Source organism: Dama dama, chromosome 20, assembly GCF_033118175.1.
Source record: "Dama dama isolate Ldn47 chromosome 20, ASM3311817v1, whole genome shotgun sequence".
NCBI lineage: Eukaryota > Metazoa > Chordata > Mammalia > Artiodactyla > Cervidae > Dama > Dama dama.
The window spans coordinates 96,445,356-96,585,637 of record NC_083700.1 but is presented as its reverse complement, the minus strand read 5'-3'; the positions used below and the strand labels follow the sequence as shown (position 1 = coordinate 96,585,637).

Genomic DNA, 140,282 nt, shown 5'->3' with positions numbered 1-140,282 from the left:
GGCTCATTGAATGGATGAGGAGACCAACCAGGGCTGGAGAGAAGAAGGGGCGTGTCCTGGGTCACACCACTTTGCTAGTCCAGCTGGGTCAGGAATGTGGAGAGCGCCCCCTTTCACCCAAGCTAGCGGTCAGCAGGCCTTCTTGATGAGGTGGGGGACAGTTTTGTGCTTCCTGCAGGGAAGAGAGAAACATGTTAAAAAATGTAGGTTCTAGCATAAAGTTGCCAGCTACTAATTTGTCCATATAAGGACACAGAAAAAGTACCAACTGCTGTCAGAATTATTTCATAAAAGAAAAGGATACTTTAGTGTCAAAAGTTGAAAAGATATAATCCCAAATAGAGAGGATAAAGCCTCATATTGAAAAGATGTAGCTTTAGGAACAATGTCCTACAAAATCCTTATTTTCTCTCTTCTTGATATTTGGGTGAAATGTCTTGGGATTCCTAGACCAGGTGACCCTGCAGTGAGTGTCTGCCACAAGGGGCTGAGATCTTATGCATCCAGGTCCCCAAGATCTGGGTCTTCCCACCCCCCATGCCAGGGCTTGGGGGGCATAGTTGTTTCAGGTCTGGCCCAGGGGTGACTGGGGGAAGAGGCCCTGAGATTGGGCTGCTCCTCAGAGGCTCTGCTGAAAGGGCCATCTTGGCCTTGTCCCCCTCATGGCCAAGGAGACACATTAAGAGGAGGGGGAGGGAGCAGGCCTGACTCTGGGTCGATAGAGGAAAATTTCTTCCTGTCCTCTCGCTCATAAAATGTTTGTGGCCAACATATTGCACAACATTCCCAGAGAGGCCACAAAAGGCAGTGCTGGGCTGGCGGGGTCAAATGGCGCTCACGGAGCCCAGCCCCCTGCCCAGCCTCCCTCTGGGCCAGCCTGTGGGGCTGGGGCTACAGAGGGGCCCAGGGTAATTGGGGTCATGGTGGACGGGTGGACGGGGTCAGTCTGAGGAACACTCAAGGTGCTCAATAAATCCCTTGTGAGAAAGAGCCCACAGGCTGCCAGGGAGGTAGGAACTGACAGTATTAGCCAACGCTTATGTGTTATTTACCACTTGTCAGGTACTACACTAAATGTTAACTCATTTAATCCTCACAACAGCCCAAGGGGTAAGTGTCAGTATTTTCCTCAATTTATAGGTAAGAAGAGAGGCATGGAGTTAAGTGACTTGCTGAAGGTCACAGAGCTTGTCAGTGGCTGAGGCTGGATTTGAACCCAGATGGCCTGGCTTCAGGGTCCATGCATTTCATTACTGCTCTACTGTGGTCCTGAGCAAGGGTTACCTCTGAGACCCCACCACCACCTGGCCATGCCCTCCCCACGTCAGGATGCCCCACAGTTTTTCTAGGGTTTGGAGCCGTCAAGAGGTGCTTGTCATTTTGCAGATGCGGGGTAGAATGCAAGTGTCCCCTGGCCTAGTCATGGTAGTTTAAAAAATATGTCCACAAATTCTTTGATAACTTCCTCCTCTGAGTGCATGTTGCCTGCTTAGTCTTTCAGTTGTGTCTGACTCTCTGTGACCCTAAGGACTGTAACCTGCCAGGCTCTTCAGTTCATGGAATTTTTCAGGAAAGAGTACTGGAGTGGGTTGCTATTTCCTACTCCAGAGAGATCTTTCCAACCCGGGATCGAATCATGTCTCTTGCAGCTCCTGTATTGGCAGGCAGATTCTTTACTACTGTACCACCTGGGAAGTGGTGGAGCTTAATTCTATTCTCTTTGAGTATGGGCTGGACATAGTGATGTGTTTATAATGACTAGAATTTAGCAGAAGTGATGAGATGTCACTTATAAGGTTAGGTTACAAAAGACTACAGCTTCTATAAATACTTTGACCCTTCTCTCTCTCTCTCTCTTTTGGATACCAGCCACCATATAAAGAAGTCCAGGCTATCCTGATGAAGAGACCACAGGGAGGACACCTGTGTCTGGTGTCTGAGACACCCTATCAGACAGCCAGCACCAACCGCCAGCCCTATGAATGAGCCATTTTGGAAGAGGACCCTCCAGCCCTAATAAGACCTCAGATGATGTAGCCCTAACCAGTGTAACTGCAACCCATGAGAGATCCCAGGCCAGATCCCACTCAGCTAAGTTGCTCCTGGATTCCTGATGCTTTGTTTTAAGCCACTTAAGTTTAGGGTAATTTGTTTCTCTTCCATTTCTTTTTTTTTTTTTTTTTTGCCATCCCATTTGGTTTGTGGGATCTTAATTCCCTGATCAAGGATTGAATCTGGGCCCTGGCAGTGAAAGTGCTGAGTCCTAACCTTGGACTGCCAGGGAATTCCCAAGGGGTAATTAGTTATGCAGCCAAAGATAATTGATACACTTGGGCATCCTCATGGTCTCGAATCTCACCATCAGAGCTTCACCTATGGATGGCTAAGTCACTATCTCCTCCATGTATCTCTCCAATCCTGAGATGAAAAATAACTGGCTGATGCTGATTTGCTGATGCAGGTAACAAGCTAAAGGACACCTCCAGTCTGGTTAGGGGATGCCATTCTGGGAATGGTATGTGGCCACTTCATCATTCTGAACCCACCCAGGCCAGGGGTGGTTACCAATGAGCAGTTTTGACACGATTGATTGACTTCACAGCTTTCCTATACAGTGACTTCCAGAAAAACCACCCCCTGCTTTGTGTGTGTGTGTATGTGTGTGTTTGTGTGAGTTGCTTAGTCATGTTCAACTCTTTGTGACCCCAAGGACTGTAGCCTGCCAGTCTCCACTGTCCATGGGATTCTCCAGGCAAGAATACTGGAGTGGGTTGCCATTTTCTTCTCCAGGGATCATCCTGACAGAGGGATCAAACTCAGGTCCTCTGCATTGGCAGGCAGATTCTTTACTACCTGGGAAGCCCACCCCAGGCTTTAATTGATAACACAGGTGCAGGGCTGTCATGGGGATGAGGACTTGAGGAGAGCTGGGCTCTGACAGGAACAAGGCCCTGGTTCCACAGATCCCTGACATTCCTGGGCTGTCTCCATCCCTTGCCCAGGAGTTCCCAGAGGTGCATTCATGAGGCTCCCCCTGAGCATCTTCCAACTCCTGTTTCAGAATCTCCATCCTTGGCTGGCCGCTGGTCAGAAGTTAGCACAACGCGACTGCACATCTTAGTGTCATGGTGTGTACGTGTGAGTGTGTGAGGGCATGAGGTGGGAGATTTGTGTGTGTGTGTGTGTAGAAGCATTTGCTGGTGACTTTCCTGTAGCATACATTTGTGCATGTGTGCATTTGTGCATGTGTGCATTTGATTTGTGGGTTTCTGGATGGGAAGGTGTGTGTATGCTGGTATATTTTTGTGTGTACCTGGGACACACATGTATGAGGATCAGTGTATCTGCAAGATAGCTTTATGGGAGTGGGGGCCTATGCCCTTCAGTCTGTGTGCCTGTGTTTGCTACAATTAGGATGTGTATTTGTGTCTGGCTTTCCACAGGCAGGTACCAGTGCTAGGAGTGCCTGGACTGCGGTCCTTCAAGGGTTAAGAGAAACAGGCGCCGCCATAACTCTTAATCATAGCTTTGCAAGCTTAGCCAGTGCCCCTGTTGAAAAATGTTTCAAAAAGCAAAATAAATGATCTTTTAGTTACAGAAGTATTGATTTTGCCCACATCTAGTAATAAAGAGCAAGTCACCTGTAGCTAAAACTCTTGTAAAATATATTTTATACTCTAATAGTCTGCAGATAGAGTTACCCGCTGAGCACAGATGACAAATCTCCCCAGTGCGGCCTGCGCCCCCCATATTTCACATCAGGGACGCAGTGGTGGTGCAGGCAGCGACAGAGCCGGGCCTCCCCGTGGGTGAAGGCTTGGCAGCCTGGTTGGCCAAAGAGAAAGAAAAAAGCCAGGTTCCGGACACAGGGTCCATTCCCCTGCCCCCACTTACATGCTAAGCACCAACCTGGCTCATGGTGGAGGTTCCCAACTACCTGACCTAAAGAAAGAGCACCCCTCCTAGATCCAGAACCTGCAGAAGCAGCTCCTCCAGACTCATAAAACAGGGCTCTGTCTCTCCTCATTGCCCAGCTGCAGAGGCTGACAGTTTGGGAGCACTGAGGCTGTATCTAAGAGAAGAGGGAGCAAGGGGCTGGGGGCACCTTCCTGGTTTGAAGCCCAGTTACCCTAAGTGTGCACAGACACATTCGTACATTCACACAGCTGCCACACACTGGCATACCATGTACATACAAAGGGATATGCTTGGCCCCCAGTGTACACATACATAGAGATACCCTCCATACATTCAGAGAGACACACTTAACAGACCCCACCCATGCAAGCACACACGTGGATACTTGGTTTTATCCATGTACCCAGACACACACCCAGGAGCTCATCCAGTGTACGTTCAGTCTCCCCACGCAAATCCACCACGTATCTAAAGAACCAGGCTACCTAGTTCTACCTAGAGAATTCTTCTTAAGAAATAGACTTGTCTGAAATGACAACACAGTTACTTCACTTTGGCGATCTGAATGTGTGATTCGGTCCTCTCCCATGTTATCTATGTTATCCACTGATAATTCTGGCCCAACACACACCCACTCACACATATAGCTCTCCTTACCCCTCTCTGCAGGTGGGAAGAGAGTTGCTTAGTGAGGGCACCCTGGTCTCTTGGCCTCTATTACTTCCCAGAGCTGTGCAGCCAGGAATGCAGCCCAGGCCTGGGAGGCCACACACTCTGGTTCCAGTCCCTCTTCTGCTCTGACCTGCTGTGTGACTCTCAGCAAGTTTCTGCATCTCTGAGCCTCTGTCTGGATGGGGCCCAAACTGTTCCCCCCAGCATTCATGGCCTCCCCTCAGAGGACGTCCACCAGACTTGTCCCTGGTCAGGGGACCCTTGGAGAAGCCCCAGTGTCCTCCCCCCTCCATAGCCACCCAACTGGTCTTGGGCCACCTCACCCCCACAGCAAGGTTACCTGAGGCAAAAGTGGAAGAGGCCAGGAGCTTGTAGGGGATTTGGGGAGCGGTTGGAGGCAGGAACTGGTGGGAGGAAGGGGGCCCCCAACAGGTAACAACTCCAGCTAGGGGGAAGGACCCGGGCGCACGGCAAATAAGTGGGTGTGGAGGGGCACTTTGGGGGTGGTCAGGGATGGCCAGGAATACACAAGGGTATCTTTAGGCCGTGAGGGGGCAGTAGCCGGTCGTAGGGACGGAACAGAGCAGGTAGCTGCCCCGCGCTGGGGTAGGGGCGGGGGGCAGGGCTCTTTAAGCGGCGGCCGCGCTAATAACCTGTCCAGGAGATGGCTCGTGGCAAATTGCTTTGTTAGTCTTGTCAGCGCGGCCGGGGCCGCCGTCAGCGCGCGCCATGGATCAAGATGATGAATCGCCGCGGACCGCGCAGATGCGGGCGGCCCGCGGCCCTGCCCGGGGCTGGGGGTGGGAGTGGGAGGGCGATGGAGGGGGCCGCGGGGGGCCGGGCCGCAGCCATTAGCTCTCGAATTAGCTCTAAGCCGCCCACCACCTAGCCACTGCCCCCGGGGAGAGCCAGCCGTGGGGGCGGGAGCGGGCCAGGATGGGGAGTGGCACCGGCGCCCCCACCCTTCCTCCCCCCTCCAACCCCAAGCCGGGATCAGGCCTCCGACTTCCGACTCCCGACAGGTCGGGAACGTAGACCGTGAATCTCCGGGAACCAGCGCGAGGCGGCCGGGTCTCCAGTCTCCCGGCTGAGCCTCCGACATCCCGGCCGGGTGTTACCGGAATTCGAGGGTCTCCTCTGCCCGTCTGGGGCGCCCAGAGGGTGACCGCACTCGGCATCTGCCCCCTCCCCTCTGGTGTTGTGAGTGGGGGTTCTCTTTCAGAATGTGTACACTTGCGGGGGCGAGGGAGTGGGGGGGGGGGGCGTCGGTTACGTTTGGCATCGCTACTCTAAACCGAGCCCAGAAAAGGCAGAGTTGGGGTCTGACCTGGAACTTCAGGAAAACCTCGGATCCAGACGTCTGGCACCCGGGGGGTGTCTGAGTTTCCAGGCCTCCCAGAAGCCCTGTGAGCACCCGCTTTTCCAAAGTTCTCAAGTTAACCCATCCCTGGCCTACCCATCACCATGGTCCAATTTAGGGACAACTCCTGGAACACCCATGCTCAAGGCTCACAAAGGCACAGTCTGCATCCATGTATTACATATTAATATTTAAACGTGTACACACATATGTTACACACACATATAGGATTATGTAATGTAACCACAACATACAACTCACAGAATAACGAACACACAGAAACATACAAGCCTAACCCAAAATGCCCCTGCTGCCTCCCCTCCCAAGTCCCTGCACCCCAGGAAAGTCTATTGGGGGCGGGTCCCCAGCCAGTCTGGGACGCCTTCCTTTTAAGCCCTTTGAAGGTGTCAGCTGCAGCCCTGGGGCGGGTGGGTGGGGAGGCTCCAGGAACAGGCTAGAAAGGGAGGCCTTGAATCATTTCCACTTCTTAGCTCCTGTCTAGACGGTGGCACCTTAGGAATCATTTTGGTAAATCAGTAAAACCCACCCACACTGTGTCATGCCGAGCTCTCCATCGCCCCTGGCCTCCCCAAGGACACCTACCCTTTAGTCCCCCTACCCTGTTTTCCTCTCTGATTTTCTGTCCCGGCACAGGCCAGCTATTTTTGTGCCCCCCCCCCCCCCCTTAAGAATCCACCATCAACTCAGAGCTCAGCACTGTGTTACAGTGTCTCTGGAAGTGCACAGGGGTGGAGTGTGACTGAGCAGCCCAGGGTGTCCCCGTGTGGGGAGGCCCAGAGTATATCATGAGACTCTAGGCATACTGGCCACCCCGCCACCACCTCCAGACCTCCAGGACTGGGAGAGCTGATACTGGTGAGGGTCTGGGATACAAGCCAAGCAAGGGATCCCCCCAATAGGCTCAGAGGCAGTGTGGCAGGCAAGTCCCTTCAAAGAGCAGGCACCTAGGTGAGCCCTGTGACCCACCGGCAGGAGCCTTCCATAGCCCTCAGCTCACTAGCAGAACCTGTGCTATCCTCAACAGTCTGCTCCACGAGTCTGGGCCCAGCCCCACTTCAGACCCAGGCAGGGGTGGGGTTCTCAGTCCCAACCCAGTCTGCCCACCAAGTCCTCTCCCGTCTGGGGAGGGGAGGAATGGATTGGAGTTGGGTCCCTGGGCAAAGAAAGATGATGCTCCCTCCTGCTGGAAGGGGAGCCCCAACTGAAACCAGGATTGCTTGGGGGGAGTGAGCTCAGCAACTCCCACCCGCCCCCGGACTACCAAGTAGGAATGACTAGGGGCAGGGAGGGACTCCACATCTGGGTTACCATGGGAGAGACTTTGGTGACCCCCTTCCCTTCATTTGTGTGTTTTTAAATGTGACTGTCTATGTGGGCACCTGTATCGAGGTCTGTGAGTGTAACTGAATGACTGGTGTGCATTGAGGGTGATTTGTGTGTGTGTCTGTGTGTGGAGGGCAGCCAGGTGGGGGCGCGGTGTCCTTCCCACCACTTCTCCAGCCTGAGAAGCACGCCCCTGGCCGCCGTCCCATTCCCGATTCCCTAAGCCAAAAAGTCAGCCTGTGGTACCCTTCCTTTCCCTTCCCTTCCCTCTTCTCCCCTCTCCTTCACAGGGCCAGATCCCTGAAGGGAAATTAAAAGGTTATTTAAAGCCCCCGCCTCCACCTTTCTTGTCCCTTTAAATGGAGCCTAAACGGTTTTGCTTTGGCAGAAGAAATCTTTTCTGGAGCTTGGGGGTGGGGGTGGGGGATCCTGGTGGGAGAGAAGGGTCTAAGCGGCCTAATCCTCTTACCGCCTCCTCCTCTCCCCTCCCTTCAGAGGCCCACCGCTCCCCGCCCCCCTCTGAGACACTCAGTCCCTAACTCTGCCTGGGGATGGACCCTCAAATCAGTCTGTGGCCCCTTCTGGCCCACCCAGGCCAAAATTCCTAACCTCTTCCACCCAGGCCAGAACTCTAAAATCTACTGGCAGCATCTACTGCCAGTCAATACCTCCTGCATCTCCATGCCTTTGCCCCTAAGGAAGCAACCAGCTCCCAGGAGCTAGGCCCAGAAGCGTCACTCACAGACCAGAGGGAATACCAGAGTCAGGGTCCAGCTGCCGTGACCTGAGCGTCAGACCCTGGGCCTGCCCTATGTCCATCCGGCACTCAGCCACCTGGATTCACAACCATGCTTGAGCTCACATCCGCACCAGGATTCTAATACACACAAAAGAACTGACAGCTGTGCAAGGCTCCACGGTTACTCCACGGTGGCCTTGTGGTCACAGGGGCATCGGTCACAAGGACACACTCCACGTGTGACTCAGTCGCTGCCACTGTGCCCAAAGGCAGGCCACACAGAATCCACTGTACGGAGGCACACACAGCATACACCACCCCCCACCCTTGGCCAAGCACCTCGAAAGTCACCTCCACACACACAGTCTTAGTGCAGGTCCTTGCCGCTCCAACAGCACCAGCAGTGTAGGCGTTAACCTGCCCCTCGGGCACACCTTGCAGGAGGCCGGCCTTCCTCACTGCCAGGCCCCAGAGCCAGCTCCAGAACATGTCTTCCTGTGAACTGGTCCTGCCTGGAGGAAGTGAGGCGTGCGTAGGCACGGGAGGATCCCAGGCCCAAGGCGTTCCCCATATAGGCCAGGCACGGGGTGTCCCTTGCCCTTGAGACAGGTGGGTGAGCTTCGTGTGAAGCTGAGTCCCAGGCCAGCAGCCTCTCTAAAAGGCCTCCAACTGACAGATAGGTGACCAGTTGCTAGGAACGCAGTCCTGAGTATGGGCTGAAAGTGTGGGTGGTGAGCTCTGATCGCTGGTGGTGGGGTGGTGGCATGGCAGTGACAAGGCTGCGGGTAGTGTGGAGCTGATAGGGGGAGAGAGAAGTGTGTGGTGTGTGCGCATGCATAGCTCGGACCGATCCTGGAGAAATGGTGGGCGTGTGAGTCAGTCAGGGCACCCCCAGGCCATCACTTGCTGACCCTGTCTGGTGCCAAGTGTCCAGACGCGGGTGAGGCTTTTAAAGGGAGAAGGTTTCTTAAGACCCCCTCCTGGCCCTAGGGATTGGCCTACGGCTTCTGAAGACCCGAGAGAGGCAGAGATCCGGGGACCGGGAGACGGAGATTCGGAGATTCGGAGGAGGTGACCGACGAGGCTGGAGCCCACCGACCCACGACCCACGGACGGTCGGACCCCGGCAGCCTAGGCCGAGAGCCGCTCTGCAGCACCAGCGGGGCGGGGCGGGGGCGGGGGCGGGAGCGGCGCGTGATTGGCAGCCACCCGGGCCATTGGGGAGCGCGTGGGCCCGCGCGGGGCGCCCGGGAAACGCCGTTTAAAACTCCAGCCCCGACCAAGGCGCGCGTAGATGGCAGCGGCGACGGCGGCGCGGGCCCGGGAGACCAGGTGCGAGCGGGTACGGCCGGCGGGGCCGAGCTGGGAGGGGCGCCGGGACGGGGAGGACGCGGGCGGAGAACTCTGGGGACCGCCACCCCTCTAGTGATCCTGCAGTCCCCGATCCGCCGGGAGGACCGGAAAGTTTGCTTGGGGCTGGGGACTTGGAGACGGACAAACAGACTGCGAAGGGCAGAGAGGAAGGAGGGACAGGCCAGGGAGACAGAGGCAGGGAGAGATCGGGAGACGCGTACGGTGAGACGGAGGGAGTGATACCTAGGGCTGACGACGGAGGCAGAGAGAGGGAACAGCCCAAGGAGCCAGACCGAAAGCAGAATTCGAAATTCCGAGGCAGAAAGAGGGAAAAGAGAGAGCCGTGGGCAGAAACGCGCGGAGGCCCAGACGGAAGCCGCGGCTCGCGGAGACGCAGGCACCCGCAGAGAACGCTTCGGATCCGTCACGGTTTTGCCTCATTTGGAAGATATTACTTCGCCCCTGAAAAAAAATAAATACAAAAAAGGTTTGGATATTAAGCGGAGACAAATCCTTCTCAGTTTGGAGGGGGGCGGGGAGGAGGTGGCCGGGGGTAATGCGGCGCAGATGCGGCCTCGGGGCGTCGCGGAGCCCGGGGCCGGGGCTGGGGAGGGGGCACGGCCCGCAGCCCAGGTCCCTGCCGGGAAAGCGCAGGGGTCGCCCCCGTGCCTCCCCAGCTTCCGCATTCACGCCGCCCAGCGAACTGCCCGATGCCCTGGGCATTACCCGGGATCCTGCATCGGTCCGGGCTGCGCGGTCCCGGTATACACGCCACCCGCGGCGAGTGAGCCTTTTCTCTCCGGACTTCGATTCTGCAAGAATTCTCCGGTTGGGGGTGGTTCAGCGCTCAGCCAGCTTCTGTCCTCTTAAATGTAGCCTAGGGCTGGAGTCCCCCAGGTGGGTGTTTCGGGCGCAGCGGGCCTAGTCCCCCGGAATTCGTTTTGCCTCCCGCGGCCTCGACTGGAGTGCGTCGGGTGAGCTACGTGTGGAACGGCAGGCTGGGGCCAGCACCCGCAGCCTCTTCGTGGTGCTTCGGGTGAAGCGGTCAAGGGGCAGGGGGCATTGCCTGCCCAGGACTCTCCTCCCTATGCCTCCCATGGCGGGTAGCTGTGACCCAGTTCTGGACGGGGACAGGCGGTTTCCCGGACTCTGCTAGCTGAACTTTCTCTTCCCTCGGGAGTTTCCGGGCTCTGCGCAGGGGCCGCTGCGGCCCTGGTGGTGCGCTTAGGGGGCCGAACGGAATCTCTCCTCCTCTAAATTGTCCCCACATCTGGGACCCGAACTTGCCCTGATTCTGGTGGTGGTGGTGGTGGTGGTTGTGTGTGTGTGTTCCTCAGGTTCGTTGTTCGTCCGATGAGGGAATCCCGCATTGGGGAGTGGGAGGAGGCCGAAATCTGCGCCCTTCCCACCATTTGCTCGGGTTTCGAATCCCCCAAAGTAGGAAGCCAGTGGAGCCTCGAGCGCCGGTCCGCCCAGGGCATGGGACTATCTTTTTCGTTTTAGAAAAATTCTGCAGAGGCACGGGGTCTATCGGGCTAGTAGTGCTGGTTTTCTGAGGAGGCCCTGGGTTAAGGACGTCGGGGAGAGCAGAGGGCTTTACTGCCTCTATCGGCCTTTCGAGCTGGCCTTAGAGTGGCCCGGTTGGCATGTTTGCCCCGCAGCCGCGAAATTGCATAGGTTCCCAGTTTGCAGCCCTGATGGCCGGGTCACCCGGTGTCTTTCTTACTGGAGCTCTGGAGCCTATGCGCTGTAGCCGGGTTGGCTGGACCCAGCATCTTCCTAGGTTTTGTCGCCTATTAGTTTTAGGTGGAGTGGGCTGAAGAGTTGTTTTCAATTTTGCAGGGATTTGCGTTTTACTTCTCTTCATCCTCAGTCTTCCCCCAAAGGAGAAGGCAGTCTGACCAAAAGGTCGGTGAATTTGGTTCCTACCTCCTGTCTCTGCAAACCAGCTGTGCTCATGTGCATGTAGGAGGTCAGAAAAAAAAAAAATCGAATTTGCTGCCCAGTGAGAGCAAATTTTCCGAATAATTGGCTCAAATCTCTGTGGCTGGGGCAGATACAGTCTCTGGACAAGAGGCAGGGATTCACTACTCGGATTGGGGGTAAACACCTTCCGTCACCCCCTCAGACATTATGGGCACCGAATCCTGCTGGGAAGCGGGAACTGTGCAGCCGCACAGACACTGCGGAGAAAGTGGAACAGAGGGCAAAAGTGCATAGGAGAGGAAACCCGCCCTGGGCGAAGGCGGCTTCAAAGGTGAGCACCCGGGCCTCCACATGGGCCCCACCGGACCTCAGGCTGGCCAGTCAGCTTCAAGGGTGAAGGGTGAGTTTTGGGAGAATCCCTGCACTGGTGCCCACCACTTTCATACGCAGAATCCCGTGTAGTCTTGAAACTGTAGCCGTTTCTCTGATCCGATGCGAACATAACTGGCTTCGGAGACCTGGCCCCGTACATCCCGTCACACGACGCTTAGTAAATCTTTCAGAAACAAAAGCTTCCAGAGGAGCCTGAACTTACAGTTCTCTGGTCCTGTCAGGTCTGGAATGGAGGATCAGCCTACCACCCTTAAACCAATTGAGTTTGGTGGTTAGAGCACTCGGACTTGCCTATAGGTTGCAGAACCTGAAGGAGGGGAAGAAACTCCCCCTCAATCTCTGAGCTAGTCCTGTACACACACTCACACATTTTGTAGCCATCCAGATGGACAGACACACAGGGACACACACACACACATGTATAACTGACCACCACCCAGAGTCAAAGGCATGGGTTAGTGTTACCTGAACTAGGGGTGGCTAACAAGGACACACCCAGGTGAGAAGTCACGTAGGTAGAGAAACATACACATAGGACACACAGGTAAATCTGCTGGACACACACTCACAAAACTCCTTAGACAGACACTGCTGTGTGTATACAGGTTGAACTTACACGATCACTCAGGCATATCACACCAGACACTCCCAGGGCACCTATCTGAGGCCCAACAGCCCCACTTCTCCCTTCAACCGTTTCAGCCCATGGGCTTCAGTCCATAACTCCCATCCTCATTTCTGCTCCCCCCACCCCCATTCCCACCACTAGCCTGGGGACTCACCACTCTCTCCTCCTCTCACCCCTTCCAGGAAGTCTCTGGTCTTGGTGGAGCCAACCCCCACTTCCCCCAAGTTCCCAGTCCTCTCCCCCTCCTTTCCCCTCTCCTTCTCACAGTCCCGCTCGGCCGCCCTGCGGTGCCCATGTAAATGACAGCAATAAATATCTAATCAAGGCCCCGGGCGACGCCGCCCGCCGCCCGCCAAAGCCCATTACTGAGTAGGCAGGCGGGTTAGGGAGGGGTACTGGGGGGACGGTGAGAGGCGAGCTAAGCGTGTGGTCCGGTCTCGACCTTCGTCCTGCAGTGAGTACCCTAATCTCTGACCTTGGGCAGGTCATTGCTCCTCCCTCAGCCTCAGTTTCCCCTTGGGTAAGACAGGGTGAGTTGGGTTCTCCGTTATCCTATTCTGCACCCCCGCCATCCAGCGAGCTGTCTTTCTACTTAGTCACCCCTCTGCTCTTCCGACAACTTATTTGACTCGGCCCAGTGCTGCCGGATGGGTGGACATTCCAGCTTGCACAGACCCAGGATCACAGCTCTGGCCCACCTGTTCTTCTGGCAGCGGCAGGGAAGAGTCCCCTGGATCTGCCGTCACTTGGCCAGAGTGCATTTTTCCCAGACAGAGTCACTACTTGCAAGTAGTTTACTGCTGCCACAGGCGCTGCTTCAGTGTGTTGCTAGGTCATTGGAGCCCACGGGGTCTGGAGGCCCCTTCCAGCTCCCACAGCTCTATGCATCAGGGTTGTCTGAGTCCCTATGGCTGTGTGACCCTTTACCTACCTATCCATAGGTCTGTCTGTGCACAGAGTGGGATCCAGGGCCTCCAAGTCAGCAAGACACCCCACCAGTTGCCGGAGGCCCAGACCTGAGCTTGGAGCTGTGGCTCTGTGGAGACTCTGCAGTCTCTGTTTCCGGGCTGGCCAGGCCTGGGTCTCCATGATCCTGGAGCGACCCAACTCGTCCGTGCGGGACTCCAGACCCGGGGCAAACCAGGCGAGTAGGGCCAGCTCCTCCGTGCAGGTGAGACGCGGGAACGAGCTGGCGGCTGACTCGTGCGCCGCTCCACTCTGGTCCGTCCTGGTCTCCTGGGTCTTCTCTCGCTTCTAGCTGCATCTCTGCTGGAAAGGAAGTGGAGAATCAAGCAATTATCCCGCCAGTTCGGTTCCCAGGGCCTGCGGTCAGACCTCCCCTGAGCCAGCCTGTCCTCCAGAGCACACACTGGATGGGATTCGAGGAGAAACAAAAATTGGCCCTTTTCATCTTCCCGTCCTACCCCTGACGCATTTTGCTGCCTTAAAAAAAAAAAAAAATCTGCAGCCGCCTGATTTCTTTGCACCGTACCCCACCCCCAACATTAAGCACCTCAGAAAATCCGAGAATAGTAGGTGGAGGGGCCTCCCTCAGTCTCGGCCCATTAGCCTGCAGGGGGCTAATTACCCCAATTAGTGGCTGATTTATAATTAATGGCTCGGACCGAGGGATAATTGGATGTTAATGGATAACAGTTTGTGTAGGGAACTAAGCGCCTGGGCTCTTCCAGAGGGCCCCAGGGGTGGGGTCTGCCCTGAGACCCACCCAGAACTCTGGAGCTCTCCCTGATGGCGGTCTTTCCCTCCCCTCTCTGTCAACATCCCAAACCGAGAGGTGAGCATCTCCTTTCAGAAACTGAAGAGCTCTAGGGCTTGGAGATCTGACCCTGGCAAAGCCACACAGTCTGAAGCTCACCGTCTGAGGTCCTTGGCTCTAACTTTGGGGCCACTTTGGGGTCCCTCAGCTGAACTGGAAGGAGGATGCTGGAGATTTTGGACCCCAACAGCCCGTTCCCTCAGCACATGGATCAAGCAGTGTGGGGTTAACGGTAGCAATGTGCGAGTCATGGTGCTGGTATCAAATGCCACTTGGGGAGCGGGGACATAGTCAGGATGGGAGCAATGGCCAGGGCTTGGTGTGGGACAGGATCAGGGCTCAGTCTGTGGCAAAATCAGGGCTGAAGCTATGGCCAGGAGGTGGCTTGGCTTCTGGTGGGGTCATGGGGTCGTCCATAGGAGTAGGGCAGTGCAGGCAGGTGAGGAGGAGACTGGGGGCCTTAGCTCACTCAGTTCTGGGTTCTGCTGGCCTTCTCACATCTCCCAGAGCTGGTCTCCCCTCACCCAGGACTTTAGACCATCTGACCATTCTGCTAGAATTGGAGCCTCTGGAGCTGCTACTCCTTATATTACCCCAGAGTTTATACCTGACAAAGAGCGGCTCTATCTTTACTTGTGGGATGAATGCCTAATATTTTCCTTGCTGGGTGCTGAGTCCTGGCTCTGGAGCCAGACCCTACCTTGCAGGAGCCCCAGACTGGTGAGGTTAAGGGCTCTTGGTGAGCACGGAGTTCATGGGAGTTAGACTCCCTGGATTCCATCTTGGCTAAGCTGATTAGCTGTGTGGCTTTGGGCAAGTGACTTTATCTCTCTGGGTTCCTTGTCAGTCAAATGGGATGAGATTGTTGTGAGGAGTAAATGAGATGCTGCCTGTCAGGTCTCTCTCAGGATGGCTGGTGAAAAATAGTCATTATTAGATCTTGGGTGAAGGACAGGCAAATGGGCAACTACAGTTTGGTGAGGTAATGCTACCATGGGAGTTCCAAGAAGTCACCTGACCCAGCCTGGCCCATCAAGGAGGGGTGTCCTAGAAGAGGGTACCCAAGCCTAGTATGAGGAATCAGGAATTCTCCAGATAATGCTGGTGGAGGGACAGTGTTCCCAGAGGGGAAGGCAGTCACATGGTGACTTTGGGGAGCTGTGTCTCAGCGGGTGAGAGGGTGCTGGTTCAGTGGGTTAGGAGGAAGCAAGAGTCGGGGAGTGGAAATGATGAATATGTGTGTCTCTAGACTGTGTCCTTGACTGTTTTCTGTGGTCTTGCTGGCAGTATTGAATCACTGAATTGTTGGTGCCCAGGCTCACCCTCCTGGGAAGGGTGGGGCATAGCTGGGGAGAATCTGGTGCCTGGCAAGGGGAGAGAAGCTGGTTCCTGGACTTTCTGCACCTTTGTATGCCTGATACTGACAGCGGAGATTTGGGAGGTTGGGGGGTTTGACAGTGACCTGAGAATGGATCCAAAAAATAAACAGCATCTAAGAGGGAGCAGCTGGGGGTATCCTCATCTCAGGTCTGCCCTTAGCCCTGGCACCCGCAGAGTCCCTGGTCAGAGTAAGGCCAGGATCTCGATGCTCCCTTAGAGCATATGCTCCCATTGCTGATTCCTGGCAACTCAGAAGAGGTGTGGGAATAAGGGTACTTTCTGGTATGGCAGCTCATCCTTTCCAGTTCCCAAACAGATAAACCAAGGGTGACTTGGCTTCTTAGAGCCTCAATTCCTCATCTGTAAAGTGGGAATAATAATAGTGCTTCCCTCACAGAATTGGGATAAGAAATTCATGAGATTACCACTATTCAGTGTCTGGCATGTTCTGGGCAGAGAGTTTCTCTTAAAATCCTGTAAACTAACATAGTATTATAAAGCAACTGTAATTAATTAGTTTTTTTGGCTGTTGGGTGGCTTGCAGGAACAGCTTAGTTCTCCAACCAAGAATTGAACCAGATCCTGGCAGCAAAAGTGTTGAGTCCTAACCAGGGATCACCAGGGAATTCCCAGCTATACTCTAAGAAAACTTTAAAAATTATTCATTTATTTGGCTGCATGGGTCTTAGTTGCGGCACACAGGATCTTCATCACAGAGCGTGGACTCACTAGTTGAGGCATGCAGGCTTAGTTTCTCCTTGGTACGTGGGATCTTAGTTCCCTGACCAGGGATTGAACCCACGTCCCCTGCATTGCCAGGCAGATTCTTAACCTCTGGACCATTAAGGAGGTCCCTAAAAAAATGTTTTGAATAAAAAAATAATCCTGGACCCACCAGCTCAGAGCTGGACAGCTTCTAGGTCATCTTCAGCTACCCCCACCCCAACACATACACATTCATGTGTGTGTGCACGTGCACACACACACACACACACACACACACACACACACACACGAAGGACTCTCTCCTCCTCAGTATCCTCAGATGGCTGGATGGTCTTGGATTACACACTTCCCCTGACCAAGATTTTAGTCAGTGTTGTGTCAGAAGAGGTCAGGGATGGCAGGTTCCTAGCCAAGGTTGCATAGCGGCCTGGGGTTGGGGCAGGAGCCCTGGTCTGGACCTCCTGAGTTTATGTATTTATGTTCTTCTACCTGCCGAGCCAAAGTCCTTTTGGTTTCCCAACTACTCAGTAGGGGGGATGGCTGCAGGGGCCTTTTCCCCGGAGGGTCTTGGGCGAGCCTCTGGGGCTGAAGGGGAGGCAGCATTTCTCAGGGCAGAAAGTCTAGGGCAGCAGGCCCCCTCCCACTGCCCTTGGCACCAGGGCTAGTCCTCACCAGGGCCTACATCTTGGCTACACTCTGGAAATCAGTACAGGTAGATCCTCTGCCACCTACCCCGTTAGTCACTACAGAGCCTCGGGCAGTGTCAGTTTTCTCATTGATACAGTGGTGATAAGTCCTATCTGGTAGGGTTGTGCTGAAGCTTGTTAATGTGAGCAGAAGAGGGTTTAGCTCAAGGTGAATGTTCAGTAAAAGGTAGCTGTCATGGGTAATGAGGTAATGTGTTTGACCACACTTGGAACAGAGAAGACAAGTCACTCAGAGAGTGCTGGTTCCTCCCCTCCTGCTTTCTTTCTTTTCCTTTAAACACAGTTGTTCTGCTTGGTTCTTCACTGTGTGTGGGAATGAGAAGAAATGGAGAGGGAGTGAAAAGTTCAGAAAAAGAGAGGAAAGGTGAAGAGAGAAGGGACAGGCCTGTGGAGTGGCTGAGCTGGGTGCAGCTGAAGGGAGGGTCCACTTTGCTTTTAATCAAAGACGCCTTACGTGTGGTTTTTTAGCAGTGCTGCTGTTAATTTATAAAAAATGCCCCCTAATAAAATTCTGCTTGATTCTTCGATTGGCTGGGCATTAGGCCGCAGCCAGCAGCGACGTGGGGACATAACGGATGCATTTGCAGATTTGGAAAATTAAAGCCATCTATATGGCGCCTGTGGCGGGAGATCCGCCGATCTGCTTGCTTAATGAAATATAAAGATTCTTTTAACCAATGTAAGCACAATTCGACAGCTTGTGAAACACGGCCGCACCATGATGGATGGCTCTCCTGGCTCGCCAGGAATTGCGGGGCGGCACCTTTTAAATATATAATTGATTCTGTTTGGAGTGTGCAGTGGGCTGAGCCCACGCAGGGCCTGGCCTGGGGCCAGAGGTGCTGGGCCCCCTTTCGAGGCTCCAGCTAGCCCTGTCGGACTCCAGCCTGGGCGGCTCTTGTCTTCCCCTTAGGACCCACAGCTCTCAGAACTGGGGGTGGATGGAGCTCCAGTTGCTGGGTCTGGCTGAGGACCCCAGGGGGGCAGGTCTGGGCTGCCCTATTGCTGGAAAAGTGCCTGCTGCACAGGGCTCCTCCAGTCCCAGACTCAGAGTCCTGAGGAGAGAGGAGGTGGTGGTACCAGGACCCCGAGGACCATACTGGGCTGTGCGGGCCCTGTGTCTTAGGCTGTGTGTCTTTCTCCTCCGTGCAGATTTATTCTTTACTAAGCACTGACCGTTTACCAGGCTCTGTGCTAGGTGCTGCGGAAACCCAAAATGGGTAAGGGAGATCTGTTTATTTTCTGTGTTGATCTGTCTTGCCGTCTGCATCAACTCCATCTCTGCTTTATTTCCTTCTCTTTGTTTTTCTCTCTCGTTCAGACCCTGTCCAGGGCCACATGACTTCTTAGGGTACATTTAGAGTATGTTCCTCTGGTCACACACACATGTTCACACACACCGGCCCACAGATATGCACACCCATACGAACATGTACATAACCACAGATGCCCACCTAAACACAGATGCCTGCGGTCACATGCCCGGTCACAGTCAGGCTATGTACAAGCATGATCAGTGAGATGAGCTGTAAGCATGTGGCCGGCTGGTCCCATGTGTGTGCAGCTCAGATGGTAAGCAGCATCGTCAGCCAAGGGCCCCTCTGTGGCCTCAGAGGAGATCTGGGGCCCCGATGTCTACCTGGAGAAGGAAGAGAGCATGAAGGTGGGGAGAGAGGAGCTCAGCTGGGAGGATTCAGGCTGGCACGGCCTATCTTACAACATATACACACGCTCACATGTGCACACGTGTGTGTATGAGAAACACCAGGGGGAGGTGCTTTTTCTCTGCTGTTGTCCTACTGCCTTGGACCAAACCAGAGATGCTAGAAGTCAGGGAATGGAACATGCTGGACTAAGAGCCTGTGACTAGGGTTAGGAAATACTAGCTGGTGGGAAGAGCCTCACCTCACCTGTGGAAACCTGTTCCACCACCTCCTAGCTGCATGGCCCTTAACAAATTATCCAATCATTCTCACCTTTCGTTTCCACATCTGTGAGATGGGGGTAATAACAGCCCTTACTTCCTAGGGCATTGGGAGGATTGATGGGGATGTCTGATGTATCTGAGGCACTTAATAAATAGTTGTTATTATTAATTCATTCGTCGGATCCTCATCTCCTGAGCTCTGCCTCTGTGCCAGACCCTGTGAGTGGGCTGAGGTGGGGAATCCAGAAAGGCATGAGTCACACTTTCTGCCCTCAAGGAGCTCAGCCTTGTGGGGGAGATAGAAGTGTCACACTACTCTGGTCCAGGGCTAGAACTGAGAAAATCCACATAAAGGCTTTGTGTGGTGCCTGTTCGGTGTGTCCAGTAAATGGCAGCTGCTGCTGCTGCTGTTACCATCCTTCCTGGGACCCAAGAGTAGTTATGTGGAGCGTGAAGAGGAGAGAGATGCCTTCTCAGGGGCAGGTGGGGAAGGCCCGGCTTCTGAAGAGAAGGTGTCACTGGGGCTTTACCAGGTCCCGGGGGAGGAAGGGCAGTGACATCTCAGTCTGGAGGCCCAGTGGGAGCAAAGGCATGGAGCAGACAAGCCGGGAAGGGGAGGGCGTCAGGCTGGAGGGGAGAGGGAGGGGAGATGTCAGACTGGGAAGGTCCTGGAGGCCTCCAGAGGGCCAGCAGTTGAGGTCGGAGAGAGGCACTGCTCCTGGGTTCCGTTAATAAAGACTTGTCGTGCATCAAAAACTGTGGGATCAGCAATAATTAAGTCAATTAAAACGTCACTTACCACATTAACAGCAGCCAGTTTTAAGGCAACACAGCTCTTGAGTTTGGTGGGGGAGGGGCATTCCAGCCCGGCAGGGGGATGGGGGATGAATAAAATTACTTCTAAACCCTTGTTCCTCTTTCCCAGGTGGCCCTTGTGACACATTTTGGAGACCAGCTCCGTTTCCACATCCCTGGAAACACAAAGATAACCCTCCCCCATCCCCACTCTCAAAAAAAAAAAAGAAAGGGGACTTCCTTAGTGGTCCAGTGGTTAGGAATCCACCTTGCAATGCAGGGGACTTGGCTTCTATCCCTGGTTGGGGAACTAACATCCCACAGGCTATGGGGCAACTAAGTCCGAGAGCCACACCCAACGCAGTCAAATAAATAATTATTTTTTTAAAAAGAGGAAAGAAGGAAAGAATATGAGTGTGAACATCACCTGTAATCCCATCTGCTGACTCCCAGAGATGACTTCTGTTAGCTCTGTGTTACTTCCATATTTCTTTCCTCTGCATATTTATACATACATACATTACAGAAATGGGATCACCGCATGCATACTGTTACCTATTTCTTTCACTCAACAATATACTGTGAGCATCAGCACGTACAGATACACATCATTGTTTTAAACCGTGGCTCCGTCTTCTGTGGCGCTCGTGACTGTCTCCTCATTTACTGAACTAATCCTCTGTCTATGGACAGTGAGGATTCCAGTTGTTTGCCATCATAAGCAGAACCATCATAAATATTCTTATATCCATATCTCTGCATACTTGAAGGATAAATTTCTGGAAATGGAATTACTGAATCCAGAGATGCTCTCTCTAAAAGCTTTTGATGCAGGGACGAAAGAGCTCTTTTGCCAGTGAGGTAGGAGAAGGACCATTTCCCGCTCCCCTCAATAACCCTGCGTAATCGTTTCTCTTTGTATTTGCTAAACTGGTAAAAATTCTCATTTTATTGTTTCTATTTTTATTTCTTTGGTCACAAGGAAGGCTGAGCTCTTTTGTCACGTATCAGACAGCTATTTTTCTCCCTTAATTAGTTGTCTCCTCATTTACTTAGCCTGTGTTTTATTTTTTATTTCGGTTGTGCTGGGTCTTTGTTGTGGTGTGTGGGCTTCTCTTATTTCAGAGCATGGGTTCCAGAGAGTATAGTCTCTGTAATTGCGGTCTAATTGCAGTATGTGAGCTTAGTTTCCCCAAAGCATGTGGGATCTTAGTTCCCCAACCAGGGATGGAACCTGAGTCCTCTACATCGGCAGGTGGATTCTTAACCACTGGACCGCCAGGGAAGTTCTTAGCTCATCTTTTATTAAGGTGACCATCTTTTTGTTTCTATATAAGAGCTGTTTAAATGTTATGGGTATTCTCTTTTGGTTTTAGTTGTGCTATTTATTTTTTGGTCAGATTTGCTATGTCATGTATGGCAAGTTCTCTCCCAGGTTTGTTGTTTGCCTTTTAGCTTTGTTTATGGTATATTCTGTTACACAAATGGTTAAACATTGTATTCTGTACCATAATTCTCTTCTCCTAGATCTCTGCCTTTGGGGTCATGTTTATGGTGCATGGAGTGGGATTCTGTGAGTAACTGTCATTGGTAGGTGTCTTGTGTGAGTGTCCACTCAGAAACCTATAAACCCAAACCTCAGCTCCCAACTTGTATATCCAGTTACCGATTTAACATTCTTTTTTTTTTTTTTTTTCTTTTCTTTTCTAGTGGTGCTGTGCAGTTTGTGAGATCTTAGTTTCCCAGCTAGAGATTGAACCATGCCCCCTGCAATGGAAGCGCACAGTCTTAACCACTGGACCACCAGGGAACTGCCCCCAACCTAACATTCTTACTTGGAAGTCAGCCATATTTTATACCTATCATGTCCCCAAAAGGCTTCCCAGGTGGCTCAGTGGTAAAGAATCCACCTGCCAATGCAGGAGACATGCATTCTATCCCTGGTTCAGGAAGATTCCCCTGGAGAAGGAAATATCAACTCACTGAAGTATTCTTGCTTGGGAAATCACATGAACAGAGGGGCCTGGCTTGCTACAGCCTATGGGGTCACAAAAGAGTTGGACATGACTTGGCGACTAAACAGCAGCAACAACAATGTCCCCCCAAGGCCTGGTTTCATTCTCCTCCACCCCTTCCCAGACCTGCTTCTCCCTGAGAGCTTGCAATTCGGGAAAAGATCCATCTTCACTCAGTTGTTGTTCAGTCGCTCAGTCGTGTCCGACTCTTTGCCACCCCATGGAGTGCAGCATACCAGGCTTCCCTGTCCTTCACCAACTCCTGGAGCTTGCTCAAACTGATGTCCATTGAGTTGGTGATGCCATCCAACCGTCTCATCCTCTCTTGTCTCCTTGTTCTCCTGCCTTCAATCTTTCCCAGTATCAGGATCTTTTCTAGTGAGTTGGCTCTTTGCATCAGGTGGCCAAAGTATTGGAGTTTCAGCTTCAGCATCAGTCCTTCCAATGAATATTCAGGGCTTATTTCCTTTAGGATGGACTGGCTTGATCTTCTTGCAGTCCAAGGGACTCTCAGGTGTCTTCTCCAACACCACAGTTCAAAAGCATCAATTCTTCAGCACTCAGCCTTCTTTATGGTCCAACTCTTGTACCCATACATGACTACTGAAAAAACCATAGCTTTGACTTTTCAGATTTGTTGGCAAATTAATGCCTCTGCTTTTTAATATGCTGTCTGGGTTTGTCATAGCTTTTCCAAGGAGCAAGTGTCTTAATTTCATCTTCACTCAATAGCCCAGTCCACTTGAGTCATCTTTTTGCCCTCTTTTCCTCACATCTTAAAACTAACCTTTTAGCAGTCATGTCAATTCTGCCTTCATACCATATCCTGACTCTGACCACTTCTCCCCACCTCCACCCATCCTGCCCGAGTGGAAGGCCCTTTGGTTGCTGGGCTGGATTCTGCAGTGGCCTGGCCTTTCCACTTCTCTTCTTGACCCCTCTGCAGTTTGATCTCCATTCAGCAGCAAAGTGAGCTTTTAACAACAAATCATGTTATTCAAGACTGTCCAGGAGCTTCCCATCATACTCAGGATAAAACTCAAACTCCTTATTTGGGCCATGAAGCCCCCTGGGATCTGGCCCCTTCTCTCCCTCACACCTCGTCTCGTCCACTTGACCCCCTCACCCTCTGAGCTCCAGCTACGCTGGTTTCCTTGCTGTTCCACACACACACCAAGTTGTTCATGCCTCAGGGACTTTGTCCTTGCTGTTCCTTTTACCTGGAAAGTCTCCCCCCACCCCAATAAGATTCATGTGGCTTATTTTGAATATCAGAGAGCCCTTTCCTGACCATACGTTCTAAAATAGCCTCACCTTTCCTCTTGATATGCTCTTCCTCTGCCCTGTTTTTCTTCAGAGTACTTATTCCTGTCTGACTTTATTATATAGGTTTATTGGTTTTATAACCTTCCCTGCTTGGGAGGTAAATTCCATGAAGGCAGGACTTCCCTGATGATCCAGTGTTAAGACTCTGCAGTTCCACTGCAGAGGACATGAATTCGATCCCTGGTCGGGGAACTAAGATCCTATATGCCTCTCAGTGTGGCCAAAAAAATTCCATGAAGGCAAGGACTTTGGTGCTTACTAGGTGGGTGCTTAATGAGTCTCTGCTGAATGAATATGTGTAATATATGAATGTGTATGAATGTCAGGTTTATGTGTAGATACATCTGCTATGTGGATAGGTATCTGTGAGAATGTCTATGTGTGGAACTGTGGGAATAATGACATTGCGTTTGTGATTGTTGATGAATTTGTGTGTGAGTATGACTACTTATGTGAAGAGTGTCTGCATATGTGTATCTGTGCATGAAGTATGTGTGTGCATGCGTACGTGTGTGTGTGTGCTATGGATGTTTGGTGATATGTCCACTTCAGTGAGTGTAGGGAGCCAAAATACCTGGACATGGTCTTTCTTTTGTCAAATGGTCCATGTTCCAAAACTGACACTTCAGGCCAATATTTGGTGGGCATAAGGACTGGGAGGGTCTGGAGGAGCCCTGGGGCTGGTGGGACCCTGGCAGCCTCGTGCCGATCTGAGCCACCTCAGCAGAAGGGATGTACTCTCTGATGTGCATTTTTTGGCAGCCAAAGAATGAGGCTGAAGGAGCAGCCTCATCTTTGGGGTGGAGGAGGCCCTGCATGGTCTGTGTGGCCTCAACATGTCACTGCTCTTTCTCCAAGCCTCAGTAGACTCATCTGTAAATGGAGTTCACTTGCTCTAGGTCTGCTTGTTTCTTGGGCATATGGTGAGAATACAGGGAGGCAATGGCAGTGTGCATATGACAGTCATAGTAACTGTGTTCTTACAGCTGTGTGGCACATGAGGGTTGTAGTCCATTATCTCACCAGAGCAAATGCCTCACTGAGTCCAGTGACTGGAGTTACTCCAGTCCAGCTCTGGACTTGGCTCCCTGTGAGCCTCCTTGGCTTCTTGTTGAACAAATAATATGTGTGTGAGGTGCAAATTAGTAGGTGCCTGGGTGATTAATGAAGAGATGAAGAACGAAGATGGTGAATGAAGAATGAAGTAGTAAACAGATTGTTGAATCCCAGTGATTAACGTGTTTGAGCATACCCTATATACCAGACCCTGTTTATTGTAAAGGCTTCTCTTAATCCTTGCAACAACCCCATGAAATAAGTACTATTACTCACCCCATTTTGCAGATGGAGAAACTGAAGATCAGGGAAGTTAAGTGACTTACTCAAAGCCAGAAAGCCTGCAGGTGGCAGGGTGGAGAGTCCAGCTCAAGCAATTCTGACTCCAGAGCCCAGAGCATTAAGCCCTACACAAGTCCTGCTGTGTGAATCAATGAATGAGTGGCTGAATGAATAAATAAATAGAGGCAGGAGCCCTCTCGCTCTTAGCTGTGGGCAAGGTGGGCCTCTTTCCCATGAGGTGGCAGAAGCTCAGGGGTGAGGTGGGCATCCAAGGTCTGGGCGAGGGGTGGTGTCTCCCCCAGGGTAGAGTGTGACCACATGGCTTCATGTCCCCTCCCTCTCGCCCGTCTGCAGGCACATGCCGTGATGCAGCACTACGGGGTGAATGGCTACTCGCTGCATGCCATGAACTCGCTCAGCGCCATGTACAACCTGCACCAGCAGGCGGCCCAGCAGGCCCAGCACACCCCCGACTACCGGCCTTCGGTGCATGCGCTCACACTGGCCGAGCGCCTGGCTGGTAAGGGCCGTTTGTGGGGACGGGGGCTGCAGGGTGGAGGAGAGATCTGGGGGACAAGGCTCTGTTTGGAAGGTGAAGGCAGGAGGGAGCACTGGGAATGAAATTCAGGAGGACCCAGGTCACTTATGGCACAGGGAGATGTCAATTCAAAATCTGTGTGCGTATCCAGAGCATCCATGTTTGCCAGGGGCCTGGGCCTGGCCTGTGCTTTCCTTCAGATTTCCTTCACAGCCCTCTGAGGGAGGGGGCCCAATAGCCTCTCACAGGTGGAGAGACCGAGGTAGGAGGTAAGGGACTAGCCCAGAGCCTTCCAGCTGGGAAGTGGCCAGAGTGCCCCGGGAGCCACTTCTGTAACAGCGCCCACATTTTGATCACTGATTGTGTGGCCAGGCACTGCATGAGTTGCTCTTTCTCTCTCTGTGCATTAAACCATTCAACTCCAGTAAAGGGAGGTTATCATCTCCATTGTATGGACAAGGAAACGGAGGCTCAGTGAGGCTAAATCTAGGCAGGGCTGGGGTGGGAGATTAGAATGGGACCTTATGGCTAAAAATCTGAGCTTTGAAGTCTCAGACTTGCCATCATTGTAGGGTGTGCCTGCTCTCCTCTCTTCTCTGAGCCTCAGCTTCCCCTTTATAAACAGGGAACCTGGTGGGGCCCATTCCATAGGATGGTGTGGATGTTACTTGAGGTAACACATGTAGGGTATTCAGCAGGGACTGGTAGGTGCTCAGAGGAAATTATTATCCAGGTCCTATGGGAAGCGCCCATGAGGGAGCTACAGCCTAGTCCCCCCGACTCCCATTCACCCATGGTTGCTCTGCTGTGAGAGTGCCTCAGTGAACGTGGGAAGGATTTGATGGCTTGGGTAGGGAATGTGAGTTCCTGAGAGGTGAAGCCACCCACCCCATCCTGTCCCAGGCCAAACCTCAAGCAGCAGATGAACTGCTCTGGGCCTGTGCCAGATGGTCCTGGGAGAGCTTTAGGGTACTTCCAGGGATACCAGGTGCCCATATAGCCATGAGAGGGCACAGCAGAAAGAATGTGGCCAGGATCAAGTGGTGGGGCAGACCAGGTAAGCGTGATCAGCTGGTGCGGTCAGGGAGGGCTTCCTGGAGAGCATGGGGCAGGAGCCCTTCCTTAAAAGGGCAAGGAAGAGGGACTAGCATGAGAAAGGCACAGAAATGCAATGAGCTGTGAGGCCTGGATAGGGGATCTGGCCTGACAAGGAGGGCGGGGCAGCCACTTCTACTACTTTAGACCTGCAAGGCTCTGGGAAGGGCTCAGAGGATGAAACTGAGCCCCTGGTCACTTTCTGTGGATGAGCATCAGTCTCCAGCGTGGCAATGTGTGTGCAGGCCTGCCCAGCTATGGCTGCTTCTCTGGTTTGGAGTGAGTTCCCTGTGCTCGGCCTGGTGGTGACATTATAGATCCTGACCATGTTCCAGGGCTCAGAGAGGAAAGATCAGGGACAGAGGAAGTGGAGTATTCAGTGTTCCCATCAACCCTCTAATCTTAAAGAAAGAGGCACACGAGCTCCAGGCGGGCCCTCGTATGAAGGCCTTGACTTCCAGGAGGTTTTGCTGATGGTGCAGACAGCCCGGTCTCCTAGGCGGCAACCCCCTGCCCTCACCTGCAGCCCCTGGAACCAGCAGCAGGATGCTGAGCTGTTGCTCCCGCACCCAGGGTTCCACTGAGAGGGGTTCTCTCCTTCCCTTTCCCCAGTGTAACCAGCATGAGCTTGGGGCTCAGCCCAGGTTGGGATTAGTGCTGGTTTGTGAGGGGTTCAGGGCTCCCTTTTTACATTGAAGAAGGCGAAGCCCAAAGTCTGAGGCTTCCTGGAGACCCAGTTGCTCCTTCTTCCTTGTTTAGAGTGTTGTGTTGACTTTCCAGTCCCTGAAGTGAAGGTGGCCCTGTGCAAAGGCTGACGCAGCTTGGTTTCCTTTCAGCATAGATGGTCCAGGGCTTGCTTATGGGTGATGGGAGGCCGGGAAAGAGAAGTTAACTGTCCATCCTCCTGGGACTAGTCAAGCAGAAGAGCAGGAGTGTGAAAGTGAAAGTCACTCAGTCATGTCAGACTCTTTGTGACCCCATGGACGGTAGCCCACCAGGCTCCTCTGTCCATGGGATTCTCCAGGTAAGAATACTGGAGTGGGTTGCCATTTCCTTCTCCAGGGGATCTTCCCTACCCAGGGATCGAACCCAGGTCTCCTGCACTGCAGGCAGATACTTTACCAACTGAGCTATCAGGGAAGAGCAGGAGGGTAGACAGCAACCCCAGGCAGATATATATGCTGGGAGATTCTGTTCTCAGCACTTGGGCAGGACCGTGGAATCTGTGGTCTATCAGGCCTGTCTCCTCTCCTAGCCTGTGGTGGTGGTTAGTACCTGCTCTCTTTGTCCTTACCTCCTGGAGAAAGCAGCTAGAAGGGCCAAGACTGCACGCAACCAGCCTTTCTGAGGCTGCCAGCCCTGCCAGAGCCAGCCTTTCTGTTGAGGAGATATAAAACCAAGGTCTCAGGTCCTACCGTCAGAGACTCATAGGCCAACTGGGATGATGAAATTCATAGCCAGAGGACATAGGATCAAGAGCCAGTGAATTCCATCTACTTAATCAGACTCCTTCTAACAAGACCTTGCAGATAGATCCCAAGCTCACAGCCTGGCTTCTTATGGTCAAGGCGGCATTCTGTTGGTATCCAGAATCTAAGGGTCATTGGCTCTTAGAACCTTTGTGACATGGACTTCCAAACTGACAGCATCATGTACTCTCAGAATGTTTTATCTTATTATTCTAGGACTTTATGGATTTTGGCTTCCCTGGTGGCTCAGAGGTTAAAGCGTCTGCCTCCAATGCGGGAGACCCGGGTTTGATCCCTGGGTTCGATCCCTGGGTAGGGAAGATCCCCTGGAGAAGGAAATGGCAACCCACTCCAGTATTCTTGCCTGGAGAATCCCATGGATGGAGGAGCCTGGTAGGCTACAGTCCATGGGGTCGCAGAGAGTTGGACACGACTGAGCGACTTCACTTTCACGTATGGATTTTAGGGTAAAGCCCGCCCACCCACCCACCTCAAATAAGGAAGATCCCCCTCAGGCATATTCCTGACAGCCATTCTTAGAGATGAATTAGAGTTCAGTGGGCCTGATAGTGAAAGATAGTGTGGCGTGATCTTGAAAATCCAGCTACATGGAGAGGACATGGGTAATTTCCATGGGGAAGAGACCAGGGTCTAACTCTGGCAGGACCACAGTGGGTCAGAGCAGGGTAAGATTTAAAACCTATTTCCCATAATTAAATGGGCCCCCTCTCCTTGCCCTCCAACGGCTGTACATTTCAAGACATCATCTTGGAGGCCCGCTATGGCTCCCAGCACCGCAAACAGCGTCGCAGCCGCACGGCGTTCACAGCTCAGCAGCTCGAGGCCCTGGAAAAGACCTTCCAGAAGACTCACTATCCGGACGTGGTGATGCGTGAGAGGCTGGCCATGTGCACCAACCTGCCTGAGGCCCGGGTGCAGGTAGGGCCCAGCTAGACCTTGCAGACAAGCACCAGCCCATCAGTCTGGCTTCCCACTGTCCAGGAGCCAACATTTCACACTGTGCCTGGTGTCTCCATGAATGACTGCAGTAACAGGAGGGGAGCTGGGGAAGGGATTGTGGGTGCGTGTTTCCCAGAGGGCGGGGTGACCTTATCCTGCACATCCCCTTGGGGAGCACCCTGCTCCACAACTCTACTGCGTCCCCTCCCATTCCTGCTGCCCCTCTCCCCGTCCCTAGGTGTGGTTCAAGAACCGCAGGGCCAAGTTCCGGAAGAAGCAGCGCAGCCTGCAGAAAGAGCAGCTCCAGAAGCAGAAGGAGGCTGAGGGATCCCACGGGGAAGGCAAGACCGAGGCCCCAACCCCAGACACCCATCTGGAGACTGACCAGCCCCCCAACTTGCCCAGCAGCGACCCCCCTGCTGAGCTTCACCTGAGCCTGTCTGAGCAGTCAGCCAGTGAGTCGGCCCCCGAAGACCAGCCGGACCGGGAGGAAGACCCCCGGGCAGGGGCTGAGGATCCCAAGACCGAGAAGAGCCCTGGGGCTGAGAGCAAGGGGCTGGGCTGCAAGAGGGGCAGCCCCAAGGCAGGTGAGGTTTGGCAGGGGTTATGGGTGGTCTGGGGCACCGCCTAGGGAGAATGGCCAGGTCTAGCCTCCCAGGGGCCTGGCTCTGCCAGGGGTGTCAGAGCAGAGATAGAGTTAACCCTGGACACGTGGCACTGGCCCTGACCCAGAGAAAGGACACGGCCATAGCAGGTTCGTGCCAGGTGATCCCCCTTTAGTCGCTGAATCCTGGCAAGGTCAGGGGGATTTGGGGGGGAGGGGCTGTGTGGCAGGGGAGGGATACTTGAAGAGCTTAGGGTAGAAGCTATTTATCAGTCCAGTATTTTAACAACAGTACAGATGTACCAGTGCGTATTGGGTGAGTGCTGTACGAGTACCAGAGATCCCCAAATGTAGCAGACTCCTGGGCTGTGTTTTTTGAAGGAGCAGAACTCTGGCAGGAAGCATTATCTCAGTCACAAACCCTGCGTCCAGGCAGCGAGGGAACGGGGCTGTGAGCTGAGAGCTGGAGGGGAAGGGGAACCACAGACAGGAGAGGGAAAGGGGAGGCAAACCCTTGGAAAGAACAGGAGTCTTGGGGTGGGACACTCCTGTACTACTGCTTATGGCTCAGCCATTCCCCATGTCAATCTGATTCTGTTGTAACGATTTTGAGAGTCAATAGAACTCTTTTGTTCCACCAAACCCAACAAACAACAAAAACCAAAACAGGAAAAGGAGACTCCCTAAGACGTCAGATATGAGGGCCCTGGCAGAGCCCGGGCTGTCAGGAAGCTTGGGTCCCTCCCTCCCAGGATTCTGGGGACACCGTGGCTTCAGGGGACGCCCTGGCTGAGATGGGTGGGTATGATTTCAGCCACAGCTCGTCTTGTCTACAGCGCCAAGGGGGAGGCGAGGCCGAGGGGGAGCCCCTCCTGGCAGACCAGTGCCCTTGTCCTGAGTCCTCGGTTCTTGATTCTCTGCTTGCAGATTCCCCGGGCACCCTGGCCCTGACGCCTGCAGCCCCGGGGGCTGGCCTCCTGGGCCCCTCCCACTCCTACTCCTCCTCCCCGCTGAGCCTCTTCCGTCTGCAGGAGCAGTTCCGCCAGCACATGGCCGCCACCAACAACCTGGTGCACTACTCCTCCTTCGAAGTCGGGGGCCCGGCCCCCGCTGCCGCTGCAGCCGCCGCCGCCGCCGCTGCTGTGCCCTACCTGGGCGTCAACGTGGCCCCGCTGGGCTCACTGCACTGCCAGTCCTACTACCAGTCGCTGTCAGCGGCCGCCGCTGCCCACCAGGGCGTGTGGGGGTCCCCACTGCTGCCTGCGCCCCCTGCAGGCCTGGCACCTGCCTCGGCCGCCCTGAACAGTAAAACCACGAGCATCGAGAACCTGCGGCTTCGGGCCAAGCAGCATGCAGCATCCCTGGGACTTGATACGCTGCCTAACTGACTGCTGGCCTCCCGCTGCAGCCAGGGCTCTCGGGCGCCCCCAGCCCAGCCCCAGGTTCATCCCAACATGGCTCTCAGGGAGCTACCTCATGAGCCCAGGGATCCTGGGGCCTTGGAGTCCTGCTTCCTGTCCCCCCACCTCCCCAGCTCCAGCCCTCGGTGAAGCCCACACCTGCACCCTCTGCATGGCCCTGCTTGGATCTCACGGAGGCCGAATGGGGAGAAGGTGAGAGGCCAGTGCCCCCAGCTTTCCTAGGGGAGTGAGAGGTTCTCTCTGGCCAGACCCCTGCCTCAGTGTCGCCTCCTCCCATCCCCTGCTTCCTCCCCTAGTAAGTTGCTGTGTGGAATGTGAGATATAAATATATAAAGCTATATTTTCAGGCACCTGCCTGCCCCAGGCCCCCTGCCCTGCTCCATTGCTTCTCCACTGCCGCCCCCCAGCTCTGCCTACAGCTTCTGCGTCTCTCTCTGGCCTTCCCTCTTCTCTCTGTCTCCCCTTTCCTCCTCCTCCTCTCCCCAGCCTCTGTCTTCTCCTCTCTGGATCTCCCCACCGTGTCCCTTCTTCCTGCCCCTGCTTTCTTTCTTGGGTGCTGGCTGTGTTGATGTAGACCGTTCCCAAATTATGTTTTATTTGGGGTTATGGCTTTTCAGTTTTAGTCATTTTGGCTTCTTCCTGTTCCTCTCCTTTCTCTTCTTCCCAACCTCCTGGCTCCTCCCCGCCCGCACCCTCTTGAGGCAGCTTCTTCTTCCAGTAGAGGTGATACGGTCCATAGCCACTGCAGTGGCAGGCAGGAGGGGGCCCTAGTTCCCACCCCCGACCCTGGCCTGTATCTAGAAAAGCATGTTCTCTGTCTTTTCTAGCTTTGAGATGCCCCTCCCCATCCCCAGCCCAGATTGAGATGGAGGGGAGTGGAGGCAGGAGTCAGGCTGAAGCAGACGGTAGAAGGACAGCATCTCTGGCTGTAAAACCTCCAGGACTGGAGCCCGGGGCCAGCATTCATCCAGGGCTGACCACAGGGCTCTAGACCTCTCTCTGGTAAAACTTCCCTGGTTGGCGGGAGGCAGTAGGGCACAGGTGCTTTCAGAGAAGTGTCTTCGAGAAATAAGGTCTTCTGCCCCCAAGCCTGAGGTTCCACAGTTAGTGTCCGTGGCAGGGTGTGGCCGAGCCAGGAGGGAGGGTCCTCCACCTCCTGATCATTGTCATGTGGCAATGCAGAGTCTTAGGGCTTCAGCTGGCATCCTGCCTCAGAGCCCACTGTCGAAGTAAGGGCTTCCAGTGAGTCGCTGGCACAGAAAGGTGTATTCCTATTTGTGGCCAGGAACCCAGCTCAGCAAACTCCCTTTCAAAGCGGTATGACCTTGAGTCAGCCCATAGCCTCTGTGCCCACTCCCACAGAGGGAGTGGATTAGAGGGCCTGTAACACCCTATCCAGCTCTAACATTCCACACATCTGTGCTTTCAACCTTGCAGGGTAGAGGTTTTTAGTTAATCTAACAACCACCACAAAAAGGCTCTCACAAAGCAGTGTTTGAATTAGAGAATGATTGTTGCATGGCTGTGGAGCAAAGGGTATTGCAGGCACAAGCCTCTCCCTGGGCACGGCCTCTGGGTCTCAGTTTTCCCAGTAAGTGTAATGGGTCCCTTCAAGTTGAGACAATCTGGATTTGATCCTGCTTTTCTTGAGTATTAGTCCAGCCTCTGTGGGCACCCCATCTCCAAGCCTTCATGTAGGCTCAGGGCTCAGGGCAAGAGGAGAAAAATGGCTTGCACAGATTCTGGGTCATGATCCCCAGACCCAGCACTTTGTGGCTCACCACTAAGCTTCCACCCCCTGCTTAGAGAAGCTGCATCTGAAAACCAGGGTAAAGATACCTAAGGCTTGTCTCTCTCCCAGTAGGAGGAGAGGGGGGTCTACGGGTAGGACTGGTTTGCAGAGTAGTCGATGCCCATGATCTGTGGGGAGTTCTGGGCCAGGGCAAATGGAGAAGACTTTGAATGGGGAAAAAGTAAGGGGGATGGTAGCTTGGGCCAGGAAAGCTATTTGAACAAAGCAATGGAGTGAGGTTATGTGGATGATGGGGAAATGGTGGCTGGCTTCATGAGAGGTGGGGCCAAGGTTCTTGAATCCAGGTTAAAGTCCTCACCTCGATGTGGCAGGGACAAAGGCAGGCAGGTGAGAGTTTCTGAACAGGGGGATTAATTGAACCAGGATTGGGTATCTGGGATATGGAAGGTGAATCTAACAGCCACCGGAGATCAGAGGAGAGACAGGCAGGGAGACAGGAAGGCAGAGAGAGCAACTCTAGGGGACAGAAGAGATTTCTGTTTTATCCTCTGGGATCAGAAAGTTCTGTTTCTGAAACGAAAGAGATCTCATCTAGCCCAGGCCTGAGGACTGAAGCTTTTTGCCTGTCCCTGGAGGCATATGACTATCACTGCACCTAGGAATCCAGTAGCTCTAGACATGCCCACCTCCCCCAAGAAGCCTCCCCAGATTTCCCAAGGAGCAAGTTCACTCCGGAGTCATGTTCTGGCTCAGCCTAGCTTCCCTCAGAGCTTTTTCAAGCCTTCTTCATTCAATTCCGCCAGCCCAGAGAAGGCAGGGAAAGTGTATGTGGTCCCCTTCCCCGGGCAGATCTCAACCTAGTTTAGGGGACCAGCCTCGGTGAACGAAAGCAGTTAGAGAGCAAGAGGGGAGCTTATGTGTAAGCAGCACCTGCACCTCTTATGAGCTGGGGACTGTCCCACCTCACCAGAGACTGAGGCCGAAGCCTCTCCCAGAGCGGCCTGGTCACCTGCAGGCTGAGAGTCAGGCTCTGACTGTCCTTCCCAGGAAGGTCTCGTTCCTCTCCTCTCCATCCCACTCGAGGCCTCTGTGTCCCGCCTCCTCACCTCCCCAGAGCATGGTCCATGGGCCTGGGTCCCCCACCCCGACTCCGCAGCAGCGGGTTGTACAGACTGCTTTCCAAACCAGCTGTTTTGTGACCTTTTGTGCTTAGAGGTCGTGCCAGCCCGTGGCAAAACCACTGTATACTGTATTTATTTATTCTGTTAGTTGAGAAAACAAGACTCAAGTGCCCCCTTCCCTGCTCCACCCCCTGCGTAGTGCGGCATGACACTCTGTCCCGTGTACCCCTCTGTCTGTCTGTCTGACTTCCTGTGACGTTGTGACCTGTTCTTTGTCCTACTTGGCTAATAAACGAGAATCTGGCAGCACAGCCCACAGTCCAGGTTCATTTCCAGAGGGGCCCGCAGTGGACTGAGCAGGTGGTTCAGCGCTGTGGCCGGTAGGGGAGGGAGGCAGACCTGCCTCATGATTGGCCACTTCCTCCAGGGCCCTCACCTGTCTGGGGCTGGAGTGCCCTCTGGGGAGTCGCAGGGAGCAGAGGGACCTGGGCGGGGAAGGATTCCATCTCCTCTGGGTTGTTGGTCCTCATTCAAGCACCTGTGGTAGGGCAGCGGGGGGGCCAGGGCCACTAGGAGGGTTTCGGGGTGGTCTGGGGAATGGGTCTGTAGGATGGAGCAGACAGAGTTTCTGTGGGAACGACAGGAAGGCACACTAGATCTAAAGCCAGGGCTGTTCTCCAATGAGATGGGCAGCCTGTGCAGGTAGGGAGCTCTTTAGTCCTCGGAGGTGAGCAGGCAGAGGAGGAAGAAGGATCTGCTGTGGTGGCTGGATGGACTGGGGATTTGTGAAGGTCCTTCTTTTCAAGAAAAAAAAAAAAAAAAACGACCAGCAATTTCCCCTACTTAGCCTTCATGGCTGTTCCCCAGGGTGTCGGCACAGGGCCCCTGAGCCGGAAGCAGTGTTGCAAGCAAGCTCAGGGTTGGGTTTGGGGGCGAGAATCCCCTCTGGGAGTTTCCTGGGAGGAGAACCCCAGGAGGGTTGAATGGTGTGCAGGAAGCTGCTTGCTGGGTTCGGTGGGGGTTGGGCGGGTGTAGGCGCTTCAGGCCACAGGGACCCACGGGGCCCTGGCCAGCCCCACCCCCCATTTCCCAGGTCACTGCTGGACCCTAGGAGGCACATTCCTCTCTCCCCAGTGGGGCTGAGGATTAGGGCGGGGATCACCCCCTTCACCTTGTCTTCCTACCTCCCTGGGAGGGGCTGGTGGATCAAATATCTGCCCCAAATCTCCCACCGCCCCTCCCAGACCTGAGTACACACCTTCCCTGGTGGAGAGGGTGCCCCTGGACCTCTGCAGTTCAAATCATTCAAGCACTCAGCATTTACTGAGCACCTGCTGTATGCCTGGCCCTGTACTGGGTATATAGAAACAAGTAAGGCAAAGTCCTCTCAAGACAGTACAAAACAGGGTAATATGGGGTTCAAAAAATAGAAAACTATGGGAGCACAGAGTTCCAGAAGTAGGGTTCCTGGCTTACTTAGCCCAGGGAGATCAGGAAGGCCCCTTGGGAGGGAGACTTTTGGGCTGAGTCCCATAGGTCCAGTGTTCACCAGGAGAGCAGGAGAGAAGAGAGTCCTGGGAGGCATAGCACCCACAGAGCTGTAGGACCTGTGGCTGGTGAGTCCCAAGTGATGGGGGATCAAGGGCAAGGATGGGCTGGGTAGTGTCAGGGGCTGAGGAGGGAAAGGGAAGCTGAGAGCTGAAACTCAAGCTCCAGGGAGATTAGGAGCTGGGGGAGTGGGGGGGATCAGACTTGCATTTTAGGAAATTCTGCCCTCCCATACCTTTGCTGAATGGTGGTTTCGGAAGAGGCAGGGAGACCAGAGAGGAGGCCATTGTCACATCCTGATGAGAGGAGGGTGGCATCCGTGTGGACTAGGGGAGGAGGAGTGGGAGAAGGGGTCAGACTGATGAGAGATTTAGGAAGTAGAATTACCATGGGGACTACAGGCTTGGGAGGGGTCAAGGGTGCTCTGAGTCTCTGGTTTGGTGCAGGGGAACCTTGGGCTGGGTTGAGGGGAATGAGCCTGAGCTCAGGCTGATCTTTGGGGTGTCTTTAATTTGTTCAAGGGAAGATATTGGGATGTACTGGATCATGGTAGAAGACAGGGGCCTGTCTGCACTGTTTTAGATTTTAATCTATTTAATAAGTACTTACATGGCACTTTCTCTGTGACTGGCACCTCACAGATATTAAGTCACTTAATCCTCACATAACGCTATGTGGTAGGTATTACTGTTATCCCCATTTAATAGATAAAGAAACTGAAGCACAGAGAGGTTAAATAACTTGCCCATGACCACACAGCTAGTAATGGGCCAACCACGGTGTGAAAGCCCGGCTAACCTCAGAATCCACGCGCTTCACCTTGGCAGTTGTTAACAGAGATGGAGAATGAAGCCATGTCACTAAGTGAGCTCACACAGGGGACAGTGAGGATGGGACCTCAGGGAAACTGACTACAAAGCCAAAAATATTCTGTTACAGAGCTGGGACAAGCTGCTCCCAGCTGTTGTTACCTTTGAGCCTCAGTTTCCTCTTCTATTGACTGGGAATCATTAACCGCGTCCAGTCTGCTTCCGGGGAGGCTTGGGTGAGATGAAGGGAAGGGTCTGGAGGAGGTTGAGGGGCTGAGTGATCTGTGCCCAGCATACAGTAGGTGCTCAGACAGCCCACAGCGGGCAAGATGAGAAAGGCAGGGTGCTCCCTGGAGTTTCTCCCTGAATCCTTATTTCCTTGGACCTTGGCCCATCTCCCTTCAGTCCAGGGTTCCCCCGGGGGCCTGTGGAAGGGGCACCATCTGAAAGGGTCCCGGAGGACCTCTTTAGGGTTGGGCCTGCCCCTCCCCCCTTTCCCACAGAGCTGCTGGACCTGGAGCCTCCCCTGGAGCCTCCCCTCCACCCATCCCTCATTCCCCTCTCCCTTCTGGGAAAGCCGATTAGGAGGCGGCCTCCTGCCCGCCCCCCTGACAAGTTTGTCTGAACTTCCAACAAAGGCCCTCAGAGGGCTGTGGAGGGAGGGCCCGCCACCAGGAACCTGACACCACTGGCCCAGCATCACCCCGGCAGCCTGGGAGGCGGCTGTGTGACTCTGCACACCGCCCCCCCCCCCCCCCCCAACCGCCCATGCAGGCAGGAATGTCTCCAGAGGGGACCCGGCTTCTCCAAGACCTGGGGGCTGGGGGACATTGCCACCTGGGACCCCCTCACGACAGGGACAGGGCCAACCCCAGGAGGGCAGGTGGGGCTCTTGCACACATTCTCATCCACAGTCATCCCCACACACTCCCACACTCCTCATGACACATGTACCCTCATCCCAACCCCTGCCATAACCACACACGGGATGTGCTGACTTCTGCATTGCATCAGTCTCAGGGTGTCTGTCTGTCTCTCCACCCCATACAAGTCCTCGGCCTCGCCGGGAGGCTGTACACCTGCCCCGCCCTGAAACGTGCATTCTTCCTGTCTCACTCACACTCCAGACAGCATCCCCCCAACACTGGGACAGCGGCTCCAACTTCCCCCACCAACACACAGGCCTCCCAGCTATGCTGCCAGCTTGGTGCCCGAGATTCTCCATGAGCTCTGCCCCAGGCCTGCTGAAGATGCTGCCCAGATGCCCACACGAGAGTCAGATCAGGGCCCGAGCTGCCATTCAACACCCATGTTCCCTGACCCCATACACCCATCCTCACACAACATCTCCTCTCTGGGGGACACTCTGGGAGACACACAGGCCCCTGAGTTTAAGCCCTGTATTGTTCTGATGTCTCCATTTCAAAATCTTTAACTTTTAAACAAAGGACCCTGAATTTTCATTTTGCCCTGGACTCGATCCACGGGGTCGCAAAGGGCCGGACACGACTGAGCACGCACACACACCACCAGTCCTGTAGCTGGTCTCACTCCCTCACCTCAACCTCCCTGAGTTCTGACTCACCCAGCCCTTCTGTGGCTTTGGAAACTCAAGAGTCTCTGGAAAAATCTCAGCTTCTCCCACCTGCCTGAATGCCTCCCCTTGATCTTACAGCCGAGTCTTCCCTGTCCACCCACATCAGGCAGCTGGGTGTGATGGGTGAAGGGAGCTGCTGAGAGCATACTACGCTTCCATGCACCTCCTCCTAGTGCCATTGTGGGGCTCAATGTCCTAGTCTGTAAAATGGCCTAATGAGAACAGTGACTTCAAAAGACTTAGATAGCATCTGTGAAACATTGAGCACAAAGCCTGGCATTTATACTCGATAAATACTTATTACTGCTAAGGTTACACTACTATAAGTGTTGGTGAACAAAACTAGATCCAGCCTCCCTGGACCTATGAGGGTCTAGTGAGTAAAATAGAGATTACTTGAATAATCACACATACACAAAGGTGAAGGGGACGAGGAGCACAGGTCTCTAGTCTCATGGGGCTTACAGCTAAAAGGAGAGGCAATCTGAGGCAAGAATCAGGACTTGGTCTGGAACAAGGCCAGAAGTCTGAGGCTAGAATCAGGGATCAGCCTGGGGCACATCAGTTAGGAGCCAGAGCTAGGGCTCAGAATGGGGCCAGGGTCAAAGCTTTGTGTTTGGCTGGGATCAGGGATCATTCAGGGCAAGGGGTAGGGCTCAGTCCGGGGCAAGACACAGTTCAATCAGAGGTCAGAGTTGGGGCTCATATTGGGGCCAGGGCAGATCTTAATTGGGGGCAGGGCTGAGTTGAGTCTGGGACTGGTACCAAGTCAGACAGACACTTCTAGCAGTCAGTCACTGTGAGGCTGTTTAATGAGCTGCAAGGAAATGGCAACCCACTCCAGTATTCTTGCCTGGAGAATCCCATGGACGGAGGAGCCTGGTGGGCTACAGTCCACGGGGTCGCATAGAGTCGGACACGACTGAGCAACTTAACTAACTAACTAACTAAGCTTCTGTGAACCTTTGTTTTATCATCTGTAAAATGGGGAGATCTCCATCTGCCCCTCCGCTCGTGGGAATCGAGTGAGCTAATAATGGAAGCGAAGGATTAAACCGCTGCCACGGCTGCTGAGGACTCTAAGCCTGGTCCCCTGGGGCGCTCCTCCCCTTGCCAGGCTGGGGAGGTTGTGCCACCCTCAGCCACATCCCCAGCTGTGGGGAAACCACCACCCCAGCCTAGGATCCATTCCAAGAGGAGTCTGGATATTTCGCAAAGCCCTTTGAACAACAAAGGCCACAGGAGCGATATTTCCTCCTGGGGGCTGACTGCCCAGTGGCTCCTTTATCTTGGCAACCAGGCTTGAAGAGCCGTTCTTGGAAAGAGCTCATGTGGGGCGTGTGCGAGTGCGTGTGAGTGTAAGCCTGTGCTCACAAAGCTGCTCTTTGTTGCCGTCCCCACCTGAGCGGCTGCAGACCTGGAAGCCTGGGTCCTTCAGAGGTTAACCTGTCCATCCCTCGCCTCTACACAGATGTGCTGGACAGCCAGGTGGGCGGGAACACTTTCTTTTTCACCTTAAGATTCTCCCGGAGGCGAGAACTCCAGGAAACAGGAGCCCTAGTGCCTCAGGAAGAAGGCAGGTTAGGGTGAGACGGATACTTGACAACATGGGAGAGATGAACAGGAGTTTCGGTTCTTTTAGCAGGTGCAGCACTTCCTTCGCCCTGGGGTCCGCCCCCAGCATACACAGCCCCTCTGGAGGCAGGGCCAGTAAGACGCCCGAGAGGCTTGTCTAATTCAGACTTACCTTCAGTAGGCTCTTGGTGAGCCACCTAGAGAAAGGCTGTCAGCCAGCAAGCCCTGACTTGCCTCTCAGACTGTGGGATATGAGAGAAGTCCCTCGCTGGGCCTCAGTCCCTATGATGGCTTGGACTGTAGCCCCTGACGGGACTGGGTGGAAGCTCCAGGTACACAGGCAGGACCTGGAGTAGCTGGATCTGCAAAAGGAGTCTTTCTGTCTATTATCTCCTCTCCCTCTCTGCCGTTCCAGCTGCTAGGATCCTGCCAAGCCCAAGCGAATGGACAAGGGTAGGGTGGGGGTTGCCTACTTCAGGATCCGATGTGTGAATGGTCTGGGGATTCCTGCTACAGGTTCTCAGAAGAGACATCCTCAGGGGCCCTCCAGTCTAGTCACCATTCGGGCAGTCACTAAGACCCAGCCCCTGCCCACAAACCAGCAGGGACAAGGAGCTCATTACCTTGCAGGGCAGCCTGCCCCAGGTCTGACTGGGAAGTTTGTCCTCATTTGAGCTGAAGCCTGCCTCCTCCTCCTCAGGCCTGGCCTGGGGGAGGGTGGGAGTGGGGCACACAGAATATGTCTGTTCACAGTGTTCTGGGATGTCTGACCAAACTGGACTGTGTAGTACCTCCCACACTCGTGGGGCCCTTTCCCACCTGTCTGTTCTTGCTGTGAAAGTCTATTCACTCTTCAGAACCCACCACATGCATCCTCTCTGGGAAGCCTCGTGGGATCACTCCTTGCCCCCTCCCTCTCTTGACCTCTCTGGAGCACCAGGTAAATCCAAATGGAGCTCCCTGAGCAGGACCTAGGGGCATGGTCAGAACCAGATGCAGAGTCATTATGGAACCAGTACTGCACTGGTCTAACAGAACTGGAGGGGCAGCAAGAGGGGTGGGCTCTGCCTGGGATTCCAGGGGCCCAGTTCCTGTCTGGACTTGCTCTGGGGCCTTGGGCAAGCCCTGGCCTTTTCTGGGCCTCTGTTTCCTGTGCAGAGGTTGGAGGGTACTCTCTTCAGGCCACCTGCCTGCCTTGGATGGACTTGCTTTCTGAATGTCCTGCTGAGTGATTTTCACATCCTAGTTTCCTCAGCTGTTCCATCCAGGGCCTCTTCCCAGCCTGGACCACATACCCAGCTGTGGGTGCAGATGGTGCTTCAAGGCACTTTGGCAAAGGCCCAGCAGCTGCCCAAGGAAGTGGGATGTGTCCAGGGGTGGCACCCAAGGAGGAGTAAGCACCCTTGGGCCATGCAGGACCTCAACCTTCTTCTCCATTAAAAAAAAATACATCTTTCTTTTTTTTTCTTTATTTTATTTTTGACTGCACTGGGCCTTTGTTGCTGCATGCTGGCTTTCTCTAGCTGTGGAGAGCAGGGGTTACTCTTCGTTGCGGTGCACAGGCTTCCCATTGTGGTGACTTCTCTTGTTGCAGAGCACAGGCTCTATGCACATGGACTTCAGTAGTTGCAGCTTGTGGGTTCTAGAGTGTGGGCTCAGTAGTGGTGCATAGGCTTAGTGGCTCTGCGGCATGTGGGATCTTCCTGGACCAGGACTGAACCCATGTCCTCTGCATTGGCAGGCAGATTTTTAACCACTGGACCACCAGGGAAGTTCCTTTCCTTCTTTAGAGATGAGACTGGCCCTGAGGCTGAGGCCATAGCCCAGCCTGTCTCTTCCCGAGGATGTGGCTCTTGTCTTGGCACAGGCTTTAGCTCTCTCCTCTCAGTCTTGAGCCCCATTGTCCAACTTTAGGGGCTATCTGCCCCTAGTCTTTGTGAGGAGGATGGCAGGATCCTCAGTCAACTAATGTTTATTGAGCACCATCTATGTGCCAGACACAGCTTTGGGAACTGGAAATGCAGTGCTGAACAAGACAGTCCCTGATCCCAAGGCACTCAGTGTTGGTGGGAGACAGACAACAAACAGATGAAGCACTGCAACAAATACGTTTGGGGTACTGCTGAAAGGTCAAGAAGGACTCAAATAGGGAGTGGGATCAGGGTGCAACAGAGGAGAGAGATGGAAGGATCAGACCACGAGTGAGGCCAGAGAGGACCAGACATGTCAGATCAACATCCAGGTGGACAGCAGGTGAGTAAAGAGGCTGGCGCAGGCCTGGAGGCTCCAGTGAAGGCTCTGGGGGAGAAGGGGTGGGAGGGGGGTGGGATCTATTAAATAGCTGATGACTCCAGGCCCTAATCCTGTGCCAGGCCTAGGCGGGTAGTGTGTGTTGGGGGAGGGGAGCACCCCCGCTGGGGTGTAATTTCACGCTGAAGGGCCTGATGGGGCGTCCCAGGGACTGATCCTTTCTGGATCAGAAAACTCACTTCCCTTTGTCGCACGCAGGGCGATTAATGCCTTAACTCTTTGTGGGCTGGCCCAGGGCCAGCCCCGCCCCACGGCACCTCCAGCCCCTGGGGACCTACTTAGCCCAGAGCCCTTACCTCCCTCCCTGCCAGCAGGACCTGGTCCTGTCTGCGGGGAGGGAGATGCTGTGACTGAGGAAAGCCAGGCAACAGATTCCCAAGCAGCTCGTCCACATCCCTGTTCCATTCAGTGCAGCTCACCAGGCCCTGCGCGCCCAGAGAAGTGAGCTCTCCATCTCTATCTGCAGGTTCTCTTATAGCTCAGTTCAAGTCCAATTTCCCTCAGGAACCCAGGGTCTAGTTCACCCACCACCACAACCATCGCACGTGACATGAACAGGGACGCTCACTGTCTCCAAGGAGGCCTCCCCACTGGCAATAGGCAATACAGCCATAACTGCCTAGTACCACAGATCTCTGAGAGAGGAATGAAGACCCCCACCCCCGCTTCCCACCCCCTGACCCTGAGGTTCCCTGACCCTCACAGTCCATGACTCCAGTAGCACCTCAGACATAACCCTGGCCAGGTCACCACTGTCAGCCCCTGCCTTGCTGCCCTCTCTAGGCCCTCTTTTAACTTCATCTAGGTTCAAAGACCCACCAAGGAAGTTGTTGCACCTTCTTAGGCCCCTCCCTTCGCTCCTCCCAGCCTAATTGCCCCGCTTCCCATCTCGGGGCAGCTCTGGCAGGTGGCCCCTCCCAAGCTCCCCTGGAGTCAGGGAGAGGGGCAGAGACCCGGGCTAGGCGTCCCCTAAGCTCCTGGGGTCTCTAAAACCCCAGCCCCATTGAAAGAAAGCCCCTAAATGTTATTTACACTTCGGAGTCTTAAAAACCATTAACAAAAGCCACTTAATTCAATTATCTTCCTGGCTGGCTCGGTTCTCAGCGCTGAGCCCGGGCCTCCCCTGGCCGCCCCCGCCCTCGCCCTCCCCCTCACTGTCATTGTGTCGGGCTAATGAGGTAAACTGAAGCGAGCCCTGTCCCCCCTGACAGGTTTATGAGAATTTAATAAAGCGTGGCCGGGACCAAATGAGTTGCCTCAGCCTCGGAGAGCTCATTGTCTTCGGCGTCAGCGTTTTTTGACTCGAGCCGCCCCGCCCCCGCCCCCGCTCCTGCCTGGCTCGGCCCCCAGCGCCCCCTACCCCTCCCCGCCCCAGTGCCTCCCCAGGTGAGCCGGGGGCGGGCCTGGCTGATGCCAGCCCGGCCTGCAGGGGCAAGGCCCCAGGGCCCAGCCCTGACCTGGGCGGTGTGCCCAGGGGAGGACCTGCCTCCCCTCACACACACTGGGCCCCCAGAGTGCACAGGGATCGCTGGGACTCCTACTTCCTGCCTCTCAGCTCTTGTCTGACTGCCACTGCCCACCTGAGGCTGAGGCCTGGTGAGTGCCACCATGAGCACAATTCACTTTTTCTTGCTTGTCTGCAGGGATCAACCAGAGTAAGGGGGCTTCTCTTCCTGTCAGGGTTCATGGTAGGGACATGGGACCCTCAGTCATGACCTGGTCACCTTCTCCCCTTTGTCCCTGAAAGGTAACAAGGGGTGGAGCACAGCCCAGTGAGTGGAAGGGACTTGCTTAGTTTTCTGCAGGAATCAGAAGTACAGATGGAAGGGGCACCCAGGCTGGAGGCCCCCAGACACACAGGAAGGCAGGCAGGCCCCACCTGGAGCTCCAAGCATACCTGGAGAAGGCCCACCTGTCCTTCCCCTTTCACGTCCCTGACAGCCTAGAGCCAGCCTTTCTCTGTCTGGCCTCTCAGGGATGCAATGTCTAGGAGTTTCTGGACCATTCAAAGGCCCAGAATTTCTTTTCTCCCCCTCTAAAGTGTTTCCAGAAGTTACTTCCTTCCGGGGCTAAAGCCTGACCTGAGAGCCTCATCTGGAAAGTCCTAAAGTCCATTGGGTATTTGGGAGCAAGTCCTAGAGATCAAGGCTCAGTCTGTGACCATGATGAAAGCTCAGTCTTAGTTCAGGGTCAGCGTTCAGTTTGGGAACAGATTCAAGACTCTGTGACTAGCATCAGGTTCAGCCTGATACTAGAATCAGGGCTTAGTGTGTGGATCAAGGTCAGGGCTCAGTCTATGACTGAATAAGAACTTACTGTTTGTCCATGATTAAGGTTTAGTCCGTACCCAGGTCAGGGTGCAATCTTTGATACATACAGGTCAGCACTGATCAGGATCCGTGTTCACTGTATGGATCAGGCAGGGTCAAGGCTCACAATGTGATCAGGATCAAGTTCAGGTCAGGACCTCCTATGGACCGGGGCACGGGGCTCAGTTGAAGGTCAGAGTGAGGACTGGGTCTAGGACCAGACCCAGGACTTACCTGTGTCCTTGATAAAGCGTAAGTCTGTGTCCAGTATGAGGCCTCCCTCTGTGATAAGGTCAGAATCCAGAGTTGGAGATGTCACTTAGTAAATTTGGGTGACTTTAACACCCATTCCTTCATGCACACCCAACTCTCTGCTCTCCGTCTCCTCAGGCCTGGCCTCACAGAAAAGGAAGTGGGGGAGGCTGTGCAGTCTGGCGGGACTGTCACCTCAGAAGAGGAAATGGGGGACGCTGTGCGGTCTGGCGGGACTGTCACCTCAGAAGAGGAAATGGGGGACGCTGTGCGGTCTGGCGGGACTGTCACCTCAGAAGAGGAAATGGGGGACGCTGTGCGGTCTGGCGGGACTGTCACCTCAGAAGAGGAAATGGGGGACGCTGTGCGGTCTGGCGGGACTGTCACCTCAGAAGAGGAAATGGGGGACGCTGTGCGGTCTGGCGGGACTGTCGCCTCAGAAGAGGAAATGGGGGACGCTGTGCGGTCTGGCGGGACTGTTGCGGCAGAAGAGGAAATGGGGACTCTGTGCGGTCTGGCGGGACTGTCGCCTCAGAAGAGGAAATGGGGGACGCTGTGCGGTCTGGCGGGACTGTCGCGGCAGAAGAGGAAATGGGGGACGCTGTGCGGTCTGGCGGGACTGTCACCTCAGAAGAGGAAATGGGGGACGCTGTGCGGTCTGGCGGGACTGTCGCCTCAGAAGAGGAAATGGGGGACGCTGTGCGGTCTGGCGGGACTGTCGCCTCAGAAGAGGAAATGGGGGACGCTGTGCGGTCTGGCGGGACTGTCGCCTCAGAAGAGGAAATGGGGGACGCTGTGCGGTCTGGCGGGACTGTCGCCTCAGAAGAGGAAATGGGGGACGCTGTGCGGTCTGGCGGGACTGTCGCCTCAGAAGAGGAAATGGGGGACGCTGTGCGGTCTGGCGGGACTGTCGCCTCAGAAGAGGAAATGGGGGACGCTGTGCGGTCTGGCGGGACTGTCGCCTCAGAAGAGGAAATGGGGGACGCTGTGCGGTCTGGCGGGACTGTCGCCTCAGAAGAGGAAATGGGGGACGCTGTGCGGTCTGGCGGGACTGTCACCTCAGAAGAGGAAATGGGGGACGCTGTGCGGTCTGGCGGGACTGTCACCTCAGAAGAGGAAATGGGGGACGCTGTGCGGTCTGGCGGGACTGTCACCTCAGAAGAGGAAATGGGGGACGCTGTGCGGTCTGGCGGGACTGTCGCCTCAGAAGAGGAAATGGGGGACGCTGTGCGGTCTGGCGGGACTGTTGCGGCAGAAGAGGAAATGGGGACTCTGTGCGGTCTGGCGGGACTGTCGCCTCAGAAGAGGAAATGGGGGACGCTGTGCGGTCTGGCGGGACTGTTGCGGCAGAAGAGGAAATGGGGACTCTGTGCGGTCTGGCGGGACTGTCGCCTCAGAAGAGGAAATGGGGGACGCTGTGTGGTCTGGCGGGACTGTCGCGGCAGGAGAGGAAATGGGGGACGCTGTGCGGTCTGGCGGGACTGTCGCCTCAGAAGAGGAAATGGGGACGCTCTGCGGTCTGGCGGGACTGTTGCGGCAGAAGAGGAAATGGGGACGCTGTGCGGTCTGGCGGGACTGTCGCCTCTGTCCCCTGTCATGTGCCCCGGGTGCCCTCTGGTGGCGCTCTCTGGCAGTGCTGGTTTTCTCAATCAGCCCACCTATCTGGCCACCTCCTCCTTAAGGGAGCCTGGGCCTCAGGTGCATCCATCAGTGTCTATCTGGCCGGCTCTATATTCCAGCCTCACTCCACCTCCCCACAATGCAGAAAATAGGAATTGGCCAGGGGACTCCCCCCCACACATAAGAACTTTTCTCCCTTCCTGTTCAGAATTGGGTATCTTCATAATTTGCTATTGCAGGAGGCCCAGAATCTTAGCTGTGTGATAACATTCACACCTTTTTACTCATTCAGTTGTTTGACAAATATTTATCAGGCACCTGCCTCATGCCAGGTAGGCACTGAGTGCATAGCTGTGAGCAAGCCAGAAGTCCCAACCTCTTGGAGCTCACCTTCTACTCATTTCTCCCTAATTCCCAACTCCTAGTGCACAGACCTCCCTGGAAAGGCGCTGGCAGAAGGTGAGATTCAGAACTAGGCAGCTTCAAGTCCCTACTCTGCCCTAGAGTCAGAGGTTGGACTACTCTAGGTTCTGGTCCCGTCTTCATCTCCCCTCACCCACCTCATCGGGATGCATGGCTTCACCACCGCCCACAGGTTAACAGCTTCATCTGCATCACTAGGGTTCTCCATCTGGACCTCGGGGGTGTTGCTCCAGCTCCTAGGGGACAGCTCCACTGGGTTAAGAACTTTCATCTGACCATAGCCCTTGCTTTATCCTCCACCACAGGCCCAGCTGCACAAACCAAAATTCTAGAACTTCCTCCCAGATTCCTCTCTCTTACTCCCTTAAATACTGATAGGGAGACCTCAAAAATAGGTGTAGAATCTGCCCAGCTCATAGCCACCACTCTGGTCCCCATCCCCAGCATTTCCCACTGAAGTGAGCTCCTAACCCGGCCTCTCTTTTCCCTCATGTCCCTCAACATTCTATTTTTCCACACAGCAGGCAGAGCGAGCTGTGCAGTCATAAATCAGATCACGTCATGTCCCTGCTTAAAACCCACCAGTGGTTCCCATCTCACGAGATTAAAACCCCAGCTCCTCGCCTTGGCTTCCTGGCTTTACAGGAGCAGAGCAATAACCCCCTCCCCACCTTCTCCAGCTTCATCTCCCACCCTTGTCTCCACATCCCTTCTTTCTTGGTCTGACACACAGAGGCCAAATTTATTCTCACCTTAGGGTTGCACTGACCATTTCCTGAGCTTGAAATGTTCTTGTTCAAGACTTCCGTGTGGCTTTCAGAGCTCAACTGAAATGTTACCTCTCAGAGGAGACCTCTCCAGCCATCCAAGTCCCTCTGTCACTTCTTCCTATTGTGATTTGCTGCACAGCACTATCCACTAGCTAATGTTTTTGGTCTTGTGTGCTTTATGTATTTAATTCTCCCCTAAGTAGAATGTGAGCTCCCCCAGAACTTGTTCACGAAGCTATGGGTCCATAGTGTGTACATGCTAAGTCACTTCAGTCACATCCAACTCTATGACCCTATGGACTGTTGCCCACCAGGCTCCTCTGTCTATGGGATTCTCCAGGCAAGAATGCTGGAGTGGGTTGCCATACACTTCTCTAGGGGATCTTCCCGACCCAGGTGTAAGATGTAAGATGTCTCTTACATCTCCTCATTGGCAGGCAGATTCCTTACCACTAGTGCCACCTGGGAAGTCCATGGGTCCATAGTAGGACTCAGGAATTATTTGCTGAATTAATTAATAAAAAAAAAAAAATGGTCCTAAGTGGCTGCCTTCATTTCTTCTAATAGGAGGAAAGGGAAAGGATCTGAGTTTTCGGCCCTTAGTGGGTTCCTCTGACTTGGCCAGCAGTAGTTCTCTCTGTGGATAGGAGAGGGGCAGTGCCTTCATCCTAGGACCCCTGGGCAGCATCCCTTTGGGAGATGCCAGTCCCTGCTCAGATTCCTCAAGGTCAGGGAACTTGCTGTCTCTGTACTGTCAGAATCGCCTTCTTTCCTTCTGCAGAAACATACCCCCTATTGCCCTTCCCCTGGAGCCCCTCGCTGCCCTCAGGGCCTGGAACCTAACCCTTCTGAGGGCCCTGCAGGGGTGTGGGGACAGGGCAATCCTTCAGCTTCCTAGTGGGTGAAGACTGGGGCTGCCCTTGGGCCTTGCTGGCTCCTTGGTGGACATACTGCCCCAGAGGGCCCTGAAGAGATATCAGGGGAGGAGTCCTGGGGTGCAGCAGGCCTGGAGAGACACTGGGGGGTGGTTCAGTATAGGGCTGACTGATTGGAGAGTGGGTCCTGGGGTGTGCAGATATCTCCTGGTGTGCCTGGGGAAGGGGAGGAGGCACAGATGGGACAAAGCATGGCCTTCAGTTGGTCGTGGCAATGGAAGGGAGACTCTTGAGGAGCCAGATGCCACCCACCTCCCCAGCAGCCAGGCTCCCAGACAGGATCAAGAAGTCTTCCTGTAGAAGAGGAAGAAGCCCTGATGGTAACCCCAGGCCTCCACCGGCAGGAAGGAGAGGGATTTGGGCAGGGCCTGGCATTCCAGGGCTAGAATCTTGGGTGCCTCTTCCTAAGAAGGTGGCAGGAGAAGGGTGGTCCAAACCACACCTGAAGGTGGCATCAGTAGTGGCCCCACTCACCTCTCACTCTACCAAGGCAGCAGGTGGAGTCTGAGGCTGCCAGTGGACCAGAAGAGACAGGCCTGGAGCTGGGGAGGTGGTCTTCCTCACACATACACACACTTAGGTGGGAGGAAGTGCTCTGAGAAGGGGTTATCAGTTTCAGGGGTAGATGCTTCAAAGGTTAGGGCCATCAGCCCATGCTAATGAACAGAGATGATCTGCTCAGCACCCACTGAGAGGGAGTTGCTCTACTCTGGGTTCATGGGAGGGGAGCAAGGCAGCAAGGAGGTCAGAGGAAGAGAGCAAAGCCCCAGGGCTGGTGGGAAGTGCCTGGGTGGGGGCAGAAGAGCAGCAGAGCCCAGTCTGGAAAGAGAAGGGGAGGCTGATGAAGCCGAGGGTGGCTGGGCAGGGAGTCAGGGCCAGCCAGAGATGGTGGGCCACTGTGTGCCACCATCACTGGGCACTGCTTGCCTGGGTCCCTGCAGTGAGAGAGGGGCTGGCCCAGAGTTGCAGGGTCTTCCTCCCCGCCCCCAGCCCCCTTGTTTCTCTTGCAAGGCAGCCTGCATTCCTCCTCCAGATGCTCTCACCCACCTGGACAGTTCAGAGTCTGCAAGCCCAGCAGAGGCCATGAGAAAGGTATAGGCTTTGCAAGACCTGGGAAGCCCGTCTTCCCTCATCATCCCTGCTGGGTGACCTAGCCCTCAAGAACACCCCCCTCCACACATACACAGACACATACACAGACACACATACACGCGCGCACGCACGCTCCCACACAGGTGTGATGTCAGCCAGTGCCACCCAAAATACTCCCATGCTCCCCATCTCATCCACATGGCCAGGCCATCTCACCCATAGTCACACTCATATACTCATCTAGCACCCCCGCCCCCAATCTGACACTGTGTTTTCACAGTTGTTCACAGCCACACACAGTCTCAGACAGTCTTATGTTTACAGTCACACGCTCTCTTCTAGGTCTCCAAGAGGAGCTGGTGCTGAGATGATGAAGCACCAGGCACTGGCTGGGAGGACTGCAGACTCCAGGGTTCAAGATCGGAGGTCTTGCAGTCAGGACTCGACTCCAAAGGTGCTTTATTAAGGAGCAGAGCGAGGCACAGCGGGAATGCACAGTGAGGTTCAGGTGGAGACCTTCAGGGTGGGAGGAGGTCCTCTCTCCTCCCTGTCTCCCCCAGCCCACCCTGTTCTGTATTAGCAGCTCAGCTCACTCAGGCTCCTCTTTCCATGGAATTCTCCAGTCAAGAATACTGGAGTGGGTAGCCATTCCCTTCTGCAGGGAATCTTACCTACCCAAGGATGGAACCTGGGTCTCCTGCATTGCAGGGTTCTTTACCATCTGTGCCACCAGCAGAAAGGATGGGAGTGTGCTCAACCCAGCTCTACCTTATGGATGATCTGGCTCAGATCAGATCCTTCCCTTCATTAATCCCAAACGGTCAGGTTGGGGTAGAGACAAGCAGGAAAGGGAGGCGCGGGAGGGGAGCTCAAAGCCTTTCACAGCAGGCGGGCACAGGAGACGGCCCAGGCCGACCAGCGCGTCTCTCCGCTTCCTCCCACCCCTCCAGGGCCTTGCTGAGTTAACCCCCTCAGAGTGGCTCTGTTCACAGTACCCAAATGCCATGGGTGGCGGGTGGGGGAGGGGGAAGGTCCAGCAGCCCAGTTCCACGACATCTGGGGAGTGAGGTAAACTAGAACCCAGCAGACCGCACCCAAAGGGCCAAGGCATTGCCCCCTCCTTTGAGGGCTGTCAGTGCCCGGGCACCGTCATCACTTTCCCCTCCCCACCTCGCCCCCGGAAGTTCCAGAGATGGGACAGAAGAGGCCACCTGTGCCCAGCCCCCAACCCGTAGGAAAAATTCCTTTTTCTTGTCTTTCTCCCCCTCCCTGTTTTTTCTTCAGTGGCACTGATGGGAGGGAACCGGGACAGGGGAAGTCGGGGCCGGCATCCTGGTTCATTAGGGGGCGACGCCCTCCCGGGGCAGGTCGAGCCGGACCCCGTCGGCTCGCGGCGCGTAGACGGTAGCGGGCGCGGGGGCGTCCAGGGCGAAGGGGCCGGGGCCCGGGCTGGAGCGGCCGGACGACGCGTCCGAGGCGGCGGGGCTAAGCTGCACGGCCGTGGTGTCCTGTGCCGTGCGCTCGCTGCTCTCCATCTCCAGCGCCACGCGCCCGCCGCCGCCCTGTCCGGGATCCCCAGCCGCTGCCGAGCGCGAACCGGGCGCGGGTCCGCGGCGGCGGCTACACACGCAGCAGGCCGCGAAGAAGCCGAGCGCCAGCACGAGCAGCGCCGGCCCCACAACGAGGGGCGCGTTGTGTCCGGGGACGAAGGAGGCGAAGGCTCCCACCAGCGTCACGTTCACGCCCGCCAGCAGCAAGCACAGGCCGCAGGCGCAGAACAGCGCCGTGGACGCCGGGCCGGGCAGCCGGTCCTGAGCGCGGCCCGCGGGCGCCCGGGCCGGGGGCCCCTGGCTCTTCTCTGGGGGCTGCATCGACCTGGGGACTCCGGGCACTCATTCAGCTTCCTCCTGCCGCTGGCCGCGGCCAGCCCACATGTCAGGGTCTCAGCTCACAGTCGTCCTGTGGGCAGAGGGCAACGGAGAGGTCAGCCCGGCATCTGGGCTTTCCACCCCACCCTCGGTTCTGCGGCTCCGTTCAGTGCCTGGGAGCGCAGAGGTAATGCCATCTTGGCTAGCCCCTGCCTCTGCCTCTGTGAGACTTTTTATTTTTTTTGCCGCACCTCGTGGGCATGGGGAACTTCCCTGACCAGGGCTTGGGCCCCTTGCAGTGGAAGCCAGGAGTCTTAATCTCTGGATTGCCAGGAAAGTTCCCGCCTCTGCCTCTGGGAAGCAACAGCTCACCCCACGTGGGGAGAGTGGCTTCTCCACCTCGTCCCTGGATTTCCTCGTGGCAGATCTTGCTATCTTTTCTCCCTCCCCACTCCCTCTTGTCCTCCAGACAGACGCAGACCCTCCACCTCCTCTCCTCCAAGAAGCCTTCTGGGGCTAATTAAGTGAGTGCTGTGCTTAGTCCCTCAGTCGTGTCCGACTCTTTGCGACCCCATGGACTGTTGCCCACCAGGCTCCCCTGTCCATGGGGATTCTCCAGGCAAGAATACTGGAGTGGGTTGTCATGCCCTCCACCAGGGGAATCTTCCCAACCCAGGGATTGAACCCAGACCTCCTGCATTGTGGGTGGATTCTTTACTCTCTGATCCATCAGGGAAACAATTAAATGAGTAAATAGCTATAAAGTGCTCAGCTCAGTGCCTAGGTGCTCATTACCTGGTGATCATGACCAGCAGTCCTAATCAAAGGGCAGGGGCAGCTCTTGGTATTTAGACAACTTCCTCCCCTGAGCAATAGAGGCCCTAGAAACCATCTGGTCTAGCCCCAGCTTGTCCAGAGGAAGAAACTGAAGCTCAGAGAGATCTATGGATTTACCCAATATCCAAGGCCAGGACCTTGTGACCTGCTTCCTGACCAGTGAGTGACCTTGTGACAGTGAGGAGCTCCTGAGGTTTTAGATGGCAAGTGAGAAGGGACAGTCCCTACATGGGTTGGGCTAGAGCAAACCCAAGGCCCCAGGTCCTTCCTAGACTGGATATTCTACTAGATTCCAATCCTACCCCCATCAGTCCCCCAAGATCATACTGTTGACTCTAGACTTAAAAACCCAATCACTGACTAGGATCCCCTTCTAGGATTTTCTTGTTGTAACTGGTTGTGGGATCTATTATTGGATTCTAGAATTCTGGGAATGCATACAGAAGCATCAGAGTCTGGGGAATTTAAGACATCTATTTGAGAATTCTGTTCTATAACATGGAATCACAGGTATTAAGGCCCTGGAGGATGAGATCATTGCCATGGAGCTGTGCTAGAATTGTGAAAAGTGTCAGAAGAGGGCTCTGAGTTGGAGTGGGTGGGGTGTAATCAGAGCCATGCTCCGCTGGGATGAGCATGCTGGATGCGTAACAGAGCATGACCTGGACACAGGGCTTCTCTGCTTTAGTGTTAACACCTATTGTTGCTTAGTCCCTAAATCATGTCTGAATCTTTTGTGACGCCGTGGACTATAGCCTGCCAGGCATCTCTGTCCATATGATTTTCCTGGCAAGAATACTGGAGTGGGTTGCCATTTCCTTCTCCAGAGGGTCTTCCCAACCCAGGAATCGAACCTGTGTGTCCTGCGTTGGCAGGTGGGTTCTTTACTGCTGAGCCACCAGGGAAGCCCTGTGAGTGAAGTTGCTCAGTCGTGTCCGACTCTTTGCAACTCTGTGGACTGTAGCCTGCCAGGCTCCTCCATCCGTGGAATTTTCCAGGCAAGGATACTGGAGTGGGTTGCCATTTCCTTCTCCAATTCACACCTGTAATTTGGGGCTATTATGAGAACCTACCTGATGGGATGTGGTGATGACTAAATGCTTTAAGCTAAATCAAGTGCTTAGAACAATGAAGAACATAGTGAGAACTCCATATTAGTCACGTTGTTGTAGTGGTGGCTGATAGAGAAGAGGCTCTGAGACCTCAGATCTGGGGGGTTGGTCATGTCAAGTTTGGAATCCGAACAGTTTCCACCCTTCAGGTGGAAGGGCCTCAGGGACAGGCCCTGAATTGTCCTTCCTGAGTCCAAAGCCTGTACACAGTGGAGTTGGAGACAATTTGATGACAGGGTGTGCAAAAGTGAGGACTAGTATACTAGTGAGGGACAGTTTGGGTTGTCACTCTGGGCCCAGGTGGGAATCAGCTTGGCCCAAGCAGGTCAGAGGGCCTGGAGGCCATTTCCAGGTCTGCCCAACCTGGTGACTCCAGGGCACCCTCCCCTGGCACCATGCTGGGAAGTGGCACCAGGGAAAGTAGCAACTTTCCTGGGACTCCAGCCAGAAGCTCCTGACTGACACACTACACTGGCAGGAATTCAGAACCCCCAAAATCCTGGTAAAGAAAGCATATGTTGACCCTTGAGGGCATCTATCGACCACAGATTCCTCGGGAAGCTCCCTGTTTGCACAAACCATCTGCTGTCTTTAATCTGCAGCTGTTGGTTCTGCCAGGCGGCAGTAGCAACTGCTGAAGGGGTACAACAATTTACAGTTTGCAAAGCATCTTCACATCCATGACATCATTGAAATACCCTTGCTTGATACTTATTAACAGCCACATCTTACAACTGAGGAATTGGAGGCTCAGAGAGGGAAGTCGATTTGGGTCTAGTGGCTAGACTAAAAGGACGATCAGAATCAGAGAACATATGGTCGGGTTCACACAGTAGGCAATCTTGTTTCATCTTTCTTTTTTTTTAACCTTGGGGTTGATGTGGAGATAAATCCCAACAGTTTCTTCCTGTTGCCCTCAGGGGGTGCTGTGAGATTCCCAAATTTCACCCCTTCCGCACCTCATCATTTTCTGACATTGTCCTTCCTGTGGGAAAGTCTCTATCTGAGGCTGATGCAGGAAGCCCTTGAGGGAGGGATGGAGTCTAGCCCTTCAGCTCGCCTCACAACAGACTCTTAAAAGCTGACATTGGACAAGGGTAGGGAAGCCTGGGTGGCTAGAGGGTCCAAGGCTCTTGTTTCTTTTCTTTTACAGAGAAGACTCTTTATCTCTGGGTTTTGGCAGTTTTACTATGATGTGCCAAGGTGAAATTTTCTTTGTCTTTATCCTCTGTGGTCTTCCGGATGCTTCTACAGTCTGGCTTGATTTCTGCCTGTTTTGGAAAAATTTCAGCCATTATCTTTTCCTCTATTCTTTCTCTTCTGTCCTTCTGGAACCCTAATTGTGTATGTGTTCAACCATTTGGCATTTTCCCACACATCTCTTACACACTATTCTATATTTTCCAGTATTCTGCCCACCCCCCCCCCCCCATTCTCTCTGGCTATTAATTCTACTGATCTGTCATCCAGTTCACTAATCCTGTCTTCACTTGTGTCTTCTCTGCTGTAAAATCAATCTATTCAGTTCTTAATTTCAGTTGTTACAACTTTCTAGTTCTAGAATTACCACTTGATTCTATTTCATAAATTCCAGTTTTCTACTAAAAAACTTCCTCTTATGTATTTTCTTAAACGTATTAAACTCTTTGAAGTCCATGTCTGAAAACTCCAACATCTGGCTCTCTTGTTTCTATTGTCTGTTTTATCGCTCTTGGTTTTGGGTTATTAAGTCTTATCTCCTGTAATGCTAGATAATTTTTTAATTAAATGCCCAACATTGTAGAGATAGCTTGAGCCCTGGGTAATACTATCTCCTTTTAGAGAAGATTTACTTTTGCTTCTGACAGACAGCTAAAGAAGGGACAGGCCACCTTAACCCAATCTGTTATTGCATTGACTTGGAGCTATATTTCAGTCTTCCTGAGTCTGGTCTATATCTGTTTAACCAGTATTCCTAGAAGATAGTCTTTTGGGCTCCCAATTAAAAACTGGAGGTGTTTAACAGGGCCTTTCACCTTTTTCAGCCCTAAATCCCAATTCTGACTTCCCAACTCCATGGTCGCCACTGCCCCCTACAAACTGGAAAATGCCTTAAGGAAAAAAGTGAAATAAAATATTACTTCTCTTTTCTTCAAGATCTTGGCCCCTCAAGTCCTTACTACCTTTACCAATTGCCTTGGTAGCCCTCCCATGCCTTTGAACAGATTTCTTAAATGTTTAATCCAGCCTTTTTAGTTATCCTCAGTGAGTGAGTTGGTCTGATACAGGCTAGTCTTTCTTAGCCATAAGAAAGTCTAGATGAGAATCTGAAATTAGCATTTTCAAATAGCTGACTAAGTTAGTTGTGTTATGTTGAGCACTTTGTAAAAACATCTAATTTTCACAGAACGAGATTAAGCATTACTGTCATATCCCCATTTTATATATGAGGATTTTAAGGTACAGAAAGATTCAAGTTTCCCAAGGCCATAAGCATCAGTGGAGGGGTCAAGATTTGAAAACTAGTGTCCTGATCCCAAAGCACAAGTTCTCAACCCAGTACAGTGCTAGGTTTGCTAAGTGCTTATTGAATGATTGAAGCACAGGGCACCGGCTTTGTAAATAAGCTCCTGTAATTAGCAAGACAGCAGAGGACAGGGTGTGTTCTGTGTAATCTCTTAAGGAAGGTAAACTCACTTTGCTCTTTCCTTGGCTTGGTACACTCAGTTCAGTTCAGTCGCTCAGTCGTGTCTGACTCTTTGTGACCCCATGAACCGCAGCACGCCAGGTCTCCCTGTCCATCACCAACTCCTGGAGTTTACCCAAACTCATGTCCATTAAGTCGGTGATGCCATCCAACCATCTTCTCCTCTGTTGTCCCCTTCTCCTCCTGCTCTCAATCTTTCCCAGCATCAGGGTCTTTTCAAATGAGTCAGCTCTTTGCATCAGGTGGCCAAAGTACTGGAGTTTCACCTTCAACATCAGTCCTTCCAATGAACACCCAGGACTGATCTCCTTTAGGATGGACTGGTTGGATCTCCTTGCAGTCCAAGGGACTCTCAAGAGTCTTCTCCAACACCACAGTTCAAAAGAATCAATTCTTTGGTGCTCAGCTTTCTTCACACTCCAACTCTCAGATCCATACATGACCACTGGAAAAACCATAGCCTTGACTAGATGGACCTTTGTTGACAAAGTAATGTCTCTGCTTTTTAATGTGCTGTCTAGGTTGGTCATAACTTTCCTTCAAAGGAGTGAGCATCTTTTAATTTCATGGCTCAGTTCAACTAAAACAAATACCTGCCCAAGAGCTGAGCTTTCAGGGGCTAATTGCCAAGGAGTGATTCTTACCTGCTCCTAGGAGGCAGCACTAACTCTGGAAGACAGACTACTCCGAGTCTCCACCATAGGCAGAGAACAGGCTACGGGCAGACGGGTGCTGGGCTCATTTCTGAAGTTGCCTGTGCTGTGCTGTGCTTAGTTGCTCAGTCCTGTCCAACTCTCTGTGACCCTGTGGACTGTAGTCTGCCAGGCTCCTCTGACCATGGGGATTCTCCAGGCAAGAATACTGGAGTGGGTTGCCATGCCCTCCTCTAGGGGATCTTCTTCTCAACCAAGGATTGAACCCAGGTCTCCTGTATTGCAGGCAGATTCTTTACCATCTGAGCCACCAGGGAAGCCCCCTGAAGTTGCCTCCACCCTGGCTAATTGGGATCTGGGGCACACAGGGGAGGTGTTGCAGTTGTTCAGCTGTTGCAATTCCATCTGCACTACCCTTTCTGTCTGGTGGACTGTAGCCCTCCAGGTGGGGCTGTTGGATGCTGTTTTGCAGTGGGTGCTCTGGTTTGCTCTGCTGTGGGTGTCACTGGTGCTATTCACGAAATCGTCTTGATACTCTCCCCTCTGAACACATGTTATGATTGCATTTCCTGGCCAATTTGTAATTTCCTGGCCAATGTGTGATAGTCACATTCATCACTTCTAGGATTGTGCTTAGTTGCTCAGTCGTGTCTGACTCTGTGGCCCCATGGATTATAGCCCGCCAGGTTCCTCTGTCCATGGTATTTTTTAGGCAAGAATACTGGAGTGGGTTGCCATTCCCTTCTCTATGGAGTCTTTAAATTCAGAAGCAGGATCCTCCGAGTTTGCACCGTTGCTATCTCTTCAAATATCCCTTCAAACTCTGTCTCATCCTGAGTCCAGTCCTTAATCCCATTGCCTGAGCAGGAGGGAAGGTCATCGCTCTGAATCTTGAATTTTAGTGAGCACCCAAGCTGCTGAACCTATAGAAATCATCTTGTTCAATTCCATCATCTACAGAGTGGGGACCCTGAAGTTTGGAGTGAGGAAGATCATGGAGGGAGTCTGTGGCCAAGCCAGACCAGACCCTGGCCTTTTCCCACAAAGTCAGGGCTCTGACCCCTGCTGTTCGCTTGCCTGACCCTGTTTAGGCAGCCAGACTGCCCCCTGTCCTACCTCGGCCTGGGAGACCATGTGGACTCTATTTGGGAGTCCAGGCCATAAACTCTATTTGGAGCAGAGGCAGATGCTAGGGACTGAGTCTCAGATGACCAGGGTTCTTGACTTTGGTCTGGTGGGGCAACGTGAGAGGGCCAGGGCCCCTCGCTGGGCCTCAGCTATCTGAATGTAAAGGGAAAAGTTGAACCAGGTGATTGTCTCTGAATCCATCCTCCTGCTGCTAGTGGTTTGTGACGGTGGGCATGAAACCTATTGAGAAATGACTGCCAATATGTTAAAAAAATCTAAAAAAAAAAGGTATATCCTTCTGAAATATGGCTATTCTTTGCTTTGGGATGTGATTAAGTCATTCCCCCTACCCTGCCCTGCAGAAGTAACCTGCTGCTTGACTGCCTGATGCGGGGGTGGGGGGTTCTGATTTTGGGGGAGGGGCACTCACATTGAATAGCAACTCAGTGCTAAGCCCTTTCCCACACTAACATGTTTAATCGTTACTATGACCCTGTGGGGCTTCCCTGGTGGCTCAGATGGTAAAGAATCAGCCTGGAATACAGGAGACCAGGGTTCAAGCCCTGAGTTGGTAAGAACAAACCCCTGGAGAAGAGAATGGCAGCCCACTCCAGTATTTTATGCTGGAGAATTCCATGGACAGAGGAGCCTCGTGGGCTACAGTCCATGGGATCACTAAGAGTTGGACACGACTGAGCGACTAAGCAACTAACACTACCATGACCCTACGAGCTGTTGCAGTCCTGAACCCAGTTCACCCAGTGAGAAACTGAGGCTGGGAGAGGAGAAGAACATGGTTTACTCAGTTGCAAAAGGTAAAACTGGGATTTGAACCCAGATCTGTCAGATTGAAAGTCATGTTGTTTTGCTACAGCAGACTTTCTGCTTACTGGAAGGTATAGAGGTGTTTGATTATTTAAAAAATTAGTAGTTGATTATTACTATCCAGCCAACAAGCTTGGGGCCCAAGGAGGGTGGTCCTCTTTTTGGTGGATGCAGAGCTCCTAGGGCGGGGGGCTCTGTCTGAAACCCCTTCAGGTCAGCCTGCCCCACCCAGTCCCTGAATCTGGGATGTCTGTGTTGTTCTAGAGCAGTTGCTTAACTGGGGGCAGCTGCCAGGTCTCCTGGTTCCAGGTTCCTGCTGCAAGGGCCCCAGAGCTTCCAGGTGAGCGTGAGGGGGCTGGGGCTTTGGTCAAAGCATCAGGCACTGGACCATGCCTGCTGTCCTCCATGTGAAACCAAGTGCCTCATTTGCTCAGTCTGAACCCCTCACTGTGAACCCTTTTGTTTCCCTGAGCTTTGGCCCTTCTGTTCCCCTTCAATCCCAGAAAGTCTGGGCCAGCTCCCTCCCCTGCCCTCCCCATTGTCCCCCTCCATCCCACCTCCATTCTCAGGGAACCTCCCACATCACCATTACTCATTGCCGGCTTATTCACTACCCTGGAAACTCTCAGCTTCTGCCAACTGAATTCTGCCTCCTGGGAGCCCCCAAAGCTGTCACCAACCCCACCCCAGCCAGTCCCAGAGCTCCCCTACACCCTGTCCAGGCAATAGACTCATGTTTGCGTGGACACACACACACACACACACACACACACATACAAGCACAGAGGCTCACATGGATTCTCTGGAAACAAGAGAATGGAGAGAATGAAGTCTGGAGGTGTGGCTTCCCGGCTCCTGTGTCGTCAGACAGCTGCGGCCCTTGATCCTCATCCCTGAGTGCTTGTGCACATACATACACACAGGCATCACATGTGTACACTCAGTGGCTGGATATACCCAGAAACACACACACAGGTGCATTACACACAGAGCTGAAGACACAGGCCAACACATAGCCAGCCAGCCAGACACTCTCCGTTGCCTGCCTATCTGGTGAGAGGAAGCTGCTGCCCAGCAGAGGCACCTCTGGAGACCTGTCTGCCCAGAAGCACGGAGATGGACAGCAGGCTGTCTGCAGAGGACTGTCCTTCCTGCCCACCTCCTTCCAAGGCTTTGGGATGTATGCTTGCTCTTCCAGTGCAAATCCCCTGAGGGGCTTCAGCATCCTTTGCACAACTGCCTCACCCTGCACCCTCCTAGAGCCTTGGCTCCGCCCCTCTAATTCCCAATTCCTCCCTTCCACCCCAGCTACCCTTCCCCTCATCACCCTTGGCATCTCCCTGAACCCTTTCACCTCTGAGAAACCCAGCCATCCCACTCTTGACTGAGCTCTGTAGCTACCACGATAGAAACACCTGTACAGTACCTGCTATGTGCCAAACACTGGTTTAAGTCCTTTACATTGTTGTTGTTGTTCAGTTGCCCAGTCATGTCCAGCTCTTTGCAGCCCCGTGGACTGCAGCATGCCAGGCCTTTTATATTATTAACTCATTTAAGCCCTGTGACAACCCTATAGATAGATGCTATTGCCATCTTCAGCTTTGGATGGGACAAAGAGGCTCAGAGAGGTGGAATCACTTGCCCAAGGTCACAGACATGGTGATAATAAGTGGCAGTGCTGGGACTCAAACCTAGGCTGTGTGGGGCTTCCCTGGTGGCCCAGTGGTAAAGAATCTGCTTGCCACTGCAGGAGACACAGGTTTGAGCCCTGATCCAGGAAGATCCCACATGCCACAGAGCAACCAAGCCCATGCACCACAGCTATTGAGCTCCAGAGCCCGCACCAAAGCTACTAAAGCCCTGTGCTCTGCGACAGGAGAAGCTGTCGCTATGAGAAGCCTGCACACTGCACCTAGAGAAAGCCTGCGCAGCAAGGACGACCCAGCACAGCCAGAAGTAATAAATAAAATTATATTAAAAAAAGTCTCAGGCTGTGTGTTTTCTATACCTGTGCTCCTCACCATGACTGCATAGCCTCCAGCTGTAACTGTGCTCTGATCTAAGGCCATCGGGAACTCTGCTTCTTCTCCATAAGCCTCTTGTCTCTGCTTCTCTCTGCATCCACCTGAGGACCCACACTGCCTCACTTCGCTTACCCTCTTGCAGTTTACCGTGTCTTGCAACTTGTTCCTTTGTCCTTCTGTCAAAGCTGCCAGAGATGCCTCAACTCCGTGTGGGTCCAGCTTTCTGCCTGCTCCACGTTTGTGCCCAAACTGTGAAGCTTCGTAGGTGGAAAGAAAATCGACTCCTAGGCAGCAGGGCCTTTGTGCATCCCTGTCTTTGGTTTGACTCTGGCAGCCCTCAAGGCTCCCAGGGGACATCCCCCTTCTTCGTCAGAGTCCATCACCCGCTCACCATGCCTGCATCTCCTCCTGGAGGCACTGGAGCCTCTCCCTCTTGAAACCAAACAAAGCCCCCATCTTCCCTACATCTGCCTCGATTTAACCACACTCCCCCTTCTTGAGAGTGCTGGCTACACCCCCACTTTACCTCCTCCTCAAAGGTCAATCCACTCCCATCTGGCTTCTGCGCCACCACGCTTGACTGCTGGCTCCAAGGCCACCAGCTGCCTCCTCGTTGCTGAATCCAGTGAAGATTGTTCGTGACCTCTCCACAGCTCTGGACCCGCTGAACCCTCCTCCCTGGAAACATTCTCCTCCTCTTGGAAACAGGCCTCTTAAACTTCATCCTCTCCCACAAAGCCCAGACTGACAGCCAGAGACCAGCTTCATCCTTGCTCCTCCTCCCCTCTTGTCCCACACCAGCCCTGCAGGCGCTTCCCTCCAGGGGTCTCTAGAGCCCACCTCTTCCTCTCTAGTCTCACTGCTACCCTACGCAGCTCTCCTCTCCTCCCCTCCCCTCCCCAGGGAACCCCTCCTGGGCTTTCCCAGCCCTGGCTCCCTCTAGGCCACCCTCTCGATTTTGCTGGAGTGGAGCTGAACTCACCAGGTGTGGTCGGGTGACCATGCCGCTTCTGCTGCTTTACCTGGCTGACTCCAGTTCAGAGCGCAGCTGGGACGTCACTTCCTCCAGGAAGCCTTCCTCTGCCTCGGTGATGGGGAACTCCTGTGTCCAGGTCTGCATTCCCCCACTGTTCTACCTTGAGGATCAGAGTTATATCCTCCTTCTTCACTGCCACATTCCCCCAGTCTCCCCAGGTGCCCAGGGAATGTTGGTGAAACAAATGGTTAAGGTCAGAGGGACCACTGTCACCTGCTTTTATCTGTCTTTTGATTTGGAGGTTTCTCTGTGCCCAGTTCTCTCTGATTCCCTCCTTACTTTCTTGGGAGGGTGCAGTGGGCAGCTGGGTGGGGACTGGAGGTGGATTCTAGGGCAGATTCTTACTGAGTTAAAGAGAAGGAGGGATCAGGGCAGAGCAGAGAGACCCAAGGCAGCCCCCCCATGCTGTCTGACTCCCTTCTGTTTCCCCCTCTCTGTGGTTCTCATCTCTTTTCAGAGGACTGTGCTCAAGGTACAGGTCCTTGCCCTCTTGGTTGGTGCTCCTCAGTTCCTTCGGGGTTTAGGGCTGGATGGACTACCCCCTCTAGTTCTAAAGCTACCCTCCTCATCTTCTCCCCTCTCCTGCCCTCTTCTTGCCTTCCCACCAGCCTGCCCCAACACCTGTAGCTTGCACTTGCCTGAGCCAGTTCAGTGGACACTTCTTGGTTGGTTCTGCCTGGGGCCCCTCAAGGGAGGAAGGATCCCTAGAGAGCAGGGCAGCCACGGGGCGCCCACTTGATGGGGCTGGGTAGGGCAGTGGCCGCTGGCCCCCCTCACTCACCTGGTTGACTGCTTGCAGATCCCCGGCTTAGCAGGTGGGCGGGGGAAGGGGGGCGCCAGGGAGCAGCCCCCAGGGACTGGGAGGGGCCAGTGGCAGGCTGCGGGCTGGGCAGGTTCTGAGCGCGCGTCTTTGCGGCTCCTCGGCTCCGTTTGACTCCCCCCGCGGATCGTCGTTCGCACCAAGTCTCGTCTCCTCTCCTCTCCGGCTCCAGCTCCGCGCCGCCCTTCTCCCTGCCCGGTTTCTAGGTTTCACGCTTTTCAAGCGCCTGGCAGTGAACTCCCAGCCGCCCACACGCTTTCCAGTCTGGACTTCTGGAGTCCGGGATGGATACCTTGTCATTCACTCTGGAGTGAGGGGTGTGGGTCGCACTGCCTCTGTCTTCAGTCTCCGGGAGATTACCCTCCCTGGGTGGAGGAGGGGGATGGAACTGTGGGAGGAGGAAGATTTTTCCAGACATGAGTCTTATTTTCAGCACCCTTTCTCCAATCACCCTCCACCAAACCTGCACCCTAGAAAGAGGTGTGGTCCTGAGGCCCTTATACAGCTCCTGGTGGGATTTGTAAGGGTTTCTTAGAGGATGGAGGAGGGAGTGGGAGGAGGGAGTGCTGGGCACCAGCGCCTCCAGGCTGGACAGTTTTGGAAAGGACTGTGGGAGTCTGAGGTGCTGATTTTCCAGGATCTGGTGAGTTCAGCTGGAGGAGGATCTACAACCCCCTCTTCATTCATTCACTTATCCATTCATAAATCTGCCCTGTTGCAAATCACATGCCAGGCAACCTTCCTCCTGATAGTGGTCTGGGAGGGACCACTCTCCTTCCATATGCGGATGAAGAAACTGTGGCTCCAGGCTTCAGGCTGTGGTTCACCCCCTCTGCCCCTCACCCAGTGAGGGGGTGCACAGAACCAGGATGTGAGTATTATCACTAGACTCCAGTTCTCTGGGTTGACCCAGTGGGGATGTGACTTCCAGGGGGCTGCCTGGACCCAGTACCCCCCACCTTTGGTATATTCTCTGCACTTAGTCTGAGATTGGTCAGCACAGCCACTGCTGAGGTCAGAGTGAGGCTACTGGACAAAACTAATTTCATTTATTGAACAGACTGTTGAAAGACCTGGGTCCAAAGACCTGGCTTTGTCCCCTCACTCCCGTGCTGAATGGAGGGTTCTGGATCTGCTCAGAGGGAAGGGGGCGGTTTCTCCTCACACTGCCCACCACACCATCCCTGCCTGCTAGGCCCAACCTCACCTCCTTCCAAAGCATGCATGGGGAGAAGGCAGACTCCACATGGCCACTCCTGTGACCAGGTTGAGGGGGTGGGGGGAGATCAGCGGTGGAGGGTGGGTAGAGATGCAATTGGGAAGAAGGTATGCAGACACTTACCTGGACTGGGGGGGGAAGGGAGGACTCAGGAAGCCCATAGCAGGGAAAGAGAAGAAACAGGCCCAGGCCTGGAGAACTCCCAGAGCTTCAAGGGTCCTTTGAGCCCCCACACAGTTCTTCCTCAATGGACCTAGCTCTCGCCTTTTCATGTGTTCACTTCTTAATTTATTGCACTCTGATCCCCAGCACTGCTCTGTATCTGGCCCTGTCAGGCATCTGGGATACCATAGGCCAGCCTGGGGGAGATCACGGGTGGGAAGGGTTGATGGTGGGTGAGGCGGGGACCACAATCCCCATGGCTCAGGCTCCCCCTTCCCCACTTCTATCCCATCCCCCCGGGGCATCTCTTTGGGGCGCTGCTGGTGAAGACTGAAGATGGACCGGAGGGAGGGTTTCCTTATTGATCAAGGAAACCAGACCTGATCACCAGACATGATGATGATGTTGAGGGGAAGGAGAAGGGGCAGGGAGCAGGCAGGAGGGACATGAAAAGGAGGGACATGGAAGGAGGGGAACGCTGGCTTCCCTTGCGCTGGAGGAACCACACTCTGCAGCCCACCAGCATTTGGGAAGCTGGTTCTACCCATGGAGCTCTGTCCCGTTGTGGTTGGGGCATTGGTCCCTGGGGTCTGTGCAGAGGGCAGTAGAGGGTAGAGCTTTGGGTAGGTAGAGAGAAGGAGCCTGAATGCGAGGCCTGGCTCCACAATCTCTCACCATGGGACTCGATTCCTTTTCCTGCAGAGCCTCAGCTTTCCCATCTATACAATTGGATGGTCTTTCCTCCTTCTGGTGTGGGTTTCTAACATCTGCTGGGAACTTACCACGTGCCTGGCTGTCAGCTCCCTACTTTAATGAAGGGGGAAACAGAGGCCACTCAGAGTGCTGTGGGCTGTGATGGAGCACAGAGAATCAGGGGAGGCTTCTAAGAGGAGGCGTCATCTGCAGTGATCCTTGGAGAATGAGACTCCTCATAGCTTGTCTTCTGCTTAGCAAACAGAACAAGAGCCGCATGGAGCAGAAGTCTGCACAGAGGTCACCCTGGGGGCGCAGGCATGTAAGGGGCAGTGGGGAGGGAGGAGCAGTGTTTTCTGCACAGTCATACACAGGCCAGGTCTGCCTGGTCCCAAACCCTGTGATTACATGGAGCCTGAAATGGCTCTCCAGGGAAAGCCTAGGGAATTGTTTCTCCACCAAATTTAAGCTATTTAACATTTATTGAGCACTTACTGTCTACCCTTATGCTAACTGGAAAAAGGGCAATAAACAGTAGGTTTAAACAAAATTAGTAATTGTTTTGTGAAAAAGGGGATTTCAACCTGCCTGGAGGGTGTCAAGAGAGGGAGACAGAAGCTGGTGGAAGAGGACGTAGAGGGCATTGTGGTTGGGGGACACTTGGAAGGGGGCCTTCAAAGGTGGAGGTTTGATAGGCAGAAAGGCACGAGTCGGAGGCATCCAGAACACAAGCCAGGGCTTGGAAGCTCGGATATGTTTAGGTTGCTCAGGAGCAGTGAGAGGGTGGGAAGGAGAGGAAGGCTGGAGGTCTTGTCTGCAGTCAGATCCTGAAAAGCCTTAAACAGTGGAGTCAAACCCCAGGAGTCTCAGCACAGGGGTCAGCTCAGGAGCCGCCTCCTCCTGAAAGCCTCCAGGCCTTGCCTCCTGGGCTCCTGTCAAGGCAGTGACCATTTCATTTTTCCAGGCTCTGCCCCTTGTCTGGTTCACTGCTGCTCGGGGCCTGTCCCTGAGGAGTGGTTCAGAGCTTCTGATATTCAGAAGAGTCTGGTCCAGCCCCTCAATCCAGCCAGTGAATTCTTGAGGCCCAGGGCCAGGTCTTCGGGGCTGAGGGCTCAGAACCCGGCTGTGGTTCCTGAGGGCCTGTAGCTCACTTCCCTGGCCAGGCTGGAGCAAGGGACTGGGGCATCACTGGGCCCCACATTCCAGAGAAGCCAGTCAGTACATCAGAAATGTAAGAAAGCTGAGCTGCCATCCAGAGAGAAGATCCAGGTCAAGAGCCTGAGACTAGAGATAGCTTGGTCCCAGCCCTGCCCGACGCAGGGATCCATTTCCAATGGCTCTGGCGGATGCAGGTCTGGCATCTCCAGGATCTGGTTCTTCTCAGGTTTGGATCCAGGCAGGCTCTGAGACTGGGGGAGCAGGGGAAAGAGGGCGCAGGGCAGGGGGCAACCCCTCAGCCCCTGCCTCAGCCCTCCCCAGTCCCCCGGCCCCCAGGCTTCAGCTTCTCCAGGGTTCTGCTCACTGTGGACAGGCTGCTACGGGCTCCTGTGGGAGAGACCAGGACAGGGTGGCTGAGTAGACAGATCCTGGGTCAGAGCCTCCCAGAGGGACCTGGGGTCAGAGGGGATAGAATGGGGAGGAAGGGACTCTCGGGGGGCAGCGTGGTTTAAAGAGACATGGATGGTCAGAGTGGCCCTTCAAGAGGAAAGCAACATGATGTGGGAGTTAGAGGCAGGACTGGGGGCTAATGGCCTGGTTTCTGGCCCCACCATTTCCCAATTGAGTCTCATAACCTCCCTGGGCCTCAGGCAGTTCAGTTCAGTTCAGTTACTCAGTCGTGTCCAACTCTTTGCAACCCCATGGAGTGCAGCATGCCAGGCCTCTCTGTCCATCACCAACTCCCGGAGCTCGCTCAAACTCATGTCCATCGAGTCGGTGATGCCATCCAACCATCTCATCCTCTGTCATCCCCTTCTCCTCCTGCCTTCAATCTTTCCCAGTATCAGGGTCTTTCCAATGAGTCAGTTCTTTGCATCAGGTGGCCGAGGTATTGGAGTTTCAGCTTCAGCATCAGTCCTTCCAATGAATATTCAGGACTGATTTCCTTTAGGATGGACTGGTTTGATCTTTTTGCAGTCCTAGGGACTCTCAAGAGTCTTCTCCAACACCACAGTTCAAAAGCATCAATTCTTTGGGGCTCAGCTTTCTTTATAGTTCAACTCTCACATCCATACATGACTACTGGAAAAACCATAGCTTTGACTATACGGACCTTTGTCAGCAAAGTAATGTCTCTGGCTTTTTAATATGCTGTCTAGATTGGTTATAACTTTTCTTCCAAGGCACAAATGTCTTTTAATTTCATGGCTGCAGTCACCATCTGCAGTGATTTTGGAGCCCCCCAAAATAGTCTCTTGCTATTTCCACTGTTTCCCCTTCTATTTGCCATGAAGTGATGGGTCCAGATGCCATGCTCTTATTTTTTTGAATGTTGAGTTTTAAGCCAACTTTTTCATTCTCCTCTTTCACTTTCATCAAGAGGTTCTTTAGTTCTTCGTAACGGTGGTGTCATCTGTGAATCTGAGGTTATTGATATTTCTCCCAGCAATCTTGATTCCAGCTTGTGCTGAAGCATGTTGCATAAGTCAGGCATTTTGCATGAGGTACTTTGCTTATAAGTTAAATAAACAAGGTGACAATATACAGCTTTGATGTACTCTCACAATTTGAAACCAGTCTGTTGTTCCAAGTCTGGTTCTAACTGTTGCTTCTTGACCTGAATACAGATTTCTCAGGAGGCAGGTAAGGTGATCTGGTATTCCTGTGATCCGCACAGTCAAAGGCTTTGGCATAGTCAATAAAGCAGAAGTAGATGTCTTTCTGGAACTTTCTTGTTTTGTTAATGATCCAACGGATGTTGGCAATTTGGGCCTCAGTTGCCCCATATATAAAGTGGGGCTAATTACAGTACCTGCCCCATATGGCTGTTCTGAGAATGGAACAAATCAACATATGGAAAGTGCCTGGAACAGTGTCTGGGATGGAACCTTTTGCTGAGTGCTCAGTGTCCTACCATGGGCAGCAGACACCAGAGGTGGGGATACCTTTGAAATACTCTTGCCCTGGAATTTTCCAGTGTGGCGGGATGGAAGAGGAGGGAGATGCCCCGTTTTGGGTACCAACTCTGAGAGTTGGATTCCACTATGGGAGAGGAGAGTGAGAAAATAACGGCATTGGGCTGGGGCAGTATGGTGCTATACTGGGCCTGACAGAGAAACCTTGGGGACCAGAGGGGCTGAGCTCCCCTGGGAGCAAGAAGCATTTTGACTAAGCTTGTGGAAGAACTATGCAACACTTCTGTCTCCCTGTGCTTGGAGAAGCCCCCTTTGCACTTCCATCATGGTGGCTTCTCTGGGCTGTGTCCCCAGAGGGGAAGATGGAAGATAGACTCTGGAATTTCTGGAACTTACCCTCTTTATTTCCATTGGTGCTGGATCTTCCCTCACCATGGTCTGCCCCTGGCTGGGGGTGGATTCTCAGGCTCCCTGTAGGATGAGAGCACCCCAAGCCTTGTGGTTACTGAGCCATTCTCAAATCAAGTCCAGCTCTGGGAAGGGAAGTCCTTCCTGTTGTCTACTCCCCATCCTGGCTGCTGTCTTTGCTCCATTACTTTCCTTTATGTCTCCTACATGATCTGCACAGATTTGGGGAGGGGAGCGAAGGTGGAAGAAATGGGCCCTTGAAGGAGAAGACAGCAGATATTTAAGGAGGTGGGGGTCCTGGGGAGAACTGGGATGAATGTGTAGGACTGACGGAGATGGGAGCACCTATGTGGGGAGCTGAGATGAGGTGGGGAGCTATCCAGGGTCCTGAGGTCTCAGGGCAGCTAGAGGGTCTTTATGGAAGCTCAGGGATGAAGTAGGGTTATCTGGAGATCTCCGAGGCTTTGGGGAAGGAGGAGAACTTATCAGGGGAGATGGGGGTTCTAGGTCCTCTGAGCCAGTTCATGGACTTAGTGGAAGGCTGGAGTCTGTGTGCAATCACAGCAATGACTACACAACACACACACTCATACACAGCATCTCTAACACACGCAGCCAGTACAGTCACACATGTGGGCTTGGCTGCACTGCAGTGGGCTGCAGACTTACACACAGAGGGTCTCACGCAGTTCTTGGCGGAGGTGGGGACAGGGGAGAGGACTCACCTATCGTGGGCAGGATGTGGTCCAGGTTGAACCGAGACTTCAGGAAGGGGTAGGCCAAGATGAGGAGCCCTAAGAGGAGAGACACGGAGGGGTTCTGTGATGAGGAGGGAGCCTGTTTAGGGTGAGCTGTATGAAGCTGTGGGCTCTGAGCCTGGGGCTGGGTTATGGGTGGGCATGGGAGGAGCATGAGTGGGCAGAGTTGGGACTGTGGGTGTGTGAATGTAGCCTGTGAATGTGTGCATCTGTTGGGGGGGCATTCCCCAACACCCAGCCCCAGGAGGGGGTGGGGAGCAGTGCCTTTGGGGGAAGGGGTTACAGGCTGTGAAGGCGCAGGTTCCTGGCTCCACCTGCCCAGGTGATGGCAGGCTGGGTTCTTCCTTCCTCTGAAGCTGGAAATGGGCCCATGGGCACCCTCAACTCTGGTTCCCCACCTTCCCCTGGAGACCCCAAGGGCAGGACTGGAGGCTCCTTAGGGAGCTGGGGAGGGGGTAGCGGAAGAAGGGGTCCTGCTCCGTCACTCCCAAGGGCTTGGCCCCTGGCCTGAGTTCACAGGTGCAGATGCCAGAGCCCACCGACCTGGTGCTTCTGGTTCTGCCCGGGGCCCAGGGTGGTGGAAGGGGTGAGGGATGGTACCCAGCACTACTGTGGGGATGTCAGTGGGCCTGGTCCAGACAGACAGATGCCTGGACAGACAGATCTGCTGCGGCAACATTCCAGGAAAGGAAAGGAAACCCTTGGTCTGAGCTGGATCCTGTCGGGGCTCAAGCGGGTGGGGGGTCCCACAGAGAACTCTGTCCTTCTCTACACACCTCCCACCAACTCATTCAGAACAAGCCTGTGAGTCCTAACGCTAACTCAAGAGTCCAGGGCTTGGGACTGGGGAGCCAGAGCGGGAGTGGCCCAAGAGCAGTGTTCACCAGCTCTTGCTCCACGCCTCCTCACCCCTGCAGTGTGCCGTGGGAATCTCACCCCAGCCTCCTTCTCCTTCCCAGTACCCCTGATGGCTGCCTTGCTCACATCTCCATCTTCCATCCTCCCCAACTGATTCCTGGTGGCCCAGCTCTTCCCTCCATTGCTTGCTCACCTGGCCATGGTCCCCTCACCCCGCCCCCCACCCCAGCTCCCTCTCTGAGCCCAGCACCTTCTCACCCAGACCAGCAGCTCCAATAAAGACCCCGCCCATGGCAGCTGCAGCTTTGGAGATGGAGACACCGATGATGATGCTGCCAGCCACCAGGCCGAGGGCCACGCAGGCCAGCTGCAGGCAGCGGAAGTCTCTGCTGCTGACGGGGATGTCCATGCCGGCCTACCCAGGGCACTGCCTCCACCAGCGGAGCCTGTCCCCGGAACAGCTCTGGAGGTCTCGGTCCTCTTGGATGTCTGCTTGCTGGAGCTCCACCTTCAGGAAGAAAGTCTCTGGGCAGTAAGATTCTGGGCTGCTAACCTTTGGGTTTATCTGCAACCCTATCCCACCACAGTCTCAGGGGCCCCACCTTGAGCGAAGATCTCTCCCAGATCACCCCAGCTTACTCTTCCTCCCTTATAGGCCCCTGAAGCTGGAAGCCACTCTCGGGATTCCTGACTGACCACATCCAGCCTTGGCTACCAGAGCTCTGGAGAGCTGGGCCTGTGCCCTGGGGGTTAGCCCCGCCAGCCTCCTCTTGGGAGAACTCAGCCTGAGCTTCCCTGCCCAGGACATCCTGCCCCAGGTCCCTGGAGCCTGCTCAGGTGCCACTGAGCCTCAGCCTATTAAAGTTTAAAGCAAGTTGCAAAGGGGAGGGGGTCCAGAGGACCAAGCTTCCTCAGAGATGTAGGCAGCAGGAGGTGCTGAGTTATTCATGAGGTTGCAATGTGAGTTGCTGCCCACAGGCCCATGAGGGCAGTCAGCCAAGGTTCCACTGTGGGTCCTGGAAGGGGCCGGATGAGCCGGTGGCGTCATCTGGTGCTTGGCAGCCAGAGATGTGAGGACTCCTGGCCACATGCTGAGGACCCACTCTGCTGCCCCTTTGGTTGGAGGTGAATCCAAGGTCCCTGCTTGGGGACTTGGAGATGGGAACCTGGAAGGAGACCTGGATGAGGCTCACGAGACAGACAGGAACAGCGACAGGGCCAGGAGGAGGAGAGGGGGAGGGTCCTTCCATGGCCATTCTCTACTTCCACCCTGGCCCCCTCTGGGCCCCAGGCAGGTGAGGATGGTCTCTTCTCTTCAAGTAGGCTCCTTTTCAGTTGCAGTGGGATGAGAAGGGGAGCCCCTCCAGCTACCCTGGGGTCCTTGGTCGGGGGGCTAACAGGGAGGAGCAGTGGCGGGGGCAGGGTGGGAGGACACACATGCAGGCTAGGGGCCAGGGTTGGGAGGAGGGATTGGCAGGGGCCGGGTTATCAGCAGCCGGGATCAGGAGATTGGGACAAGGCTGGCGCCTCCTGACCTCCAGGCTGAGCTCTGTCCAGCCTGTCTGACCTACTTGCAGGATCCACCAAGTGAAGATAGGGCAGTGGTAACCCCCCCCACCCCAGCCTGGCCCAGCCCTGTCCCGTACCCTGCGCCAGCCCTCAGCACTAGTTGCATTCTCTGGCCCTTTGTGGATCACCACAGTCCCCGGGGTCCCATCACCAGCCCCAGTGGCCTCTCTGTGGGTCGCCTGTCTCTCCCCTCCATGTCTGCATCAGACATAGCCAGACCCAAGGTCTCTGGCCTCCTGCTGCCCCCACAGCCCCTGTCCCCCTTCTCCTCTGTGGCCCTTCTGCTGAGTGTGTGCGTGGCTCCCGCTGCCTGGGGACCCCTCATCCTGTGGAACTCTGCTTGGGCAGCCCCAGCTCTGAGGAGCCACTCCTGATGGCAGCTGAGTGGTCATGTCACCACGCTGAAGTGCTGGCCACCTGCCCCTATTCTCTGTCTCCTCTGTAGACTGTGGGCCCCTTGAGGGCAGGTTCATGGACTGAGCGCCACTGTACGGCTAGAGGGCACGTGGTGTGGGCTTCCGGCCGCAAAGACGTTGCCCAGGGAGGGCTCGGGCCTGCCCAACCATCTCGGATTGATCTCGGGCGCCGTGGGAGCTCTGTCCCTAACTGGAGGCTTTCCTGGTGGGGATAGAAGCCTGGGAAGACCAAGGTCATCTGACCGAGCTTCAGCTGAGGGAAGGCCCCGCCAGGAAGCTGGAGTGAGCCCTCGGCAGGGCAGGTGTGAACTCAAAGGTGTGGGGAAAGGAGGGTTGACCACAGAACACCAAGGGGCCCCTGAGCTGTGTTCCTGGCCCTCATCGGGGAAGCCCCTGGGGGTGGGCGTCTCCAGCCACAGCTGCAGCTGCCAGCATCCCCTGTCCCTCCCACCAGGATGAGGTCTGATTACTCTTCTAATTAGTCATCAAATGACAGCCGGGTCTCTGTCACACGTAATTGATCCCCCACTGACTAGTTTTAGAAAGAGCCATCAAAATAATCGTCCATGGAAACGTGTTCCTGAGACATCAAGCTTTGGGAACCCGAGCACCCCCTCCAACGCCCTTGGCCTCCATTAAGTGTTTTCATAACTCTGGCTGGGTGAGGCCTGTCCGGCTCTTCTCCCGTTGTCAGGCTGAGGGTGATGTGTGCACGCCATCAGCAAGACAGCACTCTGGTTCCACATTCTGAGGTGGGAACCTCACACTGTGGGCCTCACCTTGCTCATCTGGTGAATGGGGATGAGGATGGCAGGGGAGTCAGGGGTGCCTGTTCATTGTGAGTTTCCGATTCCAGAACACTCTGATCTCTAAAAACTGGAGACAAGTTCTAAATTAGAGATTTTCTTTGACATTGTAAATCCCTCTGGGCAGAGAGGCAGAGCAGAGACTGTGGAGGAGAGACACATCGAGCCATCCTCAGTTACAAGATCACAGAACTTCCCAGCTCCTTTCCAGAACAGATGGGGACACTGAGACATGGGGAGGTGGAAGGACAGCCCGAGTCCGCGATGGATTCCGGCGTCCAGCTTCCCTGCTCAGTTGGGAAAGAGGCCAGCACATTTCTAAACTGTCTTCTCTGAGGTGGGAGGAACTGGCAACCCCACCATCAGAGGGAGATATTGTGTTCAGAAGAATCAGGCCAAGTCCTGCATGCTTCCCTCATGACAGGAGTGTCACTAAAGGCCACTGCAAATTTGTGACATCTCCTCTTCTGTTTATTCACACTGTTCCTGGGGTTCTCAAGGCAAGAATGCTGAAGTGGTTTGCCATTCTCTTCTCCAGGATTGATTACAAATGGAGACAGGAATTTTTTCCTGTAGCAATTTTAGCCGTACCAGCCCTGAAAAAGCAAATGTATGCTTGCCCTTGGGTGGTGCTATCACAGGTAAATGAGATGGAAGCCCAAGGCTCTAGAGACTGACCACCCCACATTTCCCCACCCCCAAGCTCAGAGCCCCCCCGTGCGCCCACTGAAGCCTGGGTCCTCCAGGCCCCTGGATCCAGAGTGTGGCTGGGCCTTGGGTCACCACTGAATTCTGTCAGAAAATCTCTTCTTCTCATCTGGAGGCTAGGGTTGGAGGGGGCCTGCCTCTGCTCTTTCCTCCCCGGAAGCAGGAAGTCCAAGAGTGGCATGGGGTGGAGAGGAAGGGTGGGTGAAAAGACCTCAGCTTGGTTTAGTTCTGTTTATTTTCCTTGAGGGCTGGGGACCCTGGAAAGGAGTGTGATTAATTCACCGATCCCCTGGGGGATGGGCAGCTTTCCCGGACTGTTCAGAAGCTGAAGTCAGGGAAGTGGCTTCCAAGGCAACTGCTACCATGGCAACAAGTGCCAGCCGTTGGGGGGACCTTGCTTCTCACTGCTCCCCTCAGACCTCAGCAGCTGGAGCAGCTGGCATGGGACCAAGGCACTGCTGATCGCTGAGCTGGATCTGGTGAGGGGCAGTCAGCCAGGAGGGAAGAGGGGCCGTCAGAGCTCAGGCAGGTGGACCCCAGGAGAGAGAAAGACTCCAGCACTGTCCCTGACCCCCCATGGAGCTCAGACAGGAGTGCTCAGTGTCCTTGAGAATCAGGAAGGGCTGGAGCTGAGGCCTGCCAGCCTGGGTCTGGGGCATTCCCACCCTCTCCTAAGGGCAGCTAGCACATGAGCATAGAGCTGGGACACTGGCTGCCACAGTTCCAGGTTCCAGAGCCTCACTTAGCATGTCTGCCTTGGCCCAGCACAGCCAGGCACAGGGCCTGGTCCCCAGAAAGGGCGGGAGACTTCCCAAGGTCACCAGTGAAACAGTGACAAAGACTAGAACCCAGGGCCCCTGGCCCCCAACCTGGCTCTTCCCCTGGCAAAACAGCTGCCCTTTGGGGACAGGGACCCTGGCTCAGAGGGACAGAGCAGAGTGTCAGCAGAAGAATCCCACAAAGGGCCAGAGGTCAGCCCCATGTGGAAAACCCAGACCCACCTCCACCCACACAAGACGCTTACCTCATCTTCATCACTGGGGCCCAGTTGAGCAATTCTAGCCCAGGAGACAATAATAACAACAACTATCACAGCTAACAGGCTTCCCTGGTGGCTCAGAGGTAAAGAATCCGCCTGCCAATGCAGGAGACGCGGCTTCAATCCCTGCATTGGGAAAATCCCCTGGAGAAGGAAATGGCAGCCCACTGCAGTACCCCTGCCTGGAAAATCCATGGAGAGAGGATCCTGGTGGGCTACAGTCCATGAGGTTGCAAAAGAGTTGAACACAACTTATCGACTGAACAACAATCACAGCTAATATTTACTGAGCACTTACTATGTGTGCTTGGAACTGCTCTAAATACATTTATTAATTTGTAACTTCACAACAGCACCATGAGATAAACATTAGCTTCCCCAGTTTCTGGTTTAAGAAACTGAGACTCTTGGAGAATTAAGTAACTTGCCCAAGGCCAGTAAGTGAAACAGCTGGGATTTGAACCCAGGCAGCACAGCTCTGGGCATCAGGTCTGTGGGAAAAATTCCACTTCTACCTTCCTAGCTCTACAGCTGTGGGCAAGCTGTTTTGTTTTTTTTTTTCTTTCTCTGCTTGGTTTTTCATGTTAAGTGCCATAAAATAGCACCTTAACTCATATGACTGCTGTGAGAATTAAATGAGATGCCTGTGAGCTTCTCAGAAAGTACTCAGTAAGTGCATGATAATGCCAGCAAAACCAAAGTAGGCACAGTGGTTGAGAGCGCAGAGCCATGGACAAGAGAGACCTTGCCAGGTGCACCCAGTGGGTAGGATGGGGGAATACTTGGTCCAGGAAGCTCCTGTAAGTCACACCCTGCTGGGCCAACCTGGAGGACTGACCAGGGTGGGGTTGGAGTCTAGACACAAGACTCACACCCTGGTTCCAAGTCCCCTGGGACAGGGAGACTTAGGGTCAAAACGCTCAGAGTCTGCAGGCCTGTTTATCCAGCCTATCCCACATTGGGTAGACGAAGGGATGCAAGGATGACAAGGGTTCCTGAAAGGAAATGACCATCATCAGAAAGTACATCCTCATCACCATGGAGGGTTCACAGTGCGGAGCAGCTGGCAGCCTGGCCCATGACTCGCTCCCACAGCGAAGAGCCCTGCACCCCGTCTCGGCTCTCTACTCTCCCAGGGAGAAAAGCTGGCAGCAGAGCCCAGTCGACTGCCCTGACACTCGGACCTCCCTCTGCCGCCTCCTTAGGAATTTCTTTTTTTGAAAATTTGTACCTTTAAATGTTTAAAAAAATTTTTTTAATCATTTATTTGGCTGGGTCAGGTTTTCACTGCATCATGCGGAGCTTTTGCTGTGGCACATGGACTCGCTAGCTGTGGCACACGGTCAGGAGCACCTGGGCTCAGTAGTTGCGGCAGGTAGGCTTAGTTGCTCTTCGGCATGAGGGGTCTTAGTTCCCCGACTAGGGAGCAAATTCACACCCCCTGCATTGCAAGGCAGATTCTCAACCACTGGACCACCGGAGAAGTTCCTTCTTGGGAATTTCTAAAGGCCCTTCCCAAACAGCCCTCTGAGTCTGGTTCTGAGGATTACTAGGGCAACGGGCATGAAGCCCTCTGCTTGACAAACATGTGGATGCAGGTGCTGTTTTTTTTGGTTGCCAACTCTGGGAGGACAAACAGTCCTGGGCACACAATGGAGCCTCGAGGAAGGCTCAGTGCTGCTTCAGACAGAGGGGACTCGGCTCTGCTTGGGTGGGTGGGCTGGGTTGGGGACAGGGTACACCTGTTGAAGTGCTCTTTGAGGTTAGCTTGCGTGAAGGCTGCTGACATGGCCTCTTCCACCTGATGGGAGATCCTAAAAGGCAGAGGCTGCTTCCTACTTCTCTCTGGGTCCTGGCACAGAGTAAGAGATTGACAGATGGTGGGTGAATTTCATTTCCTCACCTAAAAAAGAGAAGCAATGATCTCTCCTTCACCTTGTGTCATGGATCCGATGAAGTGCTGTATTTAGAGGTCTTGACAAGAGGCACCCCACCCCCCCGGCTAGACTCAGCCCCTCTCCAGAATGCCTGTCTCCTCTTCAGGACTGCAGGTGAAGAAAGGACCGCCAGGAAGACACCAGAATTGAAGACAGTTTTATTAAAATAAGTGCAATTTGTCCTTGCACCCTATAAACATCTGACATATGCAAATCGATTTTCTTGGGTAACTAAGCAGCTCAGCTATCTGATGCGGGATATGCCTCTGTGCTCACCAGCAGCGGAGACCACATGGCTCCAACCAGAGTGGCTGGGCAGCCTCCAGACTCGCATCACATCAGGCACAGAGCTCCTCACTGCCCCAGACCTGCACTGCCCTCCGAAACAGGCCCGAGGGAGGAAGCAGCAAGACACACTGGTCTCTAAGTCACTCATCATCTGAACAGCTTAAAACCAGTTAAGAGTAACAGAAATAGCTGATTAACATCTTCCAAATGCATGGACATTCAGGAGAAGTGGGAGCCCTAAGAGCTCTGGAGAGTCCATGGGCTCATAGGGGGAGTTAAAAGTCTCATCTCTGCTGGAAGAGTGTGGTTAAAAAAAAAAAACAACCCCCCCCCCCCCCCCCGCATCTTTAAAAACAAAATAATACTGACTTTAGCAGCAATCCCAAACAAGGAAGAGGATGATAAATGAGGGACACATTTCGGTCACGGCAAAGAAAGATTATGTGCTTCTCTGCGCTATCGACTGGAAGACTGATCTGGCTTCCTGAATTGAGGGGATGGCTCCGCTTAGCCATGGGGGAGGACGTCCGGAGGACACAGGAAGGTGGAAGGACCGCCAGAGGCAGGTGACAGTGTGAGGAGAGGGAAGAGCCTCTGTCAATGGACGCTTCTCAAGGCTGGTTCCCTGAAGGCCGCAGCCCCAGCCCTACAGCTGCCTGGTGGTGAGAGTGGGCTGGATCCTCCATCCACGGGCAGGCGGGTGAGCAGGTGGGCAGGAGCCCAGTAAAGAGACGTCCCTGCCGCAGGCCATTATGCAAAGTGACAAGTGATTGCTTTCCTTTTCAAAGATGACCCTCCCCCGCCCTTTGGAAAAAGCTTTTTCCTTGAGGACTCTGGGGACAGGAGGATGAGAGCCTTCTTGGAGGAAAAGGCCTGGAAGGAGCTGCAGAGCAGGCCCCTCACAGGTTTCCAGGGTGGCAGGGCTTGGACAGGCCTGGGGCCCAGAGTGGGTCAGGGCGCTGGCGTTGTGGGTGTTGGGCTGGGCGGTGCATCTCCACTGCGACCTGCCTGGGCCAGCGCCCTCCGTCGGGCCAGGCGGGACTTGGAGGGAGGGGAGAGCTTCACAGAGCAGAGGCCCTCAGCCAGCGCCTCAGACTCCTCGGCCAGCTTGTTCTGCTCGTTCTCCTCGTGCTGAGACAGCTGGCGGTTAAGGGCGATTGCCTCGGCTGCGAAGAGCGTCAGGTCCATTGTGCTGCTATTCCTGCAGGGATGAGGGAGGGGAGCACAAAAGAGAGGAAGGCAGGGTTCAGCAGGGTCCGCTGGCCAGCTCCCTGACACCCACACCAGCTGCTGCGGTTCTGTGCTCCCACTGGACTTTTCCAAGCCGGCACAGGTTGCTCTCCCCATAGAGATTCTTGCATGGGTTTAGAATCTGACTCACTGGGGCTAGAAAGGCTTTGAGCCTCAAGGACAGCCTCTGGACTTAAGAGTTGGGACAAATGCTCCCTTCTATCCAGAGCCCCCTCTTCTGAGCTCTCAGGGCTCTGCACACAGCTCCACCAGAGGAAGGGCCACGACACATGAAACTCACCCACATACATCCCACTCTGTCAGGATGGGGGGCTCCAAGAGCAGGGGCCGTGCCTTTACGTCTGAGTCCCAGAACCCAGCTCTGGGTTTGCTGAATCAGTATTCTAAGGTGGACCTGAGGTTTGGAGCCTCAAAGATTCTGGATGCAGCTCTACAGAGTCAGGGAGGAACCCAAGTTGGACTCAAATGATTTGTGATTATAAAGTGTAAGACTTCCCTGTTTAATTCTGGGAAACTGGCCAGGAGGTTGGCTTCCAGAGTCTTTAGACCTGGCTCTTGAGGAATAGGGAGTGCTCACTGGGAACACGATCTGGTGTTAAAAGGCACTAGAGTCAAACAGATCTGGTTCAAAGTCTCACTCCCTAGGCTACTGGGTGTATGCATGTGTGCTCAGTCGTGTCTGACTCTTTGCAGCACTATGGACTGCACCCTTAAGTTACCTTCTATTCCTCAGTTTTCTCATCCATAAAATGGAGCAATAGGAACATCCCTCTTTTAAATTTATTGTAAAGCTTACGGGATACAACACATGCAAAGCCCTTAATACGAAACCTGGTGGGTGGTATTTCTTATACAGTGACTGTTATTACTGTCTGTCTAGTAGTATATATGACTCTTGGTCCCTCTGCCTTTCAGGGCCCAGATTTCTGCTCCTTTTAACAACCCCCTGCAGCAGGAGGGAACCTTGGTGTGCTTTGGGCTGTAAATAGTGATTTCCAGCTACGATTCATGAGGATCCACAAAACAGGTTTTTCTTCTGCAAACAGCCTAGAGAGGGATCTTAAAGATGCTGGGGCAGGGGAAACCAGGTGGAAGAAGAGAAGAGAGGGAGCAGATTTACTGTAGAGAGAGACAAGGAAGAGAAGCTGGGAGAGGGAGGCCAGACATCTGAGCTTAGAGATGGGCTCCATGTTCCCCACCTTGGCCCCAGCATGGCTGAGAGCTTGAAGGGAAAGTTAAAGCCAAATGAGGACGGGAGGTGAGTGTGACAGGAGCATTTACCTCTGGAGGACTTGCGGCGTGGGGAGTCCCCTTTCTGGAGCTTGCTAGAACAGGAAGGACAGATGTGTGGGTAAGTGCTGCCCCCTCTTTCAAGAGCAGCCCCTACCCAAGCCAGCAGAGGGGGCAGCTTACTAGAGGTTCGGACCCAGCACACGGACTTGCCAAGCATGCCGAGAGTCAGACCTTCCAAGGAGACAGCAAGCAAGGCACAGCACCCAACCCAGCTGCCTCTGCGTGGAGAGCCCTCTCTCTCTCCCTGGTGAAGTCCTAATCACCCTCCGAGACCCCAGCTCCAGGGTCAATTCCCCGTGAGACATTCCCCTCATCCTACTGCCCCCCAAGCCCTGTCCCAAGCAGAAGTGGGTGCTTGTCCTATGGTGCCGAGCACTTTAGATAAGCATTTGCCATCCTATCCTCATGTCCTCTTGGCTCCCTCTCCCCATCAGAACATGAAGACAGGACCCTGGTCCTGCTCCTCCCACTACTGCCAGAGCCTGTCATGCGGCAGATGCTCAGTATAGACAGAAGCTCTTGGGTGGCCGGGAATCAGCCACTTGGAGACTCATGGATTGGGTCCCCACTTCTAACTGGGGCTGGCAACCAGCCCCAGTGTCAAGGGCCTGGCAGATCAACGAAACAGTAAGATCACAGGAGGTCTGGCAGACCCCTTGGAGGGACAGGGTGTGCTATCTTGATTAACTGAGGAGGATGCTTAAAAATGTTTTCGAGTGAAAACTTGGATCCTTCCTTGGGGAAAACAGCAGCATGTGCCTTTCAGGAAAGCTGCAGCCAGACCCCAGCACCAGGAGGAGAAGTTATGAGCCCCCACCGCAGCTGCACAGCCAGCAGGGTGGCTGGGCCTTGCTTCTGCACACTCCCAGGTGGTGGCATTTCTGTGTAAGTGGTGGTGCTCCCATCCAGGCTGCTCCCTGGGCTGTGTGCCTCTGCCAAGGGTGGGAGGCATGCGGTGAATCTCCCAGAGGCCTCTGTCCATTCCAGAGACACATGGGTCACCCAGGGGCTTAGTTTGTGGCCAAGGTTAGATCCAAGTCAGTGATCTCTGTAAGGGGTCAGCATGGGGTGAGGTCAGAGGTCAGTCAGTTCTCTATGCACAGGGGATGAAGCTGCCATCCGACTCCCCTCAGCAGAGGTCAGCCACTGGGATGTGAGAGCTTCCTCATGGTTTTGCTGCAGGCCTGAAGAGGTAGATGCCCTCTCTCCCCGCTGGGTAACTCACCCCCTGCACCCATGGGTGCTGCAGAACTTGGGCAGCGCTCAGTCTCTGCTTTGCATCTCGGACCAGGAGCTTGGAGATGAGGTCTTTGGCCTCGCTGGAGATGTGAGCCCAGTCCTTGTCAGGAAACTCATACTTGCCTTTCTGGATGCTCTCAAACAACTTGTTCTAGGTAAAGAAGATTCCTCCTGAGGCCACACCAGCCAGGGGATGGGCAGGGTGTGCCTGTCATGGTCTGATCACGTGGATCCAATTGCCCTCAGCTGCAGGTGCAGCTGGTGGCCTGGGTATTTTCCAGACCAGGGCTCCTTCCCCAACCCCTACCCTCCCCTGAATTGTTAAACTGCACAGAACACCCTGGGTGGGTGGGATGGCTATGCTACTTGGACGGCCAAGTAGGTGACCAGTGAGGAACGAGCAACGAGAGAATAATGCCCAATTCCTTAGCCCTTCATCCAGATGCCTGGGCTCATCTCCCCCCACCATCATCTTTATCCATCCTCCTCCTCCCTCGACATATGCAGCTGTTACAAACCTCCTGTCTTCATTCATCCTGTTCCTTCTACTTGCATTTCATGCTTCTCCTCCCCTGGGGCCATACTCTGCCTCTAAGACTCACTCAGCTCAGGAGTGATCTTCTCTAACAACCTCCCCTGAACTCCTCAATGGCTGAGGGCTTGATTATCTCCATCTTACCTGGTGGCTGCCCTTGGCCAGAGAGGGACAGGGTACGATCCACCCCCTTCCAGATCAGGCACAATCACCGAGCCCTGTCCTGCTTGGCCTCCCACAACCACCTGACCCTGCAGTGGGCCCTGGGCTCACCTGGCACACTGTGCAGACCTCTCCCCGGTCCCAGCCACAATCGGCCCCACAGTGACCCACAAAGGGCGGGTAGCCACTCAGCATGATGTAGAGGACCACGCCCAGGCTCCACAGGTCACAGCGCTTGTCGTAAAAAGTGGCCTCGTCCGTGAAGACCTCCACCACCTCGGGGGCCATGTATTCTGCAGAGCCGCACTGTGGGGGCCAGACATGGGAAAGGGGGAATGGCAGAGAAGAGAGAGGCTCAGTCCAGGGAGAGGACTATAATGGGACTTGAGTGAGAGGATGGAGTTGCAGAGGAAGAAGCTCTCAGGAAAGTCAGCCAGAGAGCTTGCTAGGTGCCACCAAGGCACTTAGAAAAGCTGGGTCACTGGATATTTGTAACCTGAGTCCGAGCATTAGTTAGTTCTAGGTCACCCCTCTGATCTTCTCAGGTCTTTCTGCAGTACGCAGAGACCCCTGGTCAAGAAGCTCCAGGCATCTCTCCCTGCCCTGGCTCTCTGCACACAGTCACACAGTGAGCAGGTACTTCCATGTCCCAGGAGCACAGCTCTCAAAGGACAGCCAATTCCACAAAGCAAGGATTTCTTAAAGTGAAGTCCTGCCAGGCCTCCCTGCTAGCTCTGAGCATGGAAGTAAAAGAATTTAGAATTAAGATACCATCAAAGCTAGGAGAGCTCTTAGAACAAAGCCAGTCTCCTCAGGTCTCCCATTTATGGAGGTGAAACCAAGGACTAGAATGGGACGGGGGTTTTGTTTAAGCATATAAGTAGCAAACAAGGACAAGAAACCAGGATTCCTTCCTCCCATCCTTGCACAGAAGGCTGCTGATAAAAACAAAATATATTGCTTTTACTCCCCTCTTCATTATTCCAGGCTCACTGGGAGACAACCCTCCTCCCAACTCCCACCATACAAAACTAATTTGGTGGGAAGATGGCGAGTGCAGAAAGGACATTTTCTTTGTTATTGGCAATTAGAGTTAATGACTTTGAAAACAGGGTACCTCAGTGTGGTAGAAGCTAACACAGAAACATCTCTAATAATGTTGCTTAGGATGAGACACGGGCATATTTAATCGCAAGTCTTAAAAAAACGTTATTAGGAAAACTCACTTATGAAGCATGCAGATCTCAAAAGAATTATATAATAATTAAGAGCATAGCCAGTATGTATAAGAGATGTCTGAGGAAGAAATAGCTTCCAGCAGCCCATCTGGGCAGGAAATGGGAAGTGAGAGAAGCAACAGGATAACTTGGCCAGGCTTACGTGCAAAGAGTCTGGACCTCTCAGTTCTCATCACACCACAGAGACATTCCCCATCCTCACCACAAAGTGGACGTGCCCCAACCCTGCCATGGGAATGGGAGCTGTCCACACGCCCATGAGCAAAAGGGTGGGTCTGGGAGTAGTGCCTGTCACCTGGGACAGGGGTCAGGACTCAGCCAGTTCTTATAGATACAGCCTGTCTCCTCATTAGCAGTGGACCCATCCCAAACTAAAAGCTCCAGTGTCAGATTCATTGAGTAGGGGAGGGGTGGGCGGTTGGGGGCAGTTATTAAGACAAGTGAGGCTAAACAACTCAGGCAGCAGTAGATACACTTGGTTTCCCTTCCTCAGCCCTCAGACCTCAGTCTCCAGAGCTTTGGGGACAGGAGCGCAGAAGGAGAGGGCACAGGTGCCCGGCCATACATACGGGAGTAGTCAGCTCTGGTGTGGTTATGGGGGTGCAGGAGTTGTTCAATTTCACCCCACTGCCCAAGTCAAAGTCACAGATCTTCACCGGAGACACCTGAAAAGGAAAGCAGGAAGCAAAGTTACAAAGAGGAGCAACTGAAGGGCACGAGGAGACAACATGACTGTGTGGGTACACAGTCACGTGGCCACCACGCTGAAGCCCAGCTTTACCTGGTGGTCCTTTTCCCCTCCTTGAGTGAACCGGAAATCACCTGAGGATCTGTCCTAAGGTGTCCTCTTCCCTGTGCTCTTTCCTTATTTCCTGAGAGGGGAAAATGTGTGTACTACCTGGGGTCAGACTGTTGTGAACTTGGTAGAAGACAAGGAGCAAACCTATGGATTTCCTACCAACAGGGCAGGTTGCAACTCAAAAGTTTAGAGAACTTAGTATGTATTCCCTAAGCATGAACTACCCTTTGTAGCTCATTCACTGCAGGGCAGAGGAGTTTTGTACAAAACCCCTGACCACTTCAGGTGGCTTGGGGTGACTGACCAGGTTTTGCTTGCTTGGGGCTTTGTTGGTTTAAGCACTGAAAGTTCTATGTTCCAGGAAAAATCCCTCAGGCTGGGAGGGCTGGTCATTCTGGGCAGCAGCAATGTAGCAGCCCGGCTCCCCTGGACTAGACACTGCACCTGAGACTGCAAACAGCACAGACCATCTCTGGAGCCACGTGGGAGGCCGCTGTGCACACAGGTGGTGTGAGAATGGTCTGCGAGGTGGAAGTAGCACAGCGAGTGAGTCAGAGTGCTGGTCCTCTCTCACTATTTGCCTGCCGCACCTCCTACCTCTCTTTTCTCCCTCCCTTCCTTTGCTCTCCCTTATAGTCTACCTTTCCTCTTTTCCTTTTCACTTAGCTTCTCTTGTGGTTAAATAGTGGGTTGGCCACGAAGTTCATTTGGGTTAAATGAATTTCATGGCCAACCCAATATATATAACATAAATTTTAACTATTTTTAAGTTTACAATTCAGTAGCATTAATTATACTCATACTGTTGTGCAACCATTACCAGTGTCTTTCCACAACCATCACATCACCTCAAACTGAAACTCTGTACCCATTAAGCAATAACTCATTCCCCTTCTCTCCAGCCCTAGTAACATTTAATCTACTTTCTGTCTCTATGAATTTGCCTATTCCAGATATTTCATTAAATGGAATCACACAAAATTTGTCCTTTTGTGTCTGGATGGTTCATCTAAGTGGTAGCACGTGTCAGAATATCATTCTGTTTTATGGGTGAACAATATTCCAATTGTACAGATATACCACATTTTGTTCACCCATTCATCTGTTGGATTGTTTCCAGCTCTGGCTATTGTGATTAGTGCTGCTATGAACACTGGTGTTCAAGCCTCTGTTTTCAACCCTTTTGGGTATATACACAAGTGTGAAATTGCTGAATGTTATGGTAATGCTATGCTTAGCTTTTTGAGGAACTGGTGTTTTTCACAGTGGTTGAACCATTTTACACTCTCACCAGCAATGGGCAAGAGTTCCAATTTCCCTATATCCTCATCAGTATCAGGTAAGGCTTTATGGGGGTCCTTGCTGCAGCAAGGGGGAGCAAAAACAAACAACAAATTCCCTTGTTTACTCACCCCCAATGGCATGGTGAGCTTGTACCTTAATGGGGTGAAGGTAGGGGTGTGTCCAGGAGTTAGGCAGGAGAGGTAACTTAAGTGGTTTTGTTCACCTCTTAGGTGGCATCTCATCAACACTTTTTATTTTCTGTTTTTTGTATTATAACCATCCTAGTAGATGTGAGGTGGTATCTCACTGTGATTTTGATTTGCATTTCCCTGATGACTAAGGATGCTGACCATCTTTTCTTACTGGCCATTTGTATACCTTCTTGGAGAAATGTTTTTCAAGTTCTTTGCTCATTTTTTAATTACACTGTCTTTTTGATGTTGAGTTTTAGAAGTTCTTTGTAAAGAACTTCTATTTTGGATATTAAATCCTTATCAGATATGTGATCTGCAATATTTTCTTCCATTCATGGATTGTTTTTTCACTTTCTTGATGATGTCATTTGACCCTTAGTTCTCTTTTAATTTTCATTTGTCAACCATATAAAGGGTTGGCAACAAACCTGTGTCATGAAGATCAAATGAAACAAAGGACACAAAAGTACACTGTAAATCAGAGGCGCTATGACAGAGTAGTTCAGAGCACCAGTCCAGGGTCAGACTACCTTAGTTTTAATCTCTGAAGGTGTTAGTTACTTAGTCATGTCTGACCCTTTGTGACCCCACGGACTGTAGCTCACTAGGCTCCTCTGTCCACTGAATTTTCCAGGCAAGCATACTGGAGTGGGTTGCCATTCCCTTCTCCAAGTTTTAATCTCTGCTACTTATCAACTGAGTGACTTTGGGCAATTTCTTAATCTATCTAAACTTCTGTTTCCTCATCTCCATAAAATGAAAATAATAGTATCTACCTCATGAGATTTTATAAAAATTAGATAAATAAGTGTAAGTGCCTGGTACAATGTAAGTGCTCAAAAAATGTTAAAACATAATTATTAATATTAACCATAATGATAATCATGATAAATTATAGTTTTATGCCAGAGCCATGGACAGGAAGCCACAAGCTCTTATTTGAGTGAATATATTTCTATTTCCCACAAAAGCATTGTAGTAGCAGGCTGATTTACATGTTCCCTCACAGTCACTCCTTATTTATGAGCTCTCGCCTAATCCAAACAAAGACAGGTGTATCATGCATATGTACATGTATATACACAGAGCTAGGAATGTGGGCCATCAAAATAACCTATGCCTAAACCCTCCTAACAAATAATCTGTCAAATTCACATATGCTTATGGAAATGCAAACAGATTTATTTCCATTTACTAACGGATTAAGATAAAGATTAAAATAGGCTGCATTTGGGGACTTCCTTGGTGGTCCAGTGGTTAAGAATCTGCCTGCAAATGAACATGGTATCAATCCCTGGTCCACAAACTAAGATCCCATGTGCACTGGGGCAACTAAGCCCACGCTCAGCACTACCAAGCCCGGGAGCCACAACGAAGACCCAGCGCAGCCAGAAACAGATAAATTAATCCAACGGCTTAAAACATAGGCTGCATTTGTTCAACACCAAGTATAAATGCCTTCTTTTTAATGGGTACCTTTGGAAATAAAAATGGAAGCACAAACCCTTTTTAAGAACTTGCTTCCCAACTATAGCTTGTAGTGGTAGACAATAGTAGGCACACATACTGTAACATAAACATCATTCACAAGCAGAGATTTGCTTGATGTAAGATCGAATTGTTGTTTGACTCACATCTACTGTTCTAAAAGTAGGTGCACTGGACTAGAAAACAATCACTGTGTGCAGGTCTCATATATTTTACAAACTCTCAGGTTTATGACAATCCACTCATAAAGAACACAGAAGGGCCCAGGACTAGCCCTGTCTGGGATGTAGAAACGCTACACATTAGGATAACACTCTTACGTGTCTGTAACAGTCAGTTCAATTGGGGCTGAGAGAGCCGCTGATGATTTACACTGAAAGTAAGGATGACTTCCCTGTGTCTGTGTCAACTGTGACACCCCAAATCAGGCCCCAGGTACCTTTTCTGGAGATTCACACAGTATATTTTCTGGCTTCAGATCTCGATGAGCAATGCCTGAAATGACAAAGAACAAAGAAATGGTTAACATATACACACAATTATCAAACACTCCACACACAATTAATTTTTTCCAAATGCTGTTGTTCGCAGATTAATTCCCAATTATGGTACATTAAAAAATCAACGAGCTACAGGAGGCAGAAGTAACCAGAGACACAAACAGAAAGCACAGTTGATTCTGCAAGTTCTTCTAAAGCAGAAGCTTTAGAAGTCTGGCAGGGATAAGAAGGGCTAAATGAATCCCAGCAAGCCCACCTCTCAGCACTGCACTGCCAACCCAGAGTAAGCAGCCTAATACGAACCAGAGCAAAGAGCCCTCCGAACAGCCCCGCTTGGAACAGAAATGAAGAAATAATTAGTGTCTTGTTTAAGAGCATCTCAGGGGGCTGGAACTGCTTTACCTCATTTCTTCTTGTGTGGCCAACTTAAAAAAAAAAAAAGATTCCTTCAGTAGGACTCCCTGAATGTTCAGAGGATTGAGTTAGTTAACAAATCTCCCAAAGCTTGTCTCCCTTCTCACTTGCTCACCATGTATAAGACAGTCCTATCAGAAGGTCAGCAAGGACTACTTTGGCCCAACGGTGCTGTTCTTAAGAACCTCCCCTGTATTTTGGGCTTCCCTGGTGGCTCAGTGGAAAGAATCCGCCTGCCAATGCAGCAGACGTGGGTTCAATCCCTGGATCAGGAAGATTCCCCCTGGAGAAGGAAACAACTCATTCCAGTATTCCTGCCTGAATAAGACCATGGACAGAGGAGCCTAGTGGGCTAGTCCATGGGGTCAAAAAGGAGTAGGATGCAACTTAGGGACTAAACAACAACAATCCCTGCATTTTGGTCAGACCTCCTTGAGGGAGACTGCAGATAGCAGCTTACCCCATGAGACATTAAAAGCTGCTAACCTGGCCATTAAGACATCTGGGGGTAAACCATCTTTTAACCAAAAACACTGACAAAGACTCATGGCCATGGTGTTCTAGTGGTGGACACAGAAACCTCCCATTCCTTTTTCCTCCTGCAGAGTGTATGGTGCAGAGATAGAAAGGCTGTAAAATAGAGTAAAAGTTCAACAGCTACTGCTTGGAAGTACTGGGAAGCAGCAGAGGATTCATGGAATAATGGAGAACAGCAGACTCTGCTTCACTATACCTCCCTTGCTGATCAACTTTGCCGGCAGCCCTCTGGCTCACCGGCAGGAGGCAGAGGCCCAGCCCACCAGATGCTCTTCACTAGGGAGGAAGAACCTGAGCTCCAGCAGGCTAAGTAACTTCATCAGTCACCTAATTGAATGAGAACCCAGAGCAACTCAGTCCAGGCTGCACAAATTGAGCCAGGCTGCAGCTTGCTGCACTAAAAGTGAAAGATATTTTCCATTACAGCAAGTGCTCCCACAGAAGGATCACAAGCCATACATGGAGCCTTACTCTCCAAATAGATGCCCATGGCCCCGTCGTCCCCTGGCCTGAGAACTAAGAGTCAGCCATAATAATAGGCCTGCCTCGGTGAGCACACAGGCCATCGAGCTGCTTCAGTTCATTTCCCAGAGGTTGAGCTGCACTGTGTCCAGTATTTAAAAGTATGGAACTTGTTTCAGGCTGACCCATTCTAGCCCAATTCATCTTTCAGGTGTGAAGTTATTTAGAAAACAGCCAAGTTCAGCTGCAAATCGTTTTTCATCCCCTCCAACTTCTAGTCACATGGGCAGCTGGCCATCTAGATGTTAACCAGCTCACTTCAGAATTCCTAAGACACCACCAGCCTCTGGTCCCTGTAGTGCATTCTGGTGAAAATAAATAAATAAATAAGAAATAAAACCACCTTTACCCCCCTCCAACGTATGGATCTTGTAAAAAGCGTGACCCAGTTTTGCAATCTACCGAGGCTGCTTGGGGAGCAGTTGTAAATCTCTGTCAGGCAGGTGTTACGTACATGCATCCCAGCTTTCAGAAACAGAACTACAGCTATTCATCATGCTGTGCAAAGTACAGAAGCCCCCTTCTAGGAATTTTCATCCCATGTGCAAGTCAGGCCCCCAGCGTGGGCATGGAGCAGTTTCCTCAGGCCCTGGAGGAAGCGAGGTGGATTGGTGAGCCTCCCCTCCTGCACACGCCTCACCAGCTGCACTGTATTGCTGGCACAAAGCAGGATGCAGGAGCATCATGCCTGCAAGTGGACCTGAGCGCTCCTGACCAGCGAGGCTGGCCAATGTCACAGAAGTGAAAGGAGCGGAACTAAACCTCAAAGTATGTGCTCCACTCCCACCCCAAGAAGGCAGGACATTTTTCTTTAAGGGAATTAGTGTAAGGAGTAAAAATGCTGCCTGCTTGGTTGGGGTGGAGGGTAGAGGAAATATTTTTGAAGAACTACTAAGTGCCAGGCACTGTGCTCCACTATTACATGTGTATAACACACACACAATTATGTAAGCGAATTGATACATATAAAAGACCTTGGACAGTGCCTGGCACATAACAAGTGCTACATAAAGTGTTAGCTACTGTTGGTGACGTCATTATGACCTCTCTTAATTCTCACCACAACTCTAGGAGGGAGCCAATGGTACTGGGAAAGCACATAGCTGGCAAAAAAAGGTGAAGCCAGAATTCATTTTTGCTATGGTACTGTTGTTAGGCAAATTTTAAAATGTATGTGATAGTAAACATATTACCAGAAATGTGAAAACATATAATGTGCAAAAATATTTAATTGACTACAGAAGTTCTAGATAAGGAACCATACACTGAAGTGTAATTCAAACAATAGTAGCCTGCTATTTACCATCACAATCAATGTTCAACAGATACCTCCAACTTACCATGTTAATAAAAAAATGCATTTCCCATTTATTGTGAACAAGATATAAACTACACATATACTACCATGCCAATTTTGAAAAGAGAGATACAGGTGATATATTTTAAAACACTAGACTGAATAATACCCAAATATTCATCCTAGAATCTAGGTTATATTATGCATGGTTTTTGTATTCTTCATTAGTAAAGGAAAAGATCATTCACATACACACACTCAGACATCCCTTGTTCAACATGAAATCTATTTTTCCCCTCCTTGCTCTTTTTCCTGTATCCCTAGCCTGCTTAATAGTTCCACAACCACCTGCCATCTGCATCAGAAGTATAGGAGCCACCCTGGCCTGGCCCCTCATCATCCTGGGTGTGCCTGCTAGCTGCACCAGCTCCCAGCCTTCTACCTGGTCTGTCCCTCTCCCTTGGCCCTCAGAGGTGACCAGCCAAACCCACCCACTAAGGCCAAGGCCTGGCTCACCCTTGGTGTGCAGGAAGTCAAGGGCGGCAGCGACATCCTGCACCACTCGGCTGGCTTCTCGCTCATTGAAGTGCTTCTGCTTCTGGATGTGGGCCAAGATGGAGCCTGAAGAGCAGAAGGGGCAGAGAGGACTGTCTTTTCAGGCTCTAGTAAGAGTAGTAACTTCTCAGAGGCCAAGTTTTCAAAAGTTTCAGGTGGGGACACAGGCTTACTCATCACTGAATGTCCAGCACCAGTGTGGTATCTGGCATAGACCAGGTACCAGCACAAAACTGGACTGAAAAGAACTGGACAGCTATCTTCTGCACCTGTCTATGATGAGTGCAGAAGGGCAGATGTAGGGTAGATCTGGCTTCTGAAATCGAAAGGAACTAAAAGTGACTCCACCTGGGGCTGGGGGCCTCTCTAGAGGAACTTTTCCTCCCTTGCATCTGAGCTCAGGTCCAAACAAGAGCACAGGCTTTCAGGTGGAAATGCCACACCTCTACTGGTTGTGTAAAGGTCTAGAAAAAGGGAAAAAACTGCTTTCTCTCCTGAAATTTCCCATTTATTATTATTATTATTGTTGCTGTTATTTTGTTGGCAATGGCTAATATTTATTGAGTAGTTGCTCTGTACCAAGCACTATGTGGTATTTTTAAAATAGATTATCTTATCCTCACTGCAAGTGGACGTCATGTACAAAACAGGGTAATCCTCACTAACCTGAAGCCAAGAAAGGTTAAGCAACTTGTTCCAGATCACGTATCAGTAAATGGAGGCGTCATCAGGAATCGAGCCCAGTAAGTCTGGCCCTGGAGCCTGTGCAGACCTCTCCTCAGCAGGGCTTGTGGTTTGACTGGTTTGGGGGATAGGATTCTCTGAGCCAACCAAACACTCTTTTTTACCCACTGAGTCTGGCCTCAGTAGAGTGACATGGCTACAGATAAACCCGGCTGCATCAGGCATCTCAGAACAGGTAATTCACAGGGCTAGTGTCGCTTGGTGAAGCGGGGCGCACACAGGCATAAGCATATGGCTTGGTTCCATGTGGTCTGTGCTCACCACTGGAAGCCAGAATTTCTGGCCTGAAGGTGTCATCTCTGTGCCCCAGAAATGGCACATGTTTACTTATTACCTCTGGCTTTTGACAAGGGAAGAGTATGTAAGATCTTTCACTTGCCAGAGTAAACAAAGGATCCCAATACACTGTGGAACATTCTGAGAAAACTGGCTCTGTGTTAAGTCTTGGGCTTGCTCAAGTCTTGTTTCCAAATTTGTTAAAAGGGAAGGTGAAGAGTACATGTCTACAATAGCCCCCAGTACACCCAACTGTTTTAATAATATTAACATCTGACATTTATTAAACCTTTAGTGCTCACTGGGCACTGAGCTAAGCATTTCACATGAATAATCTCATTTAATCTTGACAGTGTTCCAAAGAGGTCGGAGCTGTCATTTCCCCTATTTACAGATTACAGAGAGTACCATTTGGAAAGGTTAGATGACTTGCTCAAGGTCACACAGCTAGTAAGAGATGGAGCTCCCTTAACCACCTAGCCCCTCCCTGTGTAGAACTCCACTTGGCTCCAGACATCCTCCTTAATCTTCACCTTGCAAATGTGACCTAGGGATGGGCGAGTGATAGGGAGGGAAGGGGCTTCTCTATGTCAGAAAGGCAACTTAAATATATATTCCAGCGATCATGTGTGTGGGTGATGGCAGAAGCAGTGGTGGTCAAGAATGGCATCTTTCCACCTGCAGGACGGCACTTCTCAGGCCTCCTTTCTATCCTGGTCTGTGTCCTAAACGGTGCATCCCTCCTCTCCTCTGGTGAGCCTTTTTGGACTTCGAGTGTGTGTAAGAGCTTCTGCCCCACAATTAATTCCATTAAATAGTGAATACGTCAAAACAATGGATTGATAAATCAATGATGAAATATATCTATATATGAGCCCTATTATAATGAGAAGGCATTTATAGAGTGCACACACCAATGACATTCTAAGTCCTGCAAAATGCTAATTATCATCCTTCCCTCCGGCCTTCCTTCTCCCAAATCAAGGGCAGTTTTAAGTCCTTCATCCTTTTTATTAGTTTGACTCATTTTAGAAGTCTCTGGGATTCATGATGGATGATCACTACCCTGGGTCTTAATCAGAAGTCCGAACACACGCTCAACAGTTAAGTACCTCCTTGCAATTTCTCAAAGACCAAGTAAAACCTTGTGTCGTCTTCAAAGAACTCAATCAGCTCCAAAATGTGCCTTAAATAGGGAAAAATAGGAGGAAAAGAAAAAAGGGAAAATGGTGTTATATATTGAAGCTCACTTATAAATAGACAAAAAAAAAAAAAAAAACAGATACTCTGTAACGGGCAGAAATCAACTTGAAATCAGAATGCTTATTAAAGACCCAGGTTTAAGAAGTAGCCAACGGTGTTAGCAAGATTCAGGTCACCTTATCTTTCCATAATGTTCAGTCTCTGGTGTTTTCACCAAGTCTGTGCTGTCAAACCCCAACCCTAAAACCCACTAGGTAGAGTTATAAAAAAAGTCCCGGTCACATTAAACTGAATAAAATCTGCAGCCGACTGGAAGCAATTGCGGCTAATAACACTGAATAGTAGGTGTGTGTCCTGGAGGCAAGCAGCAAATAATTACTTGCCCTCCCTCTTGCCCATAAATCACGGGGCAGTATTTACATTGCCTGGAGAAAATAGAAACATCTGTCAAATAGACTTGGGGCCTAACGTGGGCACTGCTAGACCCTAACTGCTAAGCGCTACTTAATGAAACGGCCGCATTCCCTGCCACCATAGCACTTGTGGCCTTCCCCGGTGAGCACTCTCTGTCTGCCTGAGCATTACTGCGCTCTGCCAACAAGGTCGTCTTGTAACTCAGTAGGGAAGCCACCAGCCTGGATATCAGAGGTGTTGGGGGCGTTTTTCTTTTAAAGAATGAAATAAACCAAGTAGAGTCTGTAATGCTGAACTCAGAAGCTGCAGGGCTGAAAATAAAAATCTGTCTCTCATAAAAAAATGCTGACCACTTTGGGACAGACATCGGGCTTTTACTAGCAAAAAGGCGTCTGAATAAGATGGCCAAAATGGCCTAATTTGAAAGAAGATTGTAGAGGCAGTGCCTGGAGTTAAATCAACAGCAGCCCCCTTCTTCCAAGCTTAATGACAAAGCCATCAATACTGGCCACTGGCTCCCTGCTGACCCTGCCATGACAGGAGAGAGCGGGAAGCGGAGTCTTAGAGGTGACCCTGATTTAAAGCCACAGTGGGAGAGCCACTCATTCGGAGTTGGTGGTAAGCAGAATAAGATGGGGCTAGAGACTACCTTGGCCCAGTTATCAAGCAAAGAGTGTTAAACAAGGTTTCAGGACCCTTAGTAGTGGCTGAAAGTCGAAGTTGCTCAGTTGTGTCCAACTCTTTGCAACCCCATGGACTGTATAGTCCATGGAATTCTCCAGGCCAGAATACTGGAGTGGGTAACCTTTTCCTTCTCCAGGGGATCTTCCCAACCCAGGGATTGAACCCACGTTTCCTGCATTGCAGGTGGATTCTTTACCAGTTGAATCACAAGGAAAGCCCAAGAATACTGGAGTGGGTAGCCTATCCCTTCTCCAGAGGATCTTCCCGACCCAGGAACTGAACTGGGGTCTCCTGCATTGTAGGTGGATTCTTTACCAACTGAGCTATGAGGGAAGCCCTAGTAGCAGCTGCACATATGTAAATATGCCAGAAACAGAAAACAGCACAAATAGTCTCCATAGCATCATCATCCTCATCTATTTACTAAAGCAGGTCCCTATAGATTTCTACTAGGCAACATTCTACTTTCTACAGGTGCTTGCAAGAAATAAAACCTATTTTTTTCCAAGCAGCTACTGATTCAGATTGCTTGCTCTTCTAACTTGTCTAAATTCCTGGTATGTACAGTATTTCAGCCTACACAGAAGACAGCTTCTTTGCTGCTGCTGCTTCTGTCTCTCTCTTTTAAAAATTGTAAGATGGAAGGAGTTATATACAGATGTGGGGAAGGAGCAAGAGCTAACTGCTGGGGTTGTGAGATGGTGAGAAATAACTTCCTTTTCTGTAGCCAACCATCCCCCACTCCCAGAGAATCAGCAAGTCACCCAACACTATACTCACTTGTTTCCTTGACACTGATAGAGCGTCTCCACCTCCCGAAATACCCTACTCCGACTGTGTCCTGCATGTTTTTCGATGATCTGTGTGAAAAATAAAACCTGTCATATACACCCACCTGGTCAAAACACTCCCAACAGGTGCCCTCTGGCAGAGTGCAAGGCCAATTCAGCCGAAATCCAGTGTCAAGCAAAAGTCTGGAGTAGGCCATGGCGACGCAGGCACTGTGCTTCTGTCAGCAAAGCAACAGACTGGCCCCAGGACCTTCTAGCCCACCTGTTTGACTCTGGTCAAGTACATCGCCATCGAAGCCTGTGAGGGTGCTACCCCAGCAGCCCAGGGGAGACTGAGGCAGCCAGCAAGACAAAGAACCAGGTCTACCAAGCTCCTACTCTGAAGGCATCTCTCTCTGCCTTAAGGCTAAGAACTTACACACTCTACTGAAGGATCTTCTAGTGCTGGAGGAAGAGCAAGGGGATAAGGGATACAGTGAGGAGGCAATAAAGCTCCAAGGCCCAGCTCAGATGCCACTTCTGCAATTCTTCTGAGAACTTACCCTTTGGCAGGGACTATATGAAGTCATTTAGGTACATAATCTCAGTTAATCCTTACAACACAATCCCGAAAGAACAGGCAGAGGTAAAGCATTTTGCTCACAGCTCTGCTAAATGGCAGGGCTGCTGTTCAAGCCCACAGCTGCTTCTAAAGCCCTCACTGTCCAATATCCGCTTATATCCTACACAACTTTGCTCAGAGAACCTGGAGGCTCTGTCTCTCCAATGATGCTGTGAGCTGCTCCCCCTCCCCACCTATACCTGAAGATGCTTGGCAAGTATTGACTGAAGGAATGGGCCAGCCAACAGATGAGCAGGTGAGTTATGTGGGGACTGGCTGACTCTGCACATCTCTACAGACCCATCCAGAGCCCCAAACCGCTGCAGGTAGAGCCTTCGAGGAAGTTCTCTGCAGAGCTGGTACTGCCTGACAGTCCCATGTGTGGGGTGGGCAGACATCTGGGTCCTTCATCCCAAGACTGTCACCGAAGACACTTCAAACGTCTCCAACATGTAGCAGCACACACATCTACAACCAAGTGTAATTTTCTAAACAAGTCCAAGTTGGTTAGCAGACCACTGGACTCCCGTTCTGAGCTGGCAGAGAGGCGTGGTTCTGGGGCACAGAAGCTATTCAGCTTGTTCGTTCATCAAGCAGATCAAAGTTAGGAAGAAATTCCCAGCAGGCAACTATCCCGCATAGTTGGATGGCATGATTTTCTCTGAGGAGGCAAAGAGCTCTTGCTACCAGAGATCATAGGGGTGTGCAAAACATGGAAAACTATGAGGAGTTACAAGGGAGGCTCAGGTCCAGATTATCTTGAAATTCCATTCCAAGAGTAAGACTCTAGGATTCATCAGTTGGATGGCTGTTGTGCAAAGCCCTAATAAAATCAAGTATAGTGGAGCCAGGCTGGAGAAGTAGCCCACATCTGGGGCACTTTCAAAGAACAGGAGAGACATGAGACATGGGCAGCGTTGTTCCTTTATTGGACTGGAATCTGGTGGTCCGGAGTCAATGATGAGAGAGTGAAAGAAGGAAAGAGTCTAATATTCTCTGGGTTACGCAGCCAGCTTTCGCAGTCCAGGGAATCAGCCAGAAATATATATATACATATATATGTATGTATATATATATATAGAGAGAGAGAGAGAGAGAGAGAGAAAGAGAGAAAGAGAGAAAGAAAGAAAGAAAGAAAGACACAGGGACCCAAGCTCTGACGGAGCAAAGGTGTTTTAATCAACATGGTGTGGGCATATATAATATCTTACAAGGTAGTTATTCTCAGCAAAGATAAAGATTAAAATTCCAGACTTACAAAACATAAGGCGATCCCTATTAAAGAGAGAGAATTGTAAACAATCACTTTTTACTGTATGGTTCATAAGAAGGAAGCGGGTACTTATCACCATATTGAACAACTAACGAAGGAAATGCCTGGATTCCTCAGCCCTGGGAAAGGCTTGTCTCTCCTCTTAATTCCTGAATATTCAGGAATTTATAAGGACCAGAGGATTCCTGATAGGTCCAAAACAGCACACAGGAAGCCTCCTGCTAAATGCTTCCTGACAGGGCAGCATTGCTGAAACCAAAGCATTGCCAGGCCCAGGTCTGGTATTTGCCCAAAGATGCCAGGGAGCCTGGAGGAAGGGCAGCCTCGAAGAAGTAGTTCTGTCATCCACAAATGTATTAAATATTTGACAATCCATTTAAATTTACCCACTTAGGCATATTTTTTTAAAATTAATTGGAATTTATACTGATCTGTTTAGAACAAGGAATCAAGATAATGCTTTTGCTATCACATGAAGCAATACTCCAGCAAAAAGGGCTGTGGCTTAGCAAAAGTGTTCTCCTTTATAAATCCATCTGGGACTATGACCATTTGGTTAAAAGGAGAAACATATCTTTCAGAAGCCAGTTTGGCTGGGTTTACCCATTTGAAGCAGCGATGAGACCTGCTGGCTCAGGTAGATGTCTTGAAAACTTTGGTAGGTATCAGAATCACCTGGAGGGTTCAAATTAACGTTGCTGGGGCCTGCCCCGAATTTCTGATTCAGCAGGTCTAGGACAGAGTCAGATAATGTGTGTCTCTAACAAGTTCCCAGATCATCAAGTTGTGCTGATACTAATAATGCAGGGACCACACTTTGAGAACCACTGCTTTAGATCTAACCTTTCTTTCATGTAGTATCAGCAAACAGAAGAGCAGAGGGGCAAGGTAAGCCACTCCGAGGTCATGTAGATGGAAAATACTTCTCCTGCCCCAAAGCTGAGCACTCAGTCCTTGTCAACACACTGCTGTACATCACTTGTGCAGGTAGGTATTATCTTCCTTCTAGAAATGTGAGAACTGACACTCAAAGAGGTTCAGCGACTTGTCCCAAGTCAAAGAGTAGTAATTTGTCAAAAAAGAGATTCAGATAGGCCTTCTAATTCCAAATCTGACTGTTTTCTGAAGCTGACTTCATTCACCAGAGGCACTGCCCTAAGCACTTTACACATATTAACTTATTTAAACCTCACAACAATACCACATAGGTTCTATTATTACACTTATTATACAGATGAAGAAACTGAAGGACAGAAAGGTTAAGTAACTTGTCCAATGTTACACAGCAAGTAAGTAGAGAAATCACTGAATTTAGTGAATACAGCTTTGGAGCTCCCATTCTTATTAAGCCACTATGCTGTGAAATGTAAAATGTATCTGGTTTAGGACAAACTGGGACTCACTATCTGCAAAGTAAAGCCTGGCATCTAGATGAGACACTCACTTTGACAGCATACTCGTTGCCATTCTGCAGGCTCACGGCAACTTGAACTTTGGCATTGGCTCCCTCTCCCAGCAGTTCAGAGGTCAGCTTGTATACATCTAGAGGTAAAATGGAGGAGAAGCATAACAAGATGAGTCACCCCTTTGCAGAGAAGGAAAGAAGAGCTGTGTCACTTGACTTCCCCAGTCTGACAGCACAGGTGCTCAAGGACCTGGCAGTGCTCATTGATGAGAAAGGCCACTAATGTTCCCGACTGCCTTGGGACTCAGCTTCACGACAAGCAGGTCTCATCGCAGGACCTTGCTCCTGAGATGAGGTCAGTGAAGGGGGTTCAATTCAGCACATGCTTCCCAAGCACCTACTGTGTGCCAGACAACTTGTCAGACTCACAACAGGGACACAGTGAGGAATAAAATATAGTCCCTGGCCTTTGAGAGTCACAGTCTGCTGGGGAACACAGACAGGTTTGTACACAAGTGACCCCAGAATAAACCAGAGAGGGATAAAACACAGTAAGAAAAAAAAGAGCAGGGGAAGGGAGAGGTTAAATCTGCTCAGTGGATCTGGGGGATCCTCACAGAAGAGATGTGATCTGAATGGACATCATTCATTCACTCACTCATTTGTTGAGCACCTACTACATAACCAGTTCTGTACTAGGAACTGGTGATACAAAGGGGAATAAAGCACTGTTTTATTTTATGCCACACATAGTGGAAGTCACTGGAGATTTCTGAGAAGTTTCCAGCAGTTGCCCACAGGAAACAGGAGAGAGAAGTAAGATGCAAACGGATGCCTCGAGGTTTTTAGAGTGCTGAGTCAGAGCGATTCTAACACAGCAGTAGCCCTGGGTTGAAAGTATATTTAGGTGATCTCCCAGGCTCACAAAGAGCACAAGCTCTCTGAACACCTTCCAAAGGAAGCCACAGCTCCATCAAGGCCTCTGCTGAGCTGACCTCTTCCTCCCTTGGCTACTAATCTTCAGCTTTTTCCTTTAAAGGTAGCCTAGTGTTAAAACCCGCAGAATACTGTTAACCATGAAATTAGATTTTATCACTTAGTTATGAGAAACTCCATAATTGCACAAGTCTTCTGTGAATAACAGGAAATACTCTCTTGTTCATTGAAAGAGAAAGACCTGTTGATTTGGAAACTATTCTAAAACCCTTGGGACTTTTGTTCATTCCCCACCCTCACCCTCTCTGCTATACACACACATCTATTGTTAAACACAAACAGACAAAACCTTACACAAAGCACCTTCTTGGTTCCATCACTGTTTGGTCTTACAGCTGTTCGTATTTTAAATGATGTGCTTCTCTCACAATGGATACTTGGATAGTAGCCTCTGCACATGTCAGGACAGATTGGTGGCTGGAAGTCCAATATTTCTGACTTATAAAGGGTTTGTTTTAGGACCACTCTACAAAACAATCAATTCACTAGTATGTCTGCAGTGCTGGAAAGAGGGACCATACAGGGAGGCTATTTCAAGTCTCACAATGAAAGAAACAAAAGTAGATGCTGGGGGTCACTCCGTCATTCCTTGGTTACTCCTAGGAATAGCGACTGAGACTTGCAGGTGTGTCCAATGAGTCACTTTATCCCATCCAGTGCCCAGTGATAACAGGACCAGCTCTGAGCCTGGTGCCTCACACACAGTGTTCAAAATGTTTGATGACCTGATCAAGTCCCCTGAATACAACATGCACTCTTCGAATGGAGTCAGAGTCATCCAGCACAAACAGCTGCAATCTCTAGGAGCTTAATTCTCTACTGATAGAAGGTTTAAGTTTCTTTCTTTTTTTTTTTGTCTGGCCATGCCACATGGCTTGCAAGATCTTAGTTCCCCAACTAGGGATGGAACTCAGGCCATAGCAGTGAAAGCGTGGAGTTCTAACCACTGGACTGCCAGGGAACTACCTAGAAGATTTACATTTCATTTGTAGCCACGGCCTTTGATGTTTCATCTTCCTCTGCCATTGTTGTTCTACCTCTCAGCAGCTCCTCCAAGACTACCTGAGGGAAAGATCACAGATGAAAAATACCAGGCAATCTTGCTCCATATGCGACTGTGACAGGCTGCCTTTCTATTCCCTGATGAAGTGCTCAGACCATTCAGAGGAGGCCTGTGCATCATCTGGGAGTTTTTCCCATCCTGGTGCTCTCTCTCTGTCACCCCCTTTCTATAAACCATCTCATCTTCACCTTTTTTTTTTTTTTTTTAAATTTTCTCAGCTTAAAACTGTATTAGTCAGCTAGAGCTGCCATGTCAAGATACCACTGACTGGGAGGCTTAAACCATAGAAGTGTATTTTCGCACAGTTCTGGAGGCCACAAGTCCAAGACTCAAGGTGCTGTCAGATTTGGTGTCTATGATGCTTACAGATGCCGCCTTCTTGCTGTGTCCTCACATGTGTCCTCTATGCTCATGTCTCTCACTCCTATCTTTCATGCCTATCACATGGAAAAACATGAAGTTGGCTCTAAGATCTATACTCAGGGCTACCAGGATGCTGGCATGCTTGGGGAGTCACCGATCCAGTTCTAAGAGATCAAAGAGAGTGACCAACCTTCAAACTTTCCCGGCAAGGAATCAGTGGCCCGGGCCTTCCGCTTCTTCTTCTTCCTCTTGTCACTCTCTGCAATGGGAACTGGTTCACTGCTACCCATCTCTGGGAGAAGAGAGGAGATGGAAGGGAAGTATCACTGGACTGATCAAGCTATAAGTTCACCCAGAAGAAAGAAGAGGGGGGAGACCCAGGAGCTTTACACTCATGGCTTTTAAATATCTATGAGGACTATTGATCTGTTTTGACCCAGGAGGCAAAACTAAAGGCGAACCATTATAGGAGATCATTAACTGTGGAAAGGAACTCAGACAGATGGGCTAGATTAAAAGAGGATAGCAGAAGCCTGCTGTAACCAAGCTCATTAGCACACGGATTTAGATGTGCCCCCAAACTGAACAATGAATCCATAGCAGAATCCTACCTGTGACATCTTCCAGCCTCAGCACCAGAAAGGTAGGAGCCAGGGAGCTAAGCAGAAAGGGAGACGGGTTTGGGAGGGCAGTCCATACAAATAAAGTGACATGCTCAGTAACGTCCCTGTGGATGTGCAAAGGACTCAAAAGGCCCTCAGTGGAGACTGCTTCTGTGAAGGTACAACAGGGCAGGGGTTTGGTTTGAGGGTGGCCCTAAATTCCTTCATGTCCAATAGCATAGACTTGAGAGTCTGTGAGGCCTGGGGCACATTCTCCCTCCTTAGCTCCTATTTGAGAGAATGCAGGTAGGGTCCATTTAGAAGTCTGCTGTTGACAGGTCTATGCTAAGTTGCTGGATTCAGTCATTTTACAAAAACATTATTATCTCTCCCTAGAAGGCACCTGGCTCTCCACCTTAAAGGGAGGATTTGTGAGGCAGACATTTAGACACTGGACAGGAAAGGGTAGGGTCAGAGAAAATAAAGCAGGAGACTGAGAGGGTGAAAGAGAAAAGGAGGAATAATGAACCAGTGGCCAATCATAGTCCTGTTTCTAAGACACTCTAGTAAGGGCCTTCCCCTGTTAAAGATAAATTACTTATAGAACATGTCATGCCCTTGATCCAGAGTGGAGCCTTAATACTCTTTGCCTGCAGTTAAAAATAATAAGATTTCTCTGAAGTCTCTGGGTCTAAATCCCCACCAGGGTGATTAAACCTTTACATCCTTCTAAAATAGAGGCACTCGAGTGCTGATGGGGTATACAATGTGAAAGACTTTTAGACCAACCTTCAGTAAACACAGGCTTGGGTTGCTGGATTTCTTTTTTTTTCCCTGAGATTTTGAAATGGAAGCTAGCTCTTTGCCCACTGAGGGGAAAGGCCCACTCTCTTCTCAGAGGACCCCAGCTGAACATGATCAGAAAAACGGCAAGTCTGCTCAGGAAGATTGATTAGAGCCTAAGCATAGCTACTGTACACTGTTCTCAGAAGCAAGTATGCGACAGCCATTAGGAGAAAGCACACAGAACAATGGCATGTTTCAACAGCACATCCAGAAAACCCTGGTTAAGCAGCCAAGTGTCTGACAGCTCAATGGAAGCGCATTCTTCCTCCCATTTTTAGGATCTGATGACAGCAGACTTTCATTTACATTTTAGAGTACAGATAAACACGTGAAGAAAAGGAATCCACAGAGAATCTCAAACTACTACTCTAGCTGACAGCTTCAAGCACAAATGTATCTGGGGACTGCAACATGCTATGAATCCAAAGAATTGAACTTAAATATTAGCACCCCAAGGTCCACCCTCCCAAAGGGAAACTAAAAGGAAAAGAGCTGCCCAACAGAGTGAAAATTCTACAGAAATAAGACACAGGGTCACTTATCTTCAGGCCCCCAGGAAGGGGGCACCGGCCAATGGGACAGCAGGCTGAGGAGGGACCACTGCCCCTCTTGCCCTGTCCTTGTGTGCAGTTAGTGGCAAGCCCCCTCCCACCCCGCCCCAATCTATTTTCTCACTAGCACTGTGAGCCAAGTGCAGAGTGGACAGATCTGGGATTCACTTCTCTTTTTCCTTACCCTGTCCACACTCTGAAGGAGGGCTGAAGGACAAGCAAAACAGCCCAAAGGCAGCAATGGAGAGGCGCAGCAAGAGAGCTGGCGGTGTGATGGTTCACGGGGGATGCTCAGACATACTTATGACTCTAGCTAGAAAACCCCGTTAGCCGCGATTTATACTTGGTTTTCACCACAGCAGGGCTGAGGGAGCCTCTCGTGGAAGCAGCATACCTCTGAGCACTGCCACACATGCGATATTAGATTTTATGGCTTCACACACAAAAAGATAGAGTACCTGGTCTATTCTGCATGGATTCCAATGGAAGAGGGTATGCCAGAAGGGACAGATGGTTAAGACTTTCCTTGGAAACAGAACTTGTTGAAGGAGAGTTGTTTTTGAAACTAGGAAGAAAAAAATGTAGGAAGGCAGTGAAGTGAAAAAACATATTTAACTTCCCTGTTTACAGTGGGGGGTGGGTCGGGCAGGAAGTGGGATGGAGATGTATCATCATCTTACCAAAGGTCTAAGAGCTCTTTACCTGGAGCCTGTCCACACACTCTCTTGGGACCTTAGTTTATTATGTGTGTAATCATTTGATAAAGGCTTCCTCAGGGTGCGAGGCTCCACAATCAAGCTGGTCCTTGGCTCACCTCCTTCCTTTGGCCTAAGAACTCCTCTCAGCCATCAAAGCCCAGTTCAAAAGTCTCCCCTCTCTTATAATAAGTTAAGGTTTTCACAAATACTTTGGAAATCTTTGCAAATAGATGGTGTTACTGTATAGAACTCAAATAGGGTCCCCCATCCACTGCTTCCAAACACCCTGCTAGTAGCTAATACTAGAGCACTGGTTCTATTTGGCCTTGAGCTCTCTCCAACATCCTAAAGGCCAGGGCTGTCTTCACCTGCTCACCCCTGTGTCTTCTAAGTAAATCATGGTGCAGTGTCAGATGTATACCTGGCATCAGAAAATGTATACTGAAATAAAAATGATATAAGAGGACACACATCCTTGGGCTTAGGTGCAGGCCTGTCACCAGGCCCTCTAAATACCAAGTGCACATACTGAAAGAAATATAGGGACACCTTTGCCCTGCAGGCAGCACAGAGTAAGGCTTCACTCACTGAATCCCTGAAACACTCTCTCTCAATAAAGTCCCCGACTGAAAGGTCCTTAACTTTCTAGCAAGAAGCCTCGTCTCTGCTATAGGATCAGATGATGTGCCTGCTGTTTCAGAGGGAGTGAGCACTTCCTTCACGTCTGAAGACAGACCTCAGCTAGCACTTCACTGGCTCCAGCCCTTGCTTTCCTCCTGGGCAAGGCTTAGGGGTCCACTACTCGTAAATCAGTAGAGGTGGAGCTGGTGAGGATGCACACCGCTGACAGGAAAGGAGTGTGGGCTTGGCGTCGGGAGACTCAGTGACGGTTCAGTTCAGGTATTACCAGATGTAGCACCAAGACCAAGTTACTTTGCCTCTTAAAAGTATCAGTTTCCTCATCTACAGATCAGGTTTAAAAATAATACCTGCAATAATACCTGCCCTTTCCAGCAATGCTGTGAAGACCCAGCGTTTTACATAATATAGAAGTGCTTCAAAAAACATGTGTATGCTTAAGTCTGTATGCACAAACACAGAGGAGAAAGACTAAACAGAAATATATAAAAATGTTAAACTATTACAATCTGAAAGAGTGTTGATTACGCACTAAGCACAGGTATTTTACAAACATTATCTCTAATTCTCACAATAATCGCCAAAGGTAAGTACTTCGCCATATTTCAAGTGAGGAAACTGAGGTTAAATTATCAGAGGTTAAACTATCTGTGTGTGTTAGTTGCTCAGTTGTGTCTGACTCTGCGACTCTATAAGCCTGCCAGGGATTCTCCAGGCAAGAATACTGGAGTGGGTTGCCATTCCCTTCTCCAGGAGGTCTTCTCAACCCAGGGTTTGAACCCAGGTCTCCTGCATTGTGGGCAGATTCTTTACCATCTGAGCCATGAGGGAAGCTAAATTATCTACTGAATGCCAAACATCTAGTTAGTTGTTTAACTGGAATTCAAACTCAATGCTACCCTTTCAAGTCCAGGTTATGTCTAGTCTACAGTAGTTTTCTCTGTGTGATGGGGAGGTTTTCTTCTTTATATTTTTCAGTATTCTCCAAATGGTATACAATGATGTTTACTACTTTATTTAGTGCTATTACTGTTTCAGTCAAGTTTTTATTTTTCAACAAAATATACAATAATATTTCTCTAACATACATCTGAATTTAGTCTTTACAGCTTTACAAATTATATCTAGATTTCTTTATAAAAAATTCAACATTCAGTTCAGTTCAGTTGCTCAGTCGTGTCCAACTCTTTGCGACCCCATGAATCGCAGCACACCAGGCCACCCTGTCCATCACCAACTCCTGGAGTTTACTTAAACTCATGTCCATTAAGTTGGTGATGCCATCCAACCATCTTCTCCTCTGTTGTTCCCTTCTCCTCCTGCCCCTAATCCCTCCCAGCATCAGGGTCTTTTCCAATGAGTCAACTCTTCGCATGAGGTGGCCAAAGTATTGGAGTTTCAGCTTCAGCATCAGTCCTTCCAGTGAACACCCAGGACTGATCTCCTTCAGGATGGACTGGTTGGATCTCCTTGCAGTCCAAGGGACTCTCAAGAGTCTTCTCCAACACCACAGTTCAAAAGCATCAATTTTTCGGCCCTCAGCTTTCTTCACACTCCAACTCTCACATCCATACATGACCACTGGAAAAACCATGGCCTTGACCAGATGGACCTTTGTTGGCAAAGTAATGTCTCTGCTTTTTAATATGCTATCTAGGTTGGTCATAACTTTCCTTCCAAGGAGTAAGCATCTTTTAATTTCATGGCTGCAATCACCATCTGCAGTGATTTTGGAGCCCAAAAAAATAAAGTCTGACACTGTTTCCACTGTCTCCCCATCTATTTCCCATGAGGTGATGGGACCAGATGCCATGATCTTAGTTTTCTGAATGTTAAGCTTTAAGCCAACTTTTTCACTTTCCTCTTTCACTTTCATCCAGAGGCTTTTTAGTTCCTCTTCACTCTCTGCTGTAAGGGTGGTGTCGTGTGAAAATCTAAGGTTATTGATATTTCTCCCAGCAATCTTAATTCCAGCTTGTGATTCTTCCAGCCCAGCGTTTCTCATGATGTACTCTGCATAGAAGTTAAATAAGCAGGGTGACAATATACAGCCTTGACCTACTCCTTTTCCTATTTGGAACCAGTCTGTTGTTCCATGTCCAGTTCTAACTCTTGCTTCCTGACCTGCATATAGGTTTCTCAAGAGGCAGGTCAGGTGGTCTGGTATTCCCATCTCTTTCAGAATTTGCACAGTTTATTGTGATCCATACAGTTGAAGGCTCTGGCCTAGTCAATAAAGCAGAAATAGATGTTTTTCTGGAACTCTCTTGCTTTTTCAATGATCCAGCGGATATTGGCAATTTGATCTCTGGTTCCTCTGCCTTTCCTAAAACCAGCTTGAACATCTGGAAGTTCTTGGTTCACATACTGCTGAAGCCTGGCTTGGAGAATTTTGAGCATTACTTTACTAGCGTGTGAGATGAGTGCAATTGTGTGGTAGTTTAAGCATTCTTTGGGATTGCCTTTCTTAGGGATTGGAATGAAAACGGACCTTTTCCAGTCCTGTGGCCACTGCTGAGTTTTCCAGATTTGCTGGCATATTGAGTGCAGCACTTTAACAGCATCATCTTTCAGGATTTGAAATAGCTCAAGTGGAATTCCATCACATCCACTAGCTTTGTTCATAGTGATGCTTTCTAAGGCCCACTTGACTTCACATTCCAGGATGTCTGGCTCTAGGTCAGTGATCACATCATTGTGATTATCTGGGTTGTGAAGACTTTTTTTGTACAGTTCTTCTGTGTATTTTTGCCACCTCTTCTTAATATCTTCTGCTTCTGTTAGGTCCATACCATTTCTGTCCTTTATTGAGCCCATCTTTTCATGAAATGTTCCCTTGGTATCTCTAATTTTCTTGAAGAGATCTCTTCTTTCCCATTCTGTTGTTTCCCTCTATTTCTTTGCATTGATCGCTGAGGAAGGCTTTCTTATCTCTCCTGGCTATTCTTTGGAACTCTGCATTCAAATGGATATATCTTTCCTTTTCTCCTTTGCTTTTTGCTTCTCTTCTTTTCACAGCTATTTGTAAGGCCTCCTCAGACAACCATTTTGCCTTTTTGCATTTCTTTTCGGTGGAGAAAAAAACATTTCAGGAATTCTGGTGCCTTGAATATATCATTTTTATAATTATGAAAAACAACAAATACCATTTTAATTTTTATCTTTATAAATACTATTTTTTAAAAGGAAAAACTTTGTGAAACAAAGCTCCAAAATAATGCACTGAACACTTGTGTCTGAGATACATCCTTTTAAGTTCTGGCTCTTCACACTGTGAGAGCTTTAGTAAATTGCGTAGCTTCTCAGAGGATCAGTTTCTTCATATACAAAACAAGGTCAGAGTAAGGCCCCCAGCTCCCTACATCAACAAGGCTTTTGTGAGGATCAAATGAAAAACGAGAAGTGAAAGCACTGCTGACTTATTCATTCAACAAATACTATATTTATTGGGCACCTACTCGCTGTCCAGTGCTAGACAGTGAGAACACAAGAGAAGACAGTGTCTACCCTGATGGAATTGAAATCCACTGGAATTTAAAACCATTTCAATTCAGTGAGATAAGTACTATGACAGGGGAGTACCAGGTGCTGTGGAGCAAAAGACAGGCATTTAATTCAGTTTGGTCACTAGAGGAAGGGACAGCTAAGCTGACACCTGAAGGATGAACAGGAACCAGCCAGGTGGGGGCTGGGGACAGAGACAGAGGAGGCGCATGTGCTAAGGCCTGCAGAAGAGTGGTGTGGCTGGCTAGTGCCACTGCAAGTTGTTCAGGCTGGATGGAGTGTAGAGGACGTGAGGAAGTGGTGATAAGTTAGTTGAAGGGGTGAGCAGATGCAATTCATATGCAGTCTCACCATCATAGTATCATCACCATCACCAGTTTATGTGTTTCTATTCCTCGGCATAACCTTATCTTGCTTTCTCCATTAAAGTAAGAGGAGGGATGCATAGTCTCCTTTCTTTGTAAAACACATTATCAAGTGAAAGTGTAGTAGGTGTTGAAGATAGGATCCAACCACCAACCTGGTTCCTGCATGTGGAGAGGGCCTAGAGAACTCACCGAGCACAAATGGGTTGAGGGGTCTTACCTCTTTGGACTACAAGAGCTACAGATATTCCTGACATGCAAGTACCCATCCACTGTTCAGCCCACAAGCTGACCTCAAGGCCCAGCTTCTGAAAGAACTGTGTCATTTCTCCACGAAGTCTTAGGAGCCACACTGCCCCCAAAGGCACCAGATCTGTTCTCCACCTTTTGGTAGAGCTTAGAGAGAACTAACCAGCTCGAACATCTGGTACGTGACACCAAAGATGATCATTCTTCCGGCTAAGTCGTCTTGGCAAACAGATCATGCTCCTCTCCCAGCTACCCTAGAATCTTGTTAAGGTCTATAATTCACTTTCCAACCTGTGAGAGTTGCTCCCTTAGTCACTGGAGCTTTCTAGAGAACGAATAGTGGTGTCAGGAAGCCGCTGAGGATAATTATCAATTCAACTGTCTTCTCAGTCATCAGCTGGCTAAGGGCCCCCAAACAAATGGAGAACTAAGAAAATGAAAGGAAACTGAGGAAATGAAAGGAAGGGTGATGGACACTCCTAAGAAAGAGGCTGAGACTAAGGAATCTGGGCAGAGGATGAGGCAGGGAGGAGGAGCTGGGGGAGACTGGCCTGGAACATTTACTTCTCTGAAGTAGTAGTAATAGTAGCAGTAGTAGTACACATACCACACTGACTTGATGCTTACCACACTCCAGGCAAAGTTCTAAGCATTTTACAAAAACCACAGTTTACATAAACTGACTTACTCAGGCGTTAGAACTCTATAAGGTTAGTATAATTATTATACACATTTTATTAGATGAAGAAACTAGGTACAAACAGATTAAGTAATCTGCCACAATCATACTGCTAGTAAGTGGCAGAGCTGGGATTTAAATCTAGAGAGTCTGGCTCAGAATTCAAGCTTTTAACTTCCACAGTATATTTAAACATGAATGCTGAATGGCAGAAGGGGACAGGCAGCCAGAGTTAGCCAGGTACCAGACAAGAACGTTTTATCTAGAAACCTTAGCATGGAGCCTCCCCTCTGACGTGCTGTGAGCTACTGATCCTCTCACCAGCTGAACAACATCACTTTCTCTGTGTACTATGATGTCAAAAATATTGGGCGGCTCTAGCTTACATAAACAGAGAAGGCAATGGCACCCCACTTCATGGGGTTGCTAAGAGTCGGACATGACTAAGCAACTTTACTTTCACTTTTCACTTTCATGCATTGGAGAAGGAAATGGCAATCCACTCCAGTGTTCTTGCCTGGAGAATCCCAGGGACGGGGGAGCCTGGTTGGCTGATGTCTATGGAGTCATACAGAGTCGGACATGACTGAAGTGACTTAGCAGCAGCAGCAGCAGCAGCTTACATAAAACAAGGTCATGACTTACCACATTTTCACTATTAATCTAAAATCTAATTATGCAGAAATTTCCTCTCCCTTGCTCTGAGGCAGTTTTGTATTTTGTGTTTTGGCCTGTTACCAGATGAGTTACCAGCCAGCCCAACTACGTTATTCCATGGCAGTTCTGGTATCAGGACAAGGCTACTGTATTCTTCTGTCTGACTGATTAGTTGGTTGATTTGGTTTCTGGTAGTATTATTACTATGGAGGGGACAAGATCAAGGAAAGGGCACACTCAAATGGAAGCTAGTCAAATTTAACACACACCTTGCGAAATCAGTTTGTCCTGATTAAAGGACGGCCTGTGAGTGTGATTCCAAGGGTCTACAGTATTTCACAGGTTTGCCCCAGAGTCCAGGGTGCAGCAAGGCTGGGTAGCATTATGCAGACTGCAGCCTACCACTCAACTACAATGAGGACCACTAAGCCGCCAGTGGGGTGATGATTCACAACAGGCCTCAAACAGGGCGGGGATGGTAAGATTCCCAGGGGCAAAAGGTCTAGTTTCAGGACCATCTTCTTCCTCTGTTCTGATTCTGGGGTCATGTGTAGCCTTCAGAGCTGTCACTGTATCACCTGGTAAAAGGAATGAGAAGAGGAAAGGTGCAGGGGGCAAAGGGAATGTGTACTTAAGAAATGGTAAACAGGAAAACAGAACTACCATATGACCATACCTGGGTATTTTTCTGAAGAAAATGAAAACAATAACCTGAAAAGATACCTGCTCCCTCATGCCCACAGCAGCATTATTTACAATAGCCAAGATATGGAAACAATCTAAGTATCCACTGATGGATAGGTAGATAAAAGAGCATGAGATACACACACACATACATATATACATACAATGGAATAGTATTCAGCCATAAAAAAGAATGACATCTTGCAATCTGCAATGATACGGATGGTCCTTGAGGGTATTAGGCTAAGTGAAATAAGTCAGACAGAGAAAGACAAATACTATATGATCAGTGAATGTAACTTATATGTGAAATCTTAAAAAAGAGAACAGACTGGTCATTACTGGAGGTGGCAAGTAAAGGGTGGGTGAAATTGGGGGTAAAAGGAATCAAAAGGTACAAAATTCTAGTTACAAAATAATTAAGTCATGGGATAGAATGTACAGCATGGCAATTATAAGGGCTTCCCTGGTGGCTCAGTCGGTAAACAGTCTGCCTGCAATGCTGAAGAGCTGAGTTCTATTCCTGGGTTGGGAAGATCCCCTGGAGAAGGAAATGGCAGCCCATTCCAGTATTCTTGCCTGGAGAATTCTATGGACAGAGGAGCCTGGTAGGCTACGGTACATGGGGTCACAAAGATTCGGATACAACTGAGTGACTAACAGACAACACAGGACAACTATACTTAATAATACTGTATGGTATATTTGAAAGTTGCTAAGAGTAGACCTTTAAAATTCTCATCACACACAAAAACTCTGTAACTGTGTACAGTGATAGATGTTAATGAGACTTACTGTGGTAATCATTTCATAAATATCAAATCATTATGTTGTACACCTGAAACTAATAAAATGTTGTATGTTGATTATGCCTCAATTAAAAAAAAAAAAAAAGAAATAGCAAGCAGGAGTAAAGGACTGGATTTGTGTGAGCAGGACAGTATGAAAAGCCGAAGTCAGCTCACCCAAGCTTACTAATACAGCCCACAAGGCTCTTCAACATCTGGTGCCTATCTACTTTCCAGCCTCACCAACCTTTAGTCATTTATTCTTTCAAGAAAAAAATGAAAAGAGTGGCTAGTTCAGCTTGCAATTCACAAACAATCTCACAAGCACTTTTCCTCAATACAAGTGCTGTGCTTTGATATACACCAGAAGTGCTTTGAACATTTTCACTGTGTCATATGGAATATTAAAAAGTTGTGTACTCAAGGAAATTCAGTAAAATTAATGATTTCTACTGTTTCATCAAGGACAGATTTAAGTGAAAACGGCATTTAAAAAAAAAACTCTAAGTGTGTAGTGGTAAAGAAAACAATGACTGTGAGTACAGTTCAGTGCCACTGCCAGGATTTGGGCTAAGGCACCAGTAGTTTGCCTGTTATTGCTCTGCAACAACAAACAGCATCTTGGCACTATTATTATGAAAACAGCTTTGACCTTGTAGATACCCTGAAAGGTTTTCAAGGCTCCCCAGGGTCTGCAGAGCACATCTATGAACCACTGTTCTAGGCAATGGGGAGGGATTGGCCACTCCTGGAGCTGTGCTTTAGGGCAGGGGTCCCCAACCTCCAGGCCTTCTGTTAGATAAGTGGCAGCATTGGATTAGAAATAAAGTGCACAACAGATGTGCAATGCACCTGAATCATCGCTAAACCACCCCCCAATCCCCAGTCCACAAAAAAAATTGTCTTCCAAGAAATCAGTCCCTGGTGCCAAAAAGGTTGGGGACTGCTGCTTTAGGGCCATCAAACTGGCTGTGATAGCAGAACAAACTGTAGGCTAGAGAGGGGACTGGAGGGCACAGTGAGGCTGTGGCAACCTGGAGGAAAGCAGGGAAGGTGTGTAGCTGACAGGGAAGGTGTGTGGGGACAGAAAGTAAGAAAAAGAGATGAGGGGTGTTATGGGGAGAGGGAATGAAGCCACAGAGGCAAAGCTGATCCTGATTCTGCCCAGTGACTGGAGATGGAGGTGGAGTCAAAGACCACTACCGTCCTCGAAGGAAGGCATGGGGCCTAATTTCTCTCCATCCCCACTGCCTTGTATGGAACTAGGCACAGAGGGTTACCTCAATATATGTTACCTAATGAAAGTCAGGTAACGTAGGAACAGCAGTACCATCAAAGAAGGGGGGAATCCACCAAGGGCAGCTCATTGGGGATGGGAAGCAAGGGAAGTCTGTGTCCCTGGCAAGCTTCAGCCAAAGGAGGGTGACATAGCAGCAAAGGAGGAAAACTCACAAGTCAGGCTAAAGCCATTCTCACCTAGCTCACAGCTAAACCAATCAGCAAATGAGGCACTGTTATAAGTGTGAGGCATGATGAGACCTCAGGTCAGCATGTGATACAGAACCCTTCAAAAAGTCCTCAGATATGTTACATTTATTTTAAAAACCTGAAAAGATACATTTCAAGACATTATTAACAGCAGTTACTTGGGAAGAATGAAATTAAGTGGGTTCAGAATTTTATTTTTTATAGTTCTGTCGTATTTGATTTCGTTTTGTTATGATACAGTTGTTTTACCTTTAGGGAATAAATGTTTTATTTACTGCATGGTTTTCCTTATGACCCTCTCTGCCATTTTCTTCTTGTGCTTCTCCCTGCTTAGTAACTGTCTTAAGTGTGCCAAGGAGCCCAGCTGATCCCAGTTGCCCAATTGAACACTGAAGTTTCTTTGCTTACTCCTTCCTCTGGCAATATCAGATACAGGTCTACACCGCTTATGGAAAGTTTGCTTTATGCCACTTTGCTTTTATGAAAGACCTTTGTTAGTATGTACCCATTTCCAAGAAATACTAAGAGGGTTTTCCTTTTTATGAGAAAAGATGAAAAGTGAAAATGTAGTTCAGCACATCCTGAATGTTATAGTGGCAGCATGCACCGTGAGCAGTGAGAGTGGTACCACTGAACTCCTTCCCTAGGCACTACACTCAGCATCTAGCTGATGGAGCTTGGAACTCCATCTGTGAGCATCTGTGCTTGATATCCATCTATTTTGTGCATCCATTAGCAAGATGTGTCCTAAGATAATTGCTTTACACCATTACGGCTTAAGGAAGGTTTCACCAGAAGGTTCTACTTTCAGATAGCGGGGAAATCTGTCATTTCAACCTGATGCAAGTGTTAAGTAAGGGACTTCCCTGGAGGCTCGGTGGTTAAGATTGTTTCCAATGCAGGGGACACAGGTTCGATCATTGGTTGGGGAACTAAGATCCTAAGAACCATCTGCTGTGGCCAAAAGGTAACAAATTTTTTTCTAAAGTTAAGTAAAATGGGCATCCAATCTTACCTATAGGTCTGCCCAACTCTGTGAAGAGAATCCTCTGTAAACTTGAAACTTCAAACACAGTAATGCTTCTGTCAGGGGGCTGCTGTTTTCCAGCTACAGGAAAGGTTTCAATGGCCTCTGTGCACAACAGACATTATTCAGTTCTCCATTGGCCTCTGCTTCATCATATCTGGAATGAAAATCTTCAGAAAGCAGAAATGGAAAGGATGTAAAAATACTGACTTAATGTTCAGAAAAGATAAAGATCAACCTGTATTCCCTAAATCTATGTGTTATACCAGTAAGTAGGTAATCACAAGGCAATCATAGATTTCCCCAGTCTTTAAAATCAGGCACTGGAGCGTTTAAAATGCTGACACAAAGCTTTGACTTAACAAGTGTCTGGGTTAAAAGTTTTCAAATTATGCTTCCACTGCGGCATTCCAGACCCCAAAAGAAGTAACTGGACCCGGATAACAGATATGGACACCTTTGTTCTCTGAAGAACCTCACACAGAAGGTAAAGGCTGCCACTGCTCTGTTGTCCACTTATTTAGAGATGAATGAATTCTGGGTCCATCTCCCAGTGGTCAGGTCTAAGACTCACAGGGGGGAGGCAAGAGTCAGAAAGGAAAAGTAGATGCTGAGAACAGCAGGTGGCCTGAACAGGAACAAGGTTTTCTGCCAACTGCCTAACTATTGCTGGTTTTCCATCTGATGACTTCATTTTCCAAACGTCCACTGCTATTTTTAATCTCATGGCTCCACTTATCAGCTGCCAATGTTGATTTGTCAATTTCTCTATGCAGTGAGTATGTACTTCCCCTTTTCCCAACAGAAAGCTCTGAAAATGTAGTTTAAATCCGAATTCTAGGCCCTCATGCTAACGTTTCTAAAGTGTTTCCTAACTGGAAGCCGGATGTGTTTCATCATTACCTCAAATCACATGTCCCAAACTGGACTTGTCCCCAACCCCCAGCTACCACCTCCTTCCTCCTTTCTCTTTTTCTCTATCACATTATCACCCTGCCAGTCACTCAGCCACAGAGCCTTTAAATCATTTCTAATGTTGCTTTCTCTTCCAACCTCATAAGCTCCAACTATTACTACAGTCAGGCTCTCCTTCAGCCTGGTATGTAGTTCCTTGAAAAATAACACCCATTCATCCTTCCAGGCCCATTATAAATTACTGAGAGCAGTCCCACAAATTACAGGAATAGTCCCTGACTTTTTTTCTACTTCATCCAACATTGAATTGAAAGCACATCTACTATTGTAATACTTAAGAGTCAGCTCCCTTCATGCACACGTGGCTCTCCCATGAGGCCTTAAGCTCCTCAAAGGCAAGGACGTATCTTTTTCATCTTTGTATTTTCAGCATCTAACGTAGTATCTGGCACAAAAAAAGGGCTCCAGTTAATATCTGAATGAATTATTTCATCCATAAAATATTTCTTTATTGTTCAGAAGAGAACATTAACACATAGAATAATCCTTCCTATTGTGCATTTTATTCCCAAACAAATCTCTGTGGTCCACTATTTCCAAGGTCTACGAAAGCTCAGGTTATGTTCCCTCTCCCTGTGGCCACAATGCTTCCAGGGACAACCTTGAACACTCTTGACTTTTAACTCTTTGCTTTCAGTCTTGCCATAGGTTTGAATATCTTGGTCCCTTCTTGTTGCCTATAGTAGGGGTTGGCAATTTTTCTCTGTAAAGGGCCAGAGTCAATATTTTATACTCAGTGTGTCACATGGCCTCGTCACAAAAACTACTCAATTTTGCCTTTGCAGAGCAAAAGCAGCCAGAGATGATATGAAAATGAATGAGTGTGGCTATATTTCAGTTTATTTATAGATGCTGAAGTTTTAATTTTGTATGATTTTTTGTGTCACAAAATATTAATTTTCTCTTGAATTTTTTTCTAGCCATTTAAAAATGTAAATGGCTTGCAGTCTAGACAAAAACAAGTGGTGAGCCAGATAAGGACTGTAGGCCATAGTTTGCCAATTCAGCTTTCCTTTCCTCACCAACTCCATCTTTCTACACACAAACACACACACACATTTCTGTTCATTTCTACCTCTAGTAGACCTACAGTAAAAACAGTCTTCACAATTTCTTTATGGACTTTTATTTTATTCTGTTTGGAGCCACTCCAGGGCTGGGGGGAGAGAAAGTGAGTGGGCTTTTGAGTCATTAGGGCCTAGATTCAGAATCTAGCCTTATCGTGTAATAATGAGGTAACCCTGGACATAATATTTAACCTCTCTGTGTTTCACTGTCATCATCTATCAAAAGGGAGCAATAACATCTACGTGACAGGGATTTTGTGAGAATGAGCTAATCTGAATCAAGTTCATGGCACAATGCCTGGTTTATAGTATGCCCTCAATAATCATAATTATTACTCTAGCTTGGGATACGGCTTCCTCAGATCAGCTGTGACTATGGAAAGCAACCCAGCCACTCTGTAAACCACAACTGGGCAGCAGAAGAGAACAAACGGAGAGCAGAGTAGAAAGGCAGAGACAGAATTTGGAGGTTTTCAGACACATGACCCAGGATTCTGAGTGCCTGGTTGGCCCTGATTCCTTCTGACACCTTTCCAAATTCTAGTGGGCCTCTTTTCCTCCTCAGAAAGAACTTTTGACTCTCACACTACCTGAATCTTCTTAGCATTCCATATGAAATACCCAGAAGAGCCCTGGAACCCTCACCTCATTCCTGCACCTCTTCCTGGTATATAGCTGGGAAAGGGTAAAATCTCACAGACTGGTCTGCCATCGGATCTTATACAGGTCAAGCACTCAGCTCTCTCTCAATTATTCATGAATTTTCTGCTGTACAAGGAATGAATTTTTTTCAGAGTTCAAGAACTAGTCTTTCTATAGAAGCTTTAGAGAAAAAAAAAACAAGTACACAAATAAGACATTTCCTCCCATAAAACATCAGTAGGGGGGCAGATAAGACAGATAAGCTTGTGGTATCTCTGTCCTTGATCCGAAAAGCCAGATTTGAGCCTGGTACTTCCCTATTCCAACACTTCTAATGGGTATCTACTGCCTCTGGAATGACCAAGGTCCCATGCTGTCACTCAGGGCCTCCACAATCTTGCCCTAGCCCACCCCTCCGGCATTATATCTTACCACTCCTCTACAGAAGTCCTGATCTATAGTCCAGGCAAAATGGACAGTTTCTACCTAACTTCACTGAACAATTTCCAGCTTCCTACACTTGTGCATAACTCAATCACAGTACCTGTAGCATTTTATTGCACATCTCCCCCTAGACTGTGAGCTAGCCACAGGGCAGAGACTGTGTCTGATTCACCTCTGGGTCCCCTACCCGTAGCACAGTGCCTGACATGGGGCAAACATTCAATAAATTTTAATGAATGAATGAAAACATCTGAAGTTATTTTGCTCTTAAACTGTTTTAGTTGGACTTCTATTAGCAGACTAAGCACAGTTTGGGTCACTGTCAAGAAGGAGAAAGACCTAAGAGAAAGAAAATCATGACCAATGTGATCCAAGCAACGGAAAATATGTTTTAAGAGTGAAGTAAAAGAAAACATGGCTGTTTAACCTCCAGAAGAGAAGATGAGGCTCAATTTGATTCTGGTTTTAGGTCTACAAAAGGTTCTCATGAGAAAATCTTGATCTCATGCTCCCTTATAATCAGAGGGAACTTTTCCATATTCATGGAAAGTGGAAAAAGAAGAAACAGCTTAAGTTCAGGTTAGAGAGGCTTAAGTTGGAGAGAAAGAAGAACCAAATCAGGGAGCATTTTTCAAAATACATTATTACTGTACTTTTTGGCAAGTGAATTGAAGGGGTTTGGCTGAGTACTGTTTTTTTTGGGCCATGCTACGCAATTTGTGCGATTTTAGTAATCTGACCAGGGACTGAACCCTCGTCCTCAGCAGTGAGAACACAGAGTCCTCTGGACCGCCAGGGGATTCCTGGTAGGCATTTTTGTTGAAGGCTGTGCAAAAGGAAATAAATATGCAGCTCTGTTCCTATTTGCTGTGAAGATCAGGTAAGACTGGTAAAAGTCAGGTAAGACTTCTCTAATGAGTCACTGACTTTTTTTTTTTTTTGGAGCCACTGAGTTTTAATTGACCCTTTTCCTACTGGCAGTTTTTGTCATATCATCTTTTGCAGTCCTGTGATGGAACAATCTAGTACAGGCATACCTCAGAGATACTGCATGTTTGGTTCCAGATCACCTAAATAATCAAGTCACATAAATTCTTCAGTTTTTTGGTGCATGTAAAAGTTATATCTATACTATATGGTAGTCTATTAAGTAGGCAATAGCATTATGTCTTAAAAAAATGTACATACCTTAATTAGAATTAATCATTAAATCAAATTAATATTATTAAAAATTAAAAATAATAAAATACACTTATTGCTAAAAAATGTTAACCATCATGACAATACATAGTTGCCACAAACCTTTAATATGTAAGAAATGCAATATTTTTGAAGTGCAATAAAATGAGGTATGACTATGTTTCAAATTTTCTTGATGGGACAATGGAAAAGAAAGAGAAGGCAATGATATCAGAGTAAGACAGCAGGGAAATGGTCATAAAAATATACCTTCTATAAAACCAATACTTAATTGGATATCAATAATAATTATCAATAGTATTACTATTGGGACTTTCCTGGTGGTTCAGTGGCTAAGACTCCATGCTCCCAATGCACGAGGTCCTGGTTCCACTCCTGGTCAGGGAACTAGATCCTGCATGCCACAACTAAAGAGCTCGTGTGCTGCAACATAATGTTCCCATTCTCCAACTTCCTTTACCTCCTTTTGGAAGACAGAATAAACAGAGCCCCAGTCACAGCATTTGGAGTCTTGCAGTATAATGAAAAGAACACAGGTCTCTGAATCCAACACTAATAGGTTTGGACCAAGCTCTGTCACTTATGAGCTACATGACTTTGGGAAAATCACTCTAGTCTTTCTGAGGTCCAATTTCTTCATCTTTAAATTGGGGTTAAATATCCCCATGTTACAGGATTCTGAGGATTAAATAAATTATAGTGTGTAATACATCTGATATACTCAGCCACAAAGCAGAGTAGAGACTAGATAAACGTCAGTGTTCTTCTCTTCACACCTCTATACATTATGGCCACAATTCATCATTTCAGTTTATTTCCCTTCCTCACCAAATCCACTCCTCTCCCTCTACTTCATCCCCACCTCTAGACTACTGCCCAAGCTGTTCCTTCTCACTGGAATGAACCTCCTTCAAGGCCTAGCATAAATTTTCCAACCTTCAGGAATCCTTGCTGAACCCCCTTTGGTCATGTTGGGATTGATTTCTCCCACTTTGTTTACATTCTTTACTACATTTACTAGAGTCAACCTGATTTCAGTTATTTATGTACTTATCTGTCTTGCCAACTACACTGGAGGGAGAAGGCTCTGAGAAGACAATTACTTATAGGAGGGCAGGAAATGTGTTGCTCTCTTCTGTGTGTATTTCTCAATACCAGGGTCCTGTATGTAGAAAGAGCTCAATGTGTGTTTTTTGAATTGAATCTTGCCACCATGGTTTTTCCAGTAGTCATGTATGGATGTGTGAGTTGGACTATAAAGCTGAGCACCGAAGAATTGATTCTTTTGAACTGTGGTGTTGGAGAAGACTCTTGAGAGTCCCTTGGACTGCAAGGAGATCCAACCAGTCCATCGTAAAGGAGCTCAGTCCTGGGTGTTCATTGGAAGGACTGATGCTGAAGCTGAAACTCCAATACTTTGGCCACCTGATGCAAAGAACTGACTCATCTGAGAAGACCCTGATGCTGGGAAAGACTGAAGGCAGAAGGAGAAGGGTACGACAGAGGATGAGATGGCTGGATGGCATCACTGACTCAATGGACACAAGTCTGAATAAACTCTGGGAGTTGCTGATGCACAGGGAGGCCTGGCGTGCTGCAGACCATGGGGTCGCAAAGAGTCAGACACGACTGAGCAACTGGACTGAACTGAATCACTGACTGAGAAACTTTACGGAAAGCTCCTGGACTGAGTTTCTAAAATTCTGCTCTCACTGCCTGACTTGTAACACGCAATTTTTAAAGTATACTAATATTCCTAAACTAAGAGCGACCAATACTCATGCAGTTTGCTTCATTCTATCACCCACTCTTTCAACACACTCTGGACTCGTCTAAAGGTATTTCTTCAGGATACAGGAAGACATGGCTGGGAGGACATCACTCCCTCATGGAGGTAGGTGACCCTGAAGAACTGTTTCTACCCTACTGGTTAGAATGACAGCCATTGAAACCATATTAAAAAGCAAACAGTATTCCAGGCCAGAATACTGGAGTGGGTAGCCTTTCCCTTCTCCAGGCAATCTTCTCAACCCAGGGATTGAACCCAGGTCTCCCACATTATGGGCAGATTCTTTACCAGCTGAGCCACAAGGGAAGCCCAAGAATACTGCAGTGGATAGCCTATGCCTTCTCCAGCGGATCTTCCCGACCCAGGAATTGAACCAGGGTCTCCTGCCTTGCAGGCAGATTCTTTACCAATTGATTTTCAGGGAAGCCCATAAAGCAAACATGTAGAATCCAAAAGTAGATCTGAATGATTTCTAGCTGCCTCCATTCCCAAGTCTGTAGAATACATAGTTTTGACATGTCACATATAAAGCACTTAAAACAGTATATGCCACATAAGAAGTACTCAATAAATGTTCAATATTTTCTTATAAAGTAGCAGACTGGAAGAAAACAGAGAATCTTTCACTTTTCATATTATTTCTACCACTGACTCAAGTCTTGTCCAGTCTTGTCCCTTCCCCTCTGTGGGCCTCTTCTCATCTGTAAAATCGAAGAAGAACCAGATGTTGTCCAAGCTCGCTGTGCCTTCAATGAGGTATATTTCTCTACAATCACCAAAGAGCCTTCCTGTTCCAGATGGTGAAGCTGCTGGCAAGGAAAAATTGTAGCTGCTGGTTCCCAGAGGAGAGGGGCCAAGGCAAGGTCAGGACAATTGATTGGTAAACCACCTGTGCACCTTCCCCTGTGTGAACTATAACACATTCAGTGCAGGTTCCTGAACAGAACATCACCTCCTTGCCAACAGAACTCACAGCAGAGGCAAGGCAAGAGGCTGAAAACAATAGTAGCAATGACAGATTCTGCCTTGTGCAGGATTCCTGCACTTTCTTACCTTTGATGCCTATAATTAGGGCACCATCAATCTAAACTAGGACTCTCCTTAGGCACAAAAAGAAGGAAGAATACAAAGGCCCACTCTGAACCTGAAAGCTCATAAAACAAAGACCAAAGCGAGTATATAAAAATGTCACTGACTCATCTGACTGCACACACTGCAGAGGCCTACTATGTGCCAGGCAGAGGAGGGATGAAATAGGCATGGTCCCTTTCCACCAATGTACTCAGAGCACATCTTGGGGGACATATTCCAAGGCATACTGTAATCAGAGCTATATTCAAGGTGTAGCTTCTGCTACAGAAGATGGGAAGGGGCAACTAATACAGTAGTGGGGATCAGAGAAGCTTCAGTGGCAGGTTACAGGAGACACAGGCCTTGAAAGATGGAGGTGGGGACTCTAGGAAGAGTGAATAAAGGAACATGCAAGGGAGTACTTGAGGAAATTGAAAAAAAAAAGTTTATTTTGCCTGGGCCATAGGGTGCAGGTTTGAGAGAACAAAGGGAAACAGGGCAGGAGAGAGATTTGGGAACAGATTATAGAGGGGCCTTTCCATGAGGTCAAGGAGCCCAAACTCCATAAGGTAGGCAACAAGGCCAACCAAGGTTTCTGAGCAGAGATATGTTGAGAACATTTCTCAGGAAGATCACATGGGCACCCATGAAAAGGTAAAAGGAACCAAGTTACTAAATTACTATAGGATCTTCATAAGTTTGTGCCAGAATCCAACAGCTCCTGTTCACAGAACTCACTGCCCAGGTTCAGCTTCATGCAATCCGAGTTTAAGAGGTGCTCCCATGCTAGGCCCTATAAACATCAAAATCTGCTAGCAAAATAGGCCTCCCAAAGTCAAGAAACCAAGTAGCACTATGGATCACAGAAAGGGAAAAGCTGATGTGGGAGAAGTTGGGGAGAGATCACCAAAATCTCCAGCTGCCCCAGCTCCATATTAAAAAACAAAACAAAACACCAACCCTCTTTACATTACTTCCAGCCAAAGCTTCTTTAGAGGGGCTGAAGCTAAGGATAGTGGGGCTGAAAGCACTTGGGTCAATGGCTGAGGATCCAGTGAAATAACAGACATGAATTGTCCAGCACAGTGCTGGGCATAGGAGGACTGGTCAACAAACACTGACCCAACCTGCAAGGTCAGCTCCACCTGTAAATCCCACTGAGGCTTCAAAACCTAGACCACTTTAACTCTTCCCCCAAGGCCTTTCTAACGTCCAAAATGACCTAATTCCTAGAAATCACACTCATTTCATGCACAAAATATTCAGCACCCAATTCATGACACGTGTCACACTAAAAGACTGCAACTCACCTTCACAATGACCCTCCTGTGCCCTTTTAATACAAGAGAAGCTAAAGCTCTGGGTGGGAAAACAACTTGCACAGCTACTTAGTGGCAGATACAGTCTGTCTCCTTAGGGAGTTAGTTTCCAGGCCACCTGTCAGATGGTCAGTGGCAGATCAGAGGCCGGCGTGGTGAAGGCGCACAGCTACTTAAGTGGCAGAGGTGAGATCTGAACCCAGGTCTGCCTGACTCAAACTCGAGTCTATTTCCATTTCAATCCTGTCACCCACGCTGGCCTCTGATCTGCCTGGAAACTCCCTAAGGAGACAGATTGTATCCCACACTATTTTCTCTCCTCACAGGACAGCGACCCACACACGTCAGGAACTTTGAAGTGAAAACAGTTCACTTTAAAATAATGGAGTACACAGATATGAAACATTCCTCACATGAAAAACTATTCATGACGTTGGACTGCCTGAGCCTTGAGCCCAGCCATATAGCCTGATACGTACCGAGTCTCAAACCGGCCCCTGGCTAAACTCCGACCTCGGACACCTGTCACAACCCAAGCCCCGAACCCAGGCGCCGGCTGAGCCCGGACTGGAGACACACGATGCGCCCAGAGCTCGTCCCAGACGGAGCCCCAAGGACGGTCTTAAAGAAGCTGCTCCTTCAGCTGTCCGCCCCCTCCTGCCCGCCCGGCCGGCAACAGAATAGAATCTGGTCGTGACCTCGGGCCGTTCCGAAAGCCCCAAGAGCTCCTTCCCAGGAACAGGACTCCTTCACGGGCAGCACCCCCTCCCCCGTGGGCGCCCCATTTTACTCGCAGAGGTATCTCGCTGTCTGGGCTTTACCTCAGTTGACTCCTGGAGGGACAGGTCGCTCGCACTCCACCTACAGAACGCTCCCCAGAGAACGCGGAAGACGCAGTACTAGCCCCGAGGGGCGGGCCCGACCTAAGAGAGGCGTGAGGGGCGGAGCTGCGCCTGCGTCCTGTTAGCTACGCGCTGGGAAAGGGTGGGGACGTACTAAGTAAACTGCGCAGGCGTGATGAAGAGGGGCGGGGCGATTGCTGGGGTAGGGGGCGGGGCTTGGCGCCTTCTGAAGCTACCTTTTCGGACTGGAGGTCAGGAGTCCTGGGAAGTGCCTGGAAGGAGGAGGCCGGGCAAGGAGCAGGTATAATTATATTTACCGAGCGCTTCTGCATGCTTGGGAGGAATATTTTGAATGCTGCCAGTCTTTTTAAAAACGAGAACGAATTCTGTAAAATTTCTTAAAAGGTTTGGGTGCTTGGAAATTTCTTAAAGAGATGGGAATACCAGACCACCCTACCTGCCTCCTGAAAAATCTGTAAGTCAAGTAGCAACAGTTAGAACGAGGACAGACAAGGAACAACGGACTGGTTCCAAATTGTGAAAGCAGTACATCGTGGCTATATTTTGTCACCCTGCTTATTTAACTTATATGCAGAGAACATCATGTGAAATGCTGGGCTGGATGAAGCACAGGCTGGGAGAAATAGCAATAACCTGAGGTATGCAGATGACACCACACTTATAGCAGAAAGTCAAGAGGAACTAAAAAGCCTCTTGAATAAAGTGAAAGAGGAGAGTGAAAAAGCTGGCTTAAAACTCAACATTCAAAAAACAAAGATCATGGCATCTGGTCCCATCATTTAATGGCAAATGGATGGGGAAATGATGGAAACAGTGACAGACTTTATTTTCTTCGGCTCCAAAATCACTGCAGATGGTGACTGCAGCCATGAAATAAAAGACACTTGCTCCATGGAAGAAAAGCTATGACCAACCTAGACAGCCTGTTAAAGAGCAGACACATTACTTTCCTGATGAAGGTTCATCTAGTCAAAGCTATGGTTTTTCCAGTAGTCATGTATGGATATGAGAGTTGGACCATAAAGAAAGCTGAGAGCTGAAGAATTGATGCTTTTGAACTGTGGTGTTGGAGAAGACTCTTGAGAGTGTCTTGGACTGCAGGGAGATCCAACCAGTCCATCCTAAAGAAAATCAATCCTGAATATTCGTTGGAAAGACTGATGCTGAAGCTGAAGCTCTGGTACTTTGGGCACCTGATGTGAAGAACTGACTAACTGGAAAAGACCCTGATGCTGGAAAAGGTTGAAGGCGGGAGGAGAAGGGGACGACACAGGATGAGATTGTTGGATGCCATCACTGACTCAATGGACATGAGTTTGAGCAAGCTCCAGGAGTTGGTGGACAGGGAAGCCTGGCATGCTGCAGTCCATGGGGTTGCAAAGAGTTGGACACGACTGAGCAATTGAACTGAACTGAACTGAATATCTCAATAGCCAGATGATCCTGTCACTCAGGCTTAGGTTCCAACTGAGGTTCTTAAAATTGCTGTGTGCCCCACATGGCAACCAAGTTCAGTTATACAGAGATGAGGGTTCCAGGGGCTCAGAGGAGGAAAGTCTTAAGGAAAGTCTCCCCACATAAGATGGAGTTCCAGCCATGCCTGTGGCTCCCTTCACCATACACTCCACACAACTCCTGGGGGGTAGGGCAGTGGGAGTACCAGCAGGAAACAACCTCCAAAAGGCTGCAGTGTTCATGAGGGTCAAGGATGCTGGGGCATCCTTTACTCAGCAGGTGAATGCTCTGCTCCAGGGTGGGGCAAATGGCTTGATTCCCTATTCCCTGCTCCAAATATTTTTATGGCTCCTGAGCCAACAGGAAAACAAAGCCTTCTGCAGCCTGACTGCACTTCTACATTCAATACACTGCCTCTCCCCAGATCCTCTCTTGCCAAAGTTTGCCCTATGGGGGGCTCTTTTCTTTGTGTAGCTGAGGCCCCAGCTCTCCCTTTTATCTTCTTTCTCTGTCGTCGTCTTCTCCAAGCATCCCTCTCTGAATTTCTCAAAGTAGTTTTGTGAGGGCTTTCTGATGTATTCAGACATTGTCATGTAAGGTACAGGTCTTGGCCACACAGTTCTGAGATAAATCTACCTTTATATGGTGTATTCCAGAACAACTGTGACCCCAGAGCCTGAAGTTTCTGAGTCTAGTAATTGAGGAAGTAGTGAGTGACCTGTCATAGGAGGTGTGCAAGCAAAGCCACCTTATAGAATGCTGGACTGGGGCCTCCTCTGGTAAGCCAGAAGGGGCTGCAGAGTGGAGGCCTTAGACGCCTACAGCAACGAAAGGAGGGACACTGGGCATCAGGAAGGTAGCCAGGCAACAAATGATTCAACAAGCTATTACATGTCTAGCATTTAGAGTTCTACCTAACACAGGTTGCGTGCTCAGTCGCTCAGTCGTGTCTGACTCTTTGCAACCCCATGGACTGTAGCCCGCCAGGCTCCTCTGCTCATGGGATTTTCCAGGCAAGAATACTGGAGTGGGTTGCCATTCCCTTCTCCAGGGGAATCTTCCTGACCCAGGGATGGAACCCATGTCTGCTGAGTCTCCTGCATTGGCAGGTGGACTCTTTACCACTGAGCCACCTGGGAAGCCCATACCTAACACATAGTATTTGTTACTATTGTGAATGATCCAAACTGAGTAACCAGGAGTTTAGAAATCAGTAAGTCCCTTACTCCCACACCTGATCATGAAGGAGATGGGGGAAACTGAGGTTCAGAGGAGAAAGGAATGTGCCAGAGTATTTTGGGGGCTGGGCTGAGACTCGCACCCAGGTCTCTGCCTCCTAGGAGAGCCACTGCATAAAGCCAGGTTGTCTCCTTCTCAGGGAGAAAGAGCTCTAGGTGGGTCTTTGCTGACTCTTTAAGAACCAAGCAACTCTTTATCTAGACAGTTGGGGTAAGGGGCTGTGGAATGATAGCAGGACCTGAGCTAAGAGCGTCAGCTGTCCCTGGGGAATAAACTCAGGAGTCAGCCCATGTCTTGCCACCCCCACCTGAAGCTCTAACCAGCACCCAACAAACAAGAAGGTCTCTTAAGACCTTCTTCTGCTCTGATTAGGATTAGGGCTGTATTTCTGTCCTGTCCCTTAACCCATTAGCTCCAATAAACCACCCAGATTAATAGGATGGGTAAGAGTGACTAGTGACAGGCACCCTGAGCTGAAACAATGACTCTCCAAAGAGACTGAGTTCCCCGAAGGTAAGGCCCAGCCCTCTCCACTCTAAGGTTTCTAGCCTAGCCCAGGAATTCTTGGTCCTGAATTCTCAGAGCCCTGGGAAAATCTCAGTGTCTCCACCCTGGAAAGCTGGGCCAGACATGACTACACCAGCCAGCCCTTCACAAGGCCCAGGATCTCAGGACACAAAGCCCTCTCTGCCCCATTCTGGCCCAGTTCCTTCCACAGCCTGCCCAGGAGCCATGTGGCACCCAGACCACAGTTTCCCACCAGGCCCTTTAGTTTGCCTCCTTTATTTTACCAAAAATAACAAAGATAAATTTTCCCCGTTTCACAAAAAATAGATTGTCCCCATTCCGCTCCCCCCCTTTCATAATCAGCACTGGCAGTAGCCTAGACTCCAACTCCCAATACACAGTCCTCTTTGGGAGAATCTTTGACTACCCTCCAACCCCAGACCCCCAGCCCCACGCCAGAATTTCTGGCAAAGCTGCTGAGCCAGTGTTTCCCTTGGGAATTTCTGGAGGCAGCTGTCCCAGGTCCAGCTGGCTCACCCCAGGAGACCCATCTGCTTCCCCAGAGATCTGGCAGCTGCAGGGCCATGGAGAGGGGCATGATTTTGGAGGCTTGGATCAGCAGACAACCCCAGCAGACCACAGGGGTGGTGGGGTACTCTGGCATCAGGCTAGCAATCCTTGCTCGAAGCAAAAAACAGCTGTGTTCTGGAGAGAGCTGTCAAACACTCTTTTGGAGTGCCTCTCATCTCCCTGTGTGGCAATCCAGAGGCCTGGGGTGAAAGTCAGAACCCCTGGTTTCTACTCCAGCTCCACAAAAGCTTTGCTGGGAGGCCTTGGACAATTTCTCCCACATCTCTTCTGGCTTCAGTTTTCTCCTGTGTCCACGGATGTTTCTGTAAGCGAGACTGGATGATCCTGATTCCTTCTGGTTCTCCATCCTGGCCCCCTAGCCCACTGTCTCCAGGAGAGGAGGGCCCTGTCCCTGCCTCAGTTTTCTCACTTGTATGCCTGGGTGCAGGGCTGGACATGGAGGTGCTGAGTAGTAAGAGCTGAATGACCATGCCAGTTTCTCTGTGGGTAGCTATGCTCTGAAATCCAACCAGCTGGAATGTCTCAGTGATGGTTGGGAAGGAGGCAGGTACTTGCAGGATGGGGGCTCTCCAAGCCTGGAAGAGTCTGTTCACAGCTGTGTGGTCCTCAATATCCCAGATGGGAGATAAAGCTCTGGAGTTTCCCAGTTCAAGTTCATTAGCTCTGTGAGTTAGAGGATTATCTTCTACTGGGTTTCAGATCCTCACAACCACATCTGGAGATTTGGGGAGCTAGATTGGAGTGTATGATTCCTGATTTAAGGACAGAGGACCTTTGTGGACATGAGGGATCACCGCTGATGCCTAGGAGGCTGTTTATAACTAGGCCTTCCTGGAGGCAGAGGGATGAGGGAAATGATAGCACATGAGCATCTCTGGCTGAGCAAATCTGAACCCGTGTTGATGGTAGGCCAAGATTTTAGGTACTCAGGATAGGGCTCCCCTTCCTAACTCCTACCAGCTCCCCAGAAGTCATGCTGATGGAAAATGGTGGCTTGGAAGGTTCAAATATGGAGCTACATCTACAACCACAGTTTGTGCATTTAACACACAAAGGTCAGGCACACCAAATGGGGTGACTGACTTGTCATCACTCCTAAGTGGTCATGGTCTGAAGGCCCTAGTCCCTACTTCCTTCCATCTATCCATCCATTTACCTAACATTTATGGAGGGCCCATGTGCCAGGAAGGGTCTAAGGCAGCTTGCTCTCACAGACACACCCCATAGTCAATATCACACATATACACACTCATCTCATCTGTGTCCACTCACAGACCAGCTGCTCATGCTCTTGCACCTTTCTTGCTATCACTTCAGCCATATCCACACTCCCCAAACAGGCTTGGGAAGCACCATGGAAGGGTCAAGTGTCAGAGCAGAAACCCTCTAGACTTCATGCTGGGGGGTTAGCTCCTCCTTTCCTCCTGTCTGCCTGCCTTTAAGCTCTTCCTTTCTCTACTCCCAAGCAGTCAGGAGGACATGTAGGCAGATTCCTGAGAACCAGAGGTTCAGGGACTTTGGATGTGTGGAGGGGCTCCAGGGCCTTCAGGTCCCTCTGCCACCAGACTTCTGAGGGTCCCCTCCCCTGGACACTCTGTGTTTAGATGGTCCATCTGACAGTCAACAAGGTCCAGGTCTGGGCTCAGTGACAAATCCGCTCTGTCATCTCCCTCTGCAGAGACACAAGGTGGGGAGGAGTCAGTCAGAGCTCAGTGTACCAGGCAGCCCCTTCCCAAACTTCAGGCCCTGGCAACTCTTCTGCCTGAGCCTGGCCCCTGCCTGCCACCATCCCCCCCCCCAACTCCAGGCTGCAGACCTGTGTCTGTAAACTGATACTTGAATGAATTCGCTATTAAAGTACAAAATCCACTATTAAATGAGTTGTGGTCCCCTAATATATCCACTTGGGTATTGGATTTTCTTAAAGCACGGAGCCTTTGGATCTGAAAACTCACAGAGGCTAGCCCTGATAGGGGAGGGCAGTGGGGGCTTAGCCTCACCAGTGGCTCCAGCTCCCGCTGGTCCACCAGGCTGAACTCGCGGATGAAGTAATAGAAATGCTTGTAGCAGGTATTGACATGCGCCTCGGCCCCCATGCTGAGGATGCTGTCGAAGTGGTGGATGTAGACGTGTACAAAGACTCGGAAGAGGCGGGTCAGGATCTTTGTGCAGACCTGCTGGAAGTTTTTGGGGAAGGGAACTCCTAGGGGGTGGGATGGGCAGATAAATACAAGACATCAGCAACCTTTTGATGAAACTCTGCCCAACCCTGCCCCTCCCCCACACTGCCCAGGATGGCCTCTTTCCCTAGCATACTTCCCTGTGGGAAACAGAGATCAAGGTTTGCTTTCTCCCATACTTCCCTTTTTAATGAAGCACAAAGCTCACTGTGCCTCTCCGCGGCTGAAATACAAATCATCTTCCAATTTCCCCATCACCCTGAACAGGACTCTATAGCCTTGTTGGATCACTGACCAACCCTGCTGAGACTATGATGGAAGTTATGCCACAATTCTCTCCAGAAGCATATGCATCTGTAGGTGCTTACACACAACACTGTTGGATGCAATTCCAAGGGGAGTTTATCAATATCTGGGGCCCACTTTTTTTTTTGGGGGGGGGCCCATTTTTAAAAGTATGGGGCTTCAGGATTGAATCCTGTCTTCCCAGCATGGTAGCTGCTCAAAGCCTTTCATAATCTGATCCTGACTTGCCCCTCCAACCCACCTGACTTCTTCCCCTTTGCAACATTCACACAGCGGGCCCCAGACCCCAATCCTGAGAATTCCTAAATCTTCAAGAGTGAATTCGGATATTTCTCAGTCCTTCAAACATTCAATAACACTTGCAAGAACCTTCCATCTGTGAGCCAGGCTTTGTGCTGGGTCCTCTGCACCTTTAGCCTGGTATGCTAATGGATATGGCAGCCACTCTAGATTTGATAAAACAGAGGTGCATAAACATGGAACCACTTGCCCAAGGCCACATAACTATTAATTAGTATAGACTGGAGGCGGGATTCAAGCCCTTTCTGCACTGCATCGAAGCACCCCTCAAATAAATGCTATAGAACCTGCCAGCAAGAAAGCCCAGGACTTTCTCTGTGAAAAAGGCACAATTTCTGTACCATCTCCCATGCTCACAGTTGAATTTGAGGCTACACCCTCTTCTCTGCTGTGGCAGAGTCATCCCAGGGTTAAGGCACAGGCATCTGGGATCTCACAGGCCTGGGGGTGAAAACTAAAAGGGAACAAGAGCTCAGACACAGGCCCACACTGACTCACCCCACTCCATGAGGCCCTTCCCCTTCCTCAGTGCTCCCGGGTGGGGCTGAGCCCTGTCTCCCTGTGAGCTCTTCCAGGCCTAGCCCAGGTCCCTCAGACTTGTCCTGCCCATCTAGACTCGGGGTCCTGGGTCCCACAAGACCTGAGCAAGTTCTGAGTACCTCCTGATTCAGTGCATTGTCCGTCTCTCCACCTGTTTCTTCTCATGTGAAATGAAGATACCTGGGTTGCACATAATAGTGCAGGAAAGGGCAGGCCACCAAATGGGGAGGGGTGTGGGTGGTGATTTGTGACTCAAGGCCCTCAGCATTCAGACTTCTCCCCTCCGGGCCTGACCACCCTGGCCCGCCCATCTCTGATTCCCATAACCTTAACAAAGATGCACAGGAGGCCAGGTAGGGCGGGCTGCAGTGATGAACACAAGGTCATGCCAGCTTAGCTTCTAAGCCAACGCCCCCTCCGGCTGCCCTTGAGTGAGGAAGCAGGGCCAGGATGACGTCACTCATCTCCCCTTTCCACCCTCACCCTTCCAGGCTGCCCAGCTGAGCTAAGACAAGGCTCCTTGACTGGCTTGAAATGGAAAAATTCTTCCCTTAGGGCCCACTGCAGTGGAGATGCTCTCTGGCCCCCAGTCCTGATCCCCTTTCCTTTCCTGGGGCCAGGAGTCAGAAAAGACTCCCAAGCGGCAGCAAGTCAGATTAGCCCAAACAGGGTGACTTGCTAGGAGCACCTTGAGGCACTTGTTCTGGAAGATTCTGAGAATCATCATGGTCTTGCCTGGGTGGTCCCTGGAGGGACACTCAAGCTTCAGACAAAAAGAGGCCCCAGAGAAAACAAAACAAGACAACAACAAAAAAGGAGCCTGACCTGCCTGCCAGGCGAGACTCACCTACGCGCGTGGGAAAGACATCCTCATCGTTGATGAGGCCTTCGATCCAGTCCATGAGCAGCGCCATGTAGCGCGGCGCCGAGAGCTTGGCCGGCCGCCGGTACTGGCGCTCGTCCTGCCAGCGGTACTCGTAGCGAGGCCCACCGGCCATGACTGGGCAGCTGGTCTCGCTGCAGCGCTCGGCCATGGTGCCGTAGATGAGGTTTATGCGGTTGAAGAAGTCCACCACGTGCACGGCGATCCAGTCATCTATGTTCTCGCCCGCCGGCAGCCTCACCACGCTGCGCAGGTCCAGGCCGGACTTGAGAGACGCCTGCGCCTTCTTGTACAGCTCAAAGCGCTGCGTGCCCGGCTCAAAGCGCTTCCGCGGCCTGAACGTCTTGTCCTTGGAGAACACCTGCTTCAGGCACAGTGCCATGGCCAGGCTGGGCCAGGGGCCAAGGGGCCAAGGGCAGGACCTGCGGATGCCCTGCCAGGGCCAAGGGCAGAGGGGAGCACGGTGGTCAGGTCCTTACCAAATGGCCTTGATTTCCGCCACATCATTGCCCTCTCACCTCTTGACTTTTGGCCTGGAGTTCTCAGCCTGGAATCTAAAGCCTCCTCATCCCTTCAATCCAGTATCCTGCCCTATTGCTAGCTCCCCTGGTTCCCCCTGCCAAGCTCTTCACAGCCCTCCCACCTCTTTTCTTTCCTCTCCACTTTCATTGTGTCTTAGAGAGGGCTGGGCCTAGGCTCCAAACAGGTGCTCCTCAGACTTGCTGTGGACTATTAGAGAGTTGGCAGAGGCTCCTGCAGGAGGCAGGGGCCTGGGTGAAATGATCTCTGGGGATCTCACGGGCCAGTTGGTACAGCGTGGGACAGCCTGCCGGCATTGTGCTGAGGGCAGAGGGGGGAGCCCCCACCTTCGGCTTCCTCTGGGATATCCCGTAGTCCATCCGGCCACCGGGGATTCCCAGGGAGCAGGAGGGACTTTTCTACCAAAAATGTCCTTTCCTTTTACTACCCTGAAAGGAAAGAGCTCTCAGATGGCCAGCTGGGTGGCCTCTGAATGTGACTGCAGGCACCGGAGGAGAGGGGGAGGGTGGCAGGTCTAGAAGGGCACCACTTCCTCCAACAGTGGCTGGAGATCTTTGCTCCCAAGCCTGCCTCTCCAGCCTGAAACCCAACCAGAATAAGCCACTGGCCCCTCCCACTGCACCTGACATTCGGTAGACATCCCTAGAGCTCCTACTATGTGCCTGGCCCTCACTGGGAGGCAGGAAAATGCAGTCACATCATCCAGTTGGGACCATCCAGAATTCAGAATTTGCTTTGCTTCTTAGAATTGAAGGATCTCAGACTCAGAACAGCCTTTGGGGACGATGATAAGAGCCCTAGGCTTTGAGACAGGAGACCTGGGTTCTAGTGTTGTCCACCATTGCTGGGTGACTCCTGCAGCAGGCGGGATTCGGCCCATGCGGTTTCCCGGGTCACTCACAGGCCAAGTTCCTGGGACTTCCAGAGTAATCACCTCATTTTCCCTGAGTGCTTGTGCTCTTGGGAAATGCAGGGACCCAGGTACCCACTGGAATTTAGCCACATGAACCCTGATCCTGACCCCAGACCGAGCACTAAGGCTGAGAGTAGGCTAAGCACTCAGCTGCTCCAGGCTGAACTCTGACCTGGCCTTGACCCTGGTCAATTTAAGGCCTGAACTCTTAACCCTAGACTAAGGCTTGAAAACAGCCACAAAGCCTGGCCTTGGCCTCAGAGTTGACACTGTAGTATTTTCATTTCTCACACCTCTAGTAATACTGGGTCAGGTTTGGGGAAAGGAGGGTGGGAGCAAGGTGACAACTGGGTGTAACCAAAGGCACATGTGGGTTGTCATGTCAGACAACAAGTCAAGCTAGTGGAGAAGTGTGAAACAAGGATTCCTCCCTGTACACATAACACACAGGCCAGGAGGGGAGAAGTCAAGTAAAATGAAAGGAATTTGGAGGGTACGGGCAGGTCTCCCCGCAGGATCTTGTCATCTTGAAAAAAACCTCCAAGATGTGGCAGGTCATCCATCTGCTACCCCTCAACTTCTCACCCAAAGAAGTCCTCAGTGTGGGACCCAAGCTTCCTGACCCTAGAGGAGATTTCCACACTTCACATGCCCCTGCATCTAAATTCTGCTTAGGGAACTTCCCTGGCCATCCAGTGGTTAAGACTCTGCGCTTTCAATGCAAGGGGCATGGGTTTGATCCCTGGTCAGGGAATTAAGATCCTACACATTACGTGGCATGGCCACGAAATTTAAAAAAAAAAAAAGAAAAGAAACTCACATTATTCTTAGGGCAGGAGCTTCCAAAATCACACTACAATTAGTTGGTTCCCTGGGCTCTCCACCTTCGCACAGCCACCCTCACCGATAGCTACCAACAAACCTACCCTGACATTCAACATCTCATCCTAGCTTTCTTGCCCCACTTCCCTAGAGCAACCACTCTGGGCTTTTTCCTGATCCATGGACAGCCCCCCAACTCCTGCTTCTGTATGTTTTCTTATACTGGTCCCTGGGCTTGACTCCCACTGTCAAGTTGAACACTACCTCCTCCCATAGCCTCCTCTACTGCACCCAGATTTCTTTGTCCTCGGGTGGAGACTACTCTTCGGTCATTTTGTCCTCCACCAGCTTCACCTCCCAGCCTAGGTCAGGCCTGGTACATACTGGATGCTCAGGCTTTATGGAAAGCTCAAAAGCAAGAATCACCGAGTTGAAATAGTCCTGAGAAATCAATTGGCCTCACTTACTTCTTGAATGGATGAGGAAACTGAGGCCCCAGAAGAGGACTTCAGGAGCCCGGGTTCATTCAGCACGTCACAAGCAGGGCATCTCCAATGGCACAATGGGACACTGGGATAAGCTGGGGCATGACAACTGGTCAAGGGCCATTTTCCTGCCCTAGCTGCTTGCAACTGGTCTGGTGGAGATAAGGAGAGAGGCGGGGAGTGAAGGAAAAGGGGAAGCATCTTCCCATCCACTAGACCAACTTAATTCCTGTTCCCCCAACACACTGTGCCTCCCCCACACTCCACAGCAACTTGGGTGTCCTAACCAGTGAGCTAGGGTCCCACCTTCTTGCTGCAGAATGTCAACGCCTGGGTCTTTCCCCGGGGAAATGAAAGCTTGTGAGGGAGGGAACATGGATAGATGCCCTTGTATCCGGGCCACTTGTCTGTTTTCACTTCCCACTCTCATTCCTTTAGTGAGTCTCTTATCTCAGAGAATCTCTGTCCCCTCCCTGGAACCATGGCTATTCCCCCTCTTGGCCCCTGTTTCCTAACTCTGGACGTCCTTTCATTCCTAAAGTGGCCAGTGATGGCTCGCTCCCTGGGTGGGCATCTGCGTTTCCCAAATAAAGGCCACAGAGGAGCCCTGCCTGCTTCTGACACTCAGCCCCCTGCCTGGGCCACACCTGCCACTCCTTGAGTCCTGACTCAGGAGCCTGGCCCCAGCTGGAAACCAGAATCCAGCCTAGAGTAGACCGATGTGTGTTAGCGGGGTGGGGGTGGGCGGGAGCGCTGAGAGCAGAAATCCAAGATAAAAGTCGAGACGAGGACTCCCAGCTCCTCCCCGTGGCGCTCGGCCACCCACGACCACTCCTCGACCTCTCCCAGAACACCTGACGCCCCCGTCTCCCCAGCCCAGCAGCCAGGACAGATGGGCCGTAGGACCTAGAGGAGCAGGCCTGAAATTTCCGCCTGCGAAGACACGCCCTCTTCAACTGACGCGCCCCCACCCCACCCTGACTTTCCAGCTCCGAGTCCCGGACCCCGGAACCAGGGTTGTGGGCAGTCTGCTCCGGGCGCAGGTCGCCTGGGGACGGTGCCAGGCCGGGACAGCCGAAGAAATGAAAGTGGAAGAGAGGCTGGGCTGTGTGCGCGGCGGGGCGCGGGGGGAACTCACTCACGGGGTCCGCTGGGTGGGTTAGCGCGAGTCCTCTCTGGTCGCGGAGTCACATCCCCAGCGCGTGGTTCTCTCCTTCTGCAGGTTCCCGGCGGTGCCGGTCTTCTCGCTTGTCCGCCTGCCTGCCCTGCTGAGCCCGCTGTCGCCCTCCGCCCCCGAGGCGACGCCTGCTCCGCCCAGGCCCTCCCGGCCCCGCCACGCTGCGGCCAAGGGGCGGGGAAGGGGCGGGGAGAGAGGACCCCACCTCCCAATACCTTCGCCTTTCCGGAAAGTCCATATCGCTCCCCCAGCTTCCCAGGGCCAAAGGACTTGGAGCTGGTTTTCTTAGGAGGGTCAAGGAGGCAGCCTCAGTTTCCTTGACTGTAAAATGGGGACAAACCCATTTTATCCAGCTCTGTCTGGAGCTGGATAATGGTGGTTTCCTTGCCCTCCTAGAATCGTCAGTGTTTCCCTTGTCGCTGAGCTCAATTAGAGATCAGATCTGCCATCCACTCCCATACCCTCAGCTTCTGGCAGAGTGCCTGGCACACAGCAGGCACTTAATACCCATTTGCTGATTGAATGAACGACCGCCTTGGGAACCATTACCTCAGCACTCAAAGGACTGGCTCCCAAGAGTGCTCAGATCAGACTTTCACCTCACTCACCAGGGCTGGGGTTTTGGCTCAGGCTGGGCAGATTCTCCTCACTCCTGGGCCAAATCATCCCATTTCCACCCTTTCCCCTCACTCACCCACATTTTTGTTCCAGCTATTTCCACTTTGGAACATCTCTTTTCCCTCCTTTCTTCTAATCAGATCCAAACCCTTCAAGACCTGTTTTGCTTTCCCTATTTTTCTACCTGGGTTCTTTCCCCCTGAGGGCAAACACATACCCTGCAGAAGCACTGAATGTGCACTGTGGGTCCCAGGCCCAGGGACCAGTTGGCAGGCTCTGCCCTGGGATGGGAGGGAAGGGTGGCAGCCTTCTACGGTAGGAGGGCCAAGGCAGACAGATGGGCTGCAGAAGTTACTCTTGAGGGGTGCTGGAGGTGAGCAGGTGGGGAGAGTGGCAGGAGGCATTTACATGGCCCAGATACCCCACTGGGCTCCTCTTGTGTCTGGAACGTCTGCTTGCTGGATGGCATGAGAACACACTGGAGTCTTAAAAATGAACTAAAGATTCATTTTATGTTGAATACCTATTTTTGCCCCAGTCTAAAGCTGCCACTCTCTCCCCCACCCCAATATCTGAGTCTTAACTCTGCCCCAGATCCTCTATAAGCGAACATTTGCATGTTCTAGTGTATACAGAAGGAATTCAAACCTAGTCCTTCATTTGTTTGATATCATGATTAATACCCTTTACTGAGTATGACTTTGTGCACCGAGAATGGGGAGATGAGGTGATGGAGCTGACCCAGTGGTGAACTTAGGTGCTGATGGGTCAGCCCCGGGTGGGGTGGGGGACCAACACACAGAGATAACACAAGATCAGAGCTGAGCCATCCAGGTGTGAGAACTTGGTTATGGACTGACAGTGAGCACTTGGTAAGCGTTACCAGCGTTACCAGCAGGCGTTACCAGCAGGAAACACATGGAATACCCAAAGTGGGTGCTCCGAGGAGAGTTTAAAGAAAGCAGTATTTAGAGCCATAGTCAGGGTGTAGGAAAACCACAAGGATTGTGTATCACAAAAGGATTAGCAGCCATTTGCTGTCCGCCCAAGGCTGGAGGGGTGCTGGGAGGGAGAGGTAAAAGTGGGAGCCATGAGGATGGCACTACTGACCAGATTTGTGGCCTGAGCTCCACCGGCACACCCTGCCTACAGCAAATCATACTGCGAAGGACTGGGGGTAAAAAGGGGCCTCACTGCCCTCCATCTGATTTCTGGGAAGGTTTCCCCATTGGCCAAATCCTACCAGAAGCCAAGGACAAGGGAACCAGTTGATGTAGCCCATAGAGGTCAGCCTTCTGGGACCCAGAGCTGGGAGGAGGAGGGTGGGGAGTGCAGAAGATTCTTGGCATGTTGGGCTCAGGGACTTTGACTTTACAAAGGAAATAGAAACTGCTTGTGCTTTCCTTATCATTCAGTTCTAAATATTTCATAATTTCATTGTCATTTCCTCTTTAACCCATGGATGATTTAGAAGTGTGTTTTTTAGCTTCTCAACCTATGGGAGGTTTATATTTTTCTTGTTGACTTCTAATTATATTTCACTGTGGTGAGAGATCATGGTCTGTAAGATTCTTTGGAATGTGATGTGACTCTCTCTGTGGCTTTATACATGGTCATTTGCTGTACCTCTGAATTGGGTTTTATGAGATAGGCACGAGTTTGCTTGGTAAAGAGTGAAAAGCACAGAATCTTACATTGTGGGAAATTTAGATGATCCATTTTGAAGAAACTTCAGAAGCTCCCAGCTTATCCACAGAGCCCCTGGGTGTCTGCTTCAATACAAACCAACAGGCTGGCATGTGGGATGGGAGGCATGTGGAAGGATTGGGAGAAGCCAGAGACAGCCCAGATCCTGCAAACACCTGCATTTTGCAAAAATGCAAAAGAAACATCCTGCAAAAAAAAAAAAAACATTTGCAGGATCAAACACCTGCAAATACACCCTTCCTGTTGCTCTCAGTCTGGGCTCAAGACACTGTATTATTCTAGGAGGTCCTGTTGAGGCCGAGAAGACTCAGACCTTGGAGAACAAGGTCCTGGCTTTACCTTGTATTAGCTGTGTGTCCTTGGGGTACTCCAGCCCTCTTTGATGGCATGCTGAAACACCACAGCACTACATATTGACACAGGACAGGCACGGTTTCCTGACACTGTGTCCTGAGTATGACAAGTCCTCACATAAGGCCATCTCTGAAGCTTGGCAGGAGTCAGCAAGGACCTAGTTGAGGAAATAGCCTCTTCCACTGCATGGCCCAGGCTTCTCAATGGGAGAATCAAGTGATGTGGTAATCAAGTGGCCTGGAGTGGTATCCAGACCTGGACTCCTGCCCTGCTGTATGTCTCTGGGAAAGCCTCTGCCCCTCTCTGGGCCTCAACTTTCCCCCATCTTCCAGCCACAAAAGCATCTTCCAGACATACCTTTCCAAGTGCCTTATCAAGACCAGCTTCCTGTTCCTGCCTCTGTGGGCCTGTACCCAGTGACTCCGTTGATACAGACTGACCTCTTCATGGGAATCCCCAGCCTGTTCTATGCCAGGAAATGATCCCCCCACCAACACCACACTCCTCCAAGAATGAGCAATAGTATCCCCAGTTCACCCCACCAGGCATCTGGCTGTTCCCGTAGCCTAATGGACCTCACCGTCTCCTCACTAGCCCGAGAAAATGTTTCTATTTCAGTTTCTGTCCCTCTCTGCCCAGAAGGCAGAATCTCCCATCCTGGGTCTTTACTCCTGGCACATTGAGGAAAAAGCAAAGGACATTCTTATGGTGTGTGTGTGCATGCTAAGTCGCTACAGTTGTGTCCAACTCTTTGCGAACCTATGGACCATAGTCTGCCAGGCTCCTCTATCCATGGGTTTCTCCAGCCAAGAATACTGGAGTGGATTACCATGCCCTCCTCCAGGGGATCTTCCCGACCTAGGGATCGAAACCACGTCTCTTATGTCTACCCGCACTGGAAGGCAGGTTCTTTACCACTAGTGCCCCTTGGAAAGCCCACCTCTCATGGCAGTAAGAGGAATTATGGTTGGACTTTCTTTAGTTTGAGGAAGACAAGGTTCAAGGGAACATGATAGGTTGAGAAGCATGTACATCAAAATTCTGTGTGACCTCTCTGAGCCTATTTCTGCTTCTCTGGTGGCTCAGTGGTAAAGAATCCACTTGCAATGCAGAGATGTGGTTCAGTCCCTGGGTCGGAGAAGGAAATGGAAACCCAGTCCAGTATTCTTGCCTGGGAAATCCCACGGACAGAGGAGCCTGGTGAGCTACAAGTCCATGGGGTTGCAAAAGAGTTGGACATGACTTAGTGACTAAACAACAACGATACAGAAGCAACAACAACAGTAATAAAAATATACTTCCCACAGAAGAGCTGTGAGGATCAGACGTGCTAGACCTTATAAACAGCAGAATGCTTTGGCCAGTCTTTCTGGGAGTGCTGTCTTCAAGCACCCTGCAGGCCTTTGTGCCGAAGAGGGGTCGCACTCATTTCTGTGATCCTGGAAGGCGGGGCAGAGGCCAGGACAATACAAAGAGACACTTGGCACATCAGAGCTATCCAACCATGCTGCCTAGGTGGTTGCAGTGACTTTTCTGGAAGGACATGTGTAAGCAAAAGTGGCATAGCACTCCCACCACCCCCCACCATGTGACACGGGCTTCAGAGGCTCCAGTCCCTTAGAAGAGCAGGAGGGGCCTCTTGACTCTTGAGAAACTTCCTCTGTGCTCCAAGGTCCTCCTCCTTCCCAGCTCTCCACCCACCTCTTGAATTGTAGGCATCTCCCTCACCTCTCTGGATTTCAGGTCTTTCATCTTGGGAAGGAGAACTCTAGAGGCTGTGGCAGAAGCCTAGGGTGCATAGGGGCCTTAGGACAATTTCACAGCTCCCTCCCCGCCCCCCTGAACCTGACTTCCAACATGGCCTTGCTAGGCATTGCCCCATCCTCCAGCTGCACACCCTCCAGTCACTTGAGTTAGTTCTCAGCTCAGGAGTGTTTCAGGAGTGGAGGTGATATTTGGGGTTGGAGGGGAGATTCACCAGTATCCCAGGCTCAGTCTTCCATAGAGCCCACCATGAAGCTGGCACAGGAAGTTCTGTCCAACCCGATCCGATCCTCTGCCACAGTGAAGCCTCACATTGAGCCTCCAAGGCTGCCTGCCTGGAGTACGATGCCAGTTCAAGGCCCTTCTCCTACAGGAAAGCCTCCTCCACCTGCGCCAGTCCCCATGGCATTTTCTTCCTTCCTCCACAGTATCCTTTCTCCAAGTGTGTTCAGTAACACCTGCCTCAGAGTTGCCAGTGGGGATGGGGGTTCCTTACAAAAAACCCATCTGATTCTGACCAGGAATCTAACTGTCAGTTATAGGAAGGACTGGGAATAGAGGAACAAGTGAAATGACACTGGGGGGTTGAAATCAGCAAAATCCAGAATGAGGAAAATTCTATAAGACAGATTCTCAATAAATAAATGGCAAGAAAACAAGAGATGAGTGGGGAACCTCTTAGTTAAAAGTGACACTATGGAGTACTACTCAGCAATAAAAACAAATCAACTATTGATTTTTGTGACAACTTGGATGTTTTCAAGGGCATTATGCTGAGTGAAAAATTCAGTCTTAGGGAATTCTCTTGTGGTACAATGGTTAGGACTTGGCACTTTCACTGCCACCTGGGTTCAATCCGTGGTCTGGGAACTAAAATCCCAAAAGCTGAACAGCACTGCAAAAAAAAAAAAAAAAAAAATTCTAAAAAAAAAACTTCACTCTTAAAAGGTAACATACTAAATTATTTAATTTATATAAATTCTCAAAATAACAAAATTATAGTGATGGAGATCAGATCAGTGGTTGCCAGGAATTAGAGCTGGGGAGAAACATGTGATTATAAAGACATAGCACATAAACCATACGAAAACAATATGAAAAAGAAAGTGTGTGTGTGTATATATATATATATATATATATATATATATATATATATGACTGAATCACACATTAACACAACGCTGCATTGCAAATCACTATACTTTAATAAAGTAAATTTAAAAAAAGATGTAACATGAAGAACTTTCTCTGGGTGACAGTTCTGTATCCAGACAATGGTTCCACAAACCTATGCATATGATAAAATTTCATAGACTTATATACACAAAAGGAAACAAATGAAAAATGAGTGCATATGAAAACTGGTAAAATCCAAATAAAGTATATACTTTTAATAGTATTGTTCTAATGCCAATTTCCTGGTTTTGACAATTCTCCTATGGCTATGTAACATGTTATTATTAAGGGAAGCTGGGCAAAGGGTACACGGGAATTCTGTATCAGTTTCGCAACTCCTATGTGTGTCTAAAATTATTAAAAAATAAAAGGTAAAAAAACAGACTTAAAAAAGACATATCCAGTTACAAGGTATGGATCTTATTTGGAGCCTAATTTGAACAAGCCAACTATAAATAGAAAAGTTGTAGGATTAACAGATACAAGCTACTATATGTAAAATAGATAAATATCAAGGACTTATATTCTGTATCAGTTTTTTGTGCTATATTCTGTGCTATATTCCCTGTATAGCACAGGGAACTATATTCAATATCTTCTAATAACCTATAATGGAAAAGAAGTTGAAAAAAAAAAAAAGAAAAAAGAAAAGAAGCTGGAAAAAAAATATATATCTGAATCACTTTAGTATACGCCCAAAACTGGCACAACATGGTAAATCAACTGTACTTAAATTTTTAAAAAAAAACACAAAAAAATAGGTAATCTATAATGAAATTCATCATTAATGGATCTAGGGTGAAAATCAAATTATTATCTCCATAGGTGTCAGAAAAACATTTGATAAAATCAACACTCTTGATTTTTAAAAGTAACTCTATAAGATGGAAGTCAAGTTCACTTTTCCTAATGTGAAAAAATATATCTTTTTCAGATCCAAATGGAATAGTTAGGGAACTAATATTATTTTTTTCAACACTGGTAATTGTGAAGCAGGAATTCAGGCATTGTTTCTACTAAAGTCACAAGACAAGGATGCCCATGTCATCACTGTTACTTAACATTATATTGGAGGTAATAGCTCATACAATTAGGTAAGAGAAAGACATTAGAAGTTTAAAAGTTGACAAGGAAGAAGGAAAACGTCTATTATTTGCAGACAATATGGTTGTTTCTCTACAAAACCCAAGAAGTCAACTAAAATTTTTGCTATAAACAGTAGGAGAAGTCAGTAAGGCAGAAGAGTACAAAAATATACATAAATTAAAAGCTTTTTTATATTAAAAATATAGCTAGCTAGAAAATGTAATGGAAAAAGAAAAGTCCCACTTACAATGTGAACAAAAATGATAAAATAACTAATAATAACTCTAACAAGAGATGCAAACTTATATGAAAAAACTTTAAGACAACACTGATGGATACACTCAGGTAGTTCAGCGGTTAAGAATCTGCCTGCCAATGCAGGAGACTCAGGAAACGCGGGTTTGATCCCTGAATTGAGAAGGTGCCCTGGAAGAGGAAATGGCAACCAGCTCCACTGTTCTTGCCTGAAAAATCCCATGGACAGAGGAACATGGTGGGCTACAGTCCATGGGGTCACAAAGAGTCGGACGAGATTGAGTGACTGAGCACACATGCATGATGGATACAAAATAAGATAAGCAAATGGAAAGATTTGCATTTTCAGATAGACATACTTGTCTTTATTAAAGATACTGATTTCCCCTATGTTAATGAATAAATTTAATCTGATTTCAGTAAATATTCTTATAGTGTTAAAAAATGTTATGAGACAATTGGGGAAATTTGAATATGGTTGCACTTTTGATAATATTAAGGAATTATTGTTATTTTAGGAATTTTTTTAAAGTACTTATATTTTAGAAATATAAACATAAGCAGTATGGATGAAACAGTATGATGTCCAGGATTTAGAGGGAAAGTGGGTGGGGATATAAATGAAACCAGAATGCCATGTGTTGAAATTTTTCTATGTTGGGTCACA

At 50.5% G+C, this 140,282-nt stretch overlaps 5 protein-coding genes and 1 non-coding gene across 15 annotated transcripts; 1 reads left to right on the top strand and 5 right to left on the bottom strand.

Annotated features, from left to right (window-relative positions):
• The first annotated feature begins 24,681 nt into the window (after positions 1 to 24,681).
• Positions 24,682 to 59,478, top strand: DMBX1 (diencephalon/mesencephalon homeobox 1). Its single transcript, XM_061120054.1, has 6 exons — positions 24,682 to 24,844; positions 28,187 to 28,365; positions 28,625 to 28,973; positions 29,918 to 30,603; positions 48,868 to 48,979; positions 59,385 to 59,478. Exons 1-4 carry the CDS (start codon positions 24,691 to 24,693, stop codon positions 30,376 to 30,378), a joined length of 1,143 nt encoding a protein of 380 aa, XP_060976037.1. The 5' UTR covers positions 24,682 to 24,690; the 3' UTR covers positions 30,379 to 30,603; positions 48,868 to 48,979; positions 59,385 to 59,478.
• On the bottom strand, positions 27,026 to 27,097 carry TRNAC-GCA (transfer RNA cysteine (anticodon GCA)). Its single transcript has one exon. It is a non-coding gene; the product is annotated as a tRNA-Cys (tRNA).
• Positions 49,866 to 50,396, bottom strand: TMEM275 (transmembrane protein 275). Its single transcript, XM_061120900.1, has one exon. It carries the CDS (start codon positions 50,394 to 50,396, stop codon positions 49,866 to 49,868), a length of 531 nt encoding a protein of 176 aa, XP_060976883.1.
• A 5,575-nt stretch (positions 59,479 to 65,053) lies between the features above and the next one.
• Positions 65,054 to 69,095, bottom strand: KNCN (kinocilin). Its single transcript, XM_061119754.1, has 4 exons — positions 68,945 to 69,095; positions 67,796 to 67,864; positions 67,059 to 67,133; positions 65,054 to 65,133 (listed from the first exon to the last, which is right to left on the bottom strand). The coding sequence occupies exons 1-4, from the start codon at positions 69,093 to 69,095 to the stop codon at positions 65,054 to 65,056; spliced, it is 375 nt and encodes a 124-aa protein (XP_060975737.1).
• Positions 69,096 to 75,304: 6,209 nt separating this feature from the next.
• MKNK1 (MAPK interacting serine/threonine kinase 1) lies at positions 75,305 to 124,034 on the bottom strand. 7 transcript variants are annotated; one of them, XM_061121990.1, is made up of 14 exons: positions 120,676 to 124,034; positions 111,336 to 111,517; positions 101,028 to 101,134; positions 98,761 to 98,862; positions 96,188 to 96,285; positions 92,859 to 92,938; positions 90,890 to 90,963; positions 88,719 to 88,823; positions 85,372 to 85,427; positions 81,737 to 81,832; positions 80,041 to 80,235; positions 79,219 to 79,383; positions 77,982 to 78,025; positions 75,305 to 76,650 (listed from the first exon to the last, which is right to left on the bottom strand). In XM_061121990.1, exons 3-14 carry the CDS (start codon positions 101,041 to 101,043, stop codon positions 76,401 to 76,403), a joined length of 1,281 nt encoding a protein of 426 aa, XP_060977973.1. In that variant the 5' UTR covers positions 101,044 to 101,134; positions 111,336 to 111,517; positions 120,676 to 124,034; the 3' UTR covers positions 75,305 to 76,400. The 7 variants fall into 7 exon arrangements, with proteins under 7 accessions (XP_060977973.1, XP_060977974.1, XP_060977975.1 ...); XM_061121991.1 differs by lacking the exon at positions 120,676 to 124,034 and adding an exon at positions 112,597 to 120,606; XM_061121992.1 differs by lacking the exon at positions 101,028 to 101,134.
• A 142-nt stretch (positions 124,035 to 124,176) lies between these two features.
• MOB3C (MOB kinase activator 3C) lies at positions 124,177 to 132,853 on the bottom strand. Of its 4 annotated transcripts, none has more exons than XM_061121999.1 (5): positions 132,621 to 132,853; positions 131,461 to 131,630; positions 128,683 to 129,151; positions 126,510 to 126,712; positions 126,021 to 126,181 (listed from the first exon to the last, which is right to left on the bottom strand). In XM_061121999.1, the coding sequence occupies exons 3-5, from the start codon at positions 129,098 to 129,100 to the stop codon at positions 126,152 to 126,154; spliced, it is 651 nt and encodes a 216-aa protein (XP_060977982.1). In that variant the 5' UTR covers positions 129,101 to 129,151; positions 131,461 to 131,630; positions 132,621 to 132,853; the 3' UTR covers positions 126,021 to 126,151. The 4 variants fall into 4 exon arrangements, with proteins under 4 accessions (XP_060977983.1, XP_060977982.1, XP_060977980.1 ...); XM_061121997.1 differs by having other exon boundaries at positions 132,617 to 132,756; XM_061122000.1 differs by lacking the exon at positions 126,510 to 126,712 and having other exon boundaries at positions 124,177 to 126,181; positions 132,617 to 132,756.
• Between the last annotated feature and the right edge of the window lie 7,429 nt (positions 132,854 to 140,282).

Bases quoted from the DNA above. Each gene is read 5' to 3' on its own strand.
- DMBX1 (XM_061120054.1), top strand. From the start codon at position 24,691: ATGCAGCACTACGGGGTGAATGGCTACTCGCTGCATGCCATGAACTCG. The intron at 24,845-28,186 runs GTAAGGGCCGTT...GTACATTTCAAG, and splicing joins ACTGGCCGAGCGCCTGGCTG to ACATCATCTTGGAGGCCCGC. The intron at 28,366-28,624 runs GTAGGGCCCAGC...CCCCGTCCCTAG, and splicing joins TGCCTGAGGCCCGGGTGCAG to GTGTGGTTCAAGAACCGCAG.
- TMEM275 (XM_061120900.1), bottom strand. From the start codon at position 50,396: ATGCAGCCCCCAGAGAAGAGCCAGGGGCCCCCGGCCCGGGCGCCCGCG.
- KNCN (XM_061119754.1), bottom strand. From the start codon at position 69,095: ATGGACATCCCCGTCAGCAGCAGAGACTTCCGCTGCCTGCAGCTGGCC. The intron at 67,134-67,795 runs GTGAGTCCTCTC...CTCATCCTACAG, and splicing joins CCACATCCTGCCCACGATAG to GGAGCCTGAGAATCCACCCC. The intron at 65,134-67,058 runs GTAAGTTCCAGA...TCTCTCCCACAG, and splicing joins CACCAATGGAAATAAAGAGG to GAGCCCGTAGCAGCCTGTCC.
- MKNK1 (XM_061121990.1), bottom strand. The intron at 92,939-96,187 runs GTGAGTGTCTCA...TTTTTCACACAG, and splicing joins GCAACGAGTATGCTGTCAAA to ATCATCGAAAAACATGCAGG. The intron at 79,384-80,040 runs GTGAGCCCAGGG...TTCTTTACCTAG, and splicing joins AGGTCTGCACAGTGTGCCAG to AACAAGTTGTTTGAGAGCAT.
- MOB3C (XM_061121999.1), bottom strand. From the start codon at position 129,100: ATGGCACTGTGCCTGAAGCAGGTGTTCTCCAAGGACAAGACGTTCAGG. The intron at 126,713-128,682 runs GTGAGTCTCGCC...CCCACCCCCTAG, and splicing joins TGTCTTTCCCACGCGCGTAG to GAGTTCCCTTCCCCAAAAAC. The intron at 126,182-126,509 runs GTGAGGCTAAGC...GTGTCTCTGCAG, and splicing joins AGCGGGAGCTGGAGCCACTG to AGGGAGATGACAGAGCGGAT.